Below are 138,714 nucleotides of genomic sequence, written 5' to 3' on the forward strand. Positions count from 1 at the left end.
AAAGATAAACCAAAAATTGGCTAGTAAAATGAATAAAAACATGTAACGTGTAAAAAAAATAAATAAAATAAAATAGGCTGATAAAAACTAAAAAAGAGGTAGATAAAATATTTAAGACATTATTGAAAATTACTAAAAAAAAAAAAAAGTCTCGCTCAGCTTGTTTTAAAAACAAACAGTGCATAAAAATGTGTTTTAAGAGCGGATTTAAAATACTCCACAGATGTGGCAGTTTTAATTTGCAAGGGGAGAAAGTTCCACAGTGTAGGGCAGGCCTGGGCAATTGTTTTGACTTGGGGGGCCAAATTTAAAAATAAAAATGTGTCTTGGGGCCGGTATATCTATTTTTAGAAACACTAATACAAAAACTCACAATCATGTCTGATTGAATGCTAAAACGTTATGACAGACCGCCTTAAAAAACGGAATGGAATTTTAAATTTTTTTACTGAAAGACACCCAGAATGTACAAGAAAATAAAGAATGTGAGATTCACAATATTAACCATGAACGATAAAACACTGAATATTGACAACATATGAACGTCACACTGTTGATCGACATATTTTACAATCAAGCGAAACGCAACTAAAATGCAACAAACACAGCGAAATATGAACGTGAAGGGTAAAAAAAAACCCACCTACAATCTGATACATCTGATATATCACTAAGCTTTAGAACTTGGTTGTAAAAATCTTCTTCCGCGTCTGTCCCTGACACCCGCATTTCAAGTTGGCCGCTCTGGAACTACTCATTAGATTACCATAGTAACTAGTATATCATGCAAAAGCGCAGATTACAACCATTGAAATACTTTGTATAGTTCAAGACTTACGGTAATTTGAAAACATCATTGCACATTATAATGGCAGCTACAGTTTCGATCTTAAAGATCTAAGAAAATTATTTGGGAATGATCAGCGGGCCAGATTGAAAAGCTTAACGGGCCGCATGAACAGGCCCCTGGGCCTTAATTTGCCCAGGTCTGGTGTGGGGCCTGCAACTGCAAATGCTCGGTCACCTCTCCTTTATTTCTATATAGGGCAACGTGGAAGAGACTGGTCACAGGACCTCAGTGATCTTACAGGAGAATAAGCGTACGTGTTGACAAGACGGGGTGAATGACTTCCCTAAACGGCAATCATTTTATTCGGGCCGGTAAAAATGTTTATTACGTAAATTTTGTAATTGTGAAAAATAGAGACAAATGTCAAACAAATGTGTTCTAATAAACCACTAATTGTAACATAAGCTCGCCGGTGGTGTTCTTGATATATTTTTGCTCTGAAAAATGTTACTGTAAGTTGCCTTGAAATTAAGAAAATAATAAACAGCCGTTTTTTTTACATGATGTAAGCAGTTTTGCAAGGCTTTGAAGGATTATGTTTTTTTGATCTCAAGAGAAGGTATATTTGCATGTCATCTGCAAAGCAATGAAAAAAAAATATTGTACGGAACCCAGTGGCAACAAAATACAGTGAGAACAAGACAAGACCTACAATTGAACCTTGGGGCATGCCATAGCCAAGGGGGACTTGTTTGAATGCAAATGGCCCAAGTTTAACAGAAAAAAATCCATCGCTCAGTTAAATACGACTTGAACCAATAAAGTAAGGGGAGACTTTAGGTCTTACACATGCCTCGAGGCGGGACCTAAGTCCCAAAAATGTGAAACTAAACCATAGAGGCACGACAGAGATATTTATAAAACATTGCTTTCTACCAAACGTGTTCCAAACGAGCCTTTAGTGACTGATTTCGCCCGAGTTACATCAGGGGATATCTCGATATATGATAGAGATTTCCCCATTTTTATTCAGTTGTAGTCTAAAGTTGTAATCAATAAGTCCCTTATTATTCTCTATCATCTTGTTGTAGGGCAGACTGGCTCATACATGCACATGCTTGCTACAATCTTCCGCTGTTGCCATTTCTAACAAAAAAGTAGCATTCAGTTCTAACTTGTATTTGTCAGTCGATATGGAAACCTTAAAAAAGGGTGGAAAGACGGTCAAATGGGGCTTGGCCAGGAAGAGGGCTTTGGCACGTAACTAAGACGCAATATGAAGAGACAGTCAGGAAGCGGCTTGAAGATGGTCTGTCAAACAAAATCAATGCAAAATTCTAATCGAGGAAGTAATTTTAAATGTAGGAAAAAACCATGACCCCTTTAATTTCTCTGTCACTTACACATTTTTTTCAGAATGTGATTTATGTAACTAAGTTGTTGCTTTAGCTTATTCACTTCAGATGCCATCAGAAGTCAATATTTCGATTTGTTTAGTTATACAACCAATGACTTCAACATTGTGACCGGTGTGAGACAGGGTTGCATCTTGTCGCCATTGCTGTTCATAATTGTCATTGACTTTGTGATGAAGAAGACTTTGGCAGCAAGTCCGAGACTTTGCGGATGACCTGGCTCTAGTAAGCCATAATCAGCGTGCACTCCAAGAGATGACCAACAATCTCCATGAGCACGGAGAAAAAGATACAGACTACAGATAAGCCAAGAAAAGACCAAGGCCATGGCCGTTGGACAAATACAACACTTTCCACCACTCACTATAGACGAACATGACATAGAGTATGTTGACGACTTCACCTATCTTGGAAGTAACATCTCAAGTACAGGAGACGTGGAGAAAGATGTCAATAACCGAATTGGCAAAGCTGCAGAAGTGTTCCAACAGCTCCGAAACATCCGGTCGGCCATTAAGCTACGCCTCTACATGTCAGTGGTCATACCAACAGCAACCTACGCCTGTGAGACGTGGATCAAGACAGCCAGTATCACCAACAAGCTGGATGTCTTCCACCGACGATGCCTCAGATCCATTCTGAAGATCTCCTGGAGAGACCACATCTCCAACGATGAAGTGATGAGAAGAGCAGGTGAAGCAGCACTTTCTGACATTGTCTCCGAAAGGAGGAGGAGAATGATAGGGCATGTACTCCGACTGCCAAGAGAGAGACCGGCAAGTGTGGCAATGGACTGGATGCCAAAAGGTGGAATAAGAAAGAGAGGGAGGCCGAAGAAGACGTGGAGACAGACAGCCAAGGAAGACCTAAGAGAGATGGGTGTCAACTGGCACGTACCAAGAAGAGCCGCCAGAGACCGGAGAAAATGGAAGGCACTCGTCGCCCAATGTTCCAATAGGAATGGGAGGAACTAAGTCTAAGTAAGTTAGTTATACTAGTAGTGTTCCTTAAGCTTTCATTTTAGGGCCTTTCCCTTTTTTTTTTATCATGTGGGCTATTCTAGAAGCCCGCGAGTTCAGTTCAAAAACTTGTGAGGGACTCACACACAGATTCTTAAAAACACTAGAGTGCTGACATAGAAATGATCTTTTACTAGATTTTTTTTGCAAAAGGTCCTTAAAACACAGCAGAGTGCAAAGCGGTAACTCTGACAAAACATACACACATAAATCAAATGTCCACTGTAGGTCGCTGGTTCTCCAGGATATACAAAATAAGACTAATAGTGAAGGGGGATGTCCTTAGCTTTCTGGAAATGTGGCCCCCAAAACAATTCAGTTGACTGTCCCTATGTCATGTCTAGGGTTGTATGGTATACCGGTATTAGTATAGTACCGTGATACTAATTAATCATATTCGGTTATATCCCGCCTCTGAAAAGTACCGGTCCGCCGCGCCCCCGTTGTCGTCACGTCGTGTCATTACTGGTTTTACGAGCAGACGAGCATGTTCCATAGTGCACAATCACGGAGCACTTACAAGCAGACACAGTGTCTAGACAGAAAAGGGAGAACGAACGCATGTTGGCTTAAAATCTAACAATAAAGGTGAAGCTATAACACTGAAACGCCCTCAGGAAGAGGTGCTTTAAGACATGGCTAGCTAGCTAGCAGCTAAAGTCCAGCCCCAATCGGCAGTGTTTTAGTTACTTCTAAATCACTAATCCTCGCCTCCATGGCGATGAATAAAGTATGTTTCTTACAAGAATCATCCCTGCAGGACGAGGAATAGCTAAACATGTTTCACTACACACCGTAGCTCACCGGCGTCAAAATGTAAACAAACACCATTGGTGGATCTACACCTGACATCCACTGTAATGATACCAAGTACAGTAACGTATCTAGTCGGTACTACCATGATTACGTCAATATTTATGGCATCACATCTTCTTTCGGTTTTATATAATTGATATTATGTTTATAAACTCCCTGGACACATGAGGACTTTGAATATGACCAATGTATGATCTTGTAACTACTTGGTATCGGATTGATACCTAAATTTGTGGTATCATCCAAAACTAAAGTATCCAAACAACAGAAGAATACGTGATTATTACATTTTAATAGTAGATAGAACATGTTAAAAGATAAAGTAAGCAGATATTAACAGTAAATGAACAAGTAGATTACTAATTCATTTTCTACCACTTGTCCTTAATCATTTTGACAAAATAATAGAAAGGAAAATTATGTTACCGCATACGTCAGCAGACTAAATTAGGAGCCTTTGTTTGCTTACTTACTACTAAAAGGCAAGTTGTCTTGTATGTTCACTATTTTATTTAAGGACAAACATGCAATAAGAAACATATGTTTAATGTACCGTAAGAATTTTTGTTAAAATAAAGCCAAAAATGCAATTTTTTGTGGTCCTCTTTATTTAGAAAAGTATCAAAATAATTTTGGTACCGGTATCAAAATATTTCCATCGGGACAACACTAGTCATGCCCATATGTGTTAATCGAGTGTGAGGTTTGATGTGTGCTCCATTAAAACATAATCCACAGGATCTTCATGTTACGATTGAAGACAAACAGTCCTGCTTTTATGACTTGACATTTTAAAACAGCAGCAGCAGAAAATGGATGTAATCCGAGGATTGTCACAATCACCACCTTAAGCTCCTTCCTCGCAAAGGGATGACCTCACCACCGTCATCCAAATATGGAATCAATTTTAGGGTGTAGCTCCCCCTGAACTACTTGTGTGTCTAGATTTGTCAAAACTAGGAAGCTTGGACCCACATCTACTGAGGAAACAACACAAGGCGGGTATGGATTTTAAGGGTTTCAAACAGAAACTAGAATTAAAAAAAAAAAAAAAAAAAAAAAAAAAGTTTGACTCACATCCAGGTACTGTTGCTGCGTGGGAGAGCTCATAAATGAGTCAACCAAGGCTATTTGGATATAGGAGGGGTTGGGGAACGCATATGGTCATGCACAAACACACACACACACACACGCACACGCACACGCTCGTAGCACACATTCTCATAGTGGCTGCGGCCAGCTAGACCTCTCTGGTCAGGACTCGCTGCCAAGAGCAAGCTGAACAGTGGAACACTGGGAGTCTTGTGCCCGATTTTGGAGACTCTCGTCTCTCCCCCGACCTTGCTTGAAAATATACTGCGGCTTCGAAGAACAGCACTCTCAGCAGTAGGGAGGCCAGGCATGGAAAATTTAGACGCAACACGAAAGACGGGGAGTGGGGGATGGGGGGTTAGGGAAGAAAAAAAAAGTTGAGACAAAATTGATGTGCTCATTCACATCTGCAGCCAGGAGCTATTTCTTAATGCTTTTAGCATATTTCCTGCACTGTAACAAAAGCTGGTGACAATAATGTGATCACATGTCGACACTGAAGAATGATCCTTATTATAGTCAATGATAGAACTGCAAAACAAAAAAATTTTTTTTTTTTTTTTTAAATGAATGTTTGTATGTGACGACGCAGCAATAGCAAGGATGACACACCTGCTAATAACACCTTGTCTTGCTCATAGCGGGTGCAACAATATCGCTGCTCGGGCCCTGTAATCTGTCAATTTACTAATGCTGGTAATTACTCCGAAAAACCAAATTTGCTAATGATGAACGCGCACAAACTAATGAAATGTTATTCGGGAGCTATGTCAACAATTCTTCAACAATTACTCATGTTCAGATTTGAACGACGCTGTCATTAAGCTACTAATAGTTAACAGCAATGCATCATACGAAGAGCATCTCGAATATTTTGACGACCTTGTTTAGCTTCATGACAGGTAAGTGGGAGCTGACTGTGTTTGTGAGAGTTGGCAAATAATTAAAGACAAGCTCTGTGTTTTTTTGCTACAGGTTATTTACCTGTAGCTGGTCTTTCCAGCTCTAGGATAAATGAAAAATGCTTAGGCGTGTTTGTCAGGTACAGTTTGGACGAATACACTTGTTAAATGTCACACTTTTGGTTTTGTCTACATACGTTTATCGAACTTGTAGAACAGCCACATGGAAGAACAACAAGCCATGTGCCTCCTGACACTCATATCAAAAGTCAATGGAAAACTTTTTTTGGGTAAAGCCCACAGCAAAATCCCTCTCTGATCCTTTCATCATTTTATTTGCTTGACTGGGAGAAATCACTGGGAGTGTATGTGCGTTAAAGGCCATACATGAAACAGAGCATATGTTTGCCACAGTGCAAATCCCCGCTGCTCCGATACTAAAATTAGCGCACCACTGGGTAAACCCAAACTATAAACTTGTGCATATGCCAAGAGACAAGTCATGCCAACCAATAAAAAAATACTGCAGTGTACCAATGAGTTAAAGTATGTTTTTGACGCTGAAAGAACTGTAGAATGCATGCCACACCAGGAGTGGCAATGTCACTACAGTATATACAGTATATAGTATACTAGTGTTGTCCCGATACCAATATTTTGGTACAGGTACCGGAACCAAAATATATTTTGATACTTTTTGTTACTTTTGTAAATAAAGGCCACCACAAAAATTTGGATTATTGTCTTTATTTTAACAAAAAAATCTTAGGGTACATCAAACGTATGTTTCTTATTGCAAGTTTTTCCTCATATAAAGTAGTGAACATATACTTATCTTTTGTTAGTAAGTAAACAAACAAAGACTCCTAATTTAGCTCAGTGGCCTTGTGGTTAGAGTGTCCGCCCTGAGACTGGGAGGTTGTGAGTTCAAACCCCGGCCAAGTCATACCAAAGACTACAAAAAATGGGACTCATTGCCTCCCCTCACTCAGAATCAAGGGTTGGAATTGGGGGTTAAATCACCAAATGATTCCCGAGCGCGGCGCACGCTGCTGCTCACTGCTCCCCTCACCTCCCAGGGGGTGAACATGGGGATGGGTCAAATGCAGAGGACAAATTTCAACACACCCAGTGTGTGTGTGACAATCGTTGGGACTTTAACTTTAGCTGCTGCCATAGGCAGTAACATATTGTTTCATTTTCCATTCTATTATTTTGTCAAAATTATTAAGGACAAGCGGTAGAAAATGAATTATTAATTTACTAGTTCATTTACTGTTAATATCTGGTTATTTTCTCTTTTAACATGTTCTATCTACACTTCTGTTAAAAATTTTATAATCATGTATTCTTCTGTTGTTTGGATACTTTACATTAGTTTTGGATGATACCACAAATGTAGGTATCAATCCGATACCAAGTCATTACAGGATCATACATTGGTCATATTCAAAGTCATCATGTGTCCAGGGACATATTTCCTGAGTTTATAAACATTATGGCCCTGCGATGAGGTGGCGACTTGTCCAGGGTGTACCCCGCCTTCCGTCCGATTGTAGCTGAGATAGGCTCCAGCGCCCCCCGCGACCCCAAAGGGAATAAGCGGTAGGAAATGGATGGATGGATGGATGGATAAACATTATGTTAATTAAAAAAAAATGTTGTCATGCTAAAAAATACTGATGTAATCATAGTAGTATTGACTACTATACGTTCATGTACTTGGTATCATTACAGTGGATGTTAGTTGTAGATCCACCCTTGGCATTTGTTTACATTCAGGAACGACATCAGCGGTGACACCGGTGAGCTACGGTGTGTAGTGAAGCATGTTTAACTATTCCTCGCCCTGCAGGGATGATACTTGCAAGAAACGTACTTTATTTGTCGCAATGGAGGCAAGGATTAGTGATTTAGAAGTAGCTACAACACTGCCAACTGCGGGTGGACGTTAGCCGCTAGCTAGCTAGCCATGTCTTAAAGCACCTCTTCCTGAGGGCGTTTCAGTGTTATAACTTCACCTTTATCGTTAGTTTTCAAGCCAACATGCATCCGTTCTCCCTTTTCTGTCTACACACTGTGTCTGCTTGTAAGTACTCCGTGATTGTGCACTGCCGAACATGCTCCTCTGCTCGTTAACCAACAATGACACGACATGACGACGGGGGAGTGGGGCACCAGTTCTTTTTAGAGGCGGTATAGTACCGAATATGATTCATTAGTATCACGGTACTATACCAATAGCGGTATACCATACAACCCTATAGTATACCAACTGCTCCTCTTGTGTACACTTTACTGGGAATGCATTACAAACACAAACAATGTGCTGGTATCTGCACTGATGTACATTATTGTTGTAGCTGGGTCCTACTTACACTTACATACATTTAGCAGTAGTAGTATCAACATTTTTGGCTTCAGATCCGATACAATTTCGAGTCCTGATACAATACTTTGACAAAAGAGAATAGAAACTGAAAATATTTTATAGCAAGTACTGTAACTAATGTAAAAACAATACCACGTTTTTATAAAGCTTTAATTATTAAATCTAAAATTGCTGGTATTATTTTAAATCAGATGATGTATAAAATGTGTGGTACTGAATGCTACATAAACTTTTTTTTTTACTGAAATAAAATGGCTTGTGCACAAGAACTAAACAAAATTGGCTCCCATTTAAATAATTTGTGTTTTGCCTTCAAAGCCTCCCTGTATCCCGACACTTAGGACTCTCTGAGTTCGTAAACAATAACAAAAACGACACAAAAAAATATTACATAAAAATAAGAGCAAGCAAAATATTAGCCATTCCTTTTTCTCTAGTCCTCCAATGATACTTGAAAGAAAAAAACTAAACTCTTACTTTGTGCGCATGCATTCGTTTTGAAGGACTCCTTAAAGTACAATCTTTGTACGATCCATGTAAACATTGGGACACAGCTGCCATTAAGATTGGCCGGGCTCAGCAGCTCATCAGCCGATCCCTGATCAATTAAAAAAAAAGCAAATATCGGCCCCAATACGATCCTATCATCGGTATCGGCACACCTCCACTCAGCGAACTTGTAACGATTATTTTGTTGTCCAAAAATAACATTTTTAAACTTATAAAACCTTTCATGTGCTCGTGTCAAACTCGGTTTATGCTACAGCTGCATGGGACCAGCTTAAACTACACCACCTCAACAAAAAAAAACATCTAACCTCACGTTTTAAAGGCTGTGATTAGTCAACTTGGTTCAGTGGGTAGAGTTTCCGCCTGGTAACTGGAGGATTATTGGTTCAAATGAGTTTGCCGGCCAGGCAAGCTCATGTCAAGGTGTCCTTGAGCAAGTGCACTGTCAACACCGTGTATAGTGGGGACAATGTGCTGCTGATGTTGACTATGGATGTGGTGGATCGGTGGAAGTAATACTTCGAAGTCGGGTTGTCTTGATAGCAATGTTTTGGTATCGGCATTAAGGGCCAAATAAAGGGATCCACAAAAAATGGCTTTATTGGCTTTATTTTAACAAAAAATCTCAGGGTACATTAAACACATGTTTCTTATTGCAATCAAAGAACAATCTTGTCCTTAAATAAAATAGTGAACATACAAGACAACTTGTCTTTTAGTAGTAAGTAAACAAACAAATGCTCCTGATTAGTCTGCTGACGTATGCTGTAACATATTGTGTCATTCCCCATTCTAATATTTTGTCAAAATTATAAAGGACAAGCTGTAAAAATTTATTATTAATCTACTTTTTAATTTACTGTTAATATTTGTTTATTTTCCGATTTAACATGTTCAATCCACACTTCTGTTAAAACTTAATAATCACTTATTCTTCTGTTGTTTGGATGCTTTGCATTAGTTTTGGATGATACTACAAATTTAGGTATCGATCCAATACCAAGTAATAATAATAATAATAATAATAATGACTTAGATTTATATAGCGCTTTTCTAGACACTCAAAGCGCTTCACAGAGAAGTGAGAAGCCATCATTCATTCACACCTGGTGGTGGTAAGCTACGTTCATAGCCACAGCTGCCCTGGGGTAGACTGACAGAAGCGTGGCTGCCAATTTGCGCCTACGGCCCCTCCGACCACCACCTATCATTCATCATTCATTCACCGGTGTGAGTGGCACCGGGGGCAAGGGTGAAGTGTCCTGCCCAAGGACACAACGGCAGCGATTTTGGATGGTAAGAGGCGGGGAGCGAACCTGCAACCCTCAGGTTTCTGGTACGGTTGCTCTACCCACTACGCCATACCGCCCCATAGTCACAAGGTCATACATTGGTCATAATTTAAGTTCTCATGTGTCCAGGGACGTATTTCCTGAGTTTATGAATATAACATGAATTTAAAACATTTTAAAAAAAATAAAAAAAATAAAAATATTTTGTGACGATAAAAAATATTGATGTAATCATAGTAGTATCGACTAGCTAAGCTCTTGTACTTTGTATCATTACAGTGGATGTGAGGTTTAGATCCACCCATGGCATTTGTTTACATTGTGACGTCGGTGAGCTATGGTATCCTCCTACGGTGTGTAGCTAAGCATGTTTAGCTATTCCTCATCCTGCAGGGATGATAGTTGTAAAAAAACTCACTTTATTTGTCGCCATGGAGGTGACGATTAGTGATTTAGAAGACGCTAAAACACTGCCGATTGCAGATGGAAATTAGCCGCCAACTAGATAGCCATGTTTTAAAGCACAGTGTTATAACAGTGTTATAGATTCACCTTCATCATTAGTTTTTAAGCCAAAATGCGTCCATTCTCCCTTTTCTGTCTACACACTGTGTCTGCTTGTAAGTACCGTATTTTCCGCACTATAAGGCGCACCGGATTATTAGCCGCACCTTCAATGAATGGCATATTTCATAACTTTGTCCACCAATAAGCCGCCCCGGACTATAAGCCGCGCCTACGCTGCGCTAAAGGGAATGTCAAAAAAACAGTCAGATAGGTCAGTCAAACTTTAATAATATATTAAAAACCAGCGTTCTAACAACTCTGTTCACTCCCAAAATGTACGCAAATGTGCAATCACAAACATAGTAAAATTCAAAATAGTGCAGAGCAATAGCAACATAATGTTGCTCGAACGTTAATGTCACAACACACAAAATAAACATAGCGCTCACTTTCTGAAGTTATTCTTCATTCGTAAATCCTTCGTCTTCGGTGTCCGAAGTGAAAAGTTGGGCAAATTTACGATCCACTGGCAGATGTTGGCGTCGTCTGGCGCTGCCTCCTCGTCTTAGTGAAGGTGTGTTCGCCTTCTGTCATCCATTGTTCCCACGCAGTTAGCAGTCTAGCTTCGAATGCCCTGTTGACACCAATATCTAGCGGCTGGAGGTCTTTTGTCAATCCACCCGGAATGACGGCGAGTATTGAATTAAGCGCGTAAGCGTGTCTCTCAATGTGCTGTTATGAGCTAGCAAATATAACAACTACACTACCCAGCATGCAACGATAGTTACGAGCATGCGCGGTAGCCCTGAGAAGCGTTGTATGCTGGCAGTTAGCACGCTGTGAGTAAACGTTGAGAACTCAGTTAACACGCCTCGTCTGCATTATTTATAATTAGACAGACAACACACTTAATAGGAGCCATTTTGGGGTCTTTACATAAACACACAAATGGAAATGAAACGTCACATATCCCAGCATGCACCGCGCGCTTCTTCTACGGGGAAAAAAGATGGCGGCTGTTTACCGTAGTTGCGAGACCTAAACTTTATGAAAATGAATCTTAATATTTATCCATATATAAAGCGCACCGGGTTATAAGGCGCACTGTCAGCTTTTGAGAAAATTTGTGGTTTTTAGGTGCGCCTTATAGTGCGGAAAATACGGTACTCTGATTGTGCGCTGCCGAACAAGCTGGCAAATTCAATTACACACGGGGCCAGCCCTGCATGGATGGAGTCGGGAACCATTTTGCCTGTGAGAGCCATGATCCCCAAATATTTTTTTTGTTGCAAATATATTTTTATTGAATTTTACAGTTAAAATCACATTTGACAGTCATACTTTGCTCACGCAGACCCTTCATACAGGCACACATTCACTCATACACACTCGAGGAGAGAGGTGCACTTGAACTTTAACAACTCAAGGTTTACAGTATAGACATTATTAGAAAATCCCCAAATATTTTTAAATGTGTTTCCATCAGAGCCACATGATATTTTTTTTAAATGAAAACAACTAAATGCAGGCTTCTTAGGACAATTTTAGACTATAATACGTCTAAATGTTCTCCTCTTAATAACGTTAATACAAACAAATAATACATCGAATACATCTTATCTTTAATGTGACTTCTGGTGCTGTATTGTTTTGCTGATGGCTTTGTAGTCTCATTTATACACGGTGAGGTTAAGCTTCATGGAGGCGTTGAGGCTTCCATCCGTTAAACGTAATCGTAGGTTGGTTTTTATGCGTGTCAGATGTTTTTTGTTTTGTTTTTTATTTGGCCTTTATTTAACCAGGTAAAAAATGCCATTGAGATCAAAGATCTCTTTTCCAAGGGAGACCTGGCCAAGAGGGCAGCAGCAAGGTTACATTAAAAAACAGTAAACAACACATAAAACATTAAATGTACAACATTAAAACGTGCTCACATGACACATGCATACAGACAAGGTAGACTGCAGTCCTTTCACAGAAGCTTTAAACTCATTCAATGTAACAAGGGTTATGATGTGAGAAGGAGAAGCAAACATGGACTAGAATTTTTATTTATTTATCTTTATATATTTTCTCTATCTGTCCTGAAATTTACGGTACTCATCTTTTTAAAACGGATTTTATCCATATAAACTTTCGAGCTTGATATTTGATTGAAAGGTGGGGCGTTTACTTCTTGACCTCACAACACGTGTAGCTGTGATTGGTTCAAGCCTTGCAGGTAGCTGGAGTCAAACCCTGTCCTGAAACCAATCGGTAGGGAATGGAGGGATGGAACAAAATGCATGAGAATGTTTTAAGGCGCTAAGATGTATCTGCGAGCCAGATGGAGTGATCAAAGAGGCACATCTGGCTCCCGAGCCATAGGTTCCCTACCCTTGCCTTATACGGTTGTTAAGGGCCACAACAACTAGGGGACGGGGTGGGTGGCATGTTTATGACCATCTGCGGTGAGTTTTTGACTCTGTTATAGTTTTAGTTAGGTTTAGCAGCGTCACGGTCATGTCCATTCAAAAGTCCATAGAGATAATTGCTGATTTAGCATTGTTTCAAACTATGTCATCGTGGCAGATTTACACCGGTATTTCTAAACCAACAATACTATTTAAGTTTATATTTAATGTGTTATGTTTAGGTTTAAATTAATGCCACATAGCAGTTTTAAATGGGCTTCACTGCAGTAGGATATATCCAAAACTGTTCTTCCCCCCTTGGACTTATCAACATATGTTGTTCCTTTTCATGTAAACTCTGGAAATTATCTGGAATATAGACACATGACTTTTGAACATGACAACTGAATTGTAGTCAGAGCCGGCCCAAGGCATAAGCGTACTAAGCGCTTGCTTAGGGCCCCGCGGCCACCAGGGGGCCCCCAAAAGCAATTAACAAAAATTTCTTATTTTTTATTTTTTGCATGTACGAGTCTGACTGATGATTTCTAAATGATCAAAGATATATTATTGTACAAAAACACAATTTTAGGTCAACAGAGTGCTGCTGCTGATCTAGGCCTAGTGATTCTTCCTGCCTCTCTTTAAATGTAAAACTGCCTCTGCTGCACCTGTGACGTTTGCCGCCCGCCGTGCAATGCCAGTGCGCACTGGGCATCAAAAGCGCAGATAGAGGCAAAACAATGTCACAAAAAAGGACATATCCTTCAGGTGCAGAAAAAAGGAAGAAGAAGAAGAAAGTGGAAGAGGAGAAAAAATGCCATGATAAAGGTATGTTTGCATGACTTGGTAATAAAAAGTTTATCAAAGAGATTTGTAGCTGTAATTAGCTTTAGCTAGGTGACGTTAGCTAGCTAGCAATATGTTTTTAGCATCAGGTGCTAGCAATATGTTTTTAGCATCAGGTTACTAGTGAGATATGTTGTTTGCACAAATTGTTTGCAGCAGAGCACGGTAATTTATTTGAGTAAAATAAACATTATTTTTTACATCAACTCATAAGTTATGTGAAACTTCCCCAGGAGCATTGTTAAAATACTTTGGAGGCACAGAATCAGCCCAGAGCCAGTCCACATCCTCAGGCTCAACTGTGAGTGATGAATCAGGTGAGGAAAAGACTGTCACGGTATACATTTAATTTCTTAGTATAAACATTACACTTGAAGGGAAATTAATATAGTCAAAGTATCTCATTAATATGTGTGCCTATATGTATGTATGTATGTATGTATTTCATCTTAGGTCCATATCTCTCACACACCTCCACCCTCTGTGCCCACTGTCCCCTCCATGTCTGAAACCACAGCTGATTTATCTAGTAAGTTAACTGCAAAACACCCTTTGTAATTGCTCATTGTACTGCAGAACATTCTGAGATTAATAATTATGTCCAACAGTGCAATTTAATGACCTTATAGGTCCTAGTCATTGTCTTTCTTTGGTCACTTCCTCAGCAACTTCCACCACAACGTCCCCTTCACACCATGGACCATCATCAGCTCCGCCAGTTGACCCAGTTGAGTGGCCTTCTTTCCTCTCAGATTCAGACAGGACTGAGCAGGTGATCAGAGGACCACTGTCTATTAAGGAGAACTTTTCATTCCCCAAACGGCATGATGGCCGAAGTTTTCATTATCATTATACCTACAGACAGCTAGTCAATGGAGAAAAAGTCAAGCATAGCTGGCTGACTTATTCAAGAAGTAAAGATGCAGTCTATTGCTTTTGCTGCAAATTATTTTCCAAAAAGTCCTAAAAACTGGCAGCCGAGGGACAGCTGGATTGGGTCAACATAGGTGCACTGCTGAAACAGCATGAAAACAGTGAAGATCATTGTAGCAACATGGTGAAATGGAAGGAATTTCCCTTGCGTCTTTCAAAGGGGAAAACTATTGAGAATTTAACTTCAGTAGACTGCGCTCTCTTTGTACAAAGTAAACATTAAATATGAACAATTAACTAAAAATATAAACTAGTAATTAAAGACTAATATGTACAAGACTGATGAGACAAGATGACACTTTTACCGTAAATGCAAAGCTTTATCACTTGGACTGTTCAACCCCAGGCCACTCTTGTAGCTGAATGTTTTCTACATTTTAAGATTAGGAACCATATGTGGCAACTCTGGACATCATTCGTTCATTCATTGGTATTATTTATGTTATAAACTGGGCCACCCCCATATCTTTATAAATGACATGTCATTTGTAAAGACATGCCAGGCTGACAATAGGATAATGTAAACAACACTGCCAGAGCCGCAATGAGTTTATAGTAGGTGTGTGAATGATCAATCAATATTATTGGCAGAAATAGAGGGCCCCAAAATCTAATTTTGCTTAGGGCCCCATGGAGGCTTGGGCCGGCACTGATTGTAGTTATCAATGTAGTCTTTTTGTTTATTGTTCATACATGATTATTTAAAGTAAATACAATTATTATATCCTTTCATAATAACTTCAATGCATTTTTATTTGTGTTTTTTTCACACACTCAAGGCTCCCATAGCCAAACCTACCTCTGGTTGCCAAAAGTAATACAATAAAAACCTTGTTTATCGCTGTTTATTGGTTCTGGGCCTGGCCATGGTCAATTAATTGCCACAATTTAGAAATTATAAATAATAAATTAAATATTTTCAAAGCTAAAACATTAAAAAGTCTGTTTAATACTTTCTGAATAATTTTGTTAACATTAAAAAAATCCTTCTAGACATGAAATAACACCCACATAATTAGTCACCTTTAAAAGCTGTGATCTTCGAAGTGCGAAGTGGCGAGGGACTCACTAGGTTGCAGTCACCCATAGCCTCAAGAGCAGGGATATTCAACTAAATTGTTTTGGAGGACACATTTTGAAAAAACTAAGGACCGGGGAGCCAAACTTCATTCTTAGTAGGGATGTCCAATTATATCGGACTGCCGATATTATCGGCCGAGAAATGCTTTAAAATGTAATATCGGAAATTATCGGTTTCAAAATTATCGGTATCGGTTTCAAAATGCTTTTTAAAACGCCGCTGTGTACACGGACGTAGGGAGAAGTACAGAGCGCCAATAAACCTTAAAGGCACTGCCTTTGCGTGCCGGCCCAATCACATAATATCTATAGCTTTTCACACACACAAGTGAATGCAATGCATACTTGGTCAACAGCCATACAGGTCACACTGAGGGTGGCCGTATAAACAACTTTAACAAATATGCGCCACACTGTGAACCCACACCAAACAATAATGACAAACACATTTCGGGAGAACATCCGCACCGTAACACAACATAAACACAACAGAACAAATACCCAGAACCCCTTGCAGCACTAACTCTTCCGGGACGATACAATATACACCCCCCGCTACCCCCCACCCCCACCTACCTCAACCTCCTCATGCTCTCTCAGGGAGAGCATGTCCAAAATTCCAAGCTGCTCTTTTGAGGCATGTTAAAAAAAATAATGCACTTTGTAACTTCAATAATAAATATGGCAGTGCCATGTTGCCATTTTTTTCCATAACTTGAGTTGATTTATTTTGGAAAACCTTATTACATTGTTTAATGCATCCAGCGGGGCATCACAACAAAATTAGGCATAATAATGTGTTAATTCCATGACTGTATCTATCGGTATCGGTTGATATCGGAATCGGTAATTAAGTGTTGGACAATATCGGAATATCGGCAAAAAAGCCATTATCGGACATCTCTAATTCTTAGTCTTATTTTGTATATTCCAGAAAACCAGCGTTCTCAACAGTAGACATTTGATTTTGGTCTATTTATGTTGTCAGAGTTCCAGGAGCGCTCTGCTGTTCTCAAGGACCTCCTGCAAAAAAGCTATTCAAAGATCATTTCTATAATACCACTTTAGTGTTATTTAAGAATCTGCTGCAGAAATGTTAGTCTCTCACAAGTTTTTTAACGGTACTCACCAGTTGAATAGCTCGAGTGATGAAAAAAGAGAGGTCCTAAAGTGGCACCTTGGGGAACACCATTAGTATAACTAAAGAAGTTAAACAAACGACTACTGACTGCATCTGAAGTAAACAAGCAACAGCAACACCTTAGTTACATAAAAAGTGTTACTGCTAAAAAGGAGAGGACTTAAAGGGGTGCCTTGAGGAGCGCCTCAGTTACGTAAACCACATGTTTTGACCCCAGTGTTCCATGTTTTTGCTATCGAGGTTAAAATGTCAATGCAAGGATCTGCCATTGTGTTGACAGTGGTCCAAGTTCCTCCATACAACAGCAACACTGCAGTGTTTTTAGGAATTTGCTGCAAAAATGTGTGATTTGAGCCGGGGGGCCGGATTTGGCCCTCAGGCTGACAATTGAAAAGCCCTGCCCTAGCGTGTTATTCGAGTAATATTATAGACAGAAATGGGGTCATTAACAAAATATTGTTTAGAGCCACAAAACATGATAATGTTGTAAACACATACTGTAAGTAGCAAAGAAGCAAGGTAAAAAATATATATTTCTTGCAGTACATTTTGTTTTTCTTTCCCTTTGCTACAGCTAAGCCTAAGGATGTGAAATCAAACATGTTTTGTCTGCTACTCCCTCCGTTTACACCTCAACACACCTCGATACACCTCAGCACACAGAACGAGTTACGACACACGGGCACGCCTGTGGGCGAGCAGAAAAAATATTATGGGGGAAATTCACGCACGGCAAAATGAACCCATGTCTTCGAAACAGAAGGGGCGGGAAGGTGGATGGTGGGGTGGATAAAGGGAAGGGAGGAATAGAGGGAGGGTGTGGGTGGGTGGGGGGATGGGGGGTTGTTTCCTGTCGCCATTCCTGCCTGCCCACATAGACAGCCGGAGAAAGCGAGTATATCTGAGGCGGACTGCAGGCCACATGACATTCTCTCAGAGTCCCTCGCTTGCCTCCGCACCGAGTGATGTGTTCCCTTCCCTCCTTCCCTCCTCTTCCAGTTCCTCCCTCCCTCCTGCCCTTCAAAGCTTTGACATGTCATCTCCCACCACAAAAACAGAGGTGGGAAGACTCGCTGGCGCTACCGCTGCCTCAGGGTGTCTGGCACTAAAGCTGCCTGCAAATACAGCAGAGAGAGGAGGAGGAGGAGGAGGAGACGAGGGGATGACAGAAGGAAGGAGGGAAGAAAAAAGAAAAAGGAAGCCAGAAAGGAAAAATGGAAAAAGCAAAGGAGCAGCGAGTTAAGGACAGTGCGCGTAAAGGAGACTCATAAAAATCCAGGCGTCAGAAGAGCTGGAGCGAATCTTTTGTGAGTGTGTCACATCTACACACATTTGACACAGCCGGGGTCTGCACAAGTTTGGGTGAAACCATCAGGGTCCTGAGCTGCTGTGACACAATTCTGGTTGTGTGGCCTGTTCTGCACACCACAAAAACACAATGATACCCATAAAGGTCGGACAAAATAAATGAATTGTAACAAGCTAAATGTACGCAAACCGCAATCCCATAATTGAACAAATCTCCGATTCTAATGCGATTTTCTTCCTCCAAGACCAGTAAGTAGTATTTCTAACGACTTTAAACACATACCCTGGGCAGGCCATTGCATATGAATAAATGTTTTCCAGGCCAACTGTTTGCTGCTACGATGCCACAAAATTTGCAGATTGACTTAAGGAGTAATTACGCACTTGGCTTTTTGAACCTCTGTGGCTTTGGGAATGAATTGGTGATTGGCTCCTTGACAAAATAAGCACATCTGACCGAAGTACAGCTGAGAGCATCCAAGAAGCCACAAGATTCATGCAAACAAGAACACTGATAACATGGCCTAATGGTACAGACGGATTAAGACCTAACCAATAAATGAGCTAAATTTAAAACTACAGTGGTGCCTCAATTTAAATGTTTCGGAATACGAGGGATCTCTCAGCTAATTGTTATGCTACAAGTTGTATGAAAAAAAGGTAGTCCCCGCCATTAGTTAGCGTACCATGAAATATGTAGTCTTTTTCACAAGCATTACCTTTGTAGCTGTTGCTGAGATTTTGCATGCTTTAAATATGTGTCATAAATAAATAAATATTAATAAATAAGTTAATGATGCAGAGTTATAAAATATTATTAGAAAATGTGTGATTGTAAAATCTCCTGAGCAAAATGTAAATGTATTGAGTTAATTGTGTTGCAAAGCGGAACGATTGTTGTGATGTTGCGACCCCACGGACAGTAAATAAGGCAGAACAAGCAAGAGGGGAGGGTGCTTGAGCACGTTGTCTTCAGCTCCTCAAAAGATTTAAGTGTATTCGATTATTTGTACAAAACTTCAAGCAAGTGATTATTAGAACCTCTTTTCGTTACAAGCAGCCAACGAGGTATTGTATTTTTGTAATTTAATTTCTTTCTGAATGTTTATTGATGTGAAATCAAAGTCTGATGTATTGTACTGTATTTTGTAAGTTCTCACGGCGTGTTGGCGTGTCGGCGTGTTGGCGTGTTGGCGTGTCGGCGTGTTGGCGTGGATGGTGTGTACAGCAAGAAGGAGGAGTCAATAAACGCCCGTTTTACAAAAAAGAACTTTCCTGTGTTGCCGTGTACCGAAAGGAGTTACAGTGAGAACTCGACTGCCTTCGCGGGTAGGAGAGACACGGGATCATATGTGCATGCGAGCAACGGAGATTAGCCTGCCTGTCAATCAAGTCGAGTTTCAGGGCGTGTCCAAAGAGCCCCGCCAAAGCCGAGTGGTGGGAGAAGAGGCGTGCTTCTGGAATTCACAAGGACTCAGGTTTATCACTTTGCAAACGGTGCTTTGTATGAATGAATAGTATTATGTTCACTTGCTGACATTGTTGTACTGAATGTGTTTAACTGGAAATTATTAGTCAAACCGTAAGGCAAAATAGGAAGGCTTTAGGTTTCAACAGGAAGAGTGTGTAGTTTCAGTTTATTCCACCAGGTGTCTCAGGCATTTTATGAGTTAAACCAAGATTTGCATGTGTCTGTTACTTAAGACAGCTATAGGCTATAAGGCATTTTTTGAGTTTGGCCACGATTGGTGAATTTCCTGTTAATTAAGCAAAGTGCATTTTAAATTAATTAAATAGGCCTACTAGTGATTTAATTTACATTAAAAAAAAAAAAATTAAGAAAGGCCTGAATGTTAATAATTAAAAATAGGCCCAAGTAACTTCTTCTTTATTAATAGCTGTTTGCACAAGTTTGTAGGAAGCATTTGCAACATTAACAAGAAAGTAAACATTATTCACGTTTAAAAAGTAGTCTACATACTTAAAGAACTGTAGGTATTTCAAATTATTAGCTTACTACCAAGTTAAATTAAGCCTTCGTTGTGTAAAAACATTGTCAATTGACAATCCTCATATTATTTCAATATGTCTGACACAAACTCAAAGATTACAGAACAGCACACAAACTCATTAGCTCAGCCTGAGGTTAATGCCCAAGCTGCAGAAGGAGAAGACACTGTGCGAAGAAGCGGAAGAACTCGAACCTTGACGGAAAAAGGTAAAGGACTTCAAGAAGAAAAATTGAAAGGCGTACATCGCAGATACAAACTTGCATATGAGAAATGGAAGTATAATGCAAAGGTAGCCAAAGAGTTGATGAGTGATGAAATCTCAGAGGAAGAATTAAACAAGTCGATGGATCATCTACAAGCCACATGTGCAGATGTGAAGGCAGTATATGAGGAATTCCGTCAAATGCAAGCTCCTGATGCAGATGTGCGACGTAAAGTGGATGCATGTGTATCGATGTCTGAATTCATGATTAAAAGAGCACAACAACTCATTGAAGGTGATGCTGCAGTGAATGAAGAACAGTGGCCAGATGTCGGCTCCATTCTAAATTCATCAAGTCCATCATTAAAGTCTCTATACCTTCGTTCGGAACACAACACTCACTTAAGTAACCTTTCAGTCAAGAGAGATGATGCTGTGGCCGAAGCAGCTGCGGCCAAAGAGGTTTTGTCAGTGCTAAAAGAGCAAGACAAGGAAGTCACTGAACTTCAAAGACTGGAGGCTGAAGAGAAGCTACGTGCTGCACAATTTGAGGCTGAATCTCTAGCCAGACAACAGGCAATGCAGAATCAGCTCCGAAAGCTTGAGCGCTTAGAGGAAGTCAAGAAGCTGAATGCAGCTAAGGCCCGAGTCAAGGTGTATGACGAACTAAGTGACAAGTCCGAAGTCATTAGTTTACTACATAACATCAAACAACCTGATAAGGCACAAACCCTCAATGCATCAAGTCCTCCATTCATTCCTCAACAAGCTCAAGAGCCAAGTCATAATCCAAGTCATCCCAACGTTCAATCAGTCCCACAAGTTCCACCAAATTTGCAGGTGCAAAGTCCTGATTTAGCAACTGCTCTCGCTGAAGCCATGAGTGCCAATCGTCTCCCAACACCTGAACCTACAGTATTCACGGGAGATCCTATAAAATACAACGACTGGAAATTGTCATTTCAGATATTGATTGACAGAAAAGGTATTCCAAAAAATGAAAAACTCTACTACTTGAGAAAGTATCTAAATGGTGCTGCAAGGAAGGCTGTTGAAGGACTCTTCCTGATTGGCACAGAGGGAGCATATGACACTGCATGGAAGCTGCTAGAGAAGCGCTTTGGAGACCCTTACGTAATTGGGAAGTCCTTCAGAGATAAGCTGCATGCGTGGCCAAGAGTAAGCTCCAAAGATGGATGTGAACTGAGAGAACTTGCAGATTTTCTCCAAAGCTGTGAGGCTGCAATACCTCATATCAAGACATTAGAGATTCTCAATGACTGCACTGAAAGTCAGAAGATCTTGACAAAGCTCCCAGACTGGCTTGTGTCCAGATGGAACCGTAAAGCAATGGAAACCAGACAAGCGAAAGCTGAATATCCTTCTTTCAAAGAGTTGGTGAACTTCTTATCAAATGAAGCTGATCTGGCATGTGACCCCATATCCTCTGTACAAGCACTCAAGAGTATACAAAATGAGAAACCAAGACAGACAAGAACTGAAACCATAAAGGCAAAAACGTTGTCAACAAATACAACACAGAACACTGTCTCTTGTGTCTTCTGCAAGAAGTTTGGACACCAGCTGGAGAAGTGTAGAAAGTTTGCTGAAATGACAATCCTGGATCGCATCAAGTTTGTACAAGAAGAAAAACTTTGCTTTAGTTGTCTAAAGACTGGTCACCACTCTAGAAACTGTGAGGACAAAAGTAAGTGTGATACCTGTCGAAGAAGACATCCAACATGCTTGCATGATGACAACTTTCAGAAAGGTTCTTCATCAAAGAAAGTGGAGAGTGATTCAAATAAAGCACGAGGAACGGAGCAAATCCCTGCAACTGCAACAGCAACTACCAATAGAGTTGCCCAAGGCAATCAAGGCTCACATACATCCTCAATAGTACCAGTCTGGGTCTCTTCCTCAAAACAGCCTGAGCATGAGATCTTAACATATGCGTTGCTGGATACGCAGAGTGACACAACATTCATCCTGGACCAAGTTGCTCAAGAGCTCAACACAAAGAAGGAGAATGTCTGTCTACGGCTTTCCACAATGTCATCAGTCTCTACAGTCATACCCTGTCAAAAATTGTCTAACCTCCAAGTGAGAGGATATGACTTAGAAAAAATGATCTCATTACCACCTCTCTTCTCACGTGAGTTCATTCCTGCTGAGAGGTCTCACATTCCCACTACAGAGACAGCCCAAAAATGGCCTCATCTTGAACCATTGGTCCACAAGATTCCTCCACAATTGGAGTGCCAAGTCGGCCTACTAATAGGCTATAACTGCCATCAAGCTCTTCTTCCCAGAGAAATTCTATGCGGAGAAGAAGGCCATCCATATGGTCAGCGAACCGACCTTGGATGGAGCATTGTTGGCTGTTCCAAGCCAGCAACTAAGTTTGAAGACACAATTGGTGTGAGCCATAGGGTCATTGTACGACAAGTGACTCCTGCCGCACAACCTCTAAGTCAACTTAAAGATGAAGAGCACTTTGTCTGCAGAAATCAGGTCAAAGAGCCAAGTCCTTCAGAAATCATTAAGATGCTCAAAATGGATTTTACAGACCACTCAACAGACAACAATCCAGTCTCTCAAAAATATCTTCTCTTCATGTCACGAGTGAAAGAGGGGATAAGACAGAAAAAAGATGGACACTATGAGCTACCACTACAGTTCAAGAAAGACAACCCAGCAGACCTTGCGTCTAAAGAAGCCAGTGCAGCCCAATTGAAGGACTCATGTTGGTTGAAGGGACCAGACTTCCTTTGGCAACCAAATCTGTCAGTCAAACATATAATAGTAAAAGTGGATGACCCTGACCCAGAACTGCGGAAAGCTCATGTTCATACCGTCAAAGCCGAAAACACAAACCCATTGATCAGCCGTCATAGCAAGTTCTCAGCTTGGTCCAGAGCTGTGAAAGCTGTCGCCAGACTGAAGAAATGCGTCAGGAGACGTAGTGGAGGTCAAGTATGGACAGACCAAACTACAAATCTTAAAGAAAGACGTAAAGCAGAGTTCTTCATCATCAAGCTCACACAAGAGGAAGCCTTTGCTGATGACATAAAGAAAATCAAATGCAATAGAGCTGAAAAACTCGGCAAACGCAACAAGCTCTACCGGCTCAACGCTTACCTTGATGCAAACAATATACTCAGGGTGGGAGGACGGTTGTCGCAGTCAGCCCTTCATCATGACGTGAAGCACCCTGCAATATTGCCAAGGAAATCACACGTGTCAGACCTGATTGTGAAATATCACCATGAGCGTGTAGACCACCAAGGAAGAGGGATGACAATGAATGAGATACGCGCAAATGGAATATGGATTCTTGGATGCGGAAGTATTGTCTCCTCACACATTTATAAGTGCGTCCCATGCAGAAGGTACAGGAGAACCACAGAAGTCCAACTGAACAGCCCATCAAGGAACTCACAAATGAACGACATTGTGATTTTAAAGGACGAGTGTACCCCAAGAAATGAATGGAAGCTCGCAACAGTAGTCGAAGCTCAGCCTGGAAGAGATGGCATGGTGTGCAAGCTGAAACTAGTGCTTAGTGAGACTTCTGTTGACAAGGGCAAACCTCATACGCGACTGATTAATCTAGAAAGACCTATTCATAAAATCGTCACATTAGTAGAAGCCAATTAAGACGCACACACATACAGATGATTGAAACTGGTTTTGATAAAAATGGAAAATCCCACATTTCAGGTCAATGAGTGATTTGGTGGGAGTGTAGCTGTTGCTGAGATTTTGCATGCTTTAAATATGTGTCATAAATAAATAAATATTAATAAATAAGTTAATGATGCAGAGTTATAAAATATTATTAGAAAATGTGTGATTGTAAAATCTCCTGAGCAAAATGTAAATGTATTGAGTTAATTGTGTTGCAAAGCGGAACGATTGTTGTGATGTTGCGACCCCACGGACAGTAAATAAGGCAGAACAAGCAAGAGGGGAGGGTGCTTGAGCACGTTGTCTTCAGCTCCTCAAAAGATTTAAGTGTATTCGATTATTTGTACAAAACTTCAAGCAAGTGATTATTAGAACCTCTTTTCGTTACAAGCAGCCAACGAGGTATTGTATTTTTGTAATTTAATTTCTTTCTGAATGTTTATTGATGTGAAATCAAAGTCTGATGTATTGTACTGTATTTTGTAAGTTCTCACGGCGTGTTGGCGTGTCGGCGTGTTGGCGTGTTGGCGTGTCGGCGTGTTGGCGTGGATGGTGTGTACAGCAAGAAGGAGGAGTCAATAAACGCCCGTTTTACAAAAAAGAACTTTCCTGTGTTGCCGTGTACCGAAAGGAGTTACAACCTTATTGTGAGAAATAGACCTAACTTTGTATTCCAACCATTGAAGGAATACGGTGGGTGTTGGAGACAGCGCTGCGAAGAACAACTGGTTGATTACCATTCAACTAAACAAAGAAATCATCAAAAACATGTCGTCAACTTGGTAAAACAGTTAGTTTCACTGCTAGTCTGTACCATACCGAAGCAGAAAAAGTCAATAAGGCCATTCAAGAATGTTAAAATGACAACCCAATGGCGAGCATTTATGCACGATTGGTGTGTTTGACACAGAAGCAGCTTGAATATGGTATTGCAGAAGTGCGCTCTCCAAGGCAAATGCTGTACATTACATTATTTTATAAAATGACTGTATTGTAATGTTCTACTTCTATTGTATTGCTTTTTTACATTACTTTTCATACAGAAGGTTTTTTTTTAAACTTCAAGCACCAAGTAAAATGATTTCAGTTCATTGCAATGGGAGACATTGATTTGAGTGTAAAACTTTTACACTGAGTAAAGAGCTCAGAACCAATTAGCACATTGAGGGATTCCATTAAAATTGATTAAAATTGGCAAAATTCCCTTTTAAAAAAACATGTCAACAATCTCCAATATGGTGGTGCATGGGAAATAATGATGTTTATATAAGGCTTTTTTTAAAGTTTCTCAAAGCATTTTACAATTAGAAACCCATACATTCAAGCCAAGGTCAGGTAAGCTTGTTCATACCAGCGTGGGTGGCACCGGGAGAAAAGTGGGCAAAGTGTCTTGGACACAACGGCAGTGACTGGGACGGCGGAGGCTGGTATTGAACCCGCTGAGCCACTCTGCCCCGAAAGACACTAAAACGGAAAACTGAAAACACATTAACACTGGAAACCATGTGAAATATGCAGCATGGCTTTGGTGTGCCCCTAAAGATATGCTACAAGTAGTCACGATGCTCCCATTTAAAAAAATAAAAATGATTTAAATTTATGTTGCACTTTTTGTAGGATTCGGCGTTCATAAAAAAAATGTCAGCCCAGTTTTTGTTTACCCTCTAAGCCAGGGGTGTCAAACTAATTTTAGATGGGGGGCCACATGGAGAAAAATCTACTCCCAAGTGGGCCGGACTGGTAAAATCACGGCACGATAACTTGAGAATAAAGACAAATTCAGATTGTTTTATTTGTTTAAAAATAGAACAAGCACATTCTGAAATTGTACAAATCATAATGTTGTTGTTTTTTTTACACTTACATGTCGCAATTATTAGTATTGTATCTTTATTTGTTGTTGTTTAAATTTTCTGAATAATTTATGAGATAATGTTCATCGGTCAACTCATTGGTGTTCATTTTCAATCTATCAAGATAAAAAAATTATATCAAAATCAAATTACAGTATGTTATTTATGTAGTTTGATCCTTTTCCTCAACTGATGTTCTAGTATCACGTGGTTTATTGTGTACATATGTAGCATCATGTACAAATAATTGCTATTGTGACATCCAGTGGACACATTTAGAACAGCTGTTTCTTTCATTCAAAAATTTCAGGTTCATTTTTTTACTTAGCAAACTCATCCCTCAGGCCGTATGTTTGACATCCCTGGTCTAGGCTATCTTACAGCCAAAAGTTGAAAGTATGCCCACTTATAATTCCACAAAATTGAGTGCACAAAGAATCCCACTCATTGGTGATTCAGTCTGTCCTTTTTTGCTTATTGAGTACCACTGCAAAATAAGCCAACATGGAGCCAAAGAAAGATATGAGTGCCAAAACTTTGACAAAGAAGGTTAGTAAAGTTCTGTAGCAAAGTACAAAGGTGGCAAAACTGACATTGAAAATTATTTACCCATTAGAATTTTTTCTGTCGGACCTTTTCTGAACAGATTACTAAAGAAAACAAATACCACTGTACAGTAGTAACACAAGAGCACTGCGCATGTGAAATAGGCTCATTAGTTAAGCTTGCTCCAAGGAAGAAGTAGAAAAAGCCAGTAAAGTGAAATGATTTAACCCACATTTTCATCAAATACTATGTAAACATTTTGCCTCATGTCGTTTCCATCGTTGTGTTTACAGTGTTCTCTCAATTCCCGACCTAGGTAGGAACGCTATTTATTTTGTTATTTATATGAATATAATATATGCACATAAAGTCAATCAATCAATCAAAGTGTATTTAAAAAAAAACAACTAATCACAAGTGTCTCAAAGGGCTGCACAAGCCACAACGACATCCTCGGCTCAGATCCCACATCAGGGCAAGGAAAAACTCAACCCAATGAGAAACAATGAGAAACCTTGTACTCCAATTTCAGTGATGCTTAATGGTTCTTTAAAACTCTTGTAAGTAAAACGCAGAGTGGCGAGGGAACTACAGGTAAATCACTGATGGTGGAAACTTTACACTAGACTTCAGGCAACGTGGATCCTGTGCCTCTCCTGTCTTCCTCCAGACTCTGGGACCTCGATTTCCAAAGGAAATGCAAAATTTGCATGGTTGGGTGATGGTTTAGGGTGCCATGTCATCTGCTGGTGTCGGTCCACTCTGTTTCCTGAGATCCAGGGTCAACGCAGCCGTCTACCAGCAAGTTTTAGAGCACTTCATGCTTCCTGCTGCTGACCTGCTCTATGGAGATGGAGATTTCAAGTTCCAACAGGACTTGGCGCCTGCACACAGCGCAAAATCTACCCGTGCCTGGTTTACGGACCATGGTATTTCTGTTCTATATTGGCCCGCCAACTCCCCTGACCTTAGCCCCATAGAAAATCTGTGGGGTATTGTGAAAAGGAAGATGCAGAATGCCAGACCCAAAAACGCAGAAGAGTTGAAGGCCACTATCAGAGCAACCTGGGCTCTCATAACACCTGAGCAGTGCCAGAAACTCATCGACTCCATGCCACGCCGCATTAACGCAGTAATTGAGGCAAAAGGAGCGCCAACCAAGTATTGAGTATTGTACATGCTCATATTTTTCATTTTCATACTTTTCAGTTGGCCAACATTTCTAAAAATCCCTTTTTTGTATTAGCCTTAAGTAATATTCTAATTTTGTGACACACGGAATTTTGGATTTTCATTTGTTGCCACTTCAAATCATCAAAATTAAATGAAATAAACATTTGAATGCATCAGTCTGTGTGCAATGAATAAATATAATGTACAAGTTACACCTTTTGAATGCAATTACTGAAATAAATCAAGTTTTTCAAAATATTCTAATTTACTGGCTTTTACCTGTATTGCTCGCATTATCCCATAGTAGCAGCTTCCACCTATGCAGGTAGACACGGGTGTAGAGTATTTAAGGAAATGGCTAAAACCTTCTATATAAAAATGTGTCACCTTTCTTGCAGAACAAATTGAGGCAGCACAAGCGCATCTGACTCTGTCAGTTCCAGAAATAATGACGCAATTTAAATTAGGAACCATGCCAAAGCAGTAGTGGAACATTACAGAAAGAGTCTCACTGGCGGCCTACGTACAGTATTTCATCCAGTATGACCGCAGAGTCACAAGTCGACGTGCTGTGATTTATTTTAAGGCCAAGAGTCAGCTGCTTTTCAGGGCTTCTAGAGGGTGAATCTGTTTGCTGATGATATCACCTCCAAAAAGCGTGACCGCCGAGTGTGTGGCGTTTGCTGACAACACATCAATTCAAGTGTTTGACGGGATTCAAAACACGCTTTCGCCCTGGCGCATGAGTGCTTATATCCCACACTGTCTGTCTGCGATGGAGCCACCACCGCTATACTAGTTTGAAGGCACGCAGTCAAAGCTGGCATGCAAAGGCAATATTTCACTCTCAGAGAAGACTGAAGAAAGATTTTTCAATTGGTTTCCAGAGAAAGGGGAACCACAGAAAAGTGCCACAGGGCACCAAACGAGAAAAACAACTCAGAGAACAAGAGAGTTGGCGGCACTCGGGCAACAGAGAAGACTACTCAGATGATTTATTAGCACATGTCAGCCAGGATGTATCGCCTAGCATTGTATGGATGGTGGAGACTTCATCACACCATGTCTGATCTAGTTTGGTGTGTCACACTGCAGCATTGAACTGGTTAGTCATCTTTTGGGCTGGTGATTTACTTTTACAGAAATATTTTAACATTCGTAATTGTTACTCCAAAAATGTAGCTGATGATCTTCTTTAAAGAATCGTGAAATAATTCAACAGTTGCACTACATTGAACTCTCTTGAGCATGTCCCCATTTGTCATATCATCAAGTAAATGGTTTATTTTTATTATTGAACTTGAATGAATCCAAAAAATATAAATATCAATGATTCGTTATTTGTGCACATAAAGTACTTTTTAATAGGCAATTGCTGGGTAAAGGATTTGTACAAAAAACATAGTGATATATTATAAGAGTATAAAATCACTCTAGTGAGATGATGCTAAAGTTTAACATCTTCAACTTTTTGAGGCTCTGACTTTATCTGTAAGACAACACTGCCACCAAGTGGGTAATTCATATACCGGTACTCATTGTACACTGCCCATTGTATTACATTGAAACTAAAGGGGTCACAACAATTTAGAACCTTATCTTCATGTGGTTGCTTTATGGCCGTCGGAAATGTGTGCTTCAATGTTTTCTCCTGACCTTACTTTACATGTTTTATGTGTCCATGTAGGTAGGCTGTGATGTTGGAAAACAGGGGTATCCAACCAGTAGCTGGTGAGCTACGCATTTGTTTTGAAATTATTCATCAAAGGGTCAAATAATATTGGCTAAAACTCTTTAATATTTGTATAGTTGTTCAATTCAGGCATCCATCCATCCATCCATCCATTCATTCTCTACCGCTTGTCCCTTTTGGGGTCGCGGGGGGTGCTGGAGCCTATCTCAGCTGCATTCGGGCGGAAGGCGGGGTACACCCTGGATAAGTTGCCACCTCATCGCAGGGCCAACACATATAGACAGACAACAAGCACACATTTAATGACAAATGACCACAAAATATCACAAAAATAACTGCTTCTAATGAAAGCACAATTTAAATTTGATCAGTCATAAATAGAACATAAAAAGTAGCTGTGAAAGTGATTAAAAAAACTGAACTATGAAGTAAGAAAGAAATGCAAACTGAAATACAAGTATGTAACTAAAATCGTTGTTGATTTTTATAATACAAAGTGTGAGTTGTGAACGTCAACATTTTGTTAACGTTGTGGTAGAACAAGCATATTCTCTTTGTGTTGAAATAAGCTATTAAAACATCCATCCATCTTCTACCGCTTGTCCCTTTCGGGGCGCGGAGCGTGCTGGAGCCTATCTCAGCTGCATTCGGGCAGAAGGCGGGGTACACCCTGGACAAGTCACCACCTCAACACAGAGCCAACACAGATAGACAGACAACATTCACACTCACATTCACACACTAGGGCCAATTTAGTGTTGTCAATCAACCTATCCCCTGGTGCATGTCTTTGGAGGTGGGAGGAAGCCGGAGTACCCGGAGGGAACCCACGCAGTCACGGGGAGAACATGCAAACCCCACACAGAAAGATCCCGAGCCCAGGATCGAACCCAGGACCTTTGTATTGTGAGGCACACGCACTAACCCCTGTGCCTCAAAACAAACGTCACAAAAATGAGTGGAGCTCTCGAAAATGTTCATTTTGAAATGGTGCTGACTTGCACCAGATGTGGAGAATAATTTGCCAATTTCATTTACCCAAACAAAATAAAGTTTGCTAAAATACGACTTTGTAATGTCAGAACCTTTGCTACAGCAGTACAGTAACCCTCACTGCAAAGACACTATGGGGGGGTTGCAGAAAGGTGTTCAAACAGCGGACCCTTGTGGCATTTACATGCACATACGGCTAATGGAACATTCAAATATACAATTATTTCAGACAAAATTGGGGGGGGGGGCTAGTGACTAGCAATACTTGCAAAGTCATAAAGAAGATAAAGTAAATATTTGGTAAAGTAATAATTACCCATAGGTGAGGATGGGAACGTAGATCGACCGGTAAATTGAGAGCTTTGCCTTCCGGCTCAGCTCCTTCTTCACCACAACGGATCGATACAGCGTCCGCATTACTGAAGACGCCGCACCGATCCGCCTGTCGATCTCACGATCCACTCTTCCCTCACTCGTGAACAAGACTCCGAGGTACTTGAACTCCTCCACTTGGGGCAAGATCTCCTCCCCAACCCGGAGATGGCACTCCACCCTTTTCCGGGCGAGAACCATGGACTCGGACTTGGAGGTGCTGATTCTCATCCCAGTCGCTTCACACTCAGCTGCGAACCGATCCAGTGAGAGCTGAAGATCCTGGCCAGATGAAGCCATCAGGACCACATCATCTGCAAAAAGCAGAGACCTAATCCTGCAGCCACCAAACCAGATCCCCTCAACGCCTTGACTGCGCCTAGAAATTCTGTCCATAAAAGTTATGAACAGAATCGGTGACAAAGGGCAGCCTTGGCGGAGTCCAACCCTCACTGGAAACGTGTCCGACTTACTACCGGCAATGCGGACCAGGCTCTGGCACTGATCATACAGGGAGCGGACTGCCACAATCAGACAGTCCGACACCCCGTACTCTCTGAGCACTCCCCACAGGACTTCCCGAGGGACACGGTCGAATGCCTTCTCCAAGTCCACAAAACACACCTATGGTCATGAGCTTTGGGTTATGACCGAAAGGACAAGATCACGGGTACAAGCGGCCGAAATGAGTTTCCTCCGCCGGGTGGCGGGGCTCTCCCTTAGAGATAGGGTGAGAAGCTCTGCCATCCGGGAGGAGCTCAAAGTAAAGCCGCTGCTCCTCCACATCGAGAGGAGCCAGATGAGGTGGTTCGGGCATCTGGTTAGGATGCCACCCGAACGCCTCCCTAGGGAGGTGTTTAGGGCACGTCCGACCGGTAGGAGGCCGCGGGGAAGACCCAGGACACGTTGGGAAGACTATGTCTCTCGGCTGGCCTGGGAACGCCTCGGGGTCCCACAGGAAGAGCTGGACGAAGTGGCTGGGGAGAGGGAAGTCTGGGCTTCCCTGCTTAGGCTGCTGCCCCCGCGACCCGACCTCGGATAAGCGGAAGAAGATGGATGGATGGAATAATTACCCAAAAAAATTAAGCAGCTAATGGTCATGACCAACGTTTCCTCTAAGGTGCGCGCCTGCGCAATTGCGCACTGCTCACGCGTCCTCTGCGCAAAGCAAATTAATGCCACGCAGAAAATCAAAAATCCCATCTGAACTCTAAACAAAATAAACACATTACAATTTATTCTGTATGATTTTGCAATGCAACTCTGTGAGTGACAGGTGACATCAAGAGTGGCCCCAATGAATAACACAATCTTTGTCAACACAGTTCAATTATCGTCTGTCGAGACACTTTACAGACAGGAATTCCATCAATCACTTTATTGAGCAAAAACCACACTAAAAACATGAGTAAAATAACTTGTATCTAGAAAAACTGGTCATTTTCTGCCATACAAACCAGGCTTAAACGAACTTTGTCGTCCGTCATATAAACAGAAGCCACTCGCTCTGTCTCACCTGCACCAACACACGCACCATGGCACTTAGCCAGTGCTGCGTTTATGGCCACACAAAAAGTCGGACAACCCCGACGCCACACATTGTGTAAATGCCAGGTTGTAACACTCTGACTCCTCAATCAGATGTGTGCTTATTTTACTGCCATTTATTAAAGATTTTAATCTAAAGATATTATTCATGAAATGTTGTCACTAGATATCATAAATGCTAACAAAAAGATGTATTTTACAGACAGAAAGTTACAGGGACTAAATGTAATCTCTGAAAGGGGTAACATTTCTTTTTAAAGGCAGGACACGCAGCCAGACATACAATACTAGCACATAGGTCATGAAAAACATGTTTTTTTGTTGTTGTCATTGTTAGGGGGCAAAATCACTTATATCAGAAAATAATTTTAATAAAACATTTAAATTGTTATGATGTCAGGTTTGGGACAGGTGTGACGCTCGTGTGGCCACAGTGTGCACGTCTGCTGTTGCTCACATGTGCTCCACTGAATGCTCAGGGAGTTTGTGCGTTTGCTCACACACATGAAAAATTTTATGCTTCCCTTTTTTTTGCTGCAGCTGTTACATACACTGTAATATTGTACATGGTAATTGGGATTTGTTATGTATTGTATATATTATATAAAAATATAATATAATATATCAGTATATATTATATACTGTATATATAATATGTAAATATTACATATGTGTTATATTTTATATTGCTACTATGGTACATTTTAGTCTACTTTATACCTTTTGTTTTCGCCCTCTTTTTGTGCCCTTGTGTGCATTATTCTTTCCATCCTTATCCTTTCTATCCTTTGTAACTGAGCTACTGTGTGGAACAATTTCCCTTGTGGATTAATAGAGTTTGTCTAAGTCTATGTCTATGATGGTTATTCACATTACAACCATTTGGACCATAATTATAATCATGTTGCTGTAGAAATGGATGGATGGATGGATATGTACACTCAACTTCGATACAACGCGATTCTACCCTTTACTTTTCCAAATAATACAATAAAATGATCTCCAAACCAGACGTGACAACACAACATATCTTCACCGATCACAAAGCAGCAAGACAAGCATGTTCGACAATGACCTGCTTCAACTGCGTCACATGGAAATGTAGCGTTCTGTCATTACAGGAGCTCTTTGAGGCGCCACTATTTCATATGCAAATGTCACGCCTCTGATTTCTTTTGATTTGCCACTCCACTGTTAAACTGTCTGTTACACTACACACGCACGAAGGGCCGTCCGTCCGTAATTGCCTTTCAGGCTTAATTGTCTCGGCTTTTCTTGTTTCCCCAAGCACCTGTGCTCGGATCAAAGCATGTGATGTGCGGTAGCTTTGTCTGGAGTGGGCGTCCTTATAGTGTGCACGCTGCACATGCATGTGATTGCCCCCTTGCAGAAATGTCTATATTCAGTGAATACGAACACAGAGCATTTGAAATAGTCAATAGCATTTAAAAGGTTGGACAAGAGTGTTCTCTCAAGAGAAGAAAAAGACCACTATTGACATGACGGACGACATCACAACTAACATGTTTTACTGAATGCAAAAGAAAATCTATTCACGTTCGAATTGCGATTCTTATTTATTGCGCTTCTGAATCGATCCCAAGACATTTTTCTTACTTTTGGGAGTACTGTTTGTCAGGTAACCTATGTAGTACATTGTTCAAACAACTTTAGGTAGCTAGCTTTTGATGTTGCTAATGTTCGAGCACAGAAGAGAAAGTAGGTCAGTCAGCACCTGTCTTTGCTAATGGCAAATGTTTGGGCACACTTTGGTTTCTAGCTTATTTCTGACCTATTCAATCTGCAAAATCTTCTGAATGAAATTCAAGTAGAATGTGTCTCGACTTACGACTATTTTGAAATATGAGCAGTTTCTCCGCTTTTTATTTATCTTTATGTTTCAAGCATACATTTGAGTTACGAGCATCCCTGCAACTGGTAGTAACTGTCCACAGCCAGAGACCGACGCAATCCTGACCTACAACCATCGGAACTGAGAAAGTTACCGTATTTTCCGCACTATAAGGCGCACCTAAAAACCACAAATTTTCTCAAAAGCTAACAGTGCGCCTTATAACCCGGTGCGCTTTATTACGATTCATTTTCATAAAGTTTCGATCTCGCAACTTCGGTAAACAGCCGCCATCTTTTTTCCCGGTAGAACAGGAAGCGCTTCTTCTTCTACGCAAGCAACCGCCAAGGTAAGCACCCGCCCCCATAGAACAGGAAGCGCTTCTTCTTCTACTGTAAGCTACCGCCCGCCCCCGGAAGAAGAAGAAAAAACGCGCGGATATCACCGTACGTTTCATTTCCTGTTTACATCTGTAAAGACCACAAAATGGCTCCTACTAAGCGAAAAGGATCCGGTTCATAAAAAGACGCAATCTCTCCATCCGCACACGGATTACTACCGTATTTCACAGCAACTGATATTCCTGTGAACCGCACTGTGGAACGGGAGCACGTACGGTGAATATTCGCACCACAGGGAATGAGAAGTCATCCTTCACTGTGGTTCTAGCTTGCCATGCTAACTTCCACCCATGGTGATATTCAAAAGGAAGACCTTGCCAAAAGAGACCTTTCCAGCCGGCGTCATCATAAAAGCTAACTCGAAGGGATGGATGGATGAAGAAAAGATGAGCGAGTGGTTAAGGGAAGTTTACGCGAAGAGGCCGGGTGGCTTTTTTCACACAGCTCCGAAGGCGAACACACCTTCACTAAGACGGGCAGACAGCGCCGGACGACATACGCCAACATTTGCCAGTGGATCGTAAATGCCTGGGCAGATATTTCGGTCACAACTGTGGTCCGAGCTTTCCGGAAGGCAGGATTCACAGAACAACAGCGACACTGACTCCCGATGACTTCGACGAGACGGAACCGGCCATTTTGGATACCACGCTTGCGCAACTTTTCAATTCGGACACCGAAGACGAAGAATTCGAAGGATTTACGAATGAAGAATAACTTCAGAAGGTGAGCGCTATGTTTATTTTGTGTGTTGTGACATTAACGTTCGAGCAACATTATGTTACTATTGCTCTACACCATTTTGAATTTTACTATGTTTGTGATTGCACATTTGCGTACATTTTGGGACAGAGTTGTTAGAACGCTGGTTTTCAATATATTATTAAAGTTTGACTGAACTATCTGACTGTTTTTTTGACATTCACTTTAGCGCAGCGTTTTTTTGACATTCACTTTAGCGCAGCGTAGGCGCGGCTTATAGTCCGGGGCGGCTTATTGGTGGACAAAATTATGAAATATGTAATTCATAGAAGGTGCGGCTAATAATCCGGTGCGCCTTATAGTGCGGAAAATACGGTAGTCAGAAGTAGAAAACATAGACAACACCCACCAAATAAGAACAACAAGCCATCAACAATACGCCCAATCGTGTAGGCAACCCGGCAAATCCAGCCTGTGCACTAAAACTACACCCAAACCGCTAGAATTTATCCATGAAACAATGGAGAAGCTGCTGAATTATGTGGTGTGTTTCAGTTTGTTCTGTCTCGTGACTCTACCAGCTGGCCAAGCAAGCATTAGTCTTGCTCACTGGGTCCTATGAAGACATGCATATCAGTTGTTGTCAACTGAAAAGGCATCCGTGTGCAACATAAACACCAATGACAGTTCCTATTGTTACACGATGGAGAAGACACAGATTAGTCTGCTCCCCGATGGAAATGCTGTACAATATCATATTACTTTAGAAAACTACTGTAGTTGTTTGTAGTAAATTATATTGTATTGTTTCAATACAATATTTCTTATTTTAAAACGTCTATTTAACATGTTAAAATTGTGGTGTTTTGGGTGGCCAAGCACATTTCAATTCATTTCAATGGATGGGGCTGATTGCAGATAGAAGTGTTTTGAGTTACAGGCTCTGTCGTGGAAGTAATTGTGCTCTTAAATTTATGTAAACGGCCATACTTTAATTTCTCAGCCCATCACCCAGAGCTAACAATGGAACAGCTGCTGCTACCAACTCTCAACCAAACAGACTCCAACTCTTCACAAAAAAACTTGCAGCCAACTTTGAACAGGCTAAACAAATAATAATTTAACAGATAACAGACTGCAAGCTAAGCGGTTTATTAGCAATTTTAGAATCACTTTATTGAACTACGTAAAGCTGCATTTTCTTGTGCATAACCAGTTTTCTTTGAAGTGTTATACATATTGGTCAGAAGTATTTATTATAAAGGAACTGGCACCTTTTGTTAACAAAGGAGTATTAAATTGCATTCGTGTTGAATAAAGAAATAAAGAAATAAATCTTCAACCCAAAAATCTGCATCAAATAGAATTGTGAGTTGTAAAAAATTCACATCCTTTGAATGCAACCTTAGAAGTTACGCCGATACAAAAAAATGAAGGTCAGCGATAAGGTGTTTTCAAAGTCTCCTCCCCTGGGGTGCATATCATGACTTCAGGGGAACTGCTGCAGCTTGAGAAAAACAAAAAAATAACTATTTCTTTTCAAACTTGGTTGAGCTAAAATCATGTATGTTGAGAAAGCAAAATTAATGTATTTTAGGTTAGGGTTAGTCATTGAAGGAGCGGCAATGGGGCTCAATCTCTTATTCACCATGCATGCAACATTGAGAATAAGCACACAATAAGGCTGTTTTGTCTAACTCATTGTTTATTTGGGAATAAGACCCTATAGCGGTGTTGTCCAAAGTGTGGCCCAGGGGACATTCGTGGATTAGAACATTACACACGCACTAAAAAAAAGGGACCTGACAACAAAATGGCTTTTGACCTGTGCTTATTAATGATGAACATGTGTGCAAATTCCTCCTATGTTAAGTTTATCCCTAAAAAATGTTTTAGTTGGCGGAAAAACAATGTTAGTAACAAATAAGAAGATATTAAATATCTCAACGTCTCAAGTGTATTAAATTAGTTATTAAACTAATGAGCTTTGTTAGCTATCACACAAAGCTAAGATGTGGATGTTTTGTTCAGATAGTTACGCATAGAGCTGGGCCGATAATACGTTATCAATGTATATCGCAATAGACACATACTCGATATCAATATAAAACAACAGTACACACACACATATGCTACTCTCATAACACTAGTGTGGTTGTGCAGTCTTTTTGTGGATTCTTTGCATGGAGTGAGAAGAGAAACTGTAATACCTTGATATATAAACCCAATAACAGAAACTTGTCTTTAGTTGTGTTGGTTTTAATGCAAACAGTCCGGCAACATCCTGACACTTACAATTTGTCGGCTTAATGAGTAGCTTCTCAAACTAATCTGTGAATTGTTCAATAGCTTATACACAACTGCCATCAAGTGTCTCAAATCTGCAACTACCTTCAAATCTACTTGAATTATTTTGTTATCTTAGTCGCGCTCATCCTACCTGGCTACCAGACACCTTCTCCACTGATAAATAGAACCTTTGGAAAGTTGGAAATTGTTTTACTGTATTTATTGGTAGGCTGAAATAAGTCATAAAAAGTATCAATAATTAAAAATATCGATCAATATAAAAAATGTATATCATGATATAGTTTTCGGCCATATCACCCAGCCCTAGTTTAGGCATATTGACCCATTGTATTGGTTTTTAGTATCTTTAATGTACAACATGTTGCAAAGTGGCCAACATGTTCCCATCCTTATTTTTGTCTTTATGGAGCCCTACCTGGAAAAAGCTTGGACAACTCTGCCCTATGGAATTAAACCTTGCATGCTGAAAGTAATTGTAACATCAAAAAAGCATGAAGAATTTTAATAGATCAATGGAAAATTATGGTGGACTGTGATGAGAATCTACACATCTAACCTTAAAAGGCATGCAGAAATGTGCTTATTATTTAAACATGCAGTGAACTGTAATATGCTTCATCACTTACATGTTTGGCCGCAGAGACTGAATTTGGAGGCTTGTGTGTAATTATGTTCAAAGAGGCGGAGTTTAGCGGCATGGGGTGCACACTGAGGTATAAATGCACCCATCAGTCCCAGCTGTCAGGGACGTTATTTAAAGCACACCATATCGTACAAACATCTTTAAATCTGCTGTATTCCAGAAAGCCAGAGAAGAAATGGATACATGGAAGCTCCTACTTGTTTTTTTTCTTTTGTGCACTTTGATGCAAATCTATCAGGGGCTCTCTTACGGTGAGGAAGAGGAGAAACAGTGCTGGCCGGTGAGTTTGTAATGCTGTATTAAGGGGTGACCAAAGCAGTATATTGATTGTTTCCCCTTCTTCTGCTGGGGTAGGGCAAAGATACATCCCACAGGACAGCTCTGATCCAACCCATTGTAAACCTCATGAAGAGATCTAAAGCCCTTCGCTTCTACGGACTCATGGGGAAACGCTCAGGTGACCTTTGACCACCTCTTCTTAGCTTAAAAAGCATAACTTCTGTTGTCATACAGATTATGTAAATGCAGATACATTGGTGTAGGGTGTGGAAAAAGAGCATTGTGTAGATATATAGTGCGTAATTATAAACCATTTAGGCAGAATTTTAAAGCGTAATTGTTTCCTTGCAGGTTACAAAGCAGATATGTCAACGAGTCTAAGGAGAAAAATCTCCAGTAGAGGTGAGCATAAATACCAAAAAAACAATAATGTTTGAAAGTATATACCCGATTTATTAATTAGAAAAATAGTTCATCATCAGAGAATATATTAATACTTAATTTAATAAAAGGAAAGAGCAGAGATTTTGTTTCCTATACCAGATAATTTGTAACATTAGAGAAAACACACAAGCAGGGCATGTTTGCATCGGTATAAAAACCTGAGGTTGTTTTATTTGACTTTATGTGCATTTTATACAGTGGTATCACCATGTTTTCAATGTTTTCAAAATACTCTCATTTCATGATTTGGCAGGTTTACCAGAGGAATGGGACAGAATCATGTACTGAAGGAGCAAAGAATAAAGAATTATGACCTATACAATAACCCACCAACCAAAGACCTTACATTGTCGTTCTCCTCTGCTCTCGTCTGTTTTTACATCATACTAATGCTAACCTTAACTGCCCTCTAATGTAAATATGCATTGTGTATGAGCACATTCATGTCATCTACTGTAGTTTAACATTCAAAACTCAGCTGACACATCAACAAAAAGGCAATTTAAATTATTAGATATGGCGCTCAAGGGCTCAAATATAAAAGTAGAAAATAAATCGACAAAGGAGGACGCTTTGATCTATACTGACGTTTAGGAGGTCGAGGCTACTTGTGGCTGGTGAGGCTGTGAAGGTGAGTTTATTCAGTAGCCTGAGCATCTTAGTGCTCATGTCCCCTTAGGAGGGGTCCATTTCAGCGAGCTGGGGTCGATGGTTTTGTTACCGTTGCCTCTCTTGACCTCTTTTGCTTTCCACTCATCAATCAGGTCCTGCGTGCAGTGAGAACTTATTAAGGGTAGTGTCTCATCAGATTTAAAGCGAGTACACTTTAGCAACCATGTTTAATGTACTGTGTCTTATCAAGGAACAATACCATAGAAATTAAACTTGGGTGTACTTTAGTCATAAGTGTACCGTTTATAACGCTGTACAGATTTACTATGCACAGAAAATAACTAAACGTGCAGCCATTGTGTTCTAAATATCTAATAAGTGTTTATGTACAAAGAATGAGATGAAATGATTGAAAGCAAATAGCATGCAGTACTGTTAACAGATTGAGTTAGTTGACTAAACAAAGCAATGCAAGGATTTGGATGCATCTTCTATTAAAGTAGCAAACAATTTCTTCATCATGACATGCATTAGCATTAACACAAACACTGGGGCCCTTGACTACAGAACACACTACAAGCAATGGTTCAAATGGACAAAACCAGGAGGATGAGCTCACCTGTCGCTTCAACACCAAGTGCTTCCCCTTCCAGTATTTGAGCATCTGAAGAGACTGCAGCGTGCTCACAATGTCCACGGGATTGACAGCGGTTTCCTGACTAATCTCTGTTCATCAAGTAAACAGCACATATTTGTTTTGCTTGTTTGATTTGTTCACACTTTTAAAAGCTCTAAAAAGGTAAAGTGTCAGTAGATTGGAAAAACAAGATGCCTCTCTATTGAAGCTATTATAATATACTGTATATCTGATTTATGACACCTAAAGACTTCCAACGTTTGCAAATATACAGATATGATCAAAATACTATTAATCTCACAGAAATTCCAGAGCCATTTTGAGCATTAGGAACCAAAGATCCCCTCCCCATCAACAACAATGCTAATCAAGTAGATTTTGTGAGAGCCAACAATGATTACCTTTGGAAAAACTATGATCCAGAACCTTATATTTTTGAGCCCGAACACAAAGAAGATGGGCAATAAGTTTTAAAAGCCGACTGCTACCCTGCCGATGCAGCTTTATTGTGACACGAGTAACCGCAGCATTGCTAGGTGCTGAACAAAAAAAACAAAACATTTTAAACCGTAATAAAACAAATACTTATTGTAATATTTCCACTCTCGCTGGGATGCCGACCGACAGGACACACATTATTCTGTTTAGACAAAGAATCAATCCCAATCCTCACGAAGGGTTAAAAAAAAAGTTCCTGCAGGAAGCGTCTTCTGGGGTCTTTTTTGCCATCCTGTGGGGAGTTGAAAGTCGACCAGCCTGCCTGTCTTTGGCCAAATGTGTCTACTACCAGGTGAGAGATGCATTAATTATAATCTAGAATATACGTTTACCAAGTTTGAGACAAAGTAAAAGCAGCCGCCGGCTTTGTGTGTTAACAACAGCAGTGTAAGCTAGCATTTGCTCACTGCTATCGATGCACTGCTTATTAGGCCGTCTGAGTTGGCACTTCTCATAACAATACCACTCATATTTGGTTAATTTTCAGGTCATGACATGTAAATGCTCCTCTCTGAGCTGCCACCTTACCGTGGTAGAGGAGTTTGCGTGTCCCAATGATCCTAGGAGCTATGTTGTCCGGGGGTTTCTATGCCCCTTGGTAGGGTCTCCCAAGGCAAACTGGTCCTAGGTGAGGGATCAGACAAAGAGCAGCTCGAAGACCTCTATGAAGAACACTAACAAAGGACCCAGATTTCCCTCGCCCGGACGCGGGTCACCGGGGCCCCCCTCTGGAGCCAGGCCCGGAGGTGGGGCACGATGGCGAGCGCCTGGTGGTCGGGCCTGTCCCCATGGGGCCCGGCCGGGCACAGCCCGAAGAGGCAACGTGGGTCCCCCCTCCAATGGGCTCACCACCCATAGCAGGGGCCATAGAGGTCGGGTGCAGTGTGAGCTGGGCAGCAGCCGAGGGCAGGGCACTTGGCGGTCCGATCCGCGGCTACATAAGCTGGCTCTTGGGACGTGGAACGTCACCTCGCTGGGGGGGAAGGAGCCTGAGCTAGTGCGTGAGGTGGAGAAGTTCCGGCTAGATATAGTCGGACTCACTTCGACGCACAGCAAGGGCTCTGGAACCACTTCTCTTGAGAGGGGCTGGACTCTCTTCCACTCTGGCGTTGCCGGCAGTGAGAGGCGACGGGCTGGGGTGGCAATTCTTGTTGCCCCTCGGCTCAAAGCCTGCACGTTGGAGTTCAACCCGGTGGACGAGAGGGTAGCTTCCCTCCGCCTTCGGGTGGGGGGACGGGTCCTGACTGTTGTTTGCGTTTATGCGCCAAACGGCAGCCAGAGTACCCACCCTTTTTGGATTTACTCGAGGGAGTACTGGAGAGTGCTCCCCCGGGTGATTCCCTCGTTCTATTCCCTCGTTCTACTGGGGGACTTCAACGCTCATGTTGGCAGCGACAGTGAAACCTGGAGAGGTGTGATTGGGAAGAATGGCCGCCCGGATCTGAACCCGAGTGGTGTTCTGTTATTGGACTTTTGTGCTCGTCACAGATTGTCGATAACAAACACCATGTTCAAACATAAGGGTGTCCATATGTGCACTTGGCACCAGGACACCCTAGGCCGCAGTTCCATGATCGACTTTGTAGTTGTGTCATCGGATTTGCGGTCTCATGTTTTGGACACTCGGGTGAAGAGAGGGGCGGAGCTTTCAACCGATCACCACCTGGTGGTGAGTTGGCTGCGATGGTGGGGGAGGATGCCGGACAGACCTGGCAGGCCCAAACGCATTGTGAGGGTTTGCTGGGAACGCCTGGCAGAGTCTCCTGTCAGAGAGAGTTTCAATTCCCACCTCCGGAAGAACTTTGAAAATGTCACGAGGGAGGCGCTGGACATTGAGTCCGAGTGGACGATGTTCCGTGCCTCTGTTGTCGAGGCGGCCGATTGGAGCTGTGGCCGCAAGGTGGTTGGTGCCTGTCGTGGCGGTAATCCTAGAACCCGTTGGTGGACGGCGGCGGTGAGGGATGCCGTCAGGCTGAAGAAGGAGTCCTATCGGGTTCTTTTGGCTCATGGGACTCCTGAGGCAGCAGACAGGTACCGACAGGCCAAGCTGTGTGCGGCTTCAGCGGTCGCGGAGGCAAAAACTCGGACATGGGAGGAGTTCGGGGAGGCCATGGAAAAAGACTTCCGGACGGCTTCGAAGCAATTCTGGACCACCATCCGCCGCCTCAGGAAGGGGAAGCAGTGCAGTGTCAACACCGTGTATGGTGGGGATGGTGCTCTGCTGACCTCGACTGCGGATGTTGTGGATCGGTGGAGAGAATACTTCGAAGACCTCCTCAATCCTACCAGCACGTCTTCCTATGAGGAAGCAGGGCCTGTGGAATCTGTGGTGGGCTCTCCTATTTCTGGGGCTGAGGTTGCCGAGGTAGTTAAAAAGCTCCTCGGTGGCAAGGCCCCGGGGGTGGATGAGATCCGCCCGGAGTTCCTTAAGGCTCTGGATGTTGTGGGGCTGTCTTGGTTGACAAGACTCTGCAACATCGCGTGGACATCGGGGGCGGTACCTCTGGATTGGCAGACCGGGGTGGTGGTTCCTCTCTTTAAGAAGGGGAACCGGAGGATGTGTTCCAACTATCGTGGGATCACACTCCTCAGCCTTCCCGGTAAGGTCTATTCAGGTGTACTGGAGAGGAGGCTACGCCGGATAGTCGAACCTCGGATTCAGGAGGAACAGTGTGGTTTTCGTCCTGGTCGTGGAACTGTGGACCAGCTCTATACTCTCGGCAGGGTCCTTGAGGGTGCATGGGAGTTTGCCCAACCAGTCTACATGTGCTTTGTGGAATTGGAGAAGGCATTCGACCGTGTACCCCGGGAAGTCCTGTGGGGAGTGCTCAGAGTATGGGGTAACGGACTGTCTTATTGTGGCAGTTCGCTCCCTGTATAATCAGTGTCAGAGCTTGGTCCGCATTGCCGGCAGTAAGTCGGACACGTTTCCAGTGAGGGTTGGACTCCGCCAAGGCTGCCCTTTGTCACCGATTCTGTTCATAACCTTTATGGACAGAATTTCTAGGCGCAGTCAGGGCGTTGAGGGTATCTGGTTTGGTGGCTGCAGGATTAGGTCTCTGCTATTTGCAGATGATGTGGTCCTGATGGCTTCCTCCGGCCAAGATCTTCAGCTCTCACTGGATCGGTTCGCAGCCGAGTGTGAAGCGACTGGCATGGGAATCAGTACCTCCAAGTCCGAGTCCATGGTTCTCTCCCGGAAAAGGGTGGAGTGCCATCTCCTGGTTGGGGAGGAGATCTTGCCCCAAGTGGAGGAGTTCAAGTACCTCGGAGTCTTGTTCACGAGTGGGAGAAGAGTGGATCGTGAGATCGACAGGCGGATCGGTGCGGCGTCTTCAGTAATGCGGACGCTGTATCGATCCGTTGTGGTGAAGAAGGAGCTGAGCCGGAAGGCAAAGCTCTCGATTTACCGGTCGATCTACGTTCCCATCCTCACCTATGGTCATGAGCTTTGGGTCATGACCGAAAGGACAAGATCACGGGTACAAGCGGCCGAAATGAGTTTCCTCCGCCGAGTGGCGGGGCTCTCCCTTAGAGATAGGGTGAGAAGCTCTGTCATTCGGGGGGAGCTCAAAGTAAAGCCGCTGCTCCTCCACATCGAGAGGAGCCAGATGAGGTGGTTCGGGCATCTGGTCAGGATGCCACCCGAACGCCTCCCTAGGAAGGTGTTTCGGGCACGTCCGACCGGTAGGAGGCCACGGGGAAGACCCAGGACACGCTGGGAAGACTATCTCTCCCGGCTGGCCTGGGAACGCCTCGGGATCCCCCGGGAGGAGCTGGATGAAGTGGCTGGGGAGAGGGAAGTCTGGGCATCCCTGCTTAAGCTGCTGCCCCCGCGACCCGACCTCGGATAAGCGGAAGAAGATGGATGGATGGATGGATGGACATGTAAATGGAGTATTGTTGGCACTTTCTGGACGTTTTTTAAAGAGAGTATAATGAGCGCAAAAGGGAACCCTCGATCTGTTGAATCAGTTGTTGGCTATTTATTTACGATTTCGATTGCATAAAAAAGCCAAGCATATGCGTTCTTGTCTTACATAAGGATTGTGAATAATAAAAACCAAACCACTTTCCAATTTTTACATATTTCCAGTATGACTGATCTGATAACATGGTCAGAGTGCAGAAGTGTTACTCCAGTGATATCACTCTCTGAAAATAGCCGCAGTATTCGGAGAGGAATATTCAAAATGGCTGACTGAATTTGTGGCATTTTGTGATGTTTAAACACTGTTTTCACATACTTTGCGATTTGTATATACACTCGGTTATGGTTTAATAGATACAATGAAACACAATTGAGCATGTAAAGTCAACTTGTTTTTCCACTCTACTGGTACTTTATTGTAAATACATATTGTGTTTTATCTCTGAAAGTGTAAAGGTTGCATCTGTTTAGTGTGTCTAACCTTTGATGGAGATCTCCTTTCCTTGGAAGTTGTGCATATATCGCAGTAACACTTCCTTCCAGTAGCTGCGGTAGCTGATGAGGCCAAGGTCTGACAGAGGCCTCTCTGGGGAGCCCACTTTCTCCTCCACTTTAGACAAAAGGTAGCCTTATGAGAAAAAAACAGGATTGTCAAAAAAGACACTTTTGGACAAACTAGACAACTGTTGAAATACATACTGAAGTCAATGAGCATCTTGCCAAAGCCCTGCCTCATGTATTGTGGCATGGTGAGAATGCAGGAAACATTATAGTTGAGGAAGGAATTTTTTTCCTTCAGATAAACAAAAGAAGAAACATAAAACACTGACATAAATATTGTACGTAGACATCAATATTATAAGACAGCGCTGTGTACTTACCTTGGAAAAGTATCCCACTAAATGGCACCCTGTGTTGTCGGCCTCAGTCATGACATAAAACAAAAAAGGCTCCACGTCGTAGTACAATGTCTTGTGATCCAGGAAGAGTTTGGCCAGTAAACACAGGTTCTGGCAGTAAATCTGAAGGGGACAAATGATTTTAGTCACTCATCCCATTGTGTTGGTTTGCTTTGTGTAAACACATCTTCTAGAGAAACGCTGAAATTAATTTTATTAAACCAATTGGCACCTTGTTTTTCTTGCCATCAACTTCAAACACAGATATGGCGCCTTTTCTGTACACTTCATCTCCTGGAGGATGCTTCCACACACACTTGGCCTGACAAAAACACAGTTTAAAATAGTCAACAGTGCAAAAACATGCACACCTTTAAAAACACAATGCAATCTGTACTTGGGTCTACAACAGTGATACATTTCCTCACCATGTGTCGCCTGAGGATTGTCTGGCTCTTCATGTACTTGAGGCAGAATTCACAAACATAGAGGCGACCAAGGCGAGCGTACTCCTCAGGATAGGGCGAGTGGTACCAGGTGTCCAGCTCATAGCGCCCAAACAGAATGGTCTTAATCATGTTGCTGCCCTCTGTGATCTGACCCTGGATGCGCAGCTTCTCCTACAGGAGGGAAGTACACAGGAAGTCAACATAAGACATGGGTAATCACATTAGTGATATTGATAGTAAGTTTAAAACTAATGTCGGCATTAAAAACTACGATGGGGGCGTGTACATCTATTGAACTCCTAAAGAAATAATGACTTTTTTAATATAAAAATGCATTATGTACGCTAATTTTCAGAGGGAACAAATTATTTTAACTGTGTTTTATCACAATCAATGAATGACAGTCATCTTTAGACCAAAACAAAGCTGTTTCAACAAATCAAAGTCAATTCTTAAGTTCAAACACTTTCACATTCAAATGCGTTAGTAAATGTACAAAAAAATAAAATCATTAAAAATCAGCGATACCCATTAGGGGCTACTTGAAAACCAATGCAAACAGACTAGAACGATTAAGAAATGAAGTGAATTATACTTATATAGTACTTTTTTCCTCTAGCGACTCAAAGCGTTTTACACAGTATTGATTGATTGATTGAGACTTTTACAAGTAGATTGCACAGTACAGTACATATTTCGTACAATTGACCACTAAATGGTAACACCCGAATAAGTTTTTCAACTTCTTTAAGTCTGGGTCCACGTTAATCAATTCATGGTAAAGGTAAAGATATAGGCACTACATTGGTCACTGCAACATAAATACAGGCAAGTTGGGTCTGAATGAGGAAGATATCAAAGGAAAACAATTATAATTTGCACAAGATCTTTAAGAAGGAGACTTTAAAAACACATTACAGATACTATTGGGATATTTCATCTATCTTATCAAAGTTTAAGGCATAAAAAATATACAATCAATCGATATCGGCACTAAAATTATTAAAAAACGGATTTTGAAAATGGATATCTTTGCATGTATGGCAACATATTGTTTTGAAAAAATAACCCCCGAAAAATGACAGGCATCCCCAATAAAAATGTCCACAAATGAAATAAAATCAGCACTGAATTACTAGCACCCTCTAATGGTCCATACCAAGCAGTGCATCTACTGTGCTGGTGATTACCGGTACACCACATTGGTGATACAAGATCTAGTTTGAATAATCCATGCATTTTCTACAGCTTGTCCCTCTTGGGGTTTCGAGGGTTGCTGGAACCTATCTCAGCTGCATTCGGGCGGAAGGCGGTGTACACCCTGGACAAGTCGCCACCTCATCGCAGGGCCAACACAGACAGACAGACAACATTCACACTCAAATTCACACACTAGGGCCAATTTAGTGTTGCCAATCAACCTATCCCCAGGTGCATGTCTTTGGAGGTGGGAGGAAGCCGGAGTACCCGAAGAGAACATGCAAGCTCCACACAGAAAGACCACAAGCTGGGCTCGAACCCAGGACCTTTGTATGTCTATTGTTATTATCTAACACGTGGAGGGGGGGTTAAAGAACAGGCTCTTACCAGGTCTTCAGATGCACGAGCCTGAGCTTTCCTAAAAAGCTCCAGGTCGTAGTCACTGGTGATATTCTCCAGGAGAGGCTCTCTGGTGTTGCCGTGCGTCTGACGATGCTCCTGTGGATCAGACGAATGAGAGCACATATTCATCCCCGGCAGAAGGAAGAGAACCACTGTACCATATGCTTTTCTTTCTGCTCTTTCTGCAGGCCAGAGTTCCTCCCTTTCCTCATTTCAGCCACTTGCTCTTTGTATCTGCTCTGCTTAGATGTTGGCGTCTAGAAGACAACAAAAGATGCATCAATATTGTTACACAATTTACAGATCCTACCTAATTTTTCGAAAAAACTGACCTGATGCCGTGTCGCATGTCTGGAATTGCTCTCTTCCTGAACCTTCAGCTCGTCTTCTTGCTTCTCACGTGTGACAGCTTTCACCTGGCGAATAAAAGAGTCAGTGGCACACAAATGGTAATTATTATTATTATTAATTTGCTTGATTACCTTGCATTCATCTGCAGAAAGGTTGTGATAGAGGGGACATCCAGACACAGCAAAATGGCGTTCATGTTTTCCTGTGAGGTGACCTGTTGAAAAGCAAGAAATAATCAATGCAACAATGAGACTTATTTTGATATTTTTGTAAGCAAACTGCATGAAATGAAAGAGCTGTGTTACCAAGTGAATTACACCCAGGGGTGGGGCATTTCATGTTAAAGTTGTACGTCTCGTGGCATCGGCGACGTTTGGGTCGGTGAGAGAGGTCCTTATCCGAGTCCCTGTTGGCCTGGTCTTTGGTCTGGCCCTCATCGTGAGAAGCGTTAGGGCTCGAGATGTCCAGTTCAGACTCGGACGACGGCGCATTTCCTGTTGGTGTCAGTGGCGGGGATTCGTCATGCTCTGCAGTCTGCTTCAATTCTGTCGTGTCTGGGGTAAAAGAAGACAAACCAGAGTATTTTTACCTAACTGTTGGATTGAAAACACTAAATACTGAGCATGTCCACAAACCGTGAGAACTCTGGCTTAGACGGGTGGAGGCTCTGGTGAGGCGCTGTCTCTTGGGCCGGGTACCGTCACTTTCGGAACTATTGGTCCGCTCTCTTTCAGCAGAGGAGTCGGAATCTTCAGTTCCATCAGATCCGCTCCCTGCAATATGTCTCTAACAAGGGAAACAATGCATAAGCCCCCTTTTTTTTTATTGATGATGTTGAAGAAACACGTTATTACGATCCATTCCCTCCATGATTTGCAAATGGTGGTTGTTGTACAAAGTTTAGCATGGAGGCCAGTTTTTAGTAACACATTGGTAGTCATCCTTAAAGAGACAGGCCAGTTAGCAAGCCGTTAGCCGCCTGCTGTATGCTACACCGCCCACTGAAAAACAACAACCAATGTTTTTTTTCTCACTAATATAACCTGGTTATTTTGGAAAGATTATCAGATTACATAAACGGTTATGCGTTTGCAAATGGGGTTCACGACAAAGCTAATGTTGTTAGCCTAGCACGTCAGCTTCACACTCTCCAAACTACATTAGGATATCAAACATGTTTAGCTCATATGCGTCTTTTCACGACCCTACCGCCACCTAGGTACATAATAGTCATAACTATCAACTATTGTGCGTAATTCAATTGGTTCGGCATATATTTATTAACGAAGAAATTACGTTTTAAAAAAAGAATTCTTTACAGCACAGTATTCTACATGCTACCAACAAGCTACTGTTTGCCTAGGGCGTAAATAAAAACAACTATCGCATATAATATATATTTTTTCCGTCTGAAAAGTCAAACGAGTGTCTTTTCACGCATTTATACAAGAAAATGTCGAATTATGGCGTGGAACGTGGAACAATTTCACCCGCAAGGAAAGTGCAACCCGGTCGCTAACGCTAACCTTAGCTAACGTCATTGGCATTGTTGCGAGCACAATGTAGTATTACCTGTTGTCTGCGAGGCATGTTTAGCTTTGACAAGGATTTCTTTAGGCGCGTTCAAAACTGAAAAATAATCGATACGTTGAAACCAAAGGGGACGAATAAACCGGGGCGGTTACATGTAAATAATGTCGTCTGGATGTGGCGCCACATCGCCCTTACAGACAGAGCGAGAAGACACGGCCAGGAGGGGGCAGTAGAACACGGACGAATTTTCTACGTCTTCCTCGTCTATTTATTATTAAATAAAGGTACTGCCATCTACCGGACAGAGGTTGTATTGCTAGATAATTAAGTTTAACCCTTTTTCTTTAAAAAAAAAAATATCAAAATGTCCTGGACAACATTGGATTTTTACTTTATTGAATTTACAACCCCTGGTGCTGTTTTGTACTGTCATTGTACTCTTTCTGTACTTGTTTTGATTATTTTTATTTCTTGAGCGTATATCAATCAATCAATCAATCTTTATTTATATAGCCCTAAATCACAAGTGTCTCAAAGGGCTGCACAAGCCACAACAACATCCTCGGTACAAAGCCCACATACGGGCAAGGAAAAACTCACCCCAGTGGGACGTCGATGTGAATGACTATGAGAAACCTTGGAGAGGACCGCATATGTGGGTAACCCCCCCCCTCTAGGGGAGACCGAAAGCAATGGATGTCGAGTGGGTCTGACATAATATTGTGAGAGTCCAGTCCATAGTGGATCCAACATAATAGTAAGAGTCCAGTCCATAGTGGGGCCAGCAGGACACCATCCCGAGCGGAGACGGGTCAGCAGCGTAGAGATGTTCCCAGCCGATGCACAGGCGAGCGGTCCACCCCGGGTCCCGACTCTGGACAGCCAGCACTTCATCCATGGCCACTGGACCTGTGCCCCCCCCCCCTCAAGGAAAAGGGGAGCAGAGGAGAAAAGAAAAGAAACGGCAGATCAACTGGTCTAACAGGGGGGCTATTTAAAGGCTAGAGTATACAAATGAGTTTTAAGATGGGACTTAAATGCTTCTACTGAGGTAGCATCTCTAATTGTTACCGGGAGGGCATTCCATAGTACTGGAGCCCGAATAGAAAACGCTCTATAGCCCGCAGACTTTTTTTGGGCTCTGGGAATCACTAATAAGCCGGAGTTCTTTGAACGCAGATTTCTTGCCGGGACATATGGTACAATGCAATCGACAAGATAGGACGGAGCTAGACCGTGTAGTATTTTATACGTAAGTAGTAAAACCTTAAAGTCACTTCTTAAGTGCACAGGAAGCCAGTGCAGGTGAGCCAGTATAGGCGTAATATGATCAAACTTTCTTGTTCTTGTCAAAAGTCTAGCAGCCGCATTTTGTACCAACTGTAATTTTTTAATGTTAGACATAGGGAGACCCGAAAATAATACGTTACAGTAGTCGAGACGAGACGTAACGAACGCATGAATAATGATCTCAGCGTCGCTAGTGGATAAAATAGAACGAATTTTAGCGATATTACGGAGATGAAAGAAGGCCGTTTTAGTAACACTCTTAATGTGTGATTCAAACGAGAGAGTTGGGTCGAAGATAATACCCAGATTCTTTACTGATTCGCCTTGTGTAATTGTTTGGTTGTCAAATGTTAAGGTGGTATTATTAAATAAATGTCGGTGTTTAGCAGGACCGATAATCAGCATTTCCGTTTTCTTGGCGTTGAGTTGCAAGAAGTTAGCGGACATCCATTGTTTAATTTCATTAAGACACGCCTCCAGCTGACTACAATCCGGCGTGTTGGTCAGCTTTAGGGGCATGTAGAGTTGGGTGTCATCAGCATAACAATGAAAGCTAACACCGTATTTGCGTATGATGTCGCCTAGCGGCAGCATGTAAATACTAAAGAGTGCAGGGCCAAGAACCGAACCCTGAGGAACTCCGCACGTTACCTTCACATAGTCCGAGGTCACATTATTATGGGAGACGCATATAAACGTTCCATCCATCCATCCATTTCCTTCCGCTTATCCAAGGTCGGGTCGCGGGGGCAGCAGCCTAAGCAGAGAAGCCCAGACTTCCATCTCCCCAGCCACTTCGTCCAGCTCCTCCCGGGGGATCCCGAGGCGTTCCCAGGCCAGCCGGGAGACATAGTCTTCCCAACGTGTCCTGGGTCTTCCCCGTGGCCTCCTGCCGGTCGGACGTGCCCGAAACACGGGTGGCATCCTGACCAGATGCCCGAACCACCTCATTTGGCTTCTCTCGATGTGGAGGAGCAGCGGCTTTACTCAGAGTTCCTCCCGGATGACTATCAAACTATCTCTAAGGGAGAGCCCCGCCACCCGGCGGAGGAAACTCATTTTGGCCGCTTGTACCCGTGATCTTGTCCTTTCGGTCATAACCCAAAGCTCATGACCATAGGTGAGGATGGGAACGTAGATCGACCGGTAAATTGAGAGCCTTGCCTTCCGACTCAGCTCCTTCTTCACCACAACGGATCGATACAGCGTCCGCCTGTCGATCTCACGATCCACTCTTCCCTCACTCGTGAACAAGACTCCTAGGGACTTGAACTCCTCCACTTGGGGCAAGATATGTTGCATATTATAAATAAAGGTCTATCCCCCCCCCCCCCCCCCCAAAAAAAAACAAAACATTGGATTTTTCACTATGCAGCCCCTTTTTTAAAACGTTTAAGTAATCGCTACTCACCTATTGTACTTAAAAATGAAATTAATTACATTTTTAATAAATTGTATTTTAATTAATTTCATACATCACACTCGAATATGATGTGGTTGCGCTAAATGTTAAAGACAATAAATTAACATTATAATGCAAAATTGCATCTAGGTATAGTGTGTTTTTCTACGTCCTTGGCTGAAGTAAAAGTGCAATAAAAATCCAAAAAAACCAAAGCAAAGGATTGAAATGTTTATTTTTTGGCTTTTAAAGTAGAGCCCAGAAAGTGCATTTGTTTTCTGGAAAGCTCCATTGCAGACCATGAAAGGTAATGGAGGGGGGTGTCAGACTACAATCCCCCCCCCCCCCCCCAAAGCAGCTGATAGCAACTTCTCCCAGCTTTACTATAAATAGCCTACAAGGCCCTTTTCCACTGCAGTACATGTGAGCAACACACTCACCATTTCTTCTTTCCCTTGTACATTTACTCACAGCATTACGATGAACAAGCCCAAAATTGTTAGACCAGAGGAAAGGTAAGTGAAGCCTTTGGATCTTTCAAACTTTACGTGTACTTTGATAACACTACAATATAAGTTTGGTTTTCTTTTTGTTCCAACAGCCAGCCTGCACATGCAGTGTGGTTTGATAGGAAAAAATATGTCACCATTAACTTCAAGGTACAAAAACCAAAAGATGTCCAAGTTGATATTCAAACCGACAAAATGATTTTGTGGTGAGTTGTTAAAAAAAAAAAAAAAAAAAAAAAGTGGTACTTTTTGCTTTTGTAATAGATAAGACAAGAATGGAAATGATGTTGTATGCTGTGTTTGTAACAGCTGCAAGAACGACACAGATGATGTGTTCTACAATGTGCTGCACTTCTATGAGAAAGTCCTGATCCATGTATGTGGAGTATGAAAGTCACTGTGACACGCGTGCATGCATACAATATTTGTAGTATTTCAAACTGCTGTTGTTGTTTCTACTATAAGGACTCCAGAGAAAGAGTGTATGACCGCACGATCAATGTTTTGCTCAGGAAGCTGAAGCCGGATTATGCGTGGCCTCGTCTTCAGAAGGATCCAGCAAAGGTTTGTCATTTATTGTTGTTTTTTTTTAATTTGCATTTGCGCTAATAAAGCTCACATGCAAGACATGTGCTTCCTTCTGCAGCCCATTTGGATTGCTGTTGACTTTGACAACTGGAGGGATTGGGAGCATGAAGAAGACGAGGGCAGGGAGGAGTTCGAAAAATACGCAGACGTATGCAAAGTCATATGGCCAATATTTCTCATTAATTTTGTGTTAAAAACAAGTTTTGCTTTCTGTCAGATGATCCAAGATATGTCCAGCAGTAATAAGGGAGGAACACCGGACATGGGAGATCTGAGTGACGTAAGCATGCTTTGGTGCTAAGATGGACAGTGTTTTAAAAAAAAAAAAAAAAAAATCACTGACAATGAACACGTACGATCTTCTATCTTTCCCAACAGTCTGACTGACACTAAAGCCCACCTCCCTCTACACCAGGTGTGTCCAAACTATTTCAACTGAGGGCCGCACAGAAAAAAAATCTAAGCATGCGGGGGTCATTTTGATAGTTTTCATTTTCAAAACCATATATATATATATATATATATATATATATACACAAAAAACTAAAAATATATAAGCGGTAGAAAATGGATGGATGGATATTATTTATATATTAATAATATATATAATGTATTATATATTTTTTATTTTTCTGCGAAACAGTCTTGTAGGGATGATAGCCTCTGTGTTTTTTCCTGACCTAACGTATATTCCGCTCTATCCCGGTATTGAGCACTGTATAACGGATAAACCACAGCAACCTCGACTATACATATACATACACACACACACACACACATATATATATATATATATATATATATATATATATATATATATATATATACACACATTAGGGATGTGAATCTAAGGGCACCACACGATTCGATTCGATTCTTGGGGGTAACGATTCAATTCAGAATCGATTCTCGATTCAAAACAATTATTAAATTAAAGTCTATACTTTTTTAGAAACATTGGATGCCCGTTCTATGATTAACTACATTCCTCCATAAAATATCTAAACAGCTTTGATCAATTTCTATATTACTTAAAAGAAAACTGGTTTTGTTGAATAAAATGCTGAACAAACGTTTAATAAAGTCAAATACAATTAAGGCAACAAGATAAGTATCCAACACTTCTCTTTTCTAAAATAAAGATGTACAGCAGATATAGGCATCTACATCAACAATATGGTTTTTTAAATCGAATTTAGATTACTTTTAATCGATTAAGAATCGTTACAAATAAGAATCTGTATTTTTTTGACACCCCTAATACACACACACACACACACACACACACGCGCGCACACCTTTAGGGCTCCCCTCAAGAAGGGTCAATAATTCATAACATTGATTTCATTATTATTTTTGAGCAATAACAGTTTTAAAGAAAGAACAGCCTGGATGGCAGCTTTATGTTATTCGTCAACATTGCAACTTTTTGTTTTGGTCTTTAAATTTCCCCTGTTTGCTGTTTTATTCCAATTGTTCGTGTTTTTTTATTTTGTATTTAATAGTATTTTTAAAATGTGCTGCGGGTTGCTGAAAACTTAGCTGCAGTCTGCAAAAGACCCCTGGACCATACCTTGGACACCCCTGCTATACACCTTTATTGTTCATATAAATACGTATGTACTGTTTATTGATATTTATGAGTGGTGTTCTTTTTACAAATGTGCTTTCCCACCAATGTGATTGTTCTGTCAAATGAATAAAAACAAGTGTTCTCAACCTTCAAGTCTCAGTTTTTCCAACTTCCGGTCATGTCCCCAAACGTTACAGTATACATTTATCTTGACCATTGATCAACTTCTTACTGTAAATAGCTTATACAGTACTTATTTTATTTTAGTCTAAATCGTTTTGATGCGTATTTATTTTCAGTTTTGTTTTTTTTCTGCGATAACTTATCAAATGTCGCTTTTGCTAGGTTTGACCTTCCTGCTTCCCGTAGCAAAATGTCACCTGCTCGCTGGTAATACACGCAACTGTCGTGTCTCTGAACAATTGTTTTTCCTAAACACATCTTAATATGGCTTTCCAGTGTCAACGAGACTGTTATATGAAAGAGGTATGAACACATCTTCCATCATATACTAGTGGATATAATGCTGCGGGGTTTCAAATAATGCTATAGTTGTTTTCTCTGTATAACTTAGCATCGTTATAGCATGGTTGCTAACGGCTGTCAAAAGTATAAACTTATTTCAGCTTTTTTTTCTCATTTTCCACACCAACGTTAGTATCTTTTCCGAGACGCAGCTATTTTTTTTTCACCCAAACAAATATTTTTAAATTAATAAAAGACGTTAATAATATGTGCCAACTCTGTCCCATATGCACCTCGACCGGGGGTCGGCAACCTGCGGCTCTTTAGCGCCGCCCTAGTGGCTCTCTGGAGCTTTTTCAAAATGTATGAAAAATGGAAAAAGATGAGGGGGGAAAAAAACATTGTTTGTGTTAATATGATTTCTGTAGGAGGACAAACATGACACAAACCTCTCTAATTGTTATGAATCACACTGTTTATATTAAACATGCTTCACTGATTCGAGTATTTGGCGAGCACCGTTTTGTCCTATTAATTTTGGCGGTCCTTGAACTCACCGTAGTTTGTTTACATGTACAACTTTTCTCCGACTTTCTAGGACGTGTTTTATGCCATTTCTTTTTCTGTCTCATTTTGTCCTCCAAACTTTTAACGTTGTGCATGGATACACAAAGGTGAAGTTTGTTGATGTTATTGACTTGTGTGGAGTGCTAATCAGACATATTTGGTCACTGCAAGCTAATCGATGCTAACATGTTATTGAGGCTAGCTATATGTACATATTGCATCATTATGCCTCATTTGTAGCTATATTTGAGGTCATTTAGTTTCCTTTAAGTCCTCTTAATTCGATTTACATCTCATGACACACTATCTGTATGTAATATGGCTTTTAATTTTTTGCGGCTCCAGACAGATTTTGTTTTTGTATTTTTGGTCCTATACGGCTCTTTCAACATTTTAGGTTGCCGCGACCCCTACCGAAACATCAACTTGGTATAAATAAATGCAGTAAATGATGTATGACTTTCTTTTAGTTTGTCACAACTGTAGCTTCGTGTTGTCCTGCGGAGATCAAACAAGACATCAATGGAAAGAAAGAAACAGTTAAAGGCTTCACTGTGAAGCTACAAGACACCATCTTATTTCCTGAGGGCGGTGGTCAGGTGAGGGTTCTTTTTTTTTTTCGAGATATGAATGTCAAATGATATGCAAGGAGGTCTGTACTGTCTCATTGTGCTCCTCCTCCATCAGCCAGATGACCACGGGCTGATCGGGGACGTCCCCGTTTTGAGGGTGACCAGGCAGGGCCAAGATGCCGCTCACTTTGTGGGGTCTCCGTTGGAGGTGGGTCAGGAGGTGCAGGTGAAGGTGGACTGGGAGAGGAGGTTCGACCATATGCAGCAACACTCGGGTGAATATTAGTCTAAAGCAGGGGTGTCAAACGTACGGATCCGGCCCGCGGGATGAGTTTGCGCAGTATAAAAATGAACCTGAAATTTTTGAATGAAAGAAACAGCTGTTCTTTATGTGTCCACTGGATGTGTCAATATCAAGTCTTTGTATCTTTGTAGATGATGCTACATACATACAAACTAAACCACATGATCTTAGTACCATCAGTCGAGGAAAATGATCAAACTACATAACTAAATAAAAATTTGATTTTGATATACATTTTTTATCTTGTTAGATTGAAAATGAACACCAATAAGTTGACTGATGAACATTATCACATAATTCAGAAAATATAAATGACAAATAAAGTAAATATACCATTTACCGCAACAGGTAATTGTAAAAAAAACAAACATGATATGAACAATTTCAGAATGTGCTTGTTCTATTTTTAAACAAAGAAAAACATCTTAAGTTTTCTTTATTTTTAAGTTATCGTGTCATGATTTTACCAGTCCGGCCCACTTGGGAATAGATTTTTCTCCATGTGGCCCCGATCTGAAATAGTTAGACACCCCTGGTCTAAAGAGTCTCTCATAGCTTATATTTAATCACACTAGATGAGTGTTTTCTGCCCTTCTTAGGTCAACATTTGATCACAGCTTTGGCTGACTCAATGTTTGGATACAAGACAACATCTTGGTATAGTCACACAACTTTTGTAAGGCTGAAACCAAAAACTCCTGTTCACTTCTTATCTTACCCCATCTTTGATCTCAGGGAGCTGGGGCGTCACAGAAGCTCCATTGAACTGGACACGGCGTCTGTAAAAGCCGGCCAGTTACAAGCACTGGAGGATGTTGTGAATGAGAAGATCAGAGCCCACATCCCGGTCAATGTTAAGCTGCTTTCTGTTGACAGCCCTGAGGTGGAAAAGGTGTGTGTCTAAGATATTGCTACAATCTAATGTATAAGTAGTATCAGTATGATGCAGTTTAATTGTAACCATAATATACAGCTGAGGTAGGTAGTGCAGGTGTACCTAATGTGTATCATGCAGGTGAGGAGTCGAGGGCTGCCAGATGACCACGCGGGGCCAATTCGGATTATCGATATTGAGGGGGTCGACGCCAACATGTGTTGCGGAACCCACGTGTCGAACCTTAGTCACTTACAGGTAGTACCTAATGAAGTGTTCATATAAATATCAAAACTACTGTTAATGCTAATTGATTGTTATTCATGTCAACAGTTACTTCTATTCAAATAAGCAGTTTCTATAGGGGTAAGGGGTGTGGTGTTCAAAAAGAAAACCGCTGGGCTTTGATTAGCACTGGGTCAAAAAAAACATTGGTATAGGCATTTTTTTTTAGATATAGGTTTTAATAACTAAGTTTTCAGCATCTTGCAGCTTTACCGCTACATGCGCTTTAAAATGTTGGTTGTGTTACTAAGCTGTGGGTGTGAAAGCTGCAACGATTAATCAGTTAAATATTTAATTTATATTCTGGTGCTTCGATTAGTCGTTATACAAATTTTTAAAATCCGGACCTGATGTAATGACCACATTTTTACATATACCGTATTTTCCGCACCATTAGCCGCACCTAAAAACCACAAATTTACTCAAAAGCTGACAGTGCGGCTTTTAACCCGGTGCGCTTTATATATGGATAAATATTAAGATTCATTTTCATAAAGTTTCGGTCTCGTAACTACGGTAAACAGCCGCCATCTTTTTTCCCGGTAGAACAGGAAGCGCTTCTTCTTCTACGCAAGCAACCGCCAAGGTAAGCACCCGCCCACATAGAACAGGAAGCGCTTCTTCTTCTACTGTAAGCAACCACCCGCCCGCGTAGAAGAAGAAAAAGCGCGCGGATATTACCGTACGTTTCATTTCCTGTTTACATCTGTAAAGACCACAAAATGGCTCCTACTAAGCGACAAGGATCCGGTTCATGAAAAGACGCAATCTCTCCATCCTCACACGGATTACTATTTCACAGCAACTGATATTCCTGTGAACCGCACTGTGGATACTGTGGATACAACGGGAGCACATACGGTGAATATTCGCACCACAGGGAATGAGAAGTCGTCCTTCACTGTGGTTCTAGCTTGCCATGCTAATGGCCTGAAACTTCCACCCATGGTGATATTCAAAAGGAAGACCTTGCCAAAAGAGACCTTTCCAGCCGGCGTCATCATAAAAGCTAACTCGAAGGGATGGATGGATGAAGAAAAGATGAGCGAGTGGTTAAGGGAAGTTTACGCGAAGAGGCCGGGTGGCTTTTTTCACACAGCTCCGTCCATGTTGATATACGACTCTATGCGCGCCCACATCACAGATGGTGTCAAAAAACAAGTGAAGCACACAAATACAACACTCGCCGTCATTCCGGGTGGATTAACCAAAGAACTCCAACCGCTGGATATTGGTGTCAACAGGGCATTCAAATCACGACTGCGAACGGCGTGGGAACAATGGATGACCGAAGGCGAACACACCTTCACTAAGACAGGCAGACAGCGCCGGACGACATACGCCAACATTTGCCAGTGGATCGTAAATGCCTGGGCAGATATTTCGGTCACAACTGTGGTCCGAGCTTTCCGGAAGGCAGGATTCACAGAACTGCTGAACAGTGACACTGACTCCGATGACTTCGACGAGACGGAACCGGCCATTTTGGATCCCACATTTGCCCAACTTTTCAATTCGGACACCGAAGACGAAGAATTCGAAGGATTTACGAATGAAGAATAACTTCAGAAGGTGAGCGCTATGTTTATTTTGTGTGTTGTGACATTAACGTTCGAGCAACATTATGTTGCTATTGCTCTGCACTATTTTGAATTTTACTATGTTTGTGATTGCACATTTGCGTACATTTTGGGACAGAGTTGTTAGAACGCTGGTTTTTAATATATTATTAAAGTTTGACTGACCTATCTGACTGTTTTTTTGACATTCCCTTTAGCGCAGCGTAGGCGCGGCTTATAGTCCGGGGCGGCTTATAGGTGGACAAAGTTTTGAAATATGCCATTCATTGAAGGTGCGGCTAATAATCCGGTGCGCCTTATAGTGCGGAAAATACGGTATATTTTTTCGTAATAAAATGCATATAACTGTGGTGTTGAAAGTTACATTTCAATGTTGAATATGTGCATTTATCAGAAAAAACCCGAAAATTATGGCAAGTCAAAAAAAAATTATTTCAACAATTTTCCCAAAAATCTGCATTGAGTTTATAAAGTGTGTTGTATCAGACTCTACTCCATTTAATCAAATTGATGGGTTACAAAAATATTGGATAGCTGCAGTCCCACTTGTCATACTATCGTTTTCAATGAATTCAGCGGTATTAATGCTGACTGAGCATAATTAGTATTACATTGGTTGCTGCTGTGCAGTGTAATATATATGTTAATGACCATGTAGTCAAAAAGATGCACTCCAACTTATTATGCAAGTACAAAAGCTGTATACAAGAAATAACAGTCCCTCAACAATTAGTCTCTCATTAATTGGTTTCGGACATGACTGCAATACATGCATTTATATTAAGTCTGAATTATAAATTGATTATAGATCAAATATTTTCATAGCTAGAGCATAAAAACGGTTTACAACCTGAACAAGTTTTTCGGCATTATGAGAGCCCTCTGTACGTGAAATAATACCCTGTAGTAACATTTTAATTTCTTTAACCCAATATACCGGTAGTAATGCTGCCTGAGGAGGAGGCAATCAGTGGCCACAATATTGAACAGTGTCGTCTAGTGGCCAATACTACTGTTGTATTGATATTTTGCTTGAAAATGCTAAATTTAACACAAAAAGTCAGAATATGCTGAAAAAAATACAAATCAAAACCACCAGGTGGTGGAGGACTGCATTATTTTAGTTTTTTAGAGTTTCTCCATGACTAAAAGTTGTACTTTTAAACTTTACTACTGAACCTTTTACATTTAAGGTAATCAAGCTGCTGGGGACCGAGAAAGGAAAGAAAAACAAAACCAACCTAATGTTCCTGGTGGGAAACAGGGTGCTGAAATATGCAGAGAGAAGCTACAGCACTGAGCGCTCCTTGGTAGCTCTTCTCAAGTAAGCTTTAGTGAATTGTACTGGTTCGCTAGAAAAAACAAACACTATATTAGGATATTATGTATATTAAACACTAGATGCCATTTCGCATTTTTGCTTATTTTGGGGTGGCTTGACCCCCAAAAGGGGTGAAAAATATGGTAAAATCACCCCAGTATTGCATATTCACACCACAATTGAACAGACTGGCACCAAACAGCCTAGACAGTTCTAAGAAGCTTAAGAATGTTAGACGGTTCCGAATATTCTGTGGGAAAATAACTAGTAATGTTATTTGTGCAAAACCTTATTTAAATCAATGTGCAATAAACCAGAGGACCATTTTGCTCGCAGTCAAGTTTTATCTGCAACATTTTATTTTCGCTGACAGTGCCAGTAAATATTTTTTGCTCGACAGAACTGGACCTGATGAGCACGTCGAGGCTGTGGACAAGTTGCAGAAGTCTGCCAAGCTTCTGCACAAAGTGAGGCCACATTTTTGTAGTCCCTTTTTTTTAGTTAAAATGCTATTAAGTTGTGTAAAATATTTGACAGACTAACTTGAGCCTTCTACGAGACATGGCGCTCCTCATTGCTCACAACTTTAAGAATGACCCCCAGAGAGGGAGCTTCTTCAGTTTGCACAAGTAAGACCCCTTTGTCTTGACCCCAAAGCATTACGTTGTCCTAATGGTTTAACTCTGATCCCCAGAAAAGAAGGCGACAATGAGTTCATGAATATCATTGCCAATGAAATAAACACACAAGTAAGAATATCCACTTGATGCTATTACAAGATTTCTTGGTAATCATTTGTGTGATTCTTCCCAGGATACTTTGGTGTTTCTGACTGTGGGAGAGGAAAAGGGGCCTGGTTTGTTTCTGCTGGCTGGACCCAGCGAACAAGTCGCACAGACGGGACCACGGTAGGATACTCACTCCGCTGGTAAAAGTCGTTCCATTGTCAGGCACAAATATCAATTTTGGGAAAACCTCTCCAGGTTATTAGAGCTGCTGCAAGGCAAAGGAGCAGGAAAAAATGGTCGTTTCCAAGGCAAAGCTAACAGCCTGGCACGGAGAGAGGAGGTGGAAGCTCTTCTTCAACAACACTGCAATCAGCAAACGTCACAGGAAGAATAAATGCAGTTTTTATTTCTCAATTTATTTATAACAATACATTTCTTAAAATTCAGTTTTTAGCTCATATGTACAAGTCAATGCCATGTGTGGTGTATGTTTAACAATTCTAAATCATGTGATGGTAGTTTATTAAAGTCTTAAATACATTCATTTTGTGTTTCTCACCTGCATCCTGCAAACCTGTCAGTGCTGTGCTTTAATCACTTAAGCATGTGTTCATATTTACATTTTGTGACAGAATATGTTAAATTAATGCAGGCATCCCTTCCCGCTCCAAGTCTAAAAACTACACTGGATGAAAAAATTTAAAAATAAAGATAGTTTGGAAGTCACTGTGATCTTTTGTTGTTTGCATTTTGGCTCATAGCGGCTTCACTATCTTCATTGAGATGTAGTTCTGGAAAATGCAGAACAAAAATATAGGTATAGAACATCAGAGCAATGTTAAACTTGAGAAATATTTTACACACAAATGAAGCTGCTTACCGGTAAAGAGTACAGCAGGATGGCGAGGAACAGGAGCACAATGACGAGGAGGAGGATTCCGATGAAGAGGCACCTGAACCGTCGCCATACAATGAACTTCATGGTCTTGCATGGGTTGGTGAACCAAAAGAAGGACGTTTCAGGGCGCCTGTTGGTCATGGAAAAGATGTGTGACTCCATTGGAAGGACGAGTTTGGCAAATGTGTTTGCTTGTGTGGATTCCTACTTGGGAGAGTCCAGTTTTGGGTTCATGTTGGGTTCATCTCTGCCTTTTCCTGCAGGTTTCTCATCTACGTCCACCTCGCTAACAATTTCCAAAGTCATCTCTACTTTACCCTATATGGAACCACAAACAAGCTTGAAAAGAAGGCACAAACTAGAGTTTGCATGGCTGCAATGTACCACACAAGGCATCCTTTCAATTATTTCTAATCAGTGTCTAAACATTGGGCCGGGGCTTATTGTTGGGCCGCAAGTGCCCCCATAGAGGGCCACCAAAAGAAATCTGTTTTTAAGCTGTGATCCATATGGGCCGCAGCGGTACTCAGTTGTAATACATTATTCCACCACTTGTGGCAGTAATGACAATCTCAAACAAACAGGAAGAAGTCTGGAGCTAATGTCATAGAAGTTTCTTAAGCACACAAATTATGACGGTCCAAGTCGCTCTCCCTCCCCCAACGTTGACCTCGGCACTCTGACCCCGTATCTCAGCGACTCTGTCACAAACCTGGGGGTAAAGTTTGACTCAGATTTTAAATTCGAAAAACAAATCAGCAGCGTCGTTCAAAAAAGCTTTTATCAATTACGCCAAATAGCGAAAGTGAAACCGCTTCTATCAAGACATGATCTTGAGAAATTAATCCACGCTTTTATCTCGACTCGTCTTGATTATTGTAATGCCCTGTATGTAGGCATTAGCCAGGCCTCCCTCGCCCGCCCGCAGCTCGTGCAGAACTCTGCTGCTCGTCTGCTAACACAGACCCGCAGACGTGAGCACATCACCCCTATTTTAGCGTCCCTTCACTGGCTCCCTGTGCGTTACCGAATACATTTTAAACTCCTTTTATTTGTTTTTAAATGTCTAAACAACCTCGCGCCAACCTATCTCTCCGACCTCCTTCAGCCTTACTGCCCCACCCGATCCTTAAGATCAGCCGATCAGCTGCTGTTGACGGTCCCTGACACAAGGCTGAAGCTTAGAGGTGACAGAGCTTTCGCCGTTGCTGCTCCCAAGCTCTGGAACGACCTACCCCTGAGTGTTAGACAAGCCTCCTCTCTTCCTGTTTTTAAATCTCTCTTAAAAACATACTTTTATTCCATGGCTTTTAACACTGAGTGATATCCATCCTGCAATGGCGCCCCATAATACACCTGCTGTGATCCTGTTTTTATGTTTTTATTAATTCTATTTTAATTATTTATTTTTTATCGTGTTCTGTTTGTGTTGTGTTGTGTTTGCTCGGTACTCGTTTTATCTTTTAACCTGCTCATTGTACAGCACTTTGGCTACCCCTGTGGTAAATTTTAAATGTGCTCTATAAATAAAGTTGATTTGATTTGATTTGATTAAAGTGGTGAAGCTGTATTTTCATTTGCACTTTTAGTTAAGAAAAATATTCATTATTAATTTAGTTTATTCTAGCACAACATAAATCGTAAGTGTATTTTTTGTAAGTTATTTAGAGTCCATTCTTATGCAGTATATTTGATTGGTGCTTATGTTTCTAAGCTTAAAGTTTGTGTTAAATAAAAACTTTTGGGATCAACATGGCTTCATATCATTAGAAAAACAAAAAATCAAGAGTAAGATTGCTAATTCAGTGTTAATATTTGAGTGGGCCCTGTGTATATTTGTAATGGAAAAGTTGGGCCCCGAAGTCAAAAAGGTTAAGAACCTCTGATTTATATGATAGAGTAGGTATAAACGTTGAACAAAACAATAGTCTTCAAATACAATTGCAAGCTAAGATTAAATGTAGACATCTTTTGAATGTCCATGTGTGCAAAGAAATGTCAATAGTCACCCCCAGGGTCTTATTTCCATCTTGCTCAATAGAACATGGCCACCAGCCCCTCACTGATTGCTGGGCAAACAGAGACTTGGCAGCTTCCGCCTTTTGTGGAGCTTCCATTTCCACATGCTCCATCATGGACAGAGAACACTTTTCGGGGGTCTTCGCAGGGGCAACCAAGTTGTGCAAATCCAACTCCAGAGTACCTGGAATCACAAGAGCATGAACAACCGTTAACTTGAATAAATATATGAATTTATAATGTTAAGCATGTCTTACCAAGATAATCATCCAGGGAGAATTTGTCATTGTCCCAAATCTGGACAGTCAGCTTTGGGGGGATTCTGAACTCGGTTTTGTCCAGACTCCAAAAGTGCTCCTGTTAAACATTGATCCTTTAAGTAGCACATAAATATACATAATGATAACACATGTCGTCAGCATGGCTCACCTTCTTTGAGACCAGGCAAAGTTGCTCAGCAGGCAGGTAGTCAAAGTCAAACACGAACCTCCAGTTGAAGTTGCCATCTCCATCTAAAGACCTGTAGTGGACATCCGTCCTCTGCTTGTCCTCTTCCATTCCTGGCATCCATCTATAGAAGATACAGGCTAATTCATCATTTGGGGGGAATCCAAGTGTCGTAAGTCAGGAATGAATGCATTTTTTCCTCTTTACTTTCAACACTCAACACTTTTAGATCTGATAGTTTTTTTAAATGTATTATTTTTTATCTTATATGGCCTTTGTGTCCAAAATAACTTTAATGGGAAAATGTAAAATATGCAATATTTCTAAAAATTAATTGTAGTGTGGAATCTTCGAGCCTTGAATATGTCAGGAATTCATAACATTGATTTTGATACAATATACAACATTTTTACAGTGCCTAATGAGCAGGGGCGCCGGAAAGGGGGGGTAAAGGAGACGGATTCTAGGGTCCCATGATGGAGGGGGGCCCAGAGAGGCCCCTAATGATGATGAAATTATAATACAGAAAAAATAATGACACTGTGTTGGGGGCCCTGTAAAGATTATTTTCATGGGGCCCAAAATCCCTAGCGGCGCACCTGCTAATGAGCTAGAATGAAAGAGAAAGCAAGCAGGACTTGGTTGAGTTTACAGATTCTTTATACAAGTCTCATCTGCCATGTTACATATAACAGCCCAATATCATTTTCATTGCATTTAACTCATTTACGCTCTTCAAAGCTCTGAGAATTATGCTCATGGACATGTTTTTTAATTAAGAATTGTAATAATTGTTTGTACCAAAACAATATGTCCTTGTTTGTCAATAGGCAAGAATGAGATCCATTTGGTTTTCATGGAGAAAAAAAAAAAAAAAAAAAAAGTGCAGCTATAATGGAAGTCAATAGTGCTGAAAGTTTTTAAGAGAAAGTGTGTATACTTTGTATCATATTTTGACAATGTTGCAATAAAAAAAAAAAAGCATTTACACATGCACACGCATGAGGGTTAAAGCCATTTTTCGTAGATCATTTTATCAGCGCATTTGGATCAGTTGTGACGCATCGTGCCATTATTGTAAAAATTGAAAGCGGTTGACTGGCGGAAAAAAGAAAAGAAAAAAAGAGCACGACGATGGCCGTGTTTGAACCGGACAAGACTGTTTACTTTCAAAAAGTGCTCCTCGAGTTCTTACCTGCCAGGCTTGCACTACATCTTACCAGACCCTCTGTTACAATGGTTTAACCATTTCACACATTATAATAGTTACATATTTGTGATGAAAAGCATCAGTCTCCACTTGCGTCCTGCACTGACAGTAGCTCTTGCTTTGATTACATTCATTCCGTATTAGTGGAATTAAAGGTTGAGACTTTGGGTATTTTTATTAAAAAACTGTTGCTTTTTTCTCACTTTAACAGTTTCATCATATAAAAAAGCAGTATTTTTAAAAAGGGGGGTGGGGTTGTCAAAAACGATCATGATTCATTATGGGGCGGTATAGCTCGGTTGGTAGAGCGGCCGTGCCTGCAACTTGAGGGTTCCAGGTTCGATCCCCGCTTCCGCCATTCTAGTCACTGCCGTTGTGTCCTTGGGCAAGACACTTTACCCATCTGCTCCCAGTGCCACCCACACTGGTTTAAATGTAACTTAGATATTGGGTTTCACTATGTAAAGCGCTTTGAGTCACTAGAGAAAAGAGCTATATAAATATAATTCACATTAAGAATTTTAATGTATTTTGAATACAAAAATATAGAATTGTTTTAAATAGAACAGAAACATCTGATTAACTCATAGTTTCTTATGAGCTATTTTGCCTTAAAAAGGTGAAAAGGAAAAAAGGTTCAAAATTCCCTTTTTAGACACATGGCAAGAAATGACATTTAAAGAACAAGAAATCTCACCTGACAAAATGTTAGCTAATCAGATTAGACTTGAACTTCTGAGCATTCGATCTAATAAGTGTATTAGGCTAAATATTTGTTATAAAAATATGATGTACTTGTGTGTACTCTTGAGGCGAGCTTGTTCCTTATTATAATTTCATAAAAATGCATGCAAGATTTTAACTCCTAATGAAGTGATTTTTTTTGTCTACCGTCTACTTAAGGTTAATACGCATCCCCTGCCAATATTCATCTGTACCCTTTGACGTAAATGTCACTCATGTGCTCTCCGGTGACGCTGGTCTCGTCCAGAGTGACATCAGTTGTGTTCCAGATGACTGCGCGCAGGAAATGCCTACAAGGAGAAGAAGGATAAGGTTTGCACCGTTGGTGGACCAAAAATGAGCACATTTCATAGACACTTGCTTCTTTGGCTTGCGTGGTGTGATGTCAAAGGGAGGTCCGGGCACACCCATTCTTTTTGCAAACACATCCACCCACAGTTGAAGTCGTCCCTGTTAAGCCAATCAACTCGTTAACAGGTGAGACAGGTGAGCGTGTACGAGAGTCTGGACATCAAACCTGGGGCAAGTTAGGCTGAAAGCTGCTATTAAGGGTCCTGGTCTCCACGTGCTCAGGAACCAGCCCCTGTGTGCGGAGGATATGCAGACACAGACGCTCCCGGGCTGGACCCAGGTGCTCATGGATCTCCTTGTTGTCCTCTGAAATGAGGAAAAAGGAAAGCCATGTTGTGCTGCAAGTACTTGGACTCCATTCAAGTCATGACCTCACCAAACTGAGCCAGCTTGTATTCTTTGCCGTTAAAGTTCAAAGAATTGCCGTTGTCCTCAGTCCTGGGCTTGGATAGACCTTTCAGACGAGCAAGGTTCTCCAGGATCTCAGACGGCTTCAACTGGTCCCGCCACTGGTTGATTCCAGAACTGACAGTGAGAAAACACAGTAAGAATATATTTCTGTAATTTATGGGGTAAAACAATTGGGCTGCAACTAACATGTATTTTAACAGGGGCTATAGGGCTGACTGCAGCTTAGTGAGTATTGTAGCACACGTTCCTCATGTAAAGGTGACTTATTTCATGTCTAGACAGCTTTCTTAATGCATTTAGAAAGTTGCACACATTTTTTTATACTCTAGCTATAAAAAAATATTCATTATAATAATCCCTTCTTCATGGAAAGTCATTTACCACGCCCAAGCCTGGAGCCAATTAACAGAGATAAACGAGGGATTACGGAATTACTCTTGGCTCGACTCGTCTTGATTATTGTAATGCCCTGTATGTTGGCATTAGCCAGGCCTCCCTCGCCCGCCTGCAGCTCGTGCAGAACTCTGCTGCTCGTCTGCTAACACAGACCCGCAGACGTGAGCACATCACCCCTATTTTAGCGTCCCTTCACTGGCTCCCTGTGCGTTACCGAATACATTTTAAACTCCTTTTATTTGTTTTTAAATGTCTAAACAACCTCGCGCCAACCTATCTCTCCGACCTCCTTCAGCCTTACTGCCCCACCCGATCCTTAAGATCAGCCGCTGTTGACGGTCCCTGACACAAGGCTGAAGCTTAGAGGTGACAGAGCTTTCGCCGTTGCTGCTCCCAAGCTCTGGAACGACCTACCCCTGAGTGTTAGACAAGCCTCCTCTCTTCCTGTTTTTAAATCTCTCTTAAAAACATACTTTTATTCCATGGCTTTTAACACTGAGTGATATCCATCCTGCAATGGCGCCCCATAATACACCTGCTGTGATCCTGTTTTTATGTTTTTATTAATTCTATTTTAATTATTTATTTTTTATCGTGTTCTGTTTGTGTTGTGTTGTGTTTGCTCGGTACTCGTTTTATCTTTTAACCTGCTCATTGTACAGCACTTTGGCTACCCCTGTGGTAAATTTTAAATGTGCTCTATAAATAAAGTTGATTTGATTTGATTTGATTTGGCGACCAAAAGCAGATTTGGTTATGGGAGCCTGAGTGTGTGCATACATTAACAAAAATGTAGTTTGAATGAGTGTATACTTGGATAGAAATAATGTATTCATATTTTTACAAGTTATGTAAAGATTTGTATGAGTGTGAATGTTGTCTGTCTATCTGTGTTGGCCATGTGATGAAGTGGCGACTTGTCCAGGGTATACGCTGCCTTCCGCCCGAATGCAGCTGAGATAGGCTCCAGCACCCGACACGACCCCGAACGGGACAAGCAGTAGAAAATGGATGAATGGATTTATTATACATTACAATTCAGTTCAATAGGCACGTGTTAGTATTCCAGGTAATGTCCAAAGTTTTAATGAAAAGGTAAACAAATAGGTTTATTGGGCTAAAGGGGACAGTGTGTTGGCTATCTGGAACCACCATGAAGCCAATTCAAAACTGCTATGCCACTTTGGCATTAATTGGAAAAAGTAAGAAAAACAAAGCAATGAATTGGCAAAATTTATGAAAAAACAAATGTTAGACATATCCTAAAGAAATGGGTTTGGCTACAATATGAACTTAAATAGTACGGTTGTTTCAGAAATACGGGTGTAAATTTGTCATGAGAAAAGCATTCTAAGTGATGCTCTTTTATTTCTATATGCTGCTAACTCGAACTAAAACTATTACAAAGGACATGTTGACTCCCTGTTGAATAAAAGTTTATCAGAAACAAAGTATAAATTGTACCCATGAGGTAATTCAGTCCAATGAAGTAGAACAAGCAAACACTTGCAGAGCACGATGAAAACGATCATCAGCTACTGAAGTGAACGGTTGCCATAATTATGTACCCTTCCCCCCACTGGTTGTGTCCCCTAAACAACCGCATATGTGTTTATGCCAGGGGCAGGCCATGACAATAAATATTTGTCAGCAATCTTTTAGTAGCGCGCTGCAGCTGTAGTAAGAATATAAAGTCATGTTTACTTATTTCAAACGTTTGCCTTACGTGCAGTAGGTTTGTGGCAGGCCACAGTAGGCGTTGTATCGCGACAGGAAGCGGTTCTCCAGGTCAATCACCGTCTCCCCAACCTTCTCGTCGCGACTCAGATGGTCATGGTCATACACAGAGATTTTCAGGTCTTTGTCTTGGGGCAGGAAGCAGGTCATCTCGAACATCCTGAACAAAATAAAACAAATTCCATCATGTTATCAAAGAAAATAGGTTAGATAAAAGCCCATGCATGTATTTGGACCAAGTACCGTCCAAACACAGGGTTGGTGGTATTGGGGAGGTAATGGTCACGGTCATCAATTGTGTTCTTTCCCAGGGATATCTTCATATATGGGTCACACTAAAGGGAAGATTAACAAAAGTTGTTAGAAAATGGGATTAGCCTATCTTGCTGCAAACAAGGATCCATCCTCACTCGGCCGTTGTTGTCTTTGGGCTGGAGATCATTGGCCTGAACCACATAAATCCTGACCAGGCACTCCTGAGGCCCGCTGTCGGGCAGCTCTCGGAATTGCCGGGGAGGCGGGGTGACCCCCGGGTCATCTGGCAGGGGGTACACCTTAAACGACCCCTGCAGGCCCGTACAACGTTAGGAGACGTCCAGTTATTCAAGTATCTGGTCTAATTTTGTCAAGTACCTTAAACTCGCCGACCACACTGGGATCGTCGTTGCCGTCCTCGTTTTTGCCACGCTGAAGTTTGAAGGTGCTGCAGAAGTCTGTCAGCCCTTTGAATTCTGGGACATCTTCCAATTCACAGTTGTAAACCTGAAAATACAATTCAGCGCTATAATTTTTTTGTAAAAGATAATGTTTTAATGACAAATAGTCTTGTTGTTGTATGTACTGTATTTTTCAAACCATAGGGTGCACTGCCGATTAGCGGGTCTAAACAGATATATTTTCAAACAAAAGATGCAACGGATTACAAGGCGCATTAAAGAGGTCAAATTATGATTCGTTTCTACATTTAAAACACTTCCTTATGGTCTACATAACATGTAATTATGGTTATTTGGTCTAAATGTTGCATAGATTATGTTTTACAGACCATCTTCAAGCTGCTTTCTGATATCTATTCAGGATACGCCGTTTTTTTTGGCCGGTCTTATTTCCGTGCCTCCACTTTGACAGTGTCATCTTTGTTGTATCGGTAGTTTTTAACGCTTCCATAGCGAGTCTACTGACAGATTAGAGGAACTGCACTTCATTTGGAATTTTGCCTGTCGTTCACAATCATTATGAAAGACATGTTGAATATTTTTTTTGTATTCTAAATTCAAAAGTCTGCTTACCATGGAGCCTACAGAAGCCGTGCAATTGCACCTATAAAGCCCTTAAAAACCATCCCAACACCTCCATTGAGGTTTTATATACATGATGCAAGTATATGTAATGTAGTAGCATGCACATTTATAATATTTAATATTTACATATTTTGATCATTCTAAGCATATGCAGTACCTTAATTAAAAAAATTCATCACGTTTGCTTTTATCTTCTTCATTACTGATTATTACTCACTGCAGACTTCATGAGCCAACAAACACAATCTCACTTACTGTACAAGGTCTGCTGTCATTAGGATGTTGACCGCTAGAATGTTCGTATATTCTCATTTAAATTAAAAATGTCTCAATCCTCAAAGAAACCGAGTGGGGCAGCACGGGGGGACGAAGCGTCTTTTCAGGTCCTAAATGGCAATCAAAGTGTACCAACTTGTCGGAACACCTACTCACACTTCTGTCCAAGTGAGATGCAGGATTTATGATCTAGAGTAAACTTACAGGGAGCAAGGAAGCAGCAGACCACTTGATGTAAACATAGGGACACACGAGAGTGATTACAGCGCCGCTATAAATAGTTTGTCTGCGTTAGAGCTTATAATAACAATATCACTAATACTTGGTTAATATTCAAGTCACGAAATGTAAATGGAGTATTGTTGGCACTTTTTGAATGGGTTTTTAGTGCGATATAGTGGACCTTTGCTGTAAGCCGACTTTTATTTACGTTTATTTAATATTTAGAATGCATTAAAAAAAATCCATCTGTCATGTTCTTCATAATGATTGTGAACAACAGGCAGAATTCCAAAAAAAGTGCAGTTCTCCTTTGAGTTAGAACTATACTGTACTTTGAATTAGAAATGGCAACAGCAGAGGATGAATGCCCCGCAACAAGAATATAAAGAAAAAGAAAGGAGCTTATTAACCAAGGTCCGGACTCCAGTAGCGAGTGCCCGCAAATTTTGGAGACTTATGAAGATCCCAAATACACGTCAGCAGGTCCTGACAGGTCAGAAAAGTTGGTTTTGCACAACATTGAGAAAAAAACACCAGATTTCTCCATACAGGTGCCATTTTGGGGTCCATATACATACACACCATAATAATAATAAACGTATATTGAAGCACATCATGTCTGACTATGGTAGCCGTAATGCTCCGCGTTTCATCAAGCAGTGCGACTTCATAGCTCACCAAAGCACTGTGTAATTCTATAGCATACTTGCCAACCCTCCCGGATTTTCCGAGAGACTCCCGAAAACCTCCCGGGACAAAATTTTCTCCCGAAAATCTCCCGAAATTCAGGCAGACTCCATGCGGACCTGAGTGACGTGTCGACAGCCTGTTTTCACGTCCGCTTTCCCACAATATAAACGGCGTGCCTGCCCAATCACGTTATAACTGTAGAATGATCGAGGGCGAGTTCTTGGTTTCTTATGTGGGTTTATTGTTAGGCAGTTTCATTAACGTCCTCCCAGCGCGGCAACAACACACAACAGCAGTCATGTTTTCGTCTACCGTAAAGCAGTCCGTCTGCCGTAAACAGCAATGTTGTGACACTCTTAAACAGGACATTACTGCCATCTACTGTACATGCATATGTGACAATAACATCTACGGCTTTTAGAGAGTGCAGTGCACAACTGCGCACACAACAAGGAGACGAAGCAGAATGCATCATCAGAGAGGGTGTTCAGCATGGTTAGAAAAATAGTGACAGAATAGAACAAGGATGGACAATTCAACCCTTAACTCAACAATGAGTAGATGAGTGTTATGTGTGTGTAGATGTGTAAATAAATGAACACTGAACTTCAAGTATTTCTCTAATTTATTTATATATATATATATATATATATATATATATATATATGAAATACTTGACTTGGTGAATTCTAGCTGTAAATATACTCCTCCCCTCTTAACCACGCCCCCAACCACGCCCCCGCTCGACCCCCACCTCCCGAAATCGGAGGTCTCAAGGTTGGCAAGTATGTTCTATAGTCGCAATGAAACATAAAATTTTGGTGTTGCTTACTTACGGATACTTGCCAGCATCATTTATTGACGAGGCATCCGCCTGCAGTCTACATGTATCTCATAAGTGTGATTGTAATCTACTGGTCACACTTACGTACTACACCATGTACCAAATAAAAATAGTTTTGAGGTCGGTAAGCACAACCAGAATTAATACATACATTAGGCGAACTGTCGATTTTTGAGAAAATTATACTATTTTAAGTGCCCCTTATAGTCCGAAAAATACAGTAGTTATTTGGATTGTTTTAAAACAAAGATAACCTATATATTAGAAAGCATGTATTGTTCAACCAGCTCATTACAATAGTTGTGATAAGTTTCTTACTTTGAGGGTGTCATATCCTTTCTTGAGATAAGGGCCACCTCTCTCTTGGTCTCCCACAGAAATGTAGAATTTACTCCACCAATCCACAGTTTGCTTTTCCTGACAAGTAAACGACACCCTTCAGTAGTATCATTTTGTTCAGTCCAAAATGACTTTGGCGCCTTACCTTCTCTACGCGCTGTGCAGATAGGCCGGGCAATGTAACACAAAAGGGAATCAAAAGTGGAGAAAAGTAATCAATTTCATCATCATTGTGTTTAAAGTACTTTGTGCAACAGTTATTTGGCAAGCTGCAATCTGAGGGATGAAAAGGTGGAAGAGTTTTTGCTATGAGGGCCCTGGCATAGCTCATTTGTATCACAGCACCTGCATGTATAAAGTTTGCTATCTTGCTGTTAAACGTATGTCTCCCTAATAGAGCACCAGAGTATCTTTGAATACATTACTAAATTAATCAATTTCATAGGTAGTTGGTGCTTCTGATACAAATTTAAGAATATAGTCTGGGTTTTGTTGAGCCCAGTGTGAAAAATGGTAATAATGTGCTCATTAGAGGACAGATTGTTCCAACAATAAGACATCTCCCGCCTGCATCAGTGCGCATTGTGACATCCTACACAGCTGTGGTGTAAGTCATCATTCAGTGTCAGTGCCCAGCTTTGTGAGAAAGCAACAACAAGTTGAACCATACATACAAAATAGGACGTAGCGGACGCCATTTTGTTGACAGCAGCTGACATGCTGTGCATGAACTGCAAGCCAGAGTGACACCATTGGTCAAATTTGACTCCACAAGTCAAATTATGCACTTTTTAGTCAAAAAGGTTCCAGTGGGTTGCATTATAAGACAGTCCCTCCAGGATTTCACAGGCTTTTTTGTGGTTGTTGCAGCCATTTAAAACGCCTGAATTAGGGTTAGGTTTTTCAAAAAAGTTGTGGGAAAAATTGCAATGTTTTAAGGCTTCTTTTTCCCTCAAAAACATCAAATCAACTTGTGATTTTAGGACTATGTTATCACTGTTTTAAAGTGTTCCTCATAAACGTAACCTCAAAAAGCACAGGGGTGTAACAAATATTGTAAAACAGATACAGTATTGATGTTTTGTTTTATACTACACTGACTTAAAAGTGGCAGTAAAAGCACCTACTCATCGTCAAATTACTGTACTATTTTAATAATTTATAACAGTAATTGTTATTACAGAAAGAAAAAAGGCTTACTTATTGTCCACTGTCTGCTCTGTCGTCCACAATTTGCACACAATCTTCATGCTTATTTTATGCAAACACCTATTCCTGACTGCTTATTCATTGTAATCATCTTTTTTCTCTTTGTTGTTTTTTTTATCCAATTTGATTTTATTGTTTGATTTTGTACGGTGTCCTTGAGTGCCCAGAAAGGCGCCTTATAAATAAAATGTATTATTATTATGCAGGAAAAGTGTTTTTCCATTTTAAACATTTATTTATTTTCCAACACATTTACCAGTAAGAGCATTTGTGAACTTCTGAAAGTAAAGCGGTAGTTTTTATTGGTGATGAGATTGTCATCACACTTCAACATCTCGGTCATGCAAATGCTGCCTCTTTGCTAGGTCAGCATTGCAAATGAGAATATGTTTGTCTTACCCTGGATAAAATAAGGTTAAATAAATATATAAATACCATACAAGGAAGTGAGGATGGCACTAGCCGTGTTGCTAAATGTTTATTCACTACGTAACATTACCCAGAAGGCTTAGCGGCCTAGACAGGAACAGGAAGTAGGTCTGGGCTACGACAAGATGATTGTGCCGTTTGAGCAATAAAGAGTTGATATATCGGTACATGTTGCAGTTTCTGCTTCGTCTACACAAGAAACAAAAGTTTTGATTAGATGTGTGCTTTTAGACCCTGTACATACAAACTTGATTGGCAAAAATAATGCTGCTTGGCCAAGTGCATGATTTGTGGGGATTGGTTGAATTTGGCGCAATCGTGCCATTTCAAAATCCTGGAGGAACTGATTAGAAGAGGAGAGAAATACCATAGTAGGAGCCTACCTGAGCTTCCAGCAGTGGTCTGCTTTCTTCCATGTTGATGGAGACTTGTTTGTAAGGAATTGCCGCCATTAAGGCCACTGCAGGAGGATAAGATGAGGTTCTCTCATGATGGTTGTTCATTTCAGTAATTTTGTGGCCTTACTTTTGGAAGACATGGCTCCCTCTGCTGTGATGATGTAAGGGTCGCAGCGGAACCGCTCTAGAGAGGTGATGGTGCACTGGCCCACCACTGGTTTCCTGCCAAACGGACGATGATCAATCACTTTCAGCACAATGGGAGGTGTGTACATCTCATCCTTTGGAAGAAGCTGGAGGACAGGAGGTTGACAGGAAACCCAAATTAAACCAAGATAGGCTATGGTGGCGTTCGAACGGTTAATGTGTGTATTGAACATTACCACTTTGATGAAGAGGACAGAGCTGGGGAAGTTGGGGCTCTTCTTCATGTTCCTGATGACCGCCGATTCTACCCTCTGTCCCCCGCACTCCACCACCAGGCTGGGTGAGGACACCGAGGCCAGCTGATAAGGCTTCATGTTCCTCAGACCCCATACTAGAATCTGCAAACATCAATCACACCTTTAGAAACATTGTGCAAAAGGTTGTGAGGCAAACAGCATCAGAGAAATCCCATTACCTCCACAGCAGTGAGCTGCACAACAGGTCGGATGCCCTGCGGAACCATGTAGAGGTTCTCTGCCCTCTTTGGGGGAACCAGAGGGAGATCTGACTCTCCTGACTGAAGAAATGAACAAGACTTTAAAATTCATTGTTTGTCACTTCTTAACACGTCTTTGCATGCAGACCTTATCTTTGAAGATGAGCTCAGCTGCCACCAGTGCCTCCCCTTCCACTCGCCCCTTCTGCATGATGGGGTGCCACAGCAGTTTGGGTGTCAGATCCATGCCGGGATTTAACTTTACCAGTGGAGGGAAAACACTGCGCCCCAGCAGCTCGTCCTTTCCCTGAACAGACACCATCTTGTCAGGGAAACACTTTTAGATTGGGTTGATAAAGTGTTACATGTGTTACCACTTGGTCATGGTCATAGAACTCCAGGACCACATTTGGGGGGTGCTGCGCGATAGTCTGCGGGTTGCCGTAAATCTCCACGTTGTTAAAAATCAAGGTTTGGTCCCAGGTTGGGTTTAGAGTCGCTTGCAGCTTCTCTGTTGTCTTACTCAGATGCAAGAAGGAGATGTGGGCGTACGGATCTGCGGAGAAAAAAAAACTCAAGACCTTTCTTCAAGTCTTGCAGGAGGTTTTTACCACTCATACCAGAAAAACTATCTTTGTCCATCGATGTCAGATTGCGTGCCTGATAGACATACACACGCAGGTGATACATATATGACCCTGGGGAGAAAGGATCATTATGTATCTATATTTATACCTACATTCATAGAGCCACTACTCACTGTCAAATGAGCAGGACACAGTGGGTGTGTTAGCACCAAACATCTTGGTGACATCACCCTTGGAGCTTTGCTCTTTCTCTTCAGTATCAACACCCTGTAAAGTAAATCAACACCATTCATAGTTTAAACTGCTGAGGAAAAAAAGTGTTGATATTTAATACATGAGTAAATAATACCGAGAACCAGTTGATTGTTTCATATCATAGCTTTGTCTATTTAACAAAGATGGAAGTGGATATTGCAGAACATGTACTCTGAGTAGGGCCGCACAATCTGCCGGGGGCCCCTGTTTGTAAAGAAACGCATAAGAAGCGTCAATATGAAATTTTACCGCAAGCGTATTCCTAGCAACATCCTGCTCTGTCACGGACAGAAATATAATGGCCAAATTCCACACACAAACTCAGTGGCTTCCGGGGCACTGGCTTCAAATCCCAGTCGTGGTTGATTTAGGAAATTTATACAAAGTATGTATTAACCATGTTAACATTTTTATCTTGCACTGAAAAAATAAATTAAACAATTTCCGATTAATTACTTTTAGTACAAAAAAAGACAAATTGAATTGGCGACTTGTCCAGGGTGTACCCTGCTTACCGCCCGAATGCAGCTGAGAGTCTCCAGCACCCCCCCCCCCCCGCGATGGAATGGATGAATGGAATTAAAAACCAAATGAAGTGAAACAAATTGTTGGGTGGGGGGGGGGGGGGGGGGGTTAGGGCTGTGATTTAACCTGGGAAATTGTATCTGATATGTGGCAATAGATAAACTAAAAAAGCACTTGGAAAGCCCAGACCTTTGCCAGGCCCTATTATTTTACCAATAGTAAGGAATCCTTTGACAAAATTGTAAATCCAGAATCTACCAGTAATCATTTGTTCCTTATCTTATTTCTAGCATTTCCTGAAAGTTTAATAAAAATCTGTCTTTTTGAACTCTGTTGCTAACCAACAAACAAACCCCAGTGAATACAAGTGCGCAAATTTTTTTTTTTTAAATAAATCAGCAGAAAAGACAGAACCAAACGAAGTTAGTGAGCATCTGCAATGCTGATCGACACAACAATGGCTGCACCGCCAGGCACAATACAGCTGTGCTGTGGGGAACAACATGGTGACAGTTTTTAAGATGAAAGTTTCATCAAAATCCACCCGTAACCTTTCAAATCCCAGTGAATACCTAACCTCCTGGTGGAGGTAACAAAAGTGATTTACACCCACCAGTGTACCCTCTAGTTTAAAGATGGCAGACGCTCCTAAGCGCTCTTCCGGTGCCATCTTTCTCCTCCACCGCCTCCGACGAAACGTATCTGATGATCGCTCCTTCCTGTGAAACTTCCAGCCGATCAACGAGGAGAATTCCCATCCCTCTGGGTCTCCTTGGTCCATTCTCTGTGCACAGTAGGAAATGTTTTTTGTTTTAAAACTCAATGTCAGAAGTAGGGATGGGTACTGAAACTTGGTACCATAATGCCACCGGTGCCGACTGAAATGGTTGCATGATCTATTCAAGCCTTTTTTTCAGTGGTCACTATTAGTTGTTATATATCATATATATCAGTCATACCAAAGACTATATAAATGGGACCCATTACCTCCCTGCTTGACACTCAGCATCAAGGGTTTGTATTGGGGGTTAAATCACCAAAAATGATTCCCGGCACGGCCACCGCTGCTGCTCACTGCTCCCCTCACCTCCCAGGGGGTGATCAACGGTGATGGGTCAAATGCAGAGAATAATTTCGCCACACCTCGTGTGTGTGTGACAATCATTGGTACTTTAGTTGAGTAGCAGTGAAATAAGGGAAAAATAAAAGTAATGTGTAGTTACTGCCAAGACAACTGCCATGACTGTGTTAGGCTTGACTTATTTTACCTGCAAAGACAAGGGTGAAATACTCAGACCAAAATGCTCAACAATTTGTTTGTACCTCACATCAAAAATATAGACTCCGCCACCTGCTTGATAGTGATATTGCCTATTATACTTCATGTTGCTTGATTAATGGACTAACTATGGACTGGACTCTCACAATATTATGTCAGACCCACTCGACATCCATTGCATTCGGTCTCCCCTAGCGGGGGGGGGGGGGGGGGGGGGGGGGGGGGGGGTGTTACCCACAGATGCGGTCCTCTCCAAGGTTTCTCATAGTCATTCACATCGACGTCCCACTGGGGTGAGTTTTTCCTTGCCCTTATGTGGGCTTTGTACCGAGGTCGTCGTCGTGGCTTGTGCAGCCCTTTGAGACACTTGTGATTTAGGGCTATATAAATAAACATTGATTGATTGATTGATTGATAATACATAACTCTTGCATGTAGAATTAACAAACCTTTGTATCACTGGTAGTATTTGCCACGATAGTGTATAGACTGAATTGCACTAATGAAGTATTTACATTACTATTTCCTTCAACTTGCATGTAACAAAATTCACTGTACAATATCTGCAGTGACGTTATATTCTAAAAATAAAAATGTATTGTTCTTGGACACAATTTGTATGTTATTGTATGTCATAGTGTCATGTACATAGTGTATATACCCCCCCCCCCCCATTTTTTTTGTATATATTGTTTTTCAAAACACCTGACATGTATACTGTGTATATGTAGATCATTTTTCAATTTTTTTAACATCATTTTTTATATACATGTTACAGGTTATATATCTTATTATTGAATGTATCAAATGTGATGAATATTTAATGGACCACAATGGAAACAAGCCTTTTGGCCTTTTCTGCCATCCATTTGCCTTTTTAAAGCATTACATGGATTCAATTCTTTAAGATGTCAAACTTCTCAATCAATTATTTTTTAAGTACCGGTTCAGACACAGTTTGAGCACCGGCATCGTTACAAAAGTTCAGCTATGCCACCTGTATCAGATGATATCGTGTAAACACCTAACCGAAAGATACTGACCTCCATAGTTGCACCTGCAGGAATTGTGTCTCTCCTGCGAGGTCGGAAAAGCCTTCTCCTGCGATGGACATGGTACACCTTCTCTGCAGGGACCCAGGACCTAGGTTTGTCATCTGGAGGAATGGTCAAGCCATATTCCCAACCTGTGGAAAAAACATTTCAACTTGCTTATTATTATTGTGGCACATCAAAGAAAATATCTCTCACAAGTACCTACCTTGATCATCCACAGCTCTGTTGTCATCAACTGTCCACTCATCCTCCAAGGTCCAACCCGGAGGACAATCAAACTCTCCTGGATGGCGGCTCTTCTCTCCATTCTGTGATTCAAATCACATGCTGCATTTATTTGTGTGTTCTTGACAGCTCACCAGTATATTTGCATGCACGCCTCATCTTTCTATACCACATCGGTGAAAGGCTCGGAGGCGGCCTTCCACTCTCCACCAGGGAAGCGGGTTTCATTTTGGAAAACTTCATCCATGAATTCCGTGTGTCCTGCATCCGCCTCTGTTAAGAGACTTCAACACAAAAAAAGTAACGTAAGCTCCCGTAAAACACCATCATGCCGTCCAAAATGATGCTAATTTTAGGACAAAGCAGCCAGAGGAGGGACGTGGTGGGAGAAAGGAAAACCAGAATTTGAACCCAAACTAGGGTCATTTTTGGGTAGATTCTGAAAAGTTGCCACATCTCTAAACTCAACTAAACAGCTATGAACATGTAAATATATTCAGTAGACTTCAGTTATAGCTCAAGGGCTAGTTGGAGCAAAACAAAAGGGCAAAATGGCAAGTCAAATATTTGTCCGACGTTAACACCCTCCTTTCCCCCCACAGTGGGAGGGAGGCGAGTCAATACCTGGTGGCCCCCCGCAAACCTCCCGTGTGTTGGGAGGATACATTGATTGCGTTCATCATGTGTTCTTTAAATATTAGTAGAATATATTTGTACGCACACTTGTTAGTTTTTAGACAGTAAGAGATTAATCTTAGTTTCGGCTCTTCCCTCAGCCTTTCTCAGAGCGGTCGCTGCTTCCTGGTGTGACGTCACGTCTCTAAAATAAAACAGCTGTTTTCATATTTTGGCCTCCCACATCTCTTATTGTATAAAAACAAGTTGTCCGTACACAATGTTTTACTAATTGTGTTGGTAGGATTTTTCTACATTGGGGATGTGATTAACGACGACCTGCTGTCAGACAAAGACCATCTCGTGCCTCTGGCTGGCTGAAATCCCGCCAGGGTGGGAAATTGGACATGGCGCAAGTGCCACAACGCGCCCTTTAATTCCTCTTGAAAAAGTTAATGATCTCCCTCATACAGACACTTTATTATAACTTTGACTTCCTTTAGTCAAGTTTAATGTCTTGGTGCTGAGCAACAGAGGCAAGGCCCTCACAAACCGGGGCTCCCCTTAGGTTAAAGGCAGCCCTGTCCAGGAAGGGGTTAAAAAACTATTCCAGCTCATTGGTAGGACCTGGTATTTTCTCATTAAATCATGGTCTGTGGCACGAGAGGAATGTAGACACAAGTGACTCCCTAACTTCTGCTGCACAGTGGAGAAAATGCGTGTTATGAATAACCGTCCCAAGAGGACTAACACCCGTAACTTCTTTTGGGGAGAGGGAGAAGTTTTACTCACGCTTTCTCCGGGTCAATAAACCAGTCAGACTCCCACTCCCATCCTCGGGGTGGCATGAAGTATTCCTTTTTCAGTTTCAGTTTGCCGGTTACGTCGGAGAATTTATGGCGCCTCACTAATCCTGTGGTCCCCCACTTCCCAAACACACTGGCTTGGTTCTCATACTGCAAAACAAAAACAAAGACACCAGGTCTCAGTTTAAAGTGCTTCTACAGGAATCTTAATAATGCTTCTGGACTTTATTAGTGACAACGTACCAGCTCTGCAAACACACTAAATGTTCCCTCAGCAAAGGAGTTGAACTTCTTCTCATGAGCGGCTAGACCAAGCCACATGTTGACTCCAATTTCAACAGGCACCTTTAAGCCCCCGTTCTTGTCCATGGGGTACTGAGAGGACCACAACAGCTGCTTAGACTTGGATAGATGGTGCAGACAGTCTAGTGTTGTGATTTTATCAATCTGTACCTTCAAGAAGATTGTTTGGGTTTTGCCACAGTGTTGCCCACAGGCCTGCTCACAGTATGTGGAGAAGAGGATTTGGTGAGCCGGTACGCGGCTGTAAGCAACCCTCCTCTCGCCTCGCAGCATCCAGATGATCACGTCAGGCATACTGTTCTGGGGCTGGAGGAAAAGAGTAGAATGTGGTAAAGCTTTGAGTGTGGAATGATATGCCTCAATTTTTACCTCCTCAGCAAGCATCCTGAGCTTGTCAACCCACGACTCGATGTCGGCCAGAGTGTCGGCGACGTCTTGAGCCTCCACCCTCATGCGTCTGGCTACCTCCTTGATGCTGTTCAAGCCGCTGTCCCGCAGCTTCTTAAGCTGGATGTCCAGCGATGTCAGGTTGGAGCAGCCCTCCAGGTCTCGGGTTGGGAAACTGGACAAAGTAGGATATTCTTAGTCGTACACAAACAAATTTGATTAAAAAAAAACAAAAAAAACAGTAAAGTACAGATATAGAAATATACTTCACAAGGAAAACACATTTAAATGCAAAATTAGGTATTTTATATCCAAAAAGAGTGGGAAGAAGTGAAACATTTATTTCCACCCCTTTTTCATAAAATAAATGCACTCCTCTTATTTTGATATTAATAATCTATCTCATGTATAAACACATTTTTAGCACACACAGACACACATATGTAAGTAGTAAGTGACGATAACAGCAACAAATACAAATATAAACACCTTGTGATCATTTAAAAAAAAAAAAAAACTCATTTTTGTACACAGTATATTGAAAATTATATCTTTTTTTTTATTTTTATTTTTTTAAACTGAACAATAGTTGGATATTCTATCAACCCTAAATTCAAACGGTTACACAGTTAGACTCCGCACATAAAAACACAAAAGCTTCTTTGTGTTGTGCATATATTGCGTATTTGGATATTGAATTGACCCCTTAAATTATAACCCCCTTCCCTCTCTGAAGAATTTGAGCCTTTCCATGCAGTGAATAGATTTTTGCTTTAAACGTAATTAGTGTCACTTACTTTTCCAAGTCTTCAATCAGCTGACTGAGCAACTTCACCCACGTGGCGTCAAGCTCATTGTCAGGTGCTTTAGCTGACACAGCATTTTTAAAGGCCTCCAGGTTTGTTTGCTACAGCGAGGACGTGCAAACAACCGGTGAGCTCCTGTCTCATTAAAAAACAGTTTATTTCTGAGGATAATGCAGCGTTACCAAGCGGTGAGTGATGTAGAGGATAATATTGATTGTGTCCATGCGGTGGCTGATGTCCTCCCAGAATGAGGTGACCACAACAACGGGCTTGGTGCCTGCCCACGGCAGGTAATAATAGTGGTTTCCTAAAATCATGACATTTGTAAACATCTTCCAGTAAATATGCAACGTGAACCACTCACCATCAAAGACAGCGCAACTATACTGAGTGGTGGAGGCCAGTGGTTTGCAGGTGGTGTCGAGTTTGTTGCCATAGTTACCGATGCTGACCTCAAACTGGATTGGTTCACCTGGTTCCTGTATCATGGAGGCACTGTGGAAGACTGCGCAAAGACAGTACTTCCTTCTCCTCTGGTACTTCTGATGCAAAACAGCAGAATGGAGATGAGGAAACATTTTTTTTCATATTTTACATCTTTCCCCAAGAAAGCGTGTACACTACCTGTGTCACCAGGATGTCATCACTCGAGATGCTGTCGACGATTTTATCAACTTTGCCTTCCAGCTTAGTGGACAGCTCGACCAAGACCCTGCCCCTGTAGGCCACTCCTTCACCCTGGTCAAACATATGCAAATGAATACCTTATTGTGCTACATGTAGAGTCATGAGTGTACAGCATCATGAAAACTGAATTTGTCAACAATACCTTTCCATAATTGAGGTCTTCGTAGGGATCTGGCAATCCACTGAACTCTCGGGGGCTGCCATAGAGGTTGATGTAACAAGGGCCAAAGACGGGCAGGAAACCGACCTCCGACTCTCCGCTGTCAGCTTCATGCAGATTGAAAAACAAGACTTAGACTTGCAATTCGCCAAGCATGACAGAAGGCGTGATCAGGCAGCGGTGGTTGGCGGACAAACTCATGTTATCACTGGGCAAGCAAGTGCAAGACATGGCAACGATGCAAAATCATTCATGTTTGACACTGCAATCAGAACTAGCGCTAAACAAGTGCACACAGCTGCAGAGGCAACATAGAATTAGCATTTTAGCATGCACAATATCAGAGAAGTGTTACCTCGGTTTTCGTACGCCCCACTTCACATATAATTCAGTGTCTATTTTTTTTTCCAAAAATCTTAATAGTTTTTAACCGGCAAACGGCCAAACATTGCACATAAGACATTTTGCCCCTATATCACTCCACAGAATCGAATGTCAGCAGCGGGACCAAAAAAGTAGAGTGTCTCAGCACTTTGATAAAGAAGATGAGAAACACTATTCAATTTAGGCAAGAACTTACAGCAAAGTACAGAGGTGGCTTCCCACTCTGGTTAGTCTTCAATAAAAATAAAAAAAGATTAAAGTGATGTAAAAGGGGACCTATGATGATTCTAATCTACATTTAACACACTTTCTGGTGATCTGGACAATATATTTTGAATATGCTTTAGTGTAAATTTTGCGTAAACAGTCACATTTTCAACCTTTCTGCGTAAATCTGAAAAACAATTTGTTTGTGGAAGCGTTTGCATTAGATTGCAAATAAAACCCACCACACCCCAATCTCTCCAAAAGTATCAGAACGTATCTTATAAAATATATACAGTTAAATATACATCTTGAAGACAAACATCACTATTTTTTTTCCCCCAGACACTGTCAAAAAAAACTTCAAACATATAGATTCACCGGTCACAACATTAGGTACACCTTCACACTCTCGGATCAGTACAAGGGCCGCATCAAAAACAAAAAGCTGCTTTTACCAGCATTTATGTCACTGTGCGTCAGTGTTATGTGCATGCCACAATTACAGTAGAAGAAAATAACCTTTTATTTTTCAAACCAAGTAGTAATGTCACAATGTCGCCGTCTTTCAGCAGCAGTTTAGCTGCTAGTCCAACTTTGTACAGGTCTATGTTGACAAAAACAGTGTAAAATGTCGTAGATAATCACAAAATTATATTTTGTAGAGATCAAAGCAGTCAGAGGGTATGAGACGAGAAAGGATGACACAAGAAGCTCTAGGCAGCAACCAAGACAGCAGAGCCAAGAGGGGCCATGCAGGCAGAGAGCATGTACCGTACTAAAAATGTTATGTAATTACGTCTGTCACCTTAATCACTCGTCTTGAGAACTGTGTGGGCATTAAGGGCGCCGCCCTCAACTGGTTCCGGTCATACCTAACCGACAGGAGTTTTTGTGTAAAAGTAGACAGTTTTATGTCGTCCACAGCTCCTTTACCACATGGGGTCCCCCAGGGCTCAATCCTTGCCCCAATTTTATTTGCGCTTTACCTTCTCCCCCTTGGTTCTATTTTTAGGAAGTACAGTATTGCATTTCATTTTTATGCCGATGATTGCCAGATTTATTTTCCCATGGCACAAAATAACACGGTTCAACGTCTTATTGACTGCCTGCACGACATCAAAGTCTGGCTTTCAGCTAACTTCCTGAGCCTAAATGAAGATAAAACAGAAGTTATGTTGTTCGGTCCAAGTCGCTCTCCCTCCCCCAACGTTGACCTCGGCACTCTGACCCCGTATCTCAGCGACTCTGTCACAAACCTGGGGGTAAAGTTTGACTCAGATTTTAAATTCGAAAAACAAATCAGCAGCGTCATTCAAAAAAGCTTTTATCAATTACGCCAAATAGCGAAAGTGAAACCGCTTCTATCAAGACATGATCTTGAGAAATTAATCCACGCTTTTATCTCGACTCGTCTTGATTATTGTAATGCCCTGTATGTAGGCATTAGCCAGGCCTCCCTCGCCCGCCTGCAGCTCGTGCAGAACTCTGCTGCTCGTCTGCTAACACAGACCCGCAGACGTGAGCACATCACCCCTATTTTAGCGTCCCTTCACTGGCTCCCTGTGCGTTACCGAATACATTTTAAACTCCTTTTATTTGTTTTTAAATGTCTAAACAACCTCGCGCCAACCTATCTCTCCGACCTCCTTCAGCCTTACTGCCCCACCCGATCCTTAAGATCAGCCGATCAGCTGCTGTTGACGGTCCCCGACACAAGGCTGAAGCTTAGAGGTGACAGAGCTTTCGCCGTTGCTGCTCCCAAGCTCTGGAACGACCTACCCCTGAGTGTTAGACAAGCCTCCTCTCTTCCTGTTTTTAAATCTCTCTTAAAAACATACTTTTATTCCATGGCTTTTAACACAGTGATATCCATCCTGCAATGGCGCCCCATAATACACCTGCTGTGATCCTGTTTTTATGTTTTTTTGTTTTTATTAATTCTATTTTAATTATTTATTTTTTATCGTGTTCTGTTTGTGTTGTGTTGGCTCGGTACTCGTTTTATCTTTTAACCTGCTCATTGTACAGCACTTTGGCTACCCCTGTGGTAAATTTTAAATGTGCTCTATAAATAAAGTTGATTTGATTTGATTTGATTTGATGTCACAAATGACCCAGTGTTAAAATAAATACATATTAGAGGCATATAAAATTGCATCCAAACGCATGAACCTTATGATTGGACTCTTTGGCATTGTTTAACATGTGTATCCAATATTGTCGGGAAAATCCTCACAGGTGCAGTTTAATCTTTTTTTTAACCAGTTGGGCATCGTTTTCTGGATGTAAAACTATAATTATTCACCATTAAATGTGTTTTGTGTACATAGTTTTTTGGGGGATTTACATTATATCTTAGACGAATTGCTTCAGTTTTTGTACGATCCGTTTTCCTGTTGGAAGGGATTAACAGAAACCGAGGCAGCACTTCACTGAATGGCATGCATGCAACACAGCAACGGAGACCACAAGTGAACCTTCAAACGACGACATTTCTACGTTTCCTGCATGTTCCTCTATACCAAGAGAAAGAACAGATAAGACATCGTTTAGAAGTCAGTACACAAAGTGAGATCAAAACTTGTTGTAGACAAACATACCTTCTATTTCTCCCCCAGAGGAGGCTATTTTGGCCAGATTCAGGTATGTGGTGCCAACAGCATCATTCCCAGTCACACGGTCCCTGCAGTCGCACAAAACTTACATTCATATGCCTAAACCTGCAGGTGTCAATCAGAACAGAGCATTGTCTTTGTAAAGTGTCTCTTTTGTGATACAGCTCTTGTACTGTGAATCATGTGGTGAGTGTACATGGAACAGGAAAATAGCCACTTCTTGTTCATATGTAAATATCAGCACATACTTTCGGGAAGTTTATGACAGCAAATCGAGTTTTTCAAGTCAACACACTTGCGCCTGCTTCCTTCCCACCTTCCTAAACCTGTGTTATCAGACCTACAGTATTGTTCGCGCATTAGTACATGAAGTGATGAAAATCAGCAGGAAGACAGTGCCAACAGGATCCCAGAGCTTGTTATTGTGGGGAAGGGAGGGGCCAGCACCGTCTGACTCACAGGCCACGTAATTCTCATATGGCTGGTGATGGACACACACCCACAATAAACATGGCCGTGTTGCAGGACTAGCACATACTACACTTTCTCAATCTCAAATATCAGCAAAAAAAGTTTTATGTTCCGTAGATCGTACAATTGAGCTTTTTTCAGTATATTTGTATGACTTACCAATCGAAGACGGTCAGTTTCACACGTTCACACATGGAAGGAAACTAGTGCAGGAAGAAAAACATTTTGTCATGGTTTTGTTTCTCAACTTTTACAATGAAGTCATAACATTAAATCACCTTGACTTGAAGGTTCAACACTTGGTTCCACTCAGGGTTTGCGTTCTTCTCGATGATCTGTGTACATAGCTGTACACATACACAATAGTAACTATACGTTGTATCCTTAAAGTACATGGCGTATACCATACATTTGCATTAGGTGCAAAGATAACTGAAATGAGGCCGTTATTTCAAAAACTGCATTTTTTTTTAACTTTAATAACGATCTGAAGAGCATTAAATGGTGGAAAGGGACCAGTCAGTCATTTGTTAGTAAGCAGAGGTGGGTAGTAACGCACTACAGTTACTGTGTTACATTTACTTAAGTAACGTTTTGAAGAAATTGTACTTGTCAGATAAGTTTTAATGCAACATACTAATTTTACTTTAGTATTTTTGTGAAGAAAAAAACACTACTTTTACTCTGTTACATTGAGATTCATTCCGATCGCAACATTTATTTATAATCTATTGATTACAGAGACTAATGTTCATTCGGCTCATTAGAGACTCCTTCCAGCAGGCACGGTCACATGACTGTCACCAATCCGACGTAAGCATTCGTGATATTTTACTACATTTCACCAATCAAACGGTGATTAGGCAACACAACTCTTCGATGTTTACTTACAAACTAGAAAAAATAACATTTATATGATGCACTGTCATCTGTCAGTAGAAATATTCACATTTCAGCCTACAAGAACATGTTTTAGCTAACATTAACCCTCTTATAAAGTCAGATAATTGAAATGTGTAAAAATTGTAATATATCCTGTCGTAGTGTCTGTCTCTCTCTCTCTCACACACACGCACTAGTTTTAGTGCAAGTAACATTAAAATAGCTACTAAATAATTCAGAAGATACTCACTAGATATGCAGTGTTTAAGTTTTTTTTCCCCCTGAATATTTATCCTTAAGTAATTATTTGGATGAATACTTTTTACTTGAATCATATTACTCTAAAGTAATGGTACTAATATTTTTGGCTACTCTTCCTACTCTACCTCTGTTAAGTATATTGCACAAAAGGGCAGCAACAGAACCAATGTTATAATAGCAGTAAGTTGCAAACTGCTTAGCCAGCATTGACACGACTGACGAGTTCATTGTAAACAGTACAGCAAGTGTACAGCAAGTCGTTAAATGGATTAGGAACCTTTTTGCCAGCGAAACGAGCCTCTATGAAAGGATCCACCAGGTTCTTCTTTTTTTGATCCGCACCAAAAACCTCCTTCAGTGACTGGATGAATGCATCATCCACTAAAACAGAGGATGAATTAGCAGTCACACTTTTTGATTGGTCATGATGCTTTTTGTATTGTGCAGGGTGTCTCACTTTGGGGTATGTCCTCAGCTCTAAACACCTTCAGCGATAGCGTGGCCCATCGTAGTGTGACACCGGCTGGAAGAAGCAGGTTGCTTTCAATGTCATCGTGGTCGTCATTGGACTCCCTTTTCTCTACCTGTGTTACGATGGTGCAGAGACTTATTTATACAAGCGATATTGAGAATGTATTGAAACTGTATAAAAAAATTATTAAACGTATTAAAATTGCATTAAAACTTCCTACCGGTGGCTCGTCCCCGATCCCCACCACGAAGAGGCTGACTTTGAGGTACCCTTTCGCCCCCGAGTTGGAGTCATCAGGGTCATTTAGGAGTAGCCACTTCCTCATAACACAGTGGCCTACAGGGAGACATATACAGAATTCCTCAAAACCTCTTTGGAGAATACAAATGGGTGGATGCATTTTCCCAACAGCTGTACAAGAGTACTGCACTCTGACAACCTTAGTTATGTTTAGTTAGCTATGCAAGATAAGTAAAAGGATAGGTGTACAGCAGGCTTGTGCAAAATTACAAATTTGGAATTTAAATTCAGATCTTTTGAAGAATTGAAACTGTAATTAAAAAGGTGCCCCATCATGCAAAACTAACTTTTCATACCTATTGGTACCTGCTTTTGTGTATCTGGGATCTGTCATAGTTCCCAAAATTCAAAATCAAACCGCGTAGGTATTGCGGGGATATTTATAAAACCATGCCTTCTTTCATAAACGAAATAAATTTGCCCATTTAGTGACGTCAACAGATATAATACTCTGAAAGCTTTGTGCGAGTCCTTCATTGTAGTCCGTAAGTTCCTCATTTTTCTCTAGCCTCTTGTTGTGGGGCAGACTGGCTCATACATGCACATGCATCCTCCGCTGTTGACTGACTTTAGAGATTCGGAAGATGTAAAAATTTGAATAAAATGTGCTGTATGACTGGCTTTTTTTTCCCCCACTCACACATTTTTCTCTGTCCTCTGATGGTTTTACACTCGTGACATCAGCGGATTATCCGTATATGGCATAAATTTACTCGAAGTGGTTTGGGCGAATCCGCTATTGTAGTGGCACTGAAGTCAAGCTCCTTTTTCGCTATCCTCTTGTGGGACAGACTGGCTTGCAAATACACATGTATCCTCCACTGTTGACTGACTTTAGTGATTTAGAAGGTGTAAAACAAGTAATTAATTGGCTTTATTTTTACTCACATTTCAATTTGCGACACGCAAATTTACAAATGGATCAACGATATTGTCTCCAAGTGTATGTTGGGTAAAATCGTCATTACCTGTCCACAAACCTCATCAGTTACTGGTCAGAGTACAAGCTCGGTGAGGATTTTTACTACGAAGTTAACAGTTCATATTGCAAAGCAAAGCGCAAAAAAAGAAAAAATTGAGACCAAGTAACGATGGTGTACTCATCTCTCCGCTGCGTTGTTTTTCCAACTGCTTTGAAGGGGGCCCGAAGCCTGGTCGCTAGCATGAGAGGTGAGTGTGCTGACTCCCGAGCTTAACAGCTGGCCTATTTCACTTGTTAACACAGAGTTTAAAAGGAAGCGGTCATGTGCCCCACCCCCGGCCTGACTCTCACTTTAAGTTGGGACGGCGTGGCGAAGTTGGTAGAGTGGCCGTGCCAGCAATCGGAGGGTTGCTGGTTACTGGGGTTCAATCCCCACCTTCTACCATCCTAGTCAAGTTCGTTGTGTCCTTGGGCAAGACACTTCACCCCTTGCTCCTGATGGCTGCTGGTTAGCGCCTTGCATGGCAGCTCCCGCCATCAGTGTGTGAATGGGTGAATGTGGAAATACTGTCAAAGCGCTTTGAGTACCTTGAAGGTAGAAAAGCGCTATACAAGTATAACCCATTTATTTATTTATTTAAGTTGGCTTTACCCCATAGGATGTTAAATTTCTTAACTTGCAAGTGTCTCCTCGTTTGGTTTTCTGTCATCGTTTTGACATTCTATTTGCACTACAGGATCACAATCTACTGTATTTTTTAATTTTTTTTTAATTCCATGTATAATCTATTTTGCTGACCAAAGCTATTCTCAACCTACTCTGCTTATGTCCTATTATACTCAAATTATTATGTACACCATTGTTCTTGTGGTACTCATTAAGCTAAACCTGGGGCCTCGGGTACTAAATTTCATGCCATCTCATGTGTGCTGATATGACAAATATTTAAAAAATCTCCCCTGCTGCTAATGAGCCCCCTAACCTCTCACCGCGACCCAACCCACTATTTGAGAAAAACTGTTTTAACACGTGTTCAGTGCAAATGTTGCATTATAATCTTTGTGAAGAAACATTTGTATTTAAAACAGATTTTGTAATGGGATCTCTGTACCCTATGAAGTATCCTCTTAGTGTATATGGCAGCATATAAGAACCGCTTTGGTACATAATTGTTTTTGTGTCAGCTCACCTGCTTCATCATACACATAGCCAACATCAAGCTGTGAGGAGAAAACCAGGAGAGAGGAGTGAGATTGCTAACATTTAAACACAACTTGGACATAGGACAAATAGTACCTTAAATTCTCCCATGAGACTGTCGGCTCTGAGGGAGTAAGAATTATACACCTGCAGAGAGTAAATAAGTCATTTTCAGACTCACCTGCCACACAAGTAAGTAGACCAACATAATCGAATGAGATCCAAAACAAGATTTAACTTACTATAACCACTATACAATAATACATACAGTGGCGAATCAATACCTCAACAGAGTATTACTACTAGACATGTCCCAATACAACGTTTTCACTTCCGATACAACACCGATATTGGAGCCTATCCGATCAGTGCAAAGTATTGTACTTTACAGCCAGTGTGGCTGTGTCCGGTGTATGTTAGTAAACCTCACTACCTAGCAGCTCAGGCTTTTAGCCCACTGGTCAGCACACTCGCCTCCCACACGAACGATCAGGGTTCACTTCTACATGCGGAATGGGATAACCAGCTTGGTTACATAAGCGCATGATGTAGGAAGTTGAATAATGCGGACACGTTTGTTACTGGATATTTTCTAATACGCTTCTGCCTTGGAGACTTGCATCTGTAAGTAAAAGGTGACTATTTGATACTGTTTATATTGAAAAAAATTGTGTTTTATTTCGCAATTATGTTCAATTAGGGATACTTATGTATGTGTAGCTTGTGTGCTCAGCTGCTGAGTAACTGTTAGCCTACCATGCTTTACCTCATGTAAATTACTTCACAAAAATACAAGAAAAGACCAAATGTGTGTTCTTATTGGACGACATTTAGCGGTTAAATGGCTGTCCAGCATTGCACAAGTAGGACAGCTTGTATCAGAACCATATATCGGAGAGTTTAGATGCAAGATATAATGCGGTTTTTGTTTTTATGCCGATAGACAGAAATCCGAAATCACTATAGGATCGGGACACCCCAAACTATTTGCATTGGAGCTCATCTGGTTATGCATGTTATGGCACAACAGGACAGCAACTGTACATACCCGGAAGCTGATGTTCTGTTCAAACAGGTCTGATGGAAGCATGTGGACATTGTAGAAGAACATCTGTTCAAAAGCAACAATTGGCAAAATGGTTCCAACCTCACGTGAAGCGCAAAGTAACATTTTGTGAGCACCTCATCGAAAAATGGGTTGTTTCCCCTCCTAATTCGTGTCCTGTGGGTCTGGTCACACACGTGGATCTTCACCACCGGCTTGATGTTGTTGCCAGGCAACTGACGGGCCTCTATGAGCCGGACTCGAATCTGGCAGACAAGACATGAGTATAAATGACTAAGCTAAGCTAGACTGATCATGAAGGGAAGTGAAGAATGTGAAGCTGTGGAAGAACATGTGACCGACAGTAACACAGATCATTCACTAGCACACTAACACTCTAAAAATCCATTACATTTTCACATAGATGAGTCTGGAAGCCACTTTCAGGCCTGGTGCACACATGCAGGAGGAGTAGGGGGGGAAAAAAAGCAACCTGTGTCTTCAAAAGTTAATTTACAACCAAACAAGTCGTTAGAAACTGACGTAGATTTATGCTTTTTACCTGAAAGTCCTGAGGTCTGTTGACAAGTCGGTGTCGATTCTGCACCCTGGCAAACCGCTGACGGAGGCTAGCAGAGTGGCCTGGAGATGAGGGACCCATCACAGAACCACTAATGGCCCCATCAGGTTCCATCTCGTTAGCTTGCCCTCCGCCTGATTAGGAGAATATGGCCCAAAGGTTAAGTACAATGGGCTTCTTTTAGGTTATAATTAGGAACCTACATACCGGTATCTAACGTAGAATCACCATCGTTGGTATTTAGGATTGCATTGGCTGGAGGATCATAGCCAACAACAAGGTTCATGGTGGCCTGAAAGGAAATGGTCAATGTTTTATATGTGTATGTATAGCAAAAAAACAGGTTTATGGTGGTCTGAAAGGAAATTATCAATATGTTTTATGTTCTAAAAGAGCATCTTTAGCAAACCTAAAGCCAGCAACCATGTTTTTGGTGGCCTGAAAGGAAGTGATGAATAAGTTTTATGTTATAGCAGTAAATGTATAGCAGACAAAGTTTATTGTGGCCTAAAATGAAATTATCAATAGGTTTTATGTTCTGGAAGAGCATGTATAGCAAACCTAAAGCCAACCATGCCACAATGTTTATGGTGGCATGAAAGGAAATTATCAATAAGCCTTATGTTTTAGAAGTGTATGTATACAGTAGCAAACAAGGTTTATGGTTCCCTGTAAGGAAATTATCAATTTGTGTTGTAGAAGGGGATATATAGCAAACCTAAAGCCAAAAACAAGGTTTGTTGTGGCCTGAAAGGAAATAGTATGTTTTGTGTGCGGGGGGTTCTGGAGGCTATCTCAGCTGCATTCGGCCGGAAGGCGGCGCCCGAAAGGGACAAGCGGTAAAAAATGGATGGATGGATGTTTTATGTGCTAGAAGTGGATGTATAGGAAACACAGTGTGCCCTGGCCTGAAAGGAAATGATCAATGTGTTTTATGTTCTGGAACTGGATGTATAGCAAACCTTAAGCCAAAAACAAGGTTTTGTTGTGGCCTAAAAATAATTATATTTTGTGTTCTAGAGGTGGAGGCATAGAAAACAACATGGTTTATCGTGGCCTAAAGGGAAAATGAAATGACCAATGTGTTTTATGTTCTAGAATTGTATGTATAGCAAAACTAAAGCCAAAACAAGTTTTATGTTGGCCTGAAAGGAAATTATCAATGTTTTAGAAGTATATGTGGTATATTTTGTGTTCTAGAGGTGGAGGCATAGAAAACAACATGGTTTATCGTGGCCTAAAGGGAAAATGAAATGACCAATGTGTTTTATGTTCTAGAATTGTATGTATAGCAAACCTAAAGCCAAAACAAGTTTTATGTTGGCCTGAAAGGAAATTATCAATGTTTTAGAAGTATATGTATAGCAAACCTAAAGCCCAACAACAGTTTATAGTGAAAGGAAATTGTCAATGTTTTGTATTCTGCAAGTGTACGAAAGTACTTACACCAATATTGTGACCATTCTCATCAACCAGAGGGACGTTTTTGGATGGCAATGATCTAAGTTGACCCGAGGCAAGCTCTCTCAAAGGGATTCTTGTTGACCCAATGAATCTGCCAACAAAACCAACATTAAGCAACAGAAATGCACTTCTGCTTCTCTACAACCCATTGACACTGATTTTATTCAAGGTCAACTCCAGCCAACATATTAGTTGTTAATGTACGGGGTCCATGGTCATAATGTGCTGCTGTGTGTGCTCAAAAACGTCATTCACAAAAAAAAGGCCACAATGAAGGTCACCACCTAGAGCTAACAAGCCCTGCCTGTTCAGGCAAACAAAACACACTCAGGAAGCCGCAGAAACAGAAGCCAACCTGTGAGAAAGCAGCCGTACTTTTAATTAGTGAACTCAACAGCCCCGGGAAAAGCTGACTACTAGTTGCTCAAGTATTTGAGCAAAATTATCAAGTCAAACATCTTCATAAACATGTAATTCTACAATATTCAGTTTGAGTTGGCAGAACATTTTTAATGCTGCATGTCATCTATTGCACTCTAAGACACATTATGGATTAAACTAGTATTTAAAAAGCGCAGGAATATGTGCAGGTGTAGGAGGGTTAGGATAACAATAATGCCAATAATTTTAGCAGCAATGCAAAACAGTGACCTATTTAACTGCACCAAAAAAATAATTAAATTGTTATGGCTGCCATACTGGGCTGCCAATGACAACACACATTCTTCTAACAGCCAATTCATGCAAAACAAGAACATAACATAGCCAGTGCAAACGGAAAGATAAGATCCACTAACTCATTTCCAGTGTTGGGTTAGTTACTGAAAACCAGTAACTAGTTAGTTACTAGTTACTTTATTTCAAAAGTAACTCAGTTACTAACTCAGTTACTTACACCAAAAAGTAATGCGTTACTGTGAAAAGTAACTATTTAGTTACTTCTACTTTTTGTTTTTAAAGCTCCCATTAATGTCCTTTTAGCCTTCATTTCAGTACTGTTATTGCACTGGAGAATAATACAATCTGTTGATCAACTTGACATGCATTTGCATCACTGAACTCTACAAAGCTTTGTGCTCTACATACAACACACAAAGACAAAGATATGTTTCAAAGGGCCAATTTATTTCAGGCCAGAACAAATTGACAAAACTATTTTAAATAGCTGCAACATAACATACATAAGTAACAAACAGCATACTAACACTAACACTAACCATGTTAAACCCAGATTCCGAACTAACAAAGGTCTTAACTCATTCTCTTTCTATGCCACTTCAATATGGAGTGCACTCCCAACAGGTGTAAAATAAAGGGTATCTCTATCCTCCTTCAAAACCGCACTAAAAGAACACCTCCAGGCAACTACAACCCTAAACTAACACCCTCCCTTCCACATAATACCTCTTCGGATTGTAATCAAATGTAGACATTTTTTCTTATACTTTCTGATCTCTCTCTGTGTCCACTACTTGCTATACATATCCTACCAAGTCAGTCCTACACTGTTTCAATGTCCATTTCTCTGATGATGCAATTGTTGATGCTGATTGTTGATGACAGAAGTGTTGATACCAACAAAACCTAACCCCCCCCCCACCCCCCCTCCATATCCCACACCCCGGATTGTAAATAATTCAATGTATATACCCTGATGATTATCTTGTGTGATGACTGTATTATGATGTTAGTATATATTTGATAGTATATATCTGTATCATGAATCAATTTAAGTGGACCCCGACTTAAACAAGTTGAAAAACTTATTGGGGTGTTACCATTTAGTGGTCAATTGTACGGAATATGTACTGTGCAATCTACTAATAAAAGTTTCAATCAACAACATAGCTGTAAAGCTGGCTTCACCTAAGGAAGACACACACACAGAGAGACAGAGAGAGAGACAGAGACAGAGAGAGAGACAGAGACAGAGACAGAGACAGAGACAGAGACAGAGACAGAGACAGAGACAGAGACAGAGACAGAGACAGAGACAGAGACAGAGACAGAGAGACAGAGAGACAGAGAGACAGAGAGACAGAGAGACAGAGAGACAGAGAGACAGAGAGAGAGAGAGAGAGAGAGAGAGGTCATTGTTTCGCTGCAATAAAACACGATCAGATCCTCAGTTTCTAGCCGATACTACATAAAAAATAACGTAAAATAACGCATCATGTAGTAACGGTAACTGAGTTACTGAATATAAAAAATAACGCGTTAGATTACTAGTTACCGCCGAAACTAACGGCGTTACAGTAACGTCCCAACACTGCTCATTTCAAAACATGCAATCTCAAATTCGCTGCAAGAGAGTTTTGAACAGCTGCACATTTACATGGCCAATCAAATAACTAGACTAGATCATTTTAGGGAGGACTCGGAACAGAGTTATTGTTTTGGCAGGACTCTGCGTCAGTCATCAAGAAGGGAGACGGACTTGTGAGTCCTGCAGTGACTCTACAAACCTGGTATGCTGGTGCAGATGTGACGGCATCCAAATGTGTGCGTTGCACTAATACACTCACAGCAGAGGTGATCCGTTTTTCCACAAAACATCAAGGTTACATCTGGGAGAACTTATTGTTTAGAAATGCTTAAAAAGCTGCAAAAATAAGAAAAATGTGATAAGAAGCCTTTTACTGCATCTTTTCTAAAGCCTTCTTCTAAGCCTCTGTTGCTCTTAGACATGTAATCGATTACATCACAATGTAGGTCTGTTTTACTAAACCCATTCAATAATTGACACTGGTCTGATGATCCTCTGTGAGTGGCAACATCTTGATATCTTCCAAGTAAACCACACAAAGCAACGCTCAACAAATTTGACGTTGGAAGCAGAATCTATTTTCCTGCCATTACAGAGTATTACTTCAAATACCGTACAACAATCCATTTATTCTTTGGAAGTGTACATTTCCACTGTTGTAACTCCTTTATTGTTTCTATCTTCAGTCTTATTTGTTTAGATCATAATCAAAAACACTCCATCCGTACAAGTTAAACAAAAAGGAAAAACAAGATGTGTGTCCGAAAACAAGCAGGCAGGAAGAAACAAAAGCTTATGTCCCGCCCCACTACTCAGATATAATCATCTGATTCTCTATCGAAAACAGACTGTGATTACTCACATTTGATGTACAATACATCTATGAATAAATATGACATTGATTAATGAAACATCCTAAAACGTAGATGCATAGAGAACCTAGGTTCCTGACTGGAGTGGAGATCGAACTGTTGCCAAGTTTTCAGCAAATAAATGCTGTACATTCAAGTAAGAAGTATCAAGAACATATAATTCATGTATGACAGACAAAATTGCATTAGTGTCCAAATATATGGCTTTTAGTTTATTCAAATTCTGCAAGCAGTAATAACCTGTGATTAATCCAAATTCCAAAGAGTGATTGATCGGATTTCAATTTTTAATTTTTTAATCATTTGAGTGGCTGTAATAGATTCATTGGATTTACATTGTTTCTGATGTGAAATTTCAAGTCAGTCTAACAGATCCTTTGGATCTGATTAACAAAAACGGGAGGTGGAACTTTATAGTGAATTCCTGTTTTTTTGTTTGTTTGTTTTCTTCATATTTTCACTTCCATTTTCTGAATCTTCTCGGTGCTTTTCATTCTCAGTTTTTTTTTACCTTTTCTGTCTTGAGTTTTCATTTTCTCAGTTGCAAAAAGTCGCTAAACCTAGCGACCAAGTCTATTGGAAGCAAAACTGCCCTGAGCCAGAATGCAAATTTGATTAGGTACTAGCGCCACCGAGAAGCAGAGGAGGTGGGCCTTAATGTTGCCCAGAAGATAAGGGGGCAAACAGACATGCATGTATAACTTGCGGTCGTTTCCGAGCATACATGGGATTAGGAACCCTGCAATGGTGGATCTATAGCCACATTTAAAAACACACCAATTTACACTTACAAAGATTGAAAACAAATGCAATTACATCATGTTCATTTACCCAGAAGAACATTTAAAAGGTCAGAGTTTTAGGTGCTCCGACTTGTCTACATGCAAAAAGATCCCCGCTGACCTCCCTATAGACTGGACTCTCACATTATTAACTTTAAACACTCGGCATCCATTGCACCGGTCACCGGGGGGGGGTTGAGGCATTTGTGATTAAGGGATATATAAATAAACTTTGATTGATTGATTAATGGCATTTGAAGGGTTTGAGGTCAAATTACAAAATTGGAATCAGACGAAGAAATAGAAACTTTTGGACCTTTGCTTGATTAATTCAAGTGATGGCCCAAGACTTTGTTTGTACTGTATCAGATGGTTAATAGGAGTACCAGTAGTAAAAGTCCAAAAGTCCTTCCTCTTGTCACACAACCAACAACAGAAGTTGTGCTCACTGAAGCGTCTAAATCAGTTGATTTTTTTTTTCCTTTTAGATATGGCAGTGCACCTCCCCTCCAGTAACATTATGTTCCGGGGGAGCTTCTCTAAAAACACATTTTCTGGAACCCACTTTGGGGCATTTTCTACTCACCCCAGACTATGTTGACTCTTCCAATAGGAACTGAAGTCAGATACATTTGCCTTGAAGCAAACCTAAACAGGTTTGAATTTATTTTGTTCAAGTTGCAACACCTCAAGTCTAAATGATCTCAATAATTGCCACATAATGCTTTCAATGCACATAAGATTATGTTATTGATCCGTTTTGCACAGCATGTCCAAAATGCATGCCAGAGTCACTAAGTACATAATATACTGTTTTATTGCTAATTAGTCATGTTCAGGCCAATGTAGGAATCTGATAATCAGAAGACATCAGCATTGTGATGCTTCCAATTTGAATAATCTAATCATTACGACAAGGATTGGCCTCTCTTCCCCCTTTTTGGATTGCCATAGCAATACAGATTAAGCACATAAACAGAAATCCGGAAAACTGCTCATGAGAGAGGAAAAGTCCTGTGCTCTGACTGTTGAATCTTTAGGGAGTGTGTCAGACAAGCCAGTGGAAAAAATTGCTCAACGTGGAATCATATGTTCACACATTTGGAAAAGCTCTTCCCTCAGTTGTGACGGTCACATGAACACAGGGAATTCTTAGCTTATAGTAAAGCATATGAAAGACATAAGAATGAAAAACATTCAGAAGTTCTAATCCAAGTCAAAAAACATTGTGGATGACAGTAATTAGTGAGGCAGAGGAAACATTCCTGTGGTTACTCTGAATTAGTCCCATATGGGATTCTGCATTTTCAACGAGAACTCTTGAGCTCTTTTGCAGAAAACTACACACTTTTCTTGCGACAGCATATTACTGCTAAAACATGAACGAACAAGAGAAAAGCCGACAGAGCACAAATAGCAATTCATCTATCCATTGTTGCCCAATCAGGATCCCTCATCCCACACAGGCCGGCAAGTCTCTGCATGGTAAGCAGGGTGTGAGGGGGCAGAAGCAGCCAGCTGCACAATTCATACACAACCTACATTTTTCTGCTAATCCAATTTTGGGATTTAGAGTGATATTTGTGGACAGGGGATTCCGAAACATTACACACATTTTGTCATGATCCTCTTTAACACAAAACCCTGGTAAATATTTGGGGAGTAACGCCACTTACTTATCTTTCCCAAAGGTCTCAGAGTCTTTCACAATGACGTCTATGTGGGAGTTGGCTTCGAGAGCGGCTCCCTTCAGGTTAAACTCAATCACCTGCAAGACAAAATTAAGGTCACACACGTATCACGGAGAGAAACTGCTGTTTTGCCCAGATGAGGCAGGTACTGTATATTCTTAGGCTTAGCAGTGTTTTACACACTTTCATTATGTTTACAAATCAATTTAGAGCATCACAAATATATTTGGCGCCACCTGTGGACTGTGTGTGAATGTACATGTAGTTTGTTGATACAACTCCCTACAGAAGCTGCGATATGCAGCAGAACTCTGCTTCTTAATACGATTTGGTCTGCCAGAGAACAAGAAGACGCAGCAGGAGGGATCAGTGTTGCCAACATAGCGATATTGTTGCTATTTTTTTAACAAGTAATCAGACACGTAGATACTGTTTTTCTAAAACGTGACCTGCGACAAACCGGTCCTATTGGTACCGTTTTGGAGATGGACGTAAAAACACATATCGCTCTTCTCAACAAGCAGCGGGTCCAGTTAGTGGGCCACACCCCCATTTAAAAGCACTAAAACGTGTCTCTTTTTGTACGTGACAAAGCAAATGACAAGCAGAAGAAAGTTAATTTGTAGTTTTAAACATTTTACCGCTTTTCAGGTTTTGTGCTCACTTTGTCCCTCCCACAGCGTCCATAAAAATGATATGCGTGATCACAGATTACGCAAATTCAATGATGACTTTATGCTCTCACCATGGCAACCCACCACCACAAATACATTGTAGTTCTGTGAGAAACACTGCTTAGATGAATGTTTATTAGTTACTTTGTTAAAATCTAACCAGAAATAGGACACAAATATTGTATTGAGATTATAAATACGGATTCTAAAGCGCGGGTGTGCAATGATATTAGGGCATTACATTTACTATTTTGTGCAATAATGTTTTATCATGCAATATGTTAATTGGTTCCTGATAAGGATCTTACACATACTATATTTTAGTAGTGACCCAAACCGATATTGATATCGGTCCGCGCAAAAAAACAAAAACAAAACAATTATCGGATGATATCAGCTTGCATCTAAAATCTCTGATACGAGCAGTCCCGTCTTAGAAAGTCGGAGAAAGTTGTACATGTAAACAAACTACGGTGAGTTCAACAACCGCCAAAATTAGCAGGACAAAACGGCTCACGCCAAATAGTCTCTAATCAGTGAAGCATGTTTAATATAAACAGTGTGATTTCTAACAATTAGGGAGGTTTGTATCATGTTTGTCCTCCTACAGAAACCATATTAAAACTACTAATATATTTTTTCCCTCATTTTTGAAAAAGCTCCAGAGAGCCACAAGGGCGGCGCTAAAGGGTTGCTGACCCCCGGGTTAGCACAATAACGTGCGATTGATGCGTGTGCTTGTGTTGCATGCAGTTTCACCTCATTCCATACAGGATTGACTTCACTGTCGATAGTTCTTGTTTTCTGCTTTTCCTCTGCAATGAGAACAGACATGAGATGCTCATTTCAACACAACAGAGAAATGCTTTTTGGTTGAATTGATTTAACCATGAATTGATTTAAGTGGACCCCGACTTAAACAAGTTGAAAAACTTATTCGGGTGTTACCATTTAGTGGTCAATTGCACAGAATATGTACTGTACTGTGTAATCTACTAATAAAAGTTTCAATCAATCAATGAGTGTTTTAGGACATACTTGCCAACCTTGAGACCTTCGAATTCGGGAGATGGGGGGGGGGGGGGGGCTGTTGGTAGCAGGGGTGTACGTATACTGTAGTCCGGAAGAGTTAGGGATGCAAGGGATTCTGGGTATTTGTTCTGTTGTGTTCATGTTGTGTTACGGTGCGGATGTTCTCCCGAAATGCGTTTGTCATTCTTGTTTGGTGTGGGTTCACAGTGTGGCGCGTATTTGTAACAGTGTTAAAGTTGTTTTTACAGCCATCCTCAGTGTGACCTGTATGGCTGTTGATCAAGTATGTCTTGCAGTCACTTTCATGTGTTTGCAGAAGCCGCATACAACATGTGACTGTGCCGGCACGCTGTTTGTATGGTGAAAAAGCGGCCAAGTCGACAGGTTGTAGAGGACGCTAAAGGCAGTGCCATCCCGGCACGCCCTTAATATTGTTGTCCGGTGGAAAATCGGGAGAAATTCGGGAGAATGGTTGCTCCGGAGATTTTCGGGAGGGGCACTGAATTTCGTGAGTCTCCCGGAAAATTCGGGAGGGTTGGCAAGTATGGTTTAGGATCCAACAAGAGCTGTTTCCATATAAGGGATGGCACACGAAAAGGCAAAATAAACTGCCACACCTGAAAGCTATTGCTGACAAATTAAGCCATTTTGCTCTACAGCTAATTATAATGGACAACATTACATCTTTTTTAAATTAATATCTCAAATCCACCTGGGAAGGCTTGGACATGTTGAGACAATCTCCAGGTATTTGTTTCCAGAAAACTAACACAAATCTATTATGTTTGTTATTTTAATAAATAAAAAAAACATGGGATGTAAAGACAAATGTCTTTGTTGTGACATGGCTTACAGAATAATGGATGCATGTTTAATTATACACAAATACATTTTGTACTTAAAAACGTTTCTTACCCCTGAAAAAAACTGTCGTGACTGGATCAGGACTTCCAACTTTCTTTTTAGGCAAACCAGTAGCTGATTCCACAACAACCCGCAACATGATGATCCAGTTTTTGTTTATTCTAAGAGATGAATCTTGTCAAAAACAAGCAACCGACGCTGGCATCATCCTCGCAGACAACAGAACAAAGTTTGTTTCCATCGAGTGTCGCGTTGAGAAGTAAAGGAGGGCGGATCACATGTGTGTAATTATCCTAAGTGGGCAGCTGCTGCCATCCTGCGAGGAGACGACATTAAACTCATTGTAGCACAGTAAATAAACTGCTACACAAATCTAAAACCTCTAAAATTACTAACTATTAACAATATTTTCTACGCAGTACCGAACAACAAATAAGCCTCTATTACTGCTAACGTCCTTTGTGAAATCAAAACATACTTTGGCTCCATCTAGTGGCTTTACCAAACAGCTTAAGCACCAACATTCTTTTTATTTGTGTATGATTGTCAATAACTTCCTCTAAATGTGAACGTGATCAAATGTCTTTAATTATTAGGTTTTTACCTGCCATTGTCGTGTTGGCACCAATTCCCTCAATATCTTCTTAATGGCTGCTTTCCTCCCATACAAGCAGATAAATGATTATGCACCTGGAGTCCACCTGGCTGGTCACGTGACTAAATCAAGCACAGCCACTAGTATTTAAATGTAATTGTTTTTTTTTATTTAACATTTGTATCATATAAACATACACATAATATTTTGTATATATGTAACAGGGTCAATTATGTCATGTAATGTTGTAGTATTGTTATAATTACACAAAATGTGTAAGTTACATGAAAATACCTAAAGGTTGTTCGATGTTTTGTCAGAGTGGAACCATTGTCTCGTTGTCCCTCCCACTGCAATAATTGCTGTGACACCTGTCACTTTATATGTGTTGGACACGCCTATATCCACTTCCTTTTTGTCCACGATAACGGCAGAGGTAAATGTCCGTTTGGCGACAGAAAAGTACACTTATTGTTTCTTTAAGAACTAAACTTCGCTATTTCTTGTTCTGTATTATTATATTTGTGTAGGGGCTCGACGATGGCAGAAACATTTTGACAACAATTTTATTTCTTGTATCGTCAGACAAGTAAAGTGCAGCTGAGCAGCAACCCCTGGTGTCGGTCGTGTTCATTAAAAGCTATACAGTATATATATATATATATATATATATATATATGAATTTACTCATTTAATTCCAGATTACAAAACATCAAAATAGGATTTTCTTGTTTAAAATACTTTGGAATATTTAGGAATAAACTACAGTATATACAGGTGTGTCTCATTCAATTAGTATATTTTGGAAAACGTTATTTTAGTAGTTCCATTCAAAAAGTAAAACTCTTGATGCATGCTTACCTTAGCTAAAGCTAAATATTACTCAAATCTCATCCGCCTCAACAAAAACGACCCAAAATTTTTGTTTAGTACAGTAGCATCGCTAACCCAACAAGGGACTCCTCCCAATAGCTCCACCCACTCGGCAGATGACTTTATGAATTTCTTTAATAAGAAAATTGAACTCATTAGAAAGGAGATTAAAGACAACGCATCCCAGCTACAACTGGGTTCTATGAACACAGATACAACTGTATCTACGACGGATACTGCAATACAAAATAGTCTCTCTCTTTTTGATGAAATAACATTAGAGGAACTATTACAGCGTGTAAGTGGGATAAAACAAACAACATGTTTACTTGACCCACTTCCTGGGAAACTTATCAAGGAGCTTTTTGTATTATTAGGTCCATCAGTGCTAAATATTATAAACTTATCACTTTCCTCTGGCACTGTTCCCCTAGCATTCAAGAAAGCGGTTATTCATCCTCTGCTCAAAAGACCTAACCTTGATCCTGACCTCATGGTAAACTACCGACCGGTGTCCCACCTTCCCTTTATTTCGAAAATCCTCGAAAAAAATTGTCGCACAGCAGCTAAATGAACACTTAGTGTCTAACAATCTCTGTGAACCTTTTCAATCCGGTTTCAGGGCAAATCACTCTACGGAGACAGCCCTCGCAAAAATGACTAATGATCTACTGCTAACGATGGATTCTGATGCGTCATCTATGTTGCTGCTTCTTGATCTTAGCGCTGCTTTCGATACCGTCGATCATAATATTTTATTAGAGCGTATCAAAACACGTATTGGTATGTCAGACTTAGCTTTGTCGTGGTTTAACTCTTATCTTACTGACAGGATGCAATGCGTCTCCCATAATAATGTGACCTCGGACTATGTTAAGGTAACGTGCGGAGTTCCTCAGGGTTCGGTTCTTGGCCCTGCACTCTTTAGTATTTACATGCTGCCGCTAGGCGACATCATACGCAAATACGGTGTTAGCTTTCATTGTTATGCTGATGACACCCAACTCTACATGCCCCTAAAGCTGACCAACACGCCGGATTGTAGTCAGCTGGAGGCGTGTCTTAATGAAATTAAACAATGGATGTCCGCTAACTTCTTGCAACTCAACGCCAAGAAAACGGAAATGCTGATTATCGGTCCTGCTAAACACCGACATTTATTTAATAATACCACCTTAACATTTGACAACCAAACAATTACACAAGGCGAATCAGTAAAGAATCTGGGTATTATCTTCGACCCAACTCTCTCCTTTGAGTCACACATTAAGAGTGTTACTAAAACGGCCTTCTTTCATCTCCGTAATATCGCTAAAATTCGTTCTATTTTATCCACTAGCGACGCCGAGATCATTATTCATGCGTTCGTTATGTCTCGTCTCGACTATTGTAACGTATTAATTTCGGGTCTCCCTATGTCTAGCATTAAAAAATTACAGTTGGTACAAAATGCGGCTGCTAGACTTTTGACAAGAACAAGAAAGTTTGATCATATTACGCCTATACTGGCTCACCTGCACTGGCTTCCTGTGCACTTAAGATGTGACTTTAAGGTTTTACTACTTACGTATAAAATACTACACGGTCTAGCTCCGTCCTATCTTGTCGATTGCATTGTACCATATGTCCCGGCAAGAAATCTGCGTTCAAAGAACTCCGGCTTATTAGTGATTCCCAGAGCCCAAAAAAAGTCTGCGGGCTATAGAGCGTTTTCTATTCGGGCTCCAGTACTATGGAATGCCCTCCCGGTAACAATTAGAGATGCTACCTCAGTAGAAGCATTTAAGTCCCATCTTAAAACTCATTTGTATACTCTAGCCTTTAAATAGCCCCCCTGTTAGACCAGTTGATCTGCCGTTTCTTTTCTTTTCTCCTCTGCTCCCCTTTTCCTTGAGGGGGGGGGGGGCACAGGTCCGGTGGCCATGGATGAAGTGCTGGCTGTCCAGAGTCGGGACCCGGGGTGGACCGCTCGCCTGTGCATCGGCAGGGAACATCTCTGCGCTGCTGACCCGTCTCCGCTCGGGATGGTGTCCTGCTGGCCCCACTATGGACTGGACTCTTACTATTATGTTGGATCCACTATGGACTGTACTCTCACAATATTATGTCAGACCCACTCGACATCCATTGCTTTCGGTCTCCCCTAGAGGGGGGGGGGGGGGGGGGGGGGGGGGGGTTACCCACATATGCGGTCCTCTCCAAGGTTTCTCATAGTCATTCACATCGACGTCCCACTGGGGTGAGTTTTTCCTTGCCCGTATGTGGGCTTTGTACCGAGGATGTCGTTGTGGCTTGTGCAGCCCTTTGAGACACTTGTGATTTAGGGCTATATAAATAAAGATTGATTGATTGATTGATATCCATTTCCTTTTTGTCCACGATAACGGCAGAGGTAAATGTCCGTTTGGCGACAGAAAAGTACACTTATTGTTTCTTTAAGAACTAAACTTCGCTATTTCTTGTTCTGTATTATTATATTTGTGTAGGGGCTCGACGATGGCAGAAACATTTTGACAACAATTTTATTTCTTGTATCGTCAGACAAGTAAAGTGCAGCTGAGCAGCAACCCCTGGTGTCGGTCGTGTTCATTAAAAGCTATACAGTATATATATATATATATATATGAATTTACTCATTTAATTCCAGATTACAAAACATCAAAATAGGATTTTCTTGTTTAAAATACTTTGGAATATTTAGGAATAAACTACAGTATATACAGGTGTGTCTCATTCAATTAGTATATTTTGGAAAACGTTATTTTAGTAGTTCCATTCAAAAAGTAAAACTCTTGATTCACCATACATGCAGAGTAAACTATTTCACCAATTAATTTTTTTTAATGATTTTCTTAAGGAAAATTATATTCAAAATTAAAAAAAATTGTCAAAACTTTAATATTGCAAAAAAAACTTTCATAACAATTACTTAGACCAGTGTTTTTCAACCACTGTGCCGCGGCACACTAGTGTGTCGTGAGATACAATCTGGTGTGCCGTGGGAGATTATATAGTTTCACCTATTTTGGTTAAAAATATTTTTTGCAAACCAGTAATTATAGTCTGCAAATGATGTGTTGTTGAGTTTCTGTACTGTCTGGAGCTCCACAGACTTACCACGTTATACTCTTCCATATCAGTAGGTGGCAGCTGATAGCAAATTGCTGTGTAGATGTCGGAAACAGCGGGAGGCAGCGTGCAGGTAAAAAGGTGTCTAATGCTTAAACCAAAAATAAACAAAAGGTGAGTGCCCCTAAGAAAAGGCATTGAAGCTTAGGGAAGGCTATGCAGAACGAAACTAAAACTAAACTGTCTTACAAAGTAAACAAAAACAGAATGCTGGACGACAGCAAAGACTTACTGTGGAGCAAAGACAATGTACATCCGAACATGACATGACAATCAACAATGTCCCCACAAAGAAGGTTAAAAACAACTGCAATATTCTTGATTGCTAAAACAAAGTAGATGCGGGAAATATCGCTCAAAGGAAGACGTGAAACTGCTACAGGAAAATACCAAAAAAAGAGAAAAAGCCACCAAAATAGGAGCGCAAGACAAGAACTAAAACACTACACACAAGAAAACAGCAATAAACTCCAAATAAGTCAGCGTGATGTGACAGGTGGTGACAGTACACCTACTTTGAGACAAGAGCTATAGTGATGCATGCTTGGTTATGGTTTAAAGTCATATCCAAAAATTGCGACAACTTTTTACTGTTAACTGAGTTTTGTTTTTTAATGATTTCTGCTGGTGGTGTGCCTCCGCATTTTTTCAACACAAAAAATGTGCCTTGGCTCAAAAAAGGTTGAAAAACACTATCTTAGACCACAACAGGTGTCATAATGTAATATAGTGTAATTCTGCAAAAAAATAATAAAGAAAAAAAATATTTTTTTATATTCTATGGATTCTCTAACTCGAAAACTAGAATAAATGTTTTTAAATTTTCTCGAGTACAGCTCACAGCTAAATAATCAAACAAACAAAAAAAAAAACAAGGCCAGTATCTAATAAAAATATAAAAAATTGTCAAAAAGTTCAATATTGCAAAAAAACTATATGAAAACATTTTTTGTAAGACCACAGCATGTTTTGCAGGAACATATATATATATATATATATATATATATATATATATATATATATATGTATATATATATACATATATATACATATATATAAAATCTTATCACTCCAGTGGGGTGGTATCTGTGTCATCCTCAAGCTCGGGTCCTCTACCAGAGGCCTGGGAGTTTGAGGGTTCTGCGCAGTATCTTGGTTGTTCCTAGGACTATGCTTTTCTGGACTGAGGCCTCAGATGTTGTTCCTGGGATCTGTTTGAGCCATTCTCCCAGTTTGGGGGTTACTGCTCCGAGCGCCCCCACTACCACGGGGACCACGCTAGCCTTGACCTTCCACATCCGTTCCAGCTGCTCTTTCAACCCTTGGTACTTCTCAAGTTTCTCGTGTTCCTTCTTCCTGATGTTGGCGTCAGCTGGGATTGCCACATCTATCACCACCACACTTTTCTGCTCTTTGTCCACCACCACAATGTCTGGTTGGTTAGCCAGAAGCTGTGTGTCAGTCTGGAAGCTGAAGACTGACATTTTATATATATATATAGCATTTGTTCAATCAGCCTGCTGTATAGTCATCGCCATGGGAAAATACTGTACTTGCATGGAATTGTTATGATAGGCAGTGATGTACTAACTAGTATTCTCTGCCTCTTCTGTTATTATGCACAAGGTAATTTGTATTTTATGCTTCATGTTCAGACAGCTTCAGTAAACAAATCTCCACTTCATAACTTCAATGTTTAAACCAGTGGAGGATATAGACCTGCATATATTACAAACCATACACATTGAGCGGAATGCTTGATGGTCTGTCGACCCATCTATTGTTCAGTGGTTCTCGAACTTTTTCCCCAAGTACCACCTAAGAAAACACATGGCTCTCCAAGTACCACCATAATGGCCAACATTAAAATACAGTAGCGTAGTAGGCCTAAGTATTACTTAGGCAGAGGTTTTATTTAACAAATATATTTTATATTTTGGACACTGTAACATGACAGAGTTCGAACAGTAACACTGTCTTTGAATATAGGGAAATAAAACACTACTTTAATCAAGTGATTATTTGGCGTACCACTAGATGAAGCCTGTGTACCACACTTTGAGAATCACTGATCTACTTGGACATTTTTTCCCACTCTTTTGGAATTTCTTGAAAGGACAAGAGTAATAGTTGTTTATGCTTTGTGCATACAAGCAGGAAAAGGACATAAAAAATATAACATGTAATTATCACGGATGTCTTCAGATCTAAGAAAAAAACTATGGGTGCTTTATGAGAACGAGGTATCACACAGGAGGCTTTGGTAAGATCGTTTTTCTTCTACTTAAACTCTCAAAAGCGACATTTGTCCTTTAACATTAGGAGCCTGGTTAGGGGGAAACCCAACTGCAATCTCCTAAGTGCACAACTATGGTTCAAATGATTGATTTACATATTTTCTCAGCAACTTAATTATATCATGGTCGCATTGGAATGTGTTGTTTGTGGGAAGTGTGTATATTGTACAAAATCCAAAACTAGTCAAATTGGCATGTTGTGTAATTCGTAAATAAAAACAGAATACAATGATTTGCAAATCCTTTTTAACTTATATTCAATTGAATAAACTGCAAAGACAAAATATTTATTGTTCAAACTGAGAAACACAATTTTTTTTGGCAAATAATCGTTAACTTAGAATTTAATGGCAGCAACACATTGCAAAAAAGTTGGCACAGGGGCATTTTTACCACTGTGTTACATGGTCTTTCCTTTTAACAACACTCAGTAAACGTTTGGGAACTGAGGAGACCAATTTTTGAAGCTTTTCAGGTGGAATTCTTTCCCATTTTTGCTTGATGTACAGCTTAAGTTGTTCAACAGTCCGCGGTCTCTGTTGTTGTATTTTAGGCTTCAAATTGCGCCACACATTTTCAATGGGAGACAGGTCTGGACTACAGGCAGGCCAGTCTAGTACCTGCACTCTTTTACTACGAAGCCACACTGTTGTAACACGTGGCTTGCAAGGCATTGTCTTGCTGAAATAAGCAGGGGCGTCCATGATAACGTTGCTAGGTTAGCAACATATGTTGCTCCAAAACCTGTATGTACCTTTCAGCATTAATGGTGCTGTCACAGATGTGTAAGTTACCCATGCCTTGGGCACTAATACACCCCCGTACCATCACAGATGCTGGCTTTTCAACTTTGCGCCTATAACAATCCGGATGGTTCTTTGTATACATGACGGCCACAGTTTCCAAAAACAATTTGAAATGTGGACTCGTCAGACCAAAGAACACTTTTCCACTTTGTATCAGTCCATCTTAGATGAGCTCGGGCCCTGTTCCCAATTAGTCTGTTCACCTGTGGGATGCTCCAAGTGTTTGATGAGCATTCCTCAACTTTCTCAGTCTTTTTTGCCACTTGCGCCAGCTTTTTTGAAACATTGCAGGCATCAAATTCCAAATTAGCTAATATTTGCAAAAAATTAAGTTTTCCGCTTCGAATGTTACGTATCTTGTTTTTGCAGTCTATTCATTTGAATATAGGTTGAAAAGGATTTGCAAATCATTGTATTCTGTTTTTATTTACGATTTACACAACCTGCCAACTTCACTAGTTTTGGGGTTTGTAAAAGAACACTCCATCAATCCATCCTGAAGTACAGCTCACGATGCTCAGACATGTGACTCATTGTAACTGCTGATCGTTTACGGGGGCAACAAAGCCACACAAGGAGCTCCTGGTGCTGAAGAACACTTGTTCTCTTATCACCACTCCCACCAATCAGTCAGAGCCCTTATTAAACTCAATTATACACATACTGCACATCAGGGCATGAAATATGGGTGTGTTGCCCTATTTCAACACTTGGGGGTGCCAAGACAACTTTCTGGATTTAAGGAGTCAGTACAGTATACTGTATTTGTCAAAAAAAAATTCTAACTAGGACAGCAATTGAAAATCTATAGCATCATTGTAAAATATTTTTTTTATTAAAAAAATAAATATATTAAAAAAAAAACTAAAACAGGCATGATTCGTTTTAGCAACGATCCGATTCGATACTTGTGGTTGCCGACACGATTCAGGGACAATCTAATTTTTTTGGAACAAGATTCAGTGAGTTGAAATCAATTCAGTAAATTCAAAAGGGACAAGCGGTAGAAAATGGATGGATGGATGGACCCTGCAGGGGAAGTTTCCTATATTCCTGTTATGTATTGTAAGGGAATTAGATGTAAATGAATTATAGATACAAATCAGCAAGTAAATGACAATTATTGGCCAATGCATTCACATCTTATTTGAATAAAGTGCAACCCACACTTTCGGTTGAATTAACAAGAGGAAATCTCTTCTTCTCACATTTTCAACATCTAAGCAGTTTTCAATAAAAGTACACTAACCAACATTTTTACAGTAGATTTACATGCTAAATCTACTGATCTGGCCATACAGTATCTATTCTCCGCCCAGGTGTGCGGAAACATGTATTCACCCTCATCCCTGTTGATGGTATTGGACCCTTGCTTCCTAATTTTCATAGCCTTTGTCATCCATCCTTTCTATTTCTGATTAAATAACTTTTCCTTGGGTTCCGGAAGTCGTTGCGATGCCGTAACTTGCTCCTCTGTGACTTCCGTTTTGTCGGTCGCGTCTTTTGTGGCTTAAAGTTATGTTGCGGCTTTATATTATTGTATTGTGTCAGTTTTATTGTTGTGGCTTTTGCAATCGTGCTGTAGCTGAAAGTTTTTGTGTTGTAATTTATGATATTGTCTTGTGGCGTTTGAATTTGTTAAGACCTCCCTCGAGATATCCGCCATTTTTGTTTTGATGCCGCCCACAGACGGGCAAATAGATTTTATAATAAAAGTGCTAATTAAACTTCATATAAAGTTTGTCGTTCTTAAATCCAATTTTTTTCCTCTTTCTGGTATCGATAAAACGATCTTGGAGCGGTACCTATCTTCCACAAGGCAAACCTGCCGAGTAGAGACATGAAATTTAGGAAAATAAATCGATCTATCGATTTATCGACCAATCGTTACACCCCTAGCTAGCCATGACATATATTCATCATAAAATATCAGCTATTTTTCTATACATTACGTCTTTTTTATTTTTTTTATTTTATTTTAACAATATGCTGCGGGCCTACAAAAGTCGAGCTGCAGGCTGTAAATTACCCCAGGACTACACGTTGGACACATCTGCTGAATGCTGTTTTTTTATGACTATGCCAAAACATCCATCCATCCATCCATTTTCTACCGCTTATTCCCTTCGGGGTCGCGGGGGGCGCTGGAGCCTATCTCAGCTACAATCGGGCGGAAGGCGGTTTACACCCTGGACAAGTCGCCACCTCATCGCAGGGCCAACACAGATAGACAGACAACATTCACACTCACATTCACACACTAGGGCCAATTTAGTGTTGCCAATCAACCTATCCCCAGGTGCATGTTTTTGGAGGTGGGAGGAAGCCGGAGTACCCGGAGGGAACCCACGCAGTCACGGGGAGAACATGCAAACTCCACACAGAAAGATCCCAAGCCTGGGATTGAACCCCAGACTACTCGGCACCTTCGTATTGTGAGGCAGACGCACTAACCCCTCTGCCACCGTGCTGCCCTATGCCAAAACAGTTTAACCCTAATGATGCAAGGGACATTTGTATTACTTTTTTAATGCTAGTTTGGGTGTGAGAATGAATATAGGTAGGATTTTCCAGATAATATTAATTAATTCCAAATTACAATTCTTATCTATGTTCCCTAAATTAGCCTTGAAATAGCAAAGCCAAACAAAGAGCGACAATGTTGTATTGAAATCCATCAAAAAATATAAGTTTTGGTCAAACTTTTATTGGAACATACAATTAGTGCAATTTTCTATGTTAGGATTACAATTTGGACCACTTGCTTAAAGAAAAAAAAGTCCACTAGATGGTACAATTTTTTCCCCATTCAAAGCATGCAGCAAAATGAGACAACTTTAACTGCTTTCCGAAATAATATACAATATTTATGTCACTATTGATGTTGGATAATAATGTGTGTGTGTGTGTGTGTGTGTGTGTGTGTGTGTGTGTGTGTGTGTGTGTGTGTGTGTGTGAGTTTTCAAAATGAGCATATTGTCAACATACTGGCGTTTTAGGGGTTAAGTACCACTGATTGTCACACACACACTAGGTGTGGTGATATTACCCTCTGTATTTGACTCATCCCCTTGTTCCACCCCCTGGGAGGTGAGGGGAGCAGTGAGCAGCAGCGGTGGCCGCGCTCGGGAATCATTTTGTTGATTTAACCCTCAATTCCAACCCTTGATGCAGAGTGCCAAGCAGGAAGGTAATGGGTCTTATTTTTATAGTCTTTGGTATGACTCAGTAGTACGGTAGTAGTAGTAAAGTAGCAGGCTGAAGTATATGTATAAGATAATAACAAAATAACATAAATGATATTTTTTACAGCATTTTTGGGGAAGCTGAGTGACGGTAGGGCCATCCCTCCCTATATGCAGATCACACGCTGTGCGTAGGGCTCCACGAATCGGGGCCTCATTTTTCGTTAATAATTGCATATTAAATGTCAATTAATGAATGACAGGGCACTTTATATAGGATTTTATTGTAAACAGCACATTCTCCCCGATAATCTCATTGTCCCCTATGGCGCATGTATTAGTGCTGGGCTGTTAATTCAGTAGATTCCCAACTGGAGATGGCGCTAGGAACAAGTGCAACTTTATCTTAGAATTATTTAAAAAGTGTTATTTTGCACAAAAAAGTAATGATTGAACAATGTATTCCCTGTGCATTTGTCTTAGTACAAAACAAGCATCAAATTAAATTCTAGATTGGTTAAAAAGTATGACAACCATTTGACATAAATAAAGTGTGAAAAATATTGTAATTGGGGATGACCCAAAATAAAGTTCTGATTAGGGCCTTAATTTGGCTAAGCACGGCCCTGGTTGAATGAACATGTTCCATTTTACGTGCTGTGCCTAGTTATCCAGCTTGTGGAGTCAGCCCTGCAGAGCACCTGCAGCTTTAGAGGGATGTGTGTACTTCCCACACGAAGACAGAGGGAGGATAACAGAGCAGGACGCCAAGAACATGTCGTGACGTTCAAAGAGTTCCAAGGGCTCCTGCAGGCCGTGATTGGTCCCAATATTAGGACTCTCTAAGAGAAAATTATATTTTAGCATTAATAGGGGCTCAAGTATACAGGAGGCTATAAAGAAGAGATAAAGAGGCAGCTCTTGTTAATCTGTGATGAAAAGGGAGAAGTGCACCTGATGTGGTTCCTGAATCCTTCTAAAGTTCTATTTAGGGCCCCCAGAAAAAAAGAGAAGGGTCCTCAGGGGATCTGCCTCACAGTCTGCTGGACTTTCTGGTGTCTTTTATGATGTCACATCAACACCTTGCATTGAGCCATGTGGTCATCAGGACATCAGCTGAGCACTAATTAATGGTCTCCTATCGTCAGATTCCCAACATCCAGCAGGAAGCAATCAACAGGCTGATGATTGATTCCAAAACCATCATGTCGTCATTGGAGAGCGATATCGCCACTGTGGATTTTATGGACGTCTCTATGAAGCAGAATCCTTATTTTTGTGTACAGCTCTGGTAATGGGTACATTCACACCCACCTGCACAAACATCATTGGTGAGGTCACACGCTGATGTTGGTCGAGAAGGCCTGGCTCTCAGTCTCGGTTCTAATTAATCCCAAAGGTGTTCTATCGAGTTCAGGTCAGGACTCTGTGCAGGGCAGTCAAGTTCACCACACCAGACTCTGTCATCCATGTCTTTATGGACCTTGCTTTGTGCACTGGTGCACAGTCATATTGGAAGAGGAAGGGGCCCACTCCAAACTGTTTCCACAAGGTTGGGAGCATAGAATTGTCCAAAATGTTTTGGTATCCTGGAGCATTCAAAGTTCCTTTCACTGGAACTAAGGGGCCAACCTCAACTCCTGAAAAACAACCCCACACCATAATTCCTTCTCCACCAAATTTCACACTCGGCACAATGCATTCCGAAATGTAGCGTTCTCCTGGCAAACTCCAAACCCAGACTCGTCCATCAGATTGCCAGATGGAAAAGCGTGATTCACCACTCCAGAAAACGCGTCTCCACTGCTCTAGAGTCCAGTGGCGACGTGCTTTACACCACTGCATCAGACGCTTTGAATTGGACTTGGTGATGTATGGCTTAGATGCAGCTGCTCGGCCATGGAAACCCATTCCATGAAGCTCTCTGCGTACGGTACGTGGGCTAATTGTAAGGTCACATGAAGTTTGGAGCTCTGTAGCAACTGACTGTGCAGAAAATCTTTGCACTATCCGCTGACCCCTCTCTGTCAGTTTACCTGGCCTACCATTTGGTGGCTGAGTTGCTGTTGTTCCCAAACTCTTTCGTTTTCTTATAATAAAGCGGACAGTTGACTTTGGAATATTTAGGAGCGAGGAAATTTCACGACTGGATTTGTTGCACAGATGGCATCCTATGACAGTTCCACGCTGGAAATCACTGAGCTCCTGAGAGCGGCCCATTCTTTCACAAATGTTTGTAGAAACAGTCTCCATGCCTAAGTGCTTGATTTTATACACCTGTGGCCGGGCCAAGTGATTCGGACACCTGATTCTGATCATTTGGATGGGTGGCCAAATACTTTTGGCAATATAGTGTATGTCTAGTTTGTGCTCTATTGTGTGCTTAGCTGTTGACTATCAGGTTTACCTTTTGTAAATGACTTGACTAAAATATAAGAAGAGACCAATTTACACAAGGAAACACTGCTTGTGTCAGGGCACTTATATCTGAGATTTTAGATGCAAGCCGATATAATCCGATACTTGTGTTTTACTGATATCAGACTGATAGCCGATATCAATATTGGATCGGGGCACTCCTGGTAAATATCTTATTTGTACAATACAACAGTTGAACCCCGCTCAGTTAAATCATGTTGAATTCTTGGAAAGCTCCAATCACATTTGAGGTCAGTGTTCTACTGCTTAAGGTGACCCTGACCGAACTCGGTGGGTCAGTTCCTTTCATGTGTACTTTTTAAAACAACACATGCACAAAAATTAAACAGACTAATCTTTGACTTTAAATGAAACTAAGATAATGCTACACGGTAATAGTAAGAGAGAATGTAAAACACAAATATAAATACTCAGGGTAGACATTGAAAGGGTATTTGAGAGAAATCAAATTTCTAGGTGAACAGTAATACAAGACAATAAAATGAACTGAACATCTTACACTGACTGCGATGAGGTGGAGACTTGTCCAGGGTGTACGCTGCCTTCTGCCCAAATGCAGCTGGGATAGGCTCCAGCACACCTGCGACCCAGAGAGGGACAAGCGGTAGAAAATGGATGGATGGATCTTACGCTGAACAAAAATATAAACGCAACACTTTTGTTTTTGCTCCCATTTTTCATGAGTTGAACTCAAAGATCTAAACATTTTCCTATATACACAAAAGACTCTCAAATGTTGTTCAGAAATCTGTCTAAATGCGTGTTAGTGAGCACTTCTTGTCAAGATAATCCATCCCATGCACCTCAATGACCGTCTGAAACCAGCCACCCGGACAGCTGCTGCAACAAATTGTTGCGTTTGGACCAGTTGTTCCTCCCAGGGAATTCAAGTTTCTGGTTGCTCCCAAGCTCTTTATGACACTGAAAGCTGAGTAGAAGAACCACTAGAGACAGAATAGGTATTTTGTCATTTTATCCCCAAAGCTTTGGAAATATAATGAGACCAGTCCAGCATAGAACATTCAATCGCGCAGCTAAGATGGTCTGATCTAAAATAAAATATGGAAACCTTCTATTCTATAAAGTCTCTCTCCCTCCCACCCTCGCTGTCTTGTCTTTCCAGCCCAAACACACGCCCATTGTCCTCCGCAGCTGGACACAAGAAGAGATAAGGAGAAGGAGTATCTCTCCTCCTTACATTCCATAGTCAAGGTTAGCACACAGTATTTGCAGACAACCAAAAGACCACAATTGGAAGAAAAACACTAGCTGTTTTGTAATATGATTATGAAAATAAAGAAGTAACACTTAAATACGGATATATGTAAATATCGGCCTCCGACAATAACCAAATAATTTCTGCACAAACTGTGAGAAACCGTCTCAGGGAATCTCATTATTCGATGGCGTCTGGCACGTTGATGAATCCCGGTTTTCACTGTTCAGGGCAGATAGCAGACAGCGTGTGTAGCGTTGTGTGGTAGAGCGGATGTCAACGTTGTGAATCGAGTGGCTCATGGTGGGTGTGGGGTTATGGTATGAGTATGTTATAGACAACGAGCGCAAGTGCATTTTATTGATGGCATTTTGAATGCACAGAGATACTGTATCCTGTCTCATCAGGTCATGCCTTATTTTGTTTCTGTTATAGTTCTCCTAGGTTTAGTGTCTATTTAAGTTGCCAGAGCTTCTATCCTTCCTTGTTTACGTCCCCGTTGCTATGAGCACTGAGCTCGCACACTGGCCTCTGTTTGGTGATTAGAACACACCCCTTGCTACAGTTGGGTTTTCATGTTGTCTTAACGCTACTACCTTCTTTCCATGATATCATGCTATGCAAAGTTTGCCTTGAGCTTCTCATGGGCTTCCAGCGGCATGACTCCTTTTGTATTTGTGCCTTGTTATTGGATTCAATAATCCACTAACCTGCTCGTTGCCTGCTGTCCTATTCATCTTTGGGATCAGGACACCCTTACCATGTTGAAATGCAACAATTATATTTACATGGCACTTTTTTTTGACCCATGTAAGTATAATTTTGATATTAATTGTATTTTATCTTGTTTCGAAATTCTTAAAGTTCATTTTTGCTACGAGTGTTACCAACTCGGTAAGTCTAAATAAAAGAAAGCAAATGTGAGCTAGCCTGGGAACACCTCGGGATCCCCCAGGAAGAGCTAGACGAAGTAGCTGGGTAGAGGGAAGTCTGGGTTTTTTCTGCTTAGGCTGCTGCCCCCGTCACCCGATTTCGGATATGCGGAGGAAGATGGATGGATGGAACTGTGAGCAAAACCTAAAAAAGTTAAGCTTTTACCAAATGTATCAATCATAGATGAAGATTTCAGCAAATACACAACGTTGAGATCTAAAGTTATATTTTGATACAGACAGGGAAAAACATGTGTACTCTATAAACGGCACGTGCAACAAAGTAACAAACATGGCTGTAGACACAAATTTAAATCATGAAATGCAACCTTACCAGAGCAAAAACGATGCAGAATTATCCAGCAGAATCTTGATACCATATTCCTTGACCCAGCCACACACAAAGAAGTTGTAGGTCTTCATGCTTTTCCAAGTTTTCATCTGTTTTGTCGTGTAGAATGGCATCTGGAGCACAAGATAGTTTTGAGATGTCTGGGATTGCGACCGACGGATAATCCTTGATATCACTCGACAAATCTTTTTTTTTGATAACGTATAGGGATAGATTCCTAGTCAGATTGTTTTGCCCGTATCTGTTTTAGTGGTAAGATCACAGTAGCCATGTTAATTTGGTGGCCCACCCCTTTGTTTACTTTCATTCAAAAGTCACGTGACCGGATACAGCCTAAAACATAGCAGAAGCCAAAATAAGATTATTTTAATGGGAGGCTAAACAGTCTTCTTGTTGTGGCTCAGTTCACAGGGCTCTGAGGTTCTCTTTTGACATCAAAGTGGGAGAAGAGAAAAGAGTTATATAATTTCCGACTGTCTGTGAGGTCATGAATCCGAACAGGCTAAGTTCTGACTGCTGATTGGATGAGCGCGAGGAAGGCAGGAGAAAGGGAGCGGGAGCCAATTTAGCTGTGGCGGGAAATTAGCAAACAACAATAAATGTAGTAGGGCATTTTCAAAAAAAGCAAAAACAAGCATTTTCTAAAAAGTGGTCATTCGTTTCAAAGTACAGTAGGCCTACACAGAACCCCTGGTCAAATGGCTGCCAGCCATGCAGTCAAGATGAAGCAATCGCCTTGTCATAGTGAACCAATGACTTGGTTTGTTTACTTTGTGCTTGCAAAGTTTGCTGTCATCCTTGTCAATATTTGCATGAAGGTTTGGCAGAGCAAATAAAACATACTTCATCCCACTGCTTTGTTACCTCCACCAAGAGGGAATGTAATTGTTGCTGTTGGTTTGTCTGTAAGTTGGTTTGAGTTTGAGTTTATTTGAGTTTGGGTGTATTTCAAACATGCATACAATTACAACATGATACATCACAATTTCCAGTTTCTGTTTTCAACATGTTCAAAAAGGAGTACGAAGAGCTTATTTGATCCTATACCCTTTTCCATTATATAGCAATTGCTAACACTTTTGTTCACTCCATGTCCTTAATTTATTCACAATATACTCTATAAATAATAACATTAAAAATAATAAATAATTAGTTAAGTAAGTTGCTGGTTATTTAGTCAGTTAGATAGCAAAATAACTCAAAAAATGATGTATATAATCAGCAAACCTTCAGTAAATGAGATAAAGAACAATTCATTCATTCAGGTCAGTGTATTTTCAGGGAATTCAGTCATTCGCAAGCGGACTGTTCAGATGGTCTAAGACAGTGGTTCTTAACCTGGGTTCGATCGAACCCTAGGGGTTCGGTGAGTCAGCCTCAGGGGTTCGGCGGAGCCTCCGCCACGGAGGTGAAGACACATCCGACTTGTCGTGTAAATAAAAACTTCTCCCTTTCGGCGTATTATGGATACCCCCAAACAATGTTCCCTAATTTTCCATCTGATTTGCAGGTTGTTTGATTGATCGATTGAAACTTTTACTAGCAGATTGCAAAGGAAGAGAATACATTATATGAAACAGTACTGTTTACACAGTACAGTACATATTTCGTACAATTGACCACTAAATGGGGTCCACGTTAATCAATTCATGGTAATGTGTGTAATTTGTTGAGAGTTTATGCACTGTGTTGGTTTTGTTCTTTGAACAAGGTGATGTTCATGCACGGTTCATTTTGTGCACCTGTAAAAACAACATCACTTTTTCTTGAATTTGAAAAAAAATATATATATATATTTTTCACTAAAGAACGGTTCGGTGAATGCACATATGAAACTGGTGGGGTTCGGTACCTCCAACAAGGTTAAGAACCACTGGTCTAAGAAGATGTTTCACCTCTCATCCGATCAGACTAGATCTGATCAATCTAATTCTGTGAGCATGAACTAATGAAGCCTGCTCAGATGAGAGGCGAAACGCCTTCAAAAGCGTGGTACACACATAAAGATGATCTTATGTCTTATAAGATTGTCTGGTAAGATCGTCCTGTGATCTGAAGTGTGTTAAGAGTGAATGCGAGCCGATAATTGGCTCCAAAACGGGTCGAGGCTGACAATCAAAAATATTAAACGAGTCATCGCAGTGTGAATTGTGAGGTGGTGCAGAAAGTAGCCAACCAAGAAGATCCACTCGATGTCCATTGCACCGGTCACCCAGGGGGGAGGGAGGGTCCCCACATCTGTGGGCCCCTTTCTCATTGCCATCTCATTGGGTTGAGTTTTTTCTTGCCCTGATGTGGGTTCTGAGCCGAGGATGTCGTTGTCGCTTGTGCAGCCCTTTGAGACACTCGTGATTTAGGGCTATTTAAGTAAACTTTGATTGATGACTGATTGATTGAAGTGAGCTGACGGAGCAAGGGCCAAGGAAGCGAGGGTAAACAATCTGTCGACATTATACATAAAATGCTTTGACACAATTAACCGTCGTAGCAGTAGGCCTACTATGCTGATAACAGCAGCCATTAAATTAATTTAAAAAACTCACTTCGAGCTTGCTTAGTAGATTATAAAGTCAATGTTAACACCGTCTTCATGATTTTTTTCTAGATTTTTCTGTCAATAACAGGCCCAAGACCACCATCATTCTCTCCTCTTGTATTTCTTCTTCCATATTGCATGTTTTTGTGTGTTCCTATAGTAAATGCTGAGTATATTTTTCTCCAATTTTAGATCACAGTTGTTCACGCAAGATTACGGCTTACATCAGGCACTGTGGTGGGACAGAATTGATATGTGTGTGGTGTGCTGCGCTGACATGATCGTACAGTAGCACACACACAAAGATCAAAACGGCTTAATGCCTGATTTTTTTAATCTTTGGGTGTGGAGTTTGTCACAGATAAAAAATATTTTAGATATTAAAAAATCTATATGTGTGTGTCAGCCTTAAAACAAACTGATCAGTCCACTTGCGATCGATTGAATGTCCTGAGGATAAAGAACAAGTCATTACATTTTGGGACTGATCCGGATCATTTCTACTCTGTTATCTTACGTTTAAAGGGGACTTAGGATGAATCTGTTTTTTCTGACGTATAAATGTTGTTACAATGTTGGATACTCATGTTAAACAATGCATTTTGGCGTGAGCTTGCACACAGTTTTGGACACCTGTGTTGCGGGGTTTTGCAGTCTGGCACTCTATTTGCACATTAAGTCAGAGGGGGAAGAACTTGTGAGAGGAAAGACCAAAAAAGGTAGGATAAAGTCTTATTTTCATCTAATCGTGGTATGCGCATAATAACAATGACGTGAGAAATGCAGTGACATAAATGCTGCTAAAAGCAGCTTTTTATATGCAGCTCTATATTAAGTGGAGAGTGTGCAAGTGTAACCCAGGTGGTTCTTCCCCTGCCTTTATCCCATTCCACATAGAGGGCGCAAACTCTGGTCGTCCGCATGAGAAGCGAGTGTGCTGACCACGGAGCTAAAAGCCTGCCCTGGCTAACTCTTGAAGTTGTCAGGCAGTGAGGTTTGCTCACATTCACATGGAGCAGCCACCCTGGCTGGCCCCCGTTACAAAGGAGTACCTAATGGTATGACCAAGTGAATAATATTTAAGAAGTTTATTTTCGGACACGTTTCCAGTGAGGGTTGGACTCCGCCAAGGCTGCCCTTTGTCACCGATTCTGTTCATAACTTTAATGGACAGAATTTCTAGGCGCAGTCAAGGCGTTGAGGGGATCCGGTTTGGTGGCTGCAGGATTAGGTCTCTGCTTTTTGCAGATGATGTGGTCCTGATGGCTTCATCTGGCCAGGATCTTCAGCTCTCACTGGATCGGTTCGCAGCCGAGTGTGAAGCGACTGGGATGAGAATCAGCACCTCCAAGTCCGAGTCCATGGTTCTCGCCCGGAAAAGAGTGGAGTGCCATCTCCGGGTTGGGGAGGAGACCCTGCCCCAAGTGGAGGAGTTCAAGTACCTCGGAGTCTTGTTCACGAGTGAGGGAAGAGTGGATCGTGAGATCGACAGGCGGATCGGTGCGGCATCTTCAGTAATGCGGACGCTGTATCGATCCGTTGTGGTGAAGAAGGAGCTGAGCCGGAAGGCAAAGCTCTCAATTTACCGGTCGATCTACGTTCCCATCCTCACCTATGGTCATGAGCTTTGGGTTATGACCAAAAGGACAAGATCAGGGGTACAAGCGGCCGAAATGAGTTTCCTCCGCCGGGTGGCAGGGCTCTCCCTTAGAGATAGGGTGAGAAGCTCTGTCATCCGGGGGGAGCTCAAAGTAAAGCCGCTGCTCCTCCACATCGAGAGGAGCCAGATGAGGTGGTTCGGTCATCTGGTCAGGATGCCACCCAAACGCCTCCCTCGGGAGGTGTTTAGGGCACGTCCGATCGGTAGGAGGCCACGGGGAAGACCCAGGACACGTTGGGAAGACTATGTCTCCCGGCTGGCCTGGGAACGCCTCGGGATCCCCCGGGAAGAGCTGGACGAAGTGGCTGGGGAGAGGGAAGTCTGGGCTTCCCTGCTTAGGCTGCTGCCCCCGCGACCCGACCTCGGATAAGCGGAAGAAGATGGATGGATGGATGGATGGATGGAAGTTTATTTTCGGCCGTGTCTGGAAAAAAATAGCGGTGAAGACTTTAACGGCGTGGCGAAGTTGGGAGAGTGGCCATGACAGCAATTTGAGGGTTACTGGTTCAATCCCCACCTTCTACCATCCTAGTCACGTCCTTTGTGTCCTTGAGCAAGACACTTCACCCTTGCTCCTGATGGGCCTGGTTAGCGCCGTGAATGTGGAAATAGTGTCAAAGCACTTTGAGTTCCTTAAAAAAAAGGTAGAAAGGCGCAATACAAGTACAACCCATTTACCATTTAAACAGTGTACATTTTCAAAAGATGAATTATGATACTTTTAGAGGGGCTGGCGTGTTTTCATTTGCAATCTGGGAACGTCTTTACAAATAAACATCTTGCTGACAGACCCAAAAAAACCAGGTTAGAAATGTAGGCAAAATGTACACTAAAGCATATCCAATACATATCATCTGGACCACAAGAAAGTGTTTTAAATGTGGATTCAAATCATCATAGGTCCCCTTTAAGTTACTCGCTTCAATGTCCGTGTGTACGCTTGCGAGCCTGCCTCCACCCACAGAGACAAAAACAAACAGTGGATGACTGACAAGAGCCTCGGCTCCATCTCTTTCATTCTCTATAAATAGCACAAAAGTTGTGGGCATATTTTGATTAAACTTTCCGAAAATGTTAGAAATGAGATAACGAACTTGTGATTACAATTTGGAGGTGATCCGGATCACTGTTTGGATGGATTATTGGAAGGTAGAACCTGGCAGAGGTCTAGAATCTCCCACAGTAGTGCGTGCAGGCGTCAAACAGCTAAGAAAAAAACATGTCTGTGTTTGAACCAACTACAGATATTGCTGAAAGTTTTATATTCAGTCACACTTTGACTAAATTATAGGTGTGTATGATGTTAGTCTTCTTTCAGTAGTAACATCATAACACCAAAGATGGTTGATACATGACGTGGTATGCTTTGGATCATGAGCTGTTGCAGTGTTTATGGATTTAACAAAAGCATTTGACACAGTTAATCATAACATCTTAATAAACAAATTAGAACGGTATGGAATCAGAGGGTTGGTATTGAACTGGGTGAGAAGCTACTTAACCAATAGGAAGCAATACATGAAGATAGGCGAACACACTTCCACAGAGCTAAAAATATCTTGTGGCGTACCTCAGGGATCAATACTCGGACCAAAATTGTTCAATCTCTATATAAATGACATTTGTAAAGTTACAAAGGACTTAAAGTTAGTATTATTTGCAGATGATACAACAGCATTTTGTTCAGGAGAGAACACACTGAAGCTAATACAAATAATAACAGAAGAAATGAACAAATTAAAAAGATGGTTTGACAAAAACAGACTATCTTTGAATCTCAGTAAAACTAAAATAATGCTATTTGGTAACAGTAGAAGAGTAAGTCAAACACAAATACAAATAGACGGAGTAAATATTGAAAGGGTAAAAGAAAACACATTTTAAGGTGTAATAATAGATGATAAAATGAATTGGAAATTTCATGTAAAAAATGTACAACATAAAGTAGCAAGAAACACATCAATAATGAATAAAGCAAAACATATTCTAGACCATAAATCACTTCATATTCTCTACTGCTCGCTAGTGTTACCATATCTGAGTTATTGTGCAGAAATATAGGGAAACAACTACAAATGTGCGCTTCATTCACTAACTGTGTTACAAAAAAGATCAATTAGAATAATACATAATGTTGGATATAGAGAACATACAAAACCTTTATTTATTAAATCACAATTATTGAAATTCAACGATTTGGTGCATTTGCAAACAGCTAAAATGATGTACAAAGCAAACTACAACCTGCTACCCAAGAATGTTCAGCAATTATTTTCAACAAAAGAGGAGAAATATAACCTTAGAGAAAAATCTAATTTAAAACATCTGTATGCTCGCACAACACTTAAAACTTTTAGTATATCAGTATGTGGAATTAAATAATGGAATGGATAAACCAAAGAAATCAAACAAAGCACCAATATGATTCAGTTTAAGAGACTGTTCAAACTACAAGTGTTCACAAAGTACACAGAACAAGAATTATGAACATCTTGAACCCTTTTTTTTTATTGAGACAGATTATTTATGTATTTAATATTTCTATGTTTATTATGGTATATTATTTATTTGTTCACTGTTCTGTTACAGATAACAAATAAAACCTTAATATTTATTACTTTCTATACTGTATATACTGTATATACTGTTATACTATTTGATATTGCACTGGTACTGTATGTGACTACTGTACTGATACTTCTACTGGGACTTATTGTACAACTTATTGTCTTGTAATTAATGTACTTCAGAGCTATTCAAATTGTTGTATTATTTGTAGTTAGTGTATTAGATTCAGCCCAATGTATCTGTACGCAATATCTGAAGAGCATGGAAAAAAGCATTTCACTGTGGTGTACTCTGCATGTGACGAATAAAACCCTTGAACATTGAACCTTGGATAAAATTGCTATGGTATGAAAATGGGGAGGATTAAATAAACTCTGCTTTTTCCTACTCCTTTTCGGACGTGCTGTAATCAAACAACTGGAACTGTGTGATGCATTACATTGCATCGTATGCATGTTCGAAATAAACTGAAACTGAACTGAGCTGTACCTTCCCTTCTCCACACTTTTCTCTCCCCATCTTTTTGATACAATCTGGCATTTAGGGCCTTTCCATTTTTGCTCTTACCCGGATTGTCTTTCGACTTGGCAACACTGTTTTTTCTTGTACAAATAATAATTACTCAACAGCCATTTAACGGTATCTCTCTCATATTATGATAAAACAAACTAAAATAGACCATGGGTATATTTCTACTGCCATTCATATGTCTGGTGTAGTTTCCAAGCGTAGTTCCACACCCACGTTGTGTACACACTGAATCCAGTGATGTATGAGCCAGCATAAACACACTGCAAAGGCTGCAAAGTGAGAAAAAGGTCTGGGCGTGCAGATGTGTATATTTTATTACCTCACGCTCTTCTGTTACACGTTCTGCTTTCCAAATATGAACACTATTTCTTCTTGTGGTTGCGCACACTCATTCCTCAAAGTCCACAGTAGTGCCATTAAGCCTGAGATTCCATGAGTTTGTTTGCTTTTAAAGAGACACTTTTAATATCTGAGGCATAGCTTTTAATGGGATTTAGGAGAATGATAAAATATTTATTCACACGAGCGCTTGGTGAGATAAAACAAGATTGTGCTGAATCATATCTGCAGCGTTTTTTCACTGACGTCTACCATCAGGTTTTAAAAAGATGAAAGCACCCTTTTAGCCCTCGGATGTAAACTTAAACAGTAAATTAAAAAAAAAGAATAAAGTAAGACCCCACACTGTGAACCCACACCAAACAACAATGACAAATACATTTCGGGAGAACATCTGCACCGTAACACAACATAAACACAACAGAACAAATACCCAGAATCCCATGCAGCCCTAACTCTTCCGGGCTACATTATACACCCCCGCTACCAAACCCCGCCCACCTCAACCGACGCACAGAGGGGAGTGGGGGTGGGGTTTGGTGGTAGCAGGGGTGTATAATGTAGCCCGGAAGAGTCAGGGCTGCATGGGATTCTGGGTATTTGTTCTGTTGTGTTTATGTTGTGTTAAGGTGCAGATGTTCTCCCGAAATGTGTTTGTCATTCTTGTTTGGTTTTGGTTCAAAGTGTGGCGCATTATTAGTAAGAGTGTTAAAGTTGTTTTGTATGGCCACTATCAGTGTAACCTGTGTGGCTGTTGACCAAGTATGCCTTGCTGTCACTTACGTTGTCAAGCAGAAGATGCATATAACAAGAGGCTGGGCTGGCACGCTGTTTATACAGATTGTAGAGGGCGCTAAATGCTGTACCATCATGGCATGCCCTTATTATTATTGTTAGGGTGAAAATCGGAGAATATTAATCTCGGGAGTTTTCTGCGAGAGGCACTGAAATCCGGAAGTCTCCCGGGAAAATCGGGGGGGGGTCGGCAAGTATGCAGCTGAGCCGCATCAGAGTGATCAAAGAGCCGCATGCGGCTCCAGAGCCGCGGGTTGCCGACCCCTGGTCTAGAGCATACAGTAAATATATTGGAGGTGAAAATCTTTGGACACTTCAAGATTCAATTAGATTCTGATTCTTGGAGTGATGATTTGATTCAGAATTGATTCTCTATTCTCACAAAATACTGTTTGGTAGATGAATTATAATAAAAACTTTTCAAAACAAGTCTCACGTTACAAAAGCTCCTGTAAATGTATTTGTAAAAAAATATTTTTCTATTCGTATTAACAAAATCACACAATGTTAATCAATCGAACAAAAGAACATATAGCAACCTTAACTCAAACCCAATCCAATTTTTGTACAAAGCAATTGAGCGGACATACAAATACAATACTAAATAAGGAAAACCAAAAAATAATAAAAGTAACACTAAAAATAACAATAATGTCAAAAATGTATTCTTAAAAAAAGTTAAAAAGTATTTTATTTTTTTAAATTGATGCTCAAAAATTCGGAATAAATAAAAATTGTTGTTTGGATGTGAATCGATACTATAAATCATGCATTATTTGCTTCTATGAACTGTCGTCTTAGTTTTAATACTTACATTTGTGTAGGATGTGTTGGTGAGAGCCGACATTTTGTGGAAATCCACCTCGGTTCACAAACCTGACATCCTGGCTGTTGGCCCCTGCTCGTCCCTGGGGGTCGTTGCCATGGTGAGTCATGATTGAGAGGTCATCTTCTGGAGGCTGGTGACCCAAGGACCGCTTCATTGACAGCGGAGTGACTCACACACACACACACACACACACACAGTACGATGACACCTATGAATGTAGCTGTGGTTTCTTTTCCTTTTTGCACTTTTGCATAAAATAATCATCCATAAAATAAGAGACAGAGACAGTAAAAAGTCTATTAGCAAAAGCACTCAAAACATTAAATTGAAAATAAAAAAACTATTATTTACTGTAAATGTATACACACATCAAGGTCTCTGGAGTGCCAGTCTGATTATTAAGTGTGAATATACATACATAATCAAGTATTGTCTGCCAGCTAACCAAGTCAGAAAATATGTCTTATCTCGACCCATGACTAAAAGTTCTCTGCAGGGTGAAGATCTACTGTACTTTTGTCATTTCTTACAAGTGGCTACACAGAACCACAAACAAGCCACATGTCCTTCCAGCCTTAGACGACAATCATAGCAAAGCGGATAAATTGTATTTATTTTGTTAGCCGTCTCTACTTCTACTTCTGTAGCACTAACTCGGCCCCTTTGCTTGAGTTTCTTAACCCTTAAAGGAGCCATATGTAAGAATTTGGCCAGAAATGGTACTGCAATCACGGTCAAAATTCTGTAGTCCCCTCCCCCTCTCCCTGGCTGAGGTTGCCAGATGCCACTGCCTCTTACTCGGGGTTGAGGTGCTGGGACCATAATAGCTGAATAGACAAGCGTTTTGTCAATAACAAATCTCTAACCAACACATTTTACACAGAAATTGGGATATTTTCAGGAAGAATTCCCTAATGCCTGCGTACAACATCACAAAAATGGCAATTATATGGTTATTGTCATTACAGTAGAGCATTCTTAGCAGCCTAATGTATGGCCAAAACTAAAGAGGAGACAATTTACCAAGGTATGTCTATAGGCTACTGTTTGAAACGTTTCAGATTGCCATATAACTTGGTACATGTAGTCCACAATATGCAAACACGAATGAGGAATTATTTCATCATATGTTTTGGCTGTCTCCATACGTTTCACATTGCCATGACAGCCGTGCTAATGTTGGAACCCAATTCCTCAGCGTATCAGCATATTGAGAACAAAATAGGCACTGACACTACCCATATCCACATAGGTTTTAATTGTCTTAAATGTATTTTGCTCTGTCAGTTCGATTACATATCGACATACAGGCTAACGGGCATATATTTTCCCTGTTAGCCTATATGTCGATGTGTCATTCACCAGGCTAGCATGCTAAGCATTCGTTGCACGAACATACTAGCTTTGTTAGACAAGATCATAGACTGTATTGGACAATATAGTTTACATACAAAATGTCCATTTCCATTTATTAGAAGTAATAAGAAAACATAAATGCCTTACTTACCTATCAAGGAGGAAATGAGCAAGTTTGGCGTCAGATGAAAAAATCTTCTCCGCCTTCAATCGTCTACATCTTTCAAAGGCATCCCCGATACAAATCCTCGTTTTGTTCCTAGCTTTGTCATGAATAAGTTGAGAATCGTAATGACGCCTTTTAGATTTACTAAGGTCTGACATGTTTAGTAACTTTACCAGTGGCAGTAGCTCGACTAAGATGGCGGTGCGTAACTGGCAACCTGGATGTAACATACTCACAGACTTTCTAAATGGTCAAAATTAAAACAATAACAAGATTTTGGGGCTGTAAGTCTAATTTTGTAATGAGCATATGCCGGCTGAACTACTGTTATCAGTCATAGAGGTATTCCAAAAGAACATGATTTATTAATGCCTTTTGACATATCAAGGCCATTTAATAATGACTTGACATGAAATTCTTACATATGGCTCCTTTAAAGGAATCCGGACATCACATCTGATTGCTACTGCATGAAAAGCGCAACTCATTTGTATGAGACACAAAAAAAACAGCTGCTCTGAAATGTTTTAAATGTGCTTATAACTCAAGTTCCTTGTAGTTTTGTATTGTTATTAAGATAGCTAAAAAAAATTACATAATATGTAGGGCTGTACTGATCAACATTTTTGGCCTGCGATCCCCATTTGATTTTTTGTCCTCATATCCAAAACTTTGACAATAGATTATTAAACTGAAAATATTTTATCCCAAGCAACTAAAGTAAACACAATAAGACATATTTATAACGCTTATCCTATTAAATGTAGACTTAGCTAGTATTGTTGTAAATCAGATCATTTATTTGTGGTATTGAATGCTGCATAAAACATTTTTCAACAACATAAAGTGGCTAATGCTCGATAATCAAACATAAGCAAAAACTACTATTGGCTCCCATTTAAGTTTTCCCCTCAGAGCCTTCAAGTATCCAGAGACTTACTCCCTGAGTTTGTAAACAAGAATATTTTGTATTCAGTACGGTTTATATAGTATCTACATCTGGGTCCATCACCCCTCCTTTCCATTGAAGCTTTAGCGGTAAGCTTCTTGTGTCGTCCTGCTCGCTGTGTGTGTGTGTGTGTGTGTGTGTGTGTGTGTAGCATGCTTAGTCATTCATTTTCCTCTAGTCCTCCAGTGATAATGATAGATGGACGAAACAGAATTAATCTCATAGAAGCAGCTTTGCACTGTGAATAGATAACTCCCTCGTCGCAGCTTGCTCTCAAATTCGCGCCGGTGTTCTGGCAAGACATGAATCAAGGAATATGGAAATGAAGTTGTCTCCCTGAATGTGCATCCCTTTTGAAGGACTCTTTCACGTGAGTACAATCTTTAGGGCAAAGCTGCGAGAAATATCGTCTGGGCTCCGCAGCTAATCAGCCAATTGTCAAATTATTGAAAAAGGCAAATAGCGGCCGCCGATCCGATCACATGATTTGGACATATCTAATATGTATTTTTTAATATCCCTGAAGTTATACATTTTGTAATATAACAAAGATTTGTGGGAAAAATATCCATAAAAGTTTATACAAGATCTCTGCCAAAAGGGATTACACAGGTATCATTAATAGTCAAGCATTTAGAACGACGCCCCCTGTGGGCGGCCTCTTATTACTGCAGCATCGGGCTAGTGACAGAAAATCGAGAAACAGAGGTGTTTTGGTATCGTACCAAGCTGGGTGGGTCTACATTTGGAGCATCAGACAGACAGAGCTACAGTGAGTGAAATAATGGATAGCAAATATTAGGATTGGATATCGTTTAAATATTATCTGATACAAGTGCCGAATCGGTACTTTAAGCTGTGCCCAGGGCAGTACGTTCTAAATAAGAAAAACATATTTTGTCCTGAAACAATGTTTTTAAAAATGTTTACTCAATTTTGTGACAAGCAAGTTGAAGAGAATAGTAATTTAGATGCAAATAATATAAATAATAATATGTTGTCCAATTTCAGCTTCAACTGTGGTTGTTACCACGGCAAAAGGGTGGTGTGGACAACGTTAAATGTAAAGAGATACAAAGCATACTTAGGCCCTGATTTAATGAAGGTTTGCGTGTGCTAAACCCCGCGCAAACTTAATAGCACACGCAAAGCTGATCTACTACACGTGTGCAAAGTGGATTGCGTCTAAGTGAGCAGAATAAGGCGTGCAATCCTTTTTGCGTCCCTGTCGTCATTAATATGTAGAAAATATGCTGATCATAAACACGCCCATAATACTGAGAGGTAAAAAAATGCAAATATATTATAAAGCAAACGCAATGTGATTTATCAACATTCATCACTGTTTTGCGAGCACTCTTTTGCATTTTATTTAGCATATTTAGCACAAGGTCGCACTATCTGACACAGACAAACACGGCTGTGAGAAAATATGTGCTAGCGCTGCAAAGACAGATGATGGACAGAGAATCTTCTGTCCTACGTGTGTGTGTCAACATATTTGGACTGACAGAACTAAAAAATATTACACGTCATCTATTCAGTAATTTCCTTTTATAATTTTACTGTTGCTGGATGACTTAAGGGTGTCACCGCCTGCTGCCACCTTGTGGTTTGCATTTTCAGTTTTCCCTTTTTGGTGCAGTTGACCTGGTTCTTACATTTCTCCTTCCCCCTAGAGTTCCTGTGGTCCCCTTGTGGGCGGAGTTGTGAGACGTGCACAGCTGGCTGTTTCCAATCTTCTCAGTTACTACTTAAGCATCACCTTGACAGCTGGATAGCACTCTGCGATTCCACTCCTCGACCCTCCACGCCAGAAGTTTCCAATGCTTCCCGAGTTTTTGATACCTACTTTCTTGGCTTTTTCCCCGTGCCATCCAGCTTGGTGTTGTGTGATAGTTTGCAGGTTTTACAACTTCATCCCAAGTCTAGTTCATTTTGTATAGTAGCTTTTGTTCTTTTTTCCACGGTGCTCATTTTGTTTTCTCTTTTTCGCACCGTCGCTTTCTGTTATCTCCTGTTTGGATCATTGTTGTGAGTAATTTTCCTTAAGTAAAAGAACTGTTTTACTCACTGTCCGTCTACATCCTTGGGTTCCTCTCTACTGTATTGATTTGAACTGTGACAAAGGGGCTGATAAAAATGAATTCAATTGACACGTTTTGGTGTCATTTAATATTTTTTTAAATATTGTTCGTTTTTTTAATTTAGGAAATATATTACTATGATATATTTGCTACATGAAAATACGTCTTTCATTAAGTATTTTCTTGCGTTTGTGTCATTCCAGACGCACGAATGCGCTGATAATGCGATCCACAGCCTCGCGCACAGAATTAAGTGTCGATGTGCATATGTTTCTGTTGTCTAGATTGCGATTCAGAAAAGGTGTTATCGTGTTACAGATTATAGATGTGTGCTGCTGGTTCAACACATTGCACACAGGTAGGAGCATGATAACATGAATGCACAGAAAATGATCAAGTGTTTCCGTGGTAAAATCCCCAGATGCATGCAAAATCCTCATTTAAATAATGCACCACTTTTCAATTACACAGTAGGAGTTGTTGGTAGATCACACGCAACACGCCCACAACATAGTACACGCTATTTCACTTTTTGCACATGCTGTCTAGCACGTGGTATTTGGATCTTAGTAAATCAGGCCATGAGTGTTGACGGACTGTTGATGGACTTTAAAAACAGCAGTGAACTGAACTGGTATCATTCCTGTAAGGCCACAACTATGTCCCTTTCCAGGAGATTTGTGCAATGTGACCGCTGCATGTGTGTATGTGCACGAGTGAAGCGGCGTACACTGTGGCGTATAAGGTATTTCCTTTTTGGCAAAGACAAATACTACAGGGTTATGACAAAACAATGACAAATCTGCGAAAAGGTAGCAATTTGTCTGAAATACTTGTCTCAATGAGTAACCACTTGGGTTTCCTATCCAAAAACATACAATGGTGCAACTGATTTAGATTTTATAGTTCTTAGCATTGTTTTTTCTGTGTTTTGGGAGTTACAGACACATCTATGCATCCAAGCAGCTGGGTGTAATTGTGCTGAGCATAGCCTTAGATCACCCTAAGAACACCATTGTGCTCACAGGCCAGCTTCCAATTTGAAACATGTCTCAGTGTGGATCGGAGAAGGTGAGAAGACGTGATATGTTTTGCGCACAGTACTTTAAAAGTTTTCTACATAGGGAAATTGTGAGCGTCCATGCCTGGTGTGGAGGAGGAGGACTCACAAAAAATAACTGGTGAGTGTGGCAGGGGCGGATCCAGACTATTTTGAGGTAGGGGCACAGTAGAGTACAACTAATAAATTAGGGGGCCCACCTAAAAATGAAAATATGAAGGCAAGTGCATGTTTCTATATGTTGACCAATAGGTGCTAATAACTACTGCCCATAAATCATACATAATCATGTATATAAAATGTATTTGAAAACGATCTGCATCACTAGACAATGCCAACTAAAGACACCATTGGGTATAACATCAGGTACTACATGAAATAATAATTGAAACCGGAAATACAAATCCAATCTGACCAAGAAAAATCACAAAACTTATAACAAATAAAATATGTTTTCAGTTTTGTCCATATTACCAATTTTAATGCTGCTACAGCACCAAGGAGACCACCGGGCTGTTCTTATTTTTAAGTTTTCTCCATGAAAAATGATAGGGAGTGTTTCACAGTGTAGTAGACGCTAGTTAGTTCAGCTGCCGTTACTTTATCTGTGTTTGAATCGTGTTTGTGTTTTGGACTATGTTTACAATGCAGGCCAAAGTGGCCCAAATCTGATTTTTTTTAAATCATATTTTTTCAAACTGACTGTTTACACTGCAAGTAAAATGTGATGTTTATCAGACTGTAGTGTAAATGTGCTTGTGGACCTCAATGTGGCCTCAGCGTCACTTGTATGCGCATTGCGATAAAGTGAAAACAAAGGAAGTTGACCAGGAGGAAGTCGCTACTACTACAAAATAAATTAAAAGTTGCCACACCTTAAAATTAGCGTTTTTTTGCGTGAAAATAAATTAAAGCAATATAATGTATGAATGGATGTATATAGTGTAATATATTTGGAAGGGTTGTAATCTTTTAATGGCTGTTAAAGGCCTACTGAAATGAAACACCGAAGCTCACCTGCGTTCCAGCGATCGACGGAGCGACGAAGGACTCCACCCGATCATCGATGCGGTCGGCGGCTAGCGTCGGATAGCACGTCTGCTATCCAAGTGAAAGTCCTCCTGGTTGTGTTGCTGTAGCCAGACGCTAATACACCGATTGCATCAACAGCTTTCTTCTTTGCAGTCTCCATTGTTCATTAAACAAATTGCAAAAGATTCACCAACACAGATGTCCAGAATACTGTGGAATTTTGCGATGAAAACTGAGCTTTTTGTATTGGATACAATGGCGTCCCAATACTTCCGTTTCAACCATCGACGTCACGCGCATACGTCATCATACCTAGACGTTTTCAACCGGAAGTTTCGCAGGAAATTTAAAATTGCACTTTAGTAAACTAACCCGGCCGTATTGGCATGTGTTGCAATGTTAAGATTTCATCATTGATATATAAACTATCAGAGTGCGTGGTCGGTAGTAGTGGGTTTCAGTAGGCCTTTAAGAAGAGGAGACACGGACATCAGCGTGGATTTATGTGAGCCTTATTTTTCAATTTACATGTAAGCGGACGCAACACAACGTCAATTTCGGTCCTTCAACAATTTTTATTTCCTATATGAATTATATATTCATATTACATATAGCCTATTATTTGCACACTATTGACAAGTGATGCACCAAAAATTTGCTCGTCTTAAATAGACTTTACTCGCCGAAACCAGATGTTGTGATGAAATATCCACTTCCGCTGGCGACTGCGTCTTTCCCGGCGCACAAGAGTGACGTATTTCGTCCAAAGCTGGTGAAAAAGTCACATTCAGGTCGCATTGCGTTTAAACTAGGGATGTCCCGATCCGATATTTGGATCGGATCGGCCGCCGATATGTGCCAAAAAATGCGTATCGGCAAGGCATGGGAAAATGCCGATCCAGATCCAGTTAAAAAAAACCTCCGCTCCGTGTTTTCCAACGCACCTATTTAAATAATACATTCCACTTTTCTGCTGCTCCCTAATTTCCGTTCCGCATTTTCCATCACACCTTCAACACATCCACAGGTCTGTGGATTCTCACGCAGTTGCTTTTAGCTGCTGGCATTACACGACAGGCTCTTCTCACTCTTTTCTGTGTCTCCCTCTCACAGATAGCAAGCGCACCTTCTTACACACGTCACATACTCTCACATCATACGTCACATACTGTCACGTCATACGTCACATACGTATACGCCCTCCCCGAGCAGAGAGGTAGCAGCATGGCTAACGTTAGCTGTGATGCTAGCGCAGCCGCGTGACCAACGTTCTCTCTAAGGTGCGCGCTTGTGCAATTGCGCACTGCTCAAACATCCTCTGCGCATAGCAATTATATGCCACGCACAAAATCAAATAAAAAAATAAGCGCATAACATTTTTTGACACACGGACACGACAGAGAAAACAGTTTTCGTCATCATTGTTCAAATATTGTAACGTCTGTCGAGACGCTTATCTCCATTCGGTGCCACACGCCCACACCATCAAAATGCTGAGGCAAATATTTCCAGATCAACACCGTATGAAAAAATTAGTGATTTTTTTAGTTGTGATTTCCTTCTCTGCATGAAAGTTTAAAAGTAGCATATATTAATGCAGTATGAAGAAGAATGTTTTAATGTTGACATGCAAGCCTTGAAAGAAAATTTTGAAAATCAAGACTACATTTCCTGCAAATGGGTGCATTTCTACCCTATATTTTAACTTTAGATTTATTCTCATATCAAACTCTTTTGGCTGTCTTTTTGACACTTACGTCCTGCGCCCCCCTCCACACCCTGGATTATAAATAATGTAAATAATTCAATGTGATTATCTTGTGTGATGACTGTATTATGATGATAGTATATATCTGTATCATGAATCAATTTAAGTGGACCCCGACTTAAACAAGTTGAAAAACTTATTCGGGTGTTACCATTTAGTGGTCAATTGTACGGAATATGTACTTCACTGTGCAACCTACTAATAAAAGTCTCAATCAATCAATCAAAACACATAGAATCATCATACTGCTGTAATTATATGCATCAAGTGTTCATTCAAGGCTGAGGCAAAATATCGAGATATATATCGTGTATCGCAATATGGCCTTAAAATATCGCAATATTAAAAAAAGGCCATATCGCCCAGCCCTAGTTTCAATGATGCCATTTCTGTTTGTCATGTATAATTTTGTCTATTTTGTGTTTATCCTTGAATAAACAGTTCAGTTTCTTGTTACCAACCATTGTGTATTATTCAAACTCCCCTAATTCAGCTGGCTAGTTGTTATCAAGAGTACTAAAACCCTTTTCAACATGATTCTGACAACTATGTAGGCTAAATAACTTTAAACTTATACATTGCTCGGATAGGCCAGTATCGGTCAGTATCGGTATCGGATCGGAAGTGCAAAAACAATATCGGTATCGGATCGGAAGTGCAAAAACCTGGATCGGGACATCCCTAGTTTAAACTGAAGTCACATTTGAAAAGATCAGATTCAGACCACTTCTTGATGTGCCCTGAATATGATGTGAAACGATCAGATTTGAAGCACTTTGGAGCATTTAGACTGGAAAAAAAATCTGATCTGTGTCACTTGAGGGCAAAAAAATCCAATTTGGTGTGCAGTGTAAACGGGGCTTTATAGAAGGAACGTATGCATCGACTCGGAAGCTTCTTTTTTTTGTGAGCCTCAAAGTGTCTGTGTTGTTTCACGGCATATTCACCTGTGTATGAAATAGAAAAATGACGAGCAAATTCCGCACAAAACTTTACCAGAATAGATGGATTTGTTGTAGTGTGTTTACTTTTTTTTTTTTGCTGTCCCCGTCCACGTCGCAGTCTCTACTTGATAAGTGCCAAAAACGTCTCAATTTGCGGGACGTGCGAAAAGTAATGAAAATGCTTGACATCTGCTCACCCTATTCTTAACCTGAGGCTGCAACACTTAAATCACAGTAAGTGAACTGCAGCCGTTCCCTGTCCCAACCTGTTTGTAGCACTTCAAAATAAAAACCCTCTTTTGTTTTAAACATAGTTTTCTCATAATAAAAACAAATATTGAATCTGGTTGGTGATAGAATGGCGTGTATTCTGACACATGACTTTTTCCCAAAAGTGAAAACCTGTGGTGGTCAACTGTTGAACAGCAAGCAGTACAAAAGAGGCTTAAATCTTTCTGCAAAAAGCAAATACAAGCAAAAATCAAAGGGAATAGATGTCAATACTTGATCAAAAAAAGATTTCTCGAGTGATATCAAGGATAATACGTCCCAGACATATGGAACTATTGTGCTCCAGACGTTATTCTACACTACAAAACAGATACAAACTTCGAAAAGCATGGAGGCCTACAGCTTCTGTATGCGTGGCTGGGTCAAGAACATTGGTATCAAGATTCTCCTGGATAAATATCCATTGTTTTTGCTCGGCTTAGGTTGCATTTCTTGTTTTAGCTTCGCATCTAGCGATGTTTGTTGCTGTTTCATGTGCCGTTTACGAGTAGCGTGTTTTTCCCCGTCTTTATCAGGATATAACTATAGATGTCTACAGGGGCGCCGAAAATGGGGGGGTAAAGGAGACGGATTCTAGGGGCCCATGATGGAGGGGGGCCCAGAGAGGCCCCTAATGATGATGAAATTATAATACAGAAAAAATAATGACACTGTGTTGGGGGCCCTGTAAAGATTCTTTTCATGGGGCCCAAAATCCCTAGCGGCGCCCCTGGATGTCAATATCGTGTATGTGCTGAAAGATACATATATGATTTCTGCCTTTGGTAAAAACGTAACTCTTTTAGGTTTTGCTGACCTTTGCTTTTTTTTTTTTTTTTTAGACTGGTCGAGTTGGTGCTTTTCAAAACACTCTTAGCAAACATGTTTTAAGAAATACAAATAATATCAAAACAATACTTAAAAAGGGAATAATAAACGTAAAAAATATATTTAAAAAACGTTTAACAAAGTGATCACTGCAAACTCATGCATTATTCGACACTGCTGCATTGGACTGGAGTCTGAGCTGCTTTTCCCG

General features: G+C 40.8%; 6 protein-coding genes across 9 annotated transcripts; 4 read left to right on the plus strand and 2 right to left on the minus strand.

Annotated features, from left to right (window-relative positions):
- Positions 1–19,167: 19,167 nt before the first annotated feature.
- On the plus strand, positions 19,168–22,452 carry LOC133615962 (uncharacterized). Its single transcript, XM_072914047.1, has 3 exons — positions 19,168–19,507; positions 19,593–22,361; positions 22,421–22,452. Exons 2-3 carry the CDS (start codon positions 20,525–20,527, stop codon positions 22,450–22,452), a joined length of 1,869 nt encoding a protein of 622 aa, XP_072770148.1. The 5' UTR covers positions 19,168–19,507; positions 19,593–20,524.
- A 775-nt stretch (positions 22,453–23,227) lies between these two features.
- LOC133610115 (uncharacterized) lies at positions 23,228–24,973 on the plus strand. The gene is made up of 2 exons (XM_061966190.1): positions 23,228–24,745; positions 24,831–24,973. The coding sequence occupies exon 1, from the start codon at positions 23,270–23,272 to the stop codon at positions 24,311–24,313; it is 1,044 nt and encodes a 347-aa protein (XP_061822174.1). The 5' UTR covers positions 23,228–23,269; the 3' UTR covers positions 24,314–24,745; positions 24,831–24,973.
- A 14,318-nt stretch (positions 24,974–39,291) lies between these two features.
- On the minus strand, positions 39,292–49,892 carry kat7b (K(lysine) acetyltransferase 7b). 2 transcript variants are annotated; one of them, XM_061967510.1, is made up of 14 exons: positions 49,704–49,892; positions 48,767–48,917; positions 48,437–48,685; positions 48,263–48,345; positions 48,113–48,196; positions 47,939–48,037; positions 47,766–47,876; positions 46,158–46,349; positions 45,962–46,051; positions 45,712–45,852; positions 45,530–45,623; positions 45,312–45,458; positions 40,384–40,490; positions 39,292–39,919 (listed from the first exon to the last, which is right to left on the minus strand). In XM_061967510.1, exons 1-14 carry the CDS (start codon positions 49,719–49,721, stop codon positions 39,818–39,820), a joined length of 1,668 nt encoding a protein of 555 aa, XP_061823494.1. In that variant the 5' UTR covers positions 49,722–49,892; the 3' UTR covers positions 39,292–39,817. The 2 variants fall into 2 exon arrangements, with proteins under 2 accessions (XP_061823494.1, XP_061823492.1); XM_061967508.1 differs by having other exon boundaries at positions 48,113–48,345.
- Positions 49,893–52,762: 2,870 nt separating this feature from the next.
- ptges3l (prostaglandin E synthase 3 like) lies at positions 52,763–55,172 on the plus strand. Its single transcript, XM_061967507.1, has 8 exons — positions 52,763–52,871; positions 52,958–53,071; positions 53,175–53,241; positions 53,331–53,429; positions 53,512–53,601; positions 53,671–53,733; positions 53,832–53,868; positions 54,959–55,172. The coding sequence occupies exons 1-7, from the start codon at positions 52,837–52,839 to the stop codon at positions 53,838–53,840; spliced, it is 477 nt and encodes a 158-aa protein (XP_061823491.1). The 5' UTR covers positions 52,763–52,836; the 3' UTR covers positions 53,841–53,868; positions 54,959–55,172.
- A 187-nt stretch (positions 55,173–55,359) lies between these two features.
- Positions 55,360–62,126, plus strand: aarsd1 (alanyl-tRNA synthetase domain containing 1). The gene is made up of 12 exons (XM_061967506.1): positions 55,360–55,512; positions 56,529–56,657; positions 56,746–56,905; positions 57,534–57,591; positions 57,670–57,826; positions 57,950–58,066; positions 60,867–60,997; positions 61,395–61,461; positions 61,532–61,623; positions 61,689–61,743; positions 61,808–61,902; positions 61,978–62,126. The coding sequence occupies exons 1-12, from the start codon at positions 55,474–55,476 to the stop codon at positions 62,114–62,116; spliced, it is 1,239 nt and encodes a 412-aa protein (XP_061823490.1). The 5' UTR covers positions 55,360–55,473; the 3' UTR covers positions 62,117–62,126.
- Positions 62,107–103,671, minus strand: LOC133610836 (myoferlin-like). 3 transcript variants are annotated; one of them, XM_061967503.2, is made up of 55 exons: positions 103,566–103,648; positions 103,013–103,135; positions 101,825–101,880; positions 100,377–100,468; positions 94,763–94,871; positions 93,524–93,608; positions 93,299–93,450; positions 92,874–93,002; positions 92,740–92,802; positions 91,788–91,838; positions 91,681–91,711; positions 89,489–89,604; positions 89,254–89,380; positions 89,074–89,177; positions 87,932–88,000; positions 87,813–87,856; positions 87,168–87,250; positions 87,045–87,083; positions 83,959–84,083; positions 83,754–83,867; positions 83,494–83,671; positions 83,312–83,436; positions 83,121–83,230; positions 82,306–82,498; positions 82,087–82,242; positions 81,877–82,008; positions 81,620–81,783; positions 80,382–80,496; positions 80,193–80,295; positions 79,976–80,118; positions 78,267–78,437; positions 77,047–77,140; positions 76,907–76,984; positions 76,661–76,842; positions 76,435–76,593; positions 76,266–76,367; positions 76,027–76,188; positions 75,771–75,936; positions 75,629–75,705; positions 73,753–73,764; positions 73,587–73,685; positions 70,569–70,697; positions 70,346–70,501; positions 70,179–70,270; positions 69,925–70,095; positions 67,768–67,916; positions 67,558–67,697; positions 67,402–67,490; positions 67,235–67,330; positions 65,069–65,210; positions 64,897–64,996; positions 64,630–64,823; positions 62,829–62,938; positions 62,603–62,750; positions 62,107–62,513 (listed from the first exon to the last, which is right to left on the minus strand). In XM_061967503.2, exons 1-55 carry the CDS (start codon positions 103,570–103,572, stop codon positions 62,478–62,480), a joined length of 6,192 nt encoding a protein of 2,063 aa, XP_061823487.1. In that variant the 5' UTR covers positions 103,573–103,648; the 3' UTR covers positions 62,107–62,477. The 3 variants fall into 3 exon arrangements, with proteins under 3 accessions (XP_061823487.1, XP_061823489.1, XP_061823488.1); XM_061967505.2 differs by lacking the exon at positions 103,013–103,135 and having other exon boundaries at positions 103,566–103,671; XM_061967504.2 differs by lacking the exon at positions 87,045–87,083 and having other exon boundaries at positions 103,566–103,647.
- Positions 103,672–138,714: the final 35,043 nt, after the last annotated feature.

The sequence above is a fragment of the Nerophis lumbriciformis genome, linkage group LG11 (genome assembly GCF_033978685.3).
Source record: "Nerophis lumbriciformis linkage group LG11, RoL_Nlum_v2.1, whole genome shotgun sequence".
Lineage (NCBI taxonomy): Eukaryota > Metazoa > Chordata > Actinopteri > Syngnathiformes > Syngnathidae > Nerophis > Nerophis lumbriciformis.

Bases quoted from the DNA above. Each gene is read 5' to 3' on its own strand.
- LOC133615962 (XM_072914047.1), top strand. From the start codon at position 20,525: ATGTCTGACACAAACTCAAAGATTACAGAACAGCACACAAACTCATTA. The intron at 22,362-22,420 runs GTAAGTGTGATA...GACAACTTTCAG, and splicing joins TAGAAACTGTGAGGACAAAA to AAAGGTTCTTCATCAAAGAA.
- LOC133610115 (XM_061966190.1), top strand. From the start codon at position 23,270: ATGTCACGAGTGAAAGAGGGGATAAGACAGAAAAAAGATGGACACTAT.
- kat7b (XM_061967508.1), bottom strand. The intron at 48,038-48,112 runs GTCAGTTTTTTC...GTTGTCTTCTAG, and splicing joins GACATGCGACACGGCATCAG to ACGCCAACATCTAAGCAGAG. The intron at 45,459-45,529 runs GTATGTATTTCA...TTTTCTCATAAG, and splicing joins CAAGATGCTCATTGACTTCA to GCTACCTTTTGTCTAAAGTG.
- ptges3l (XM_061967507.1), top strand. From the start codon at position 52,837: ATGAACAAGCCCAAAATTGTTAGACCAGAGGAAAG. The intron at 53,430-53,511 runs GTTTGTCATTTA...TTCCTTCTGCAG, and splicing joins TTCAGAAGGATCCAGCAAAG to CCCATTTGGATTGCTGTTGA. The intron at 53,602-53,670 runs GTATGCAAAGTC...GCTTTCTGTCAG, and splicing joins AGTTCGAAAAATACGCAGAC to ATGATCCAAGATATGTCCAG.
- aarsd1 (XM_061967506.1), top strand. From the start codon at position 55,474: ATGGCTTTCCAGTGTCAACGAGACTGTTATATGAAAGAG. The intron at 61,462-61,531 runs GTGAGGCCACAT...AATATTTGACAG, and splicing joins CTGCCAAGCTTCTGCACAAA to ACTAACTTGAGCCTTCTACG. The intron at 61,903-61,977 runs GTAGGATACTCA...AAACCTCTCCAG, and splicing joins GTCGCACAGACGGGACCACG to GTTATTAGAGCTGCTGCAAG.
- LOC133610836 (XM_061967503.2), bottom strand. The intron at 83,672-83,753 runs GTAGTGTACACG...GTTTTGCATCAG, and splicing joins ATGACATCCTGGTGACACAG to AAGTACCAGAGGAGAAGGAA. The intron at 70,502-70,568 runs GTACTTGACAAA...ACGGGCCTGCAG, and splicing joins GTGTGGTCGGCGAGTTTAAG to GGGTCGTTTAAGGTGTACCC.